Source organism: Chionomys nivalis, chromosome 4, assembly GCF_950005125.1.
Source record: "Chionomys nivalis chromosome 4, mChiNiv1.1, whole genome shotgun sequence".
In the NCBI taxonomy this organism is placed as follows: Eukaryota; Metazoa; Chordata; class Mammalia; order Rodentia; family Cricetidae; genus Chionomys; species Chionomys nivalis.
In genome coordinates, this window is record NC_080089.1 from 54,168,188 (window position 1) to 54,290,172 (window position 121,985).

Below are 121,985 nucleotides of genomic sequence, written 5' to 3' on the forward strand. Positions count from 1 at the left end.
AAGTTCACCACCTGAAAGTGTTTACGAAATATGCACGTGGAGATAAGCCACAATTTAACTCCAATCTTCGCAAATCATGAGGCATCAAATTTGTAATTTTTTTTTTTAGATTTTTTTTTTTCAACTAGCCACTTGAACAGAAATTTTAATCTTGGAATCATTTTTCCCCAGATAGTCACAGGACCGCCATCATCTTCAATTCTTCCTCCTGTAGTCTCGCAGCCATGGTCTAAAGACACATAAATTTCTGTTTGTGGGATCTCGGTGCTCCTGACAACACTGCTTTTTTCTTTCTTTCTGATTATGGATTTTTGAAACAGGGTCTCGGTACATAGCTCAGGCTAGCCTTGAGCTCCCTATGTAGCCCAGGCTAACTGTAAACTCAGGATCCTCCTCCCTCGGCTTCTCCAGTGCTGGGAGTCCTGGCATCCCCCCACATATAGAAAAGAAAGGCAATTTTTTCATATAAAATATGTGGCCTACCTCTCAAGGCATCTTGACACAGATATTATGCCGATGACACCACCACCTTAGAAACTGCTGTCTGACAAGAAAGCAACCCACAAATCTTAAGCAGTTTCTTCCATCCTGCATTTAATCTTTCTTGTTGCTCGGCAGCTCTTTTACGTGCCCACAGAGAGCCTCCCTCCCATTAGTCATCTGCCACATACTGAAGCAACACCTGTGCTATTTATAGCTGGTGGAGTCCCCAGTCTTTCCTATCAATGATCACCTGAAACAGTTAAAACAAAACTCTCTTCAATCTTCTGGAAATTAGATTTCAGTGTGTTGAGACGCTCCGGAATCTGACTTTAAACACATGTTCTTCACTGACTCCAAAGGGGCCAGGGTTGCTAAATACCAGCTCCCAGAAGCCTGCAGTACATTTCAGTTCCAGATCAACGATAAACCTTCCCTGGACCCCAGGGCTTAGTATTTACGAAAAGAGCAGACAAAAACAGAGAAAGCAGAAAGGCATCTTGTCGTTATGCGACACCCCCCCCCCCCAGCTAAAGTTTCAACACCCTAAGGCAGCAGTTCTCAACCTGTGGGTGGGGAACCCTTTAGGGGGTCAAATGACCCTTTTCATAGGGGCCACCTAAGACCATCGGAAAACACAGATATTTAAATTACGATCCATTAACAGTAGCAAAATAACAGTTATAAAGTAACAACAAAAATAATTTTATGGTTGGCAGTCATGACAACATGAAGACCTGTATTAAAAGGGTCACATAAGTAAGACTGAGAACCAATGCGCCCAGAGAATATCAAAGGAAGATCTTAGTCTGGACGTGTGCTGTGGAAGTGACGCACCGCCAGGGGGAACCAGAGAGCTGACAAGCTGCAAATAGGGATTTTTTTTTTTAATTTACCATGGGGTTGAGAAGAAGGGGAAAAGATCGACAAGAGTGAAGAAACCGGTAACTAGGCTACAGTTCAGTGGCAGAGCACGTGTGTAGCACAAATGAGTCCCTGGGTTCAATCCCCAGTGCCGCAAAAACAAGCAAGTCAGAATGCAATGGCAGAGATGTGTATTTTATATACATGTCTCTCTCCAGGAGGTTTTGTTAGACAACCGTGGTAAAAAAAAAAAAAAAAATGTTACTCTAAAGTAGGCATAGATTTAAAGAAAAAGATTGCATTAGAATACAAAGTTTCTATATAAATAGATGCAGTCAATTTTTATCCCTGTAAATACTTGTCCTACTTTTAATATTTAATTAGAGGTTTATTTAATTAGCCTTTATTTGACTTACAGTTTATAATTAACGTTGAGAGAAGTCAGAGGCAGGACCTGAAGCAGAGACAACTGTACAACACTGCTTCCTGGCTTGCTCAGTCTGCCTTCTTATAGCACCCAGATCACCTGACCAAGAGCGGCTCCACCCAGTGGGCTGGGCCCTCCCACATGAATCATTAATCAAGAGAATGCCCCACAGCCATGTCTACAGGCCAATCTAATGATGGCAATTCCTAAACTGCAATGGATTTAATTCCTAATAACGGGGGGGGGGATTTTTTTAAAAAAACAACAAATAAGTTGGCAGACTTTTTCTCCCATTCTGTAAGCTGTCTCCCTCTCTTGATTTTTGGGGACACATGGGGGGTAACTATGGAAACTTTGTAATTTTATACAGTCCCATTATGTAATTCCAAGGATTATTTCTTGGGCTTATTATTGGAGTCTTATTCAAAAAGTCTACACCGTGCTTCTATCTGAATGTTTTGCCAGATGTCTACCCGCACATTGTCGGGAATGCTGCTCAATACCTTTGAGGAAACCTTAAGTGTAGTTGTTCTAAATGGGGTGGGGGAGAGGATAACATGGGAGAGAGCATCAACTCTCCTTTCCATCTTACTTCTGCCTAGAATTGGCAGAGAAAAATCCTGCCAAACCAGGTAACCCCTACAGCTGTCTCCTCCAAGGACTTTCCCCTTTGAAAGGGAACATTAGAGATGGCTAAGAAATGTTGGAAGGTGAGGAAGGATCAAACAAAGAAATTATACTTTTTCCTCCAGTTGGCCAAGATTAGATGCGCTTCCCCTATCTAGATATTCCTGTATCTATTGAAAGACTGACCCGAGCCCATGAGGCAGTTCTATGGTCTGGGTTTAAAAGTCATTAATTCTAATTTCCATCGTTTCGCTAGAAATGCTGAGTGGTAAGAGAAGGCAAGAAAGTCGCTGGGCATTCCTGAAGGCCGCGTGAATCTAACCAAATAGTGCTTACTCTTGGACGGGAAGCCAGGAAGAAGAACCCCAAAGTCACTCAGAAACTTTGTGTCCTAGAGAAAGGAGGGTTTTTTTCCCTTAATCTTAAATTATCTTAACATTAAAAGGCCAGAACCTCAAACGAAAGAGGCTATATTTTAACAGGAATTTGACTATAAACTGCTTTTAAAAATTGTTTACGGCAGTACATTTACACGTGAGGATTTAAAACAAAACCAAACCACAAACCCCTCAGGTGACTTGGTCTACTCAAAGCAATCTCAGTCGGGACAGGTGCTTCCAGGGCAGAACTCTTTGACAAAGCGCGACCAACACACAACTGTATCTGTCACATGAAGATGTGACGAGAGGGGGCACTGAGAGGTGGGCAATACCTTCAAAGGTTCCTTGGGGGCAATGCACACGCCAGGGACGGCAGGCAGAAACCTCGGAGGACACTGCGCGCCGCCGCTCCCTGCGCAGCGTGTGAAAACGCACCCAGGGTGGTGCGGTGGCACCGCAGGCGCCAGCCTCCGCCTGGGGCTCTCACTCGCGACCCGGTCACCCGCGCCGTGATGCCCGCGCGCCCCTCGGCGGGGATGACTGCCGGCACGCGGCCCATGCGGGTCGCCGTTTCCTAGACAGCCGCACGGCCCCTCCGCAGCCTCCGGAACGCGCGCGGGTGCGGGCAGCGAGAGCGCAGGCGCGGGCCCGGGATAGCCGCCGGCGCGAAGGAGCGCGCGCGCGCGCTCAAACGGGGTGGGCGGAGGGGCGGAGGGAGCGGCGGGGCCGCGAGGGGGCGGGAGGGGGGCGCGGAGAGGGGGAGCCCCGGGAGCGGGAGCGCGGGCCCAACGCCGCAGAGCAGAGCGAATCCTGAGCCCCGGCAGCAGGTACGTGTTCTTGCAGCCAGCAACCGCCGGGGCTTCCCCTGCCGTGGCCCGAGCGGGCGGATGAGGAAGGCAAGGGTAGGTGCGGGTCACGGTTTGCAGGGTGAGTGCCTTGGAGGACTGGGATCCTGCAGCTGACCTTCATGCCCCGGGTTGGGGAGCTGGGCGACCATCTATGGGACAGCCCCGGGTCTTCTGCTCCAGCCTGGGGATCTGCTTGTCACATGCTTCTTATTTATATTTGCAAACTGCCCTGGTTCGGGTCCAGCTGCAGATGCTTACCTCCCATTCTTTGCCTCCGTGTGCCATCTTGCATTTATTAATAAAACATGAAAACTGGGGTGCGGGAGGTTTGCTCCTGAGGGGAATCCCATTGCAGTATAGCAAGCGGGCGCCTATTTTCGGGTTTCAGACGTGGTGTAGAGGTGGAAATCCCACACCCTGGGGATTTGTGGCTTGCTTGGTCGTGACCACTTCCTAGTGGGCTTCCCCGGTTTGTCGCTAGGCGCCCCAGAGGCAGGATGGACGATCTGGAAAGAATAGAGGGTTTCGCTGTCAACCTGGCATCCTGTTCAGAGGACAGGTGCAAGCTACGGCAGTTCCCTGCTTGCTAACTTGACAGGGAGGCTTAAACCCAGAAAAATCTTTCTCAAAATTGTTAAAAAAGGAGGCCTCGAATTGAATCTCTGAGACTTGCCTGCTCAAACTCATCGCGGTTTTGCATCCGTAAATGTTTAAAGCTATCCACCTGTTGGAAGTCAGACCCCATACTCCGTTCTGTGTCATAGTCGCCAATACTGACATAATAATAGTCCCGTATAGATTCCTTCTATCCTCTTTTAATGTGTTACCTGTCATTTGTTTCTTTTGAAATAAATCCACGTATGATTTGTTGCCTTATATGTTAAGACTGAAATCCTATGATGTATTTATATCCCATATACATGCGCCACCATATCCTAAGCACTGAGTTTCTCTTTGGTGTATACTACCTATTTCCCTGGCTTTTTACTTAGCTTTGAAGAAGAGTGGGGCAAAGTGGAACGTATGTAACTGCTTCCCTAATGCCCCCTCCCCCAAAATAACATAGTGAAAAGATTAGAAAGAGCTGGGAGCCCAAAAGGAAAATGACTAGGGGAAGATGTGGGATATGGCAGCTAGATTGTAGTGCCACATTAAATAATGAGATATAGTCATTGGATCCAGTATGAGCTAAAAGTTATTTGTGACCGATTTCCTTGGAGCCCTCAGGGCTCCCATCTCTGTGTTGGAGATGAGGAAGCTGGGACTTAAGGTTGTTTGACTTGCCCAAGGTCACACAGTCAGGAGCAGGGTAAAGATGCAATTCGTCTGCATCACGCCCAGTTGCAGGGAGCCGGGGGTGTTGCTGCCACCTTTTCCTTAAGATCAGGTTCACGCGTGAGCATTTAGGCCCTGGTGTGGTTTTTTTGCTCCACAGATTCCATACCAATTTTGTGGCTCTCCCAAATGGAATACTCTTGTTCAAGAGTGTGGTTTTGAAAACAGGGTCCAAGGCATCCTGCTGTAAAACTACTGCCCCCATAATCAATTACATTCAAAAATTTGTTTCCCTACCAGTTTAAAGCCATGGAGTACCTAAAAAATCAGGCAGAGTGCTTGCGTCTTTTCCACACTCCTACCCCACCCTGCCTGGACAGGTGTCACTGCCAGTCGTCACGGTGACTTTACCACACTTACTGTGGGTGCCGAAACGGGGTGAAGGGGTTCATGCCAGCCATGTGCCGTCATCTGGCTCCTACAAATGTGGCAGTTACTCACAGCTCTGGGAATTTGTATGTGTGCTTATGGGTGTATATTTAATCTCCTTTTCCACAAGCGCATTCTTACAGTTCAGGGGTTGGCTTTTGCCACACACACAGCAGTTTGCATGGACTTACACATGGCTGCAGTGTCATGAATGGAAGCATCGCCTAATGGAGCTGCTGGATTTTATATTCAGGTTGTGTAATTGAACTCGTGGTGAGAAAGCTACAGTTGAATGTAAAGAATCAACTGAAAAGTATGTCCTATGGAAAATATAGCTTTTAATGGTGCATTGCTATAATGGGTAACACTAAGCAAGGTATATGAGATTGGTGTAAGTTCTACGAGCTCTGTTTTCTTCCTTGGACACTGAGCACAGCTTGGATGTTACCTCCTTCATCCTACAGACTCCTATTGATAGTAGACAGTTTGTATAAAAGATTGGCCTCTCAGAAAATACTCCGTTTTGAAAGAGTTCAATTTCCAGAGCTTACAGAATGCTGAGGTGGAATTTTTCTGCCCTGGAGATTTCCAGCCTATGGACAGATAAACTCAAGATGAATCCCGACAGCACTGGAAAGAGGCAGAAAATGAGGAGAGGTCTCGCTGGTTTCTGGGGAAGAGAAGGATTTTCCCTTTGAAAGCATCAGCACCCCTGCCAGGCAGGAGTCCCACAATTGTCTACTGCCTCCCATGCGAGCAGAATTTTATGTAATCTGCAGATGAGCACCCTTCTTGGTGCAAAGGTCAACTCGGAAAATACAAAATAAAAAGTATTTCTGTACTACGTATTTTTTATTGAAACATTTTTTAACTAGGAAAAGCCATATGGGCAATTATGGAGGCTTTGGCGTTACTTTTGATTCCACTCACCTAGAGTGTACATTTCGGAGGAGAGAGGAAAGGACTGCTGTTTCAAGCTATGGGTTCTGCTGTAACTGGTTATAACACATGTTCTGATGCATTGTGAGTATGACACCGGGAGCTGTCTTTGTTAGCTGGCCTTGAAAACTGTTTAGTTGTAAGATGGAGTTTTATTTATAATATCCCTTCATTTAGTGGATTTTTGTTTTTGTTTGTTTGTTTGGCTTTATGCTTTTTGAGACAGGATTTCTCTCTGTAGCTCTGGCTGTCCTGGAACTCATTTTGTAGACCAGGCTGGCCTCGAACTCAGAGATCCACCTGCCTCTGCCTCCCAAGTGCTGGGATTAAAGACGTGTGCCACCACTGTCCAGCTTTAATTTAGTATTTTTAAAAGAAAAAAATTTAGTGCCAGCACTCGTGAGTCACAGAAGTTCACAGATAGTTGATTGTAATTAATTAAACTTCACTGGCTTGCTTCTCTCCTCAATGGGAGCTGTAGCAAGGGGTATCCATCCTCTCCTTTCAAATGGAACCAGCTGAGGGTCGCAGACGGTTACAGAACTCATCTGGGACCTTCTCTGGTCCAGATCTCAGCTGAGGACCCTAGAACTCCCTACGAGTGTTCCTAAAGTGGGTCATAGTGGCCTTCAGTGGGGCGGGGCAACCTCTAAGCAGAGCAAGGCCAGAAAGCTACTTCCCTTGCATCAGTCAGCATTGGCCTATGCTGTGAGTTTTTGCAAATGTAATAACTGTTCACTGCAGAACATTCAGTCATAAAAAAATTAGAAGGTTGAAAGTCAGTAGTCAAAATGTTTCATAGTCCTAACTATTACCAGTGTTCACCATTAGCAGTTTGGTATGGATTGCTCCAGATTTTTAAGTGCAGAAACTAAAATGTTATTCTCTTATGATTATTATGTTCAAAGACAAATAGCGTTTTTCATGTTTTTGTGGGTTTTCTTCACCTGCTAATACATATTTGATATCTGAAAGGCCCTTGAATGGTCTGCTTCTAAACACTTTTTTTTCAGCCACAGCGGTAGCTGGGTGGGAAGAACTGTACGACTAGGGAAAGGTTGAGGGAACCGATGGTGGTAGGTGGGAACCTGGTATTTGTTGTGTCCGGATAGGGAGTTCCATATTCCATGTCCCTTAGCAGCTACCCTTTGTGGTCAGGTGTACAGGTGTGGCACTGGGAGCCCACAATAAACAACAGAGGAGCAGACCTGATTTGGAGGTTAAGCCAGTGTGGCTCAGACTCCGGGCTTTCTCTTTTCTCTGATTGCAGGGGAAGCAGTCTCTGCCCCGTACTTCTCTCACCTTCCATCCTGTTCTGATCCACCCATACTTGCCTCCCGGTTATTTCTCTACCTGGAGCCTTGGCTATGCAGGGTTTTCCTGGAATGCTCTTCCTGCAGGTACTGTCAGGGCTGGCTCCTGTACTTCCTTGAGGCTTTGCTTAAAGTCTAACTGTGCCTTCAAAACAAGTCCACCCACCCCAGAGAGGCATCCCTCCTTCCTGCCTCGTTTGCATTCATAACACTCCCGAGGACACAGCATTAAGTCTTTCTGGAGTTTATTATCTGTCTCCTCTGTGGAACAAGTGCTCCGGAAGACCAAGGTTTTGACGGTTTTTTTACTCTCTTACCCCGAGTGCCATGGAAAGGGGGGTGACAAGTCATTGTGGCGTCTTTGAATCCTTCCAGCTTCCCACATTTCTTGTATTGTTAGTGGTGGCGCTTGTTGTTCCCTGCAGTGGCCTTTTATGTTCCTTAGAGGAACAGCAAGGACAGTGCAAAAGAATTAGAAAAAAATTGTCTTCCTTTTGCTCCGGTATTGTGAAAGAGGAAACTCTTGGGGAGAATCAGGCTCCACAGAGATGGAGAGAAAGTCCCTGAGTGTCATTCTTTGCGTATGATAGGGCAGCAAAGCATACGGAGAGGCCCATGGCGCCCGGGTCCTGCCAGGCTTCCCCTCCTTTTAGGCTGCACAATGCTTTTGATGACTTCCAAAGGAGACTCCAGAATGCTTTGCCAACCACCAAGTTTTCAGCCTGTGTCGCCGAAAGGAAAAGAATCTATACTCACTCATACCAGTTTTTCACCCAAGCAGACTAATCATTGTGCTACCTGTAGTGAGCCACTACGTTGTTTAAACATTATCCAATATCACCCTCTGGTGTCTTCCCTGCCTGCATCACGGTGTGAGTTCACTCTCGAAGCACTTGTCACTGTGTCTAAGTGTGACCAGCAAGCATGAACCAGAGCATTGCACTCAGAGGTCCCTTTGGCCCACACTCCTGAACTCACTTCTATATGTCTTTGCGCATGTATAATTTGCAGAAGTATTGTTTGGGACACAGCAAAATCATAGAAACTTTGGGGACTGAGTCAAACCTAGAACTCTGTAGAAGGAACTAGGATGCTGAAGGAAGCTGATAGCCATGGGAAAAGGCCTTGATGAAAGAAGTCCTCCTCCTGCCTCCACCACCACCACCACCACCACCACTTCTTCTCTTCCGAGCTCTAACGGCTGCCCTCACGGCTCCGAATTCTTTGTCATAAGTAGAATTCCCTTTCCAACACTGTAGTCTCCCCGAAACTGTGTTTGACTTAGCATGAAAACTGCAGTGCTAACCACTCATTAAAACAAAGAATCTGTCCGAGAATGTCTGTTTTGTGGCTCAGGTTTTTGGAAGCTCAGACTGGGATCAGACAGATGTTCTCAGTGTGGAGCCACGCTGCGGGCAATGGCTTGGGAGGCTTCCCTCCCATCACAGCCCAGAGCGAGCTGTGTGGAGCTCATGTGTCCTCTTTCTCCCCATAGTTTCCCTATACATAGTTAAATTTTCGCATTTCACCTGCATGCAAAGCAGCTAGTTGTCTCTTATTGTAATTACTAAAATGTGTTATTTTTGCAAGAGTGGGAACCCTCGAATAAAGTCAAGGTTGCTCTGCTGCAGGATCACTCCTGAAAACCAAGTGTGGAACCCTGTCTCCTGTCTTTGCTGCCACTTCCTCCCCAGGGCTGGATTTGCTGTCATCCTTCTTGCCCGGCAGGAGGCTCCTGTCCTCACCCCTCTCGGGTAAAGGTCACAAATCTAATAGCTGTTTCTCAGATTTCCTTCCTGATGGCTCAGCAGCATCCAAGCCTGCTGACTGCTTCCTGGAAACACTGTCCCTCTGCCTCCCCTCCACACTCGGAGGCTTCTTGCTCTGTCCCGGGCTGATGTGCTTAAGGAGTCTGAGCTCTGCTGGGATTTGAATCCTGGCCCTTGCATACTAACCATGGAACTTGAAATAGTTAACTGGCTGGGCCCCCTGTGGAAGAGCTTTAGGAAATGAAGATTCAAAGACTGTGCCAAGGGAGCAGCAGTCACTAAGTGTCACCTTTGATCATTATCACTTCCTGCTTAGATACCCCTTGTATCTTTGGAATAAAATCCCAACATTTCTCCCTGACATCAAGACCCCTAAAACTAGCTCCTATTCAGTTCCCCTCAGGCCTTTTTTCCTTTCCAGCACGTTCCCCACTGGGCCACTTTCACCTTGTCCTGCTCTGCCCCTCTTCCCCACCAGAGGGCTTAAGAGGTTGAGGACTCTGCCTGGTAGCCTGCCTGCTGGGAGGCACAGAGTGCAGCCTGCTTTGTGACGTCAGCCATCCTCCCTTGGGCATGAAGCCTATCGCACTGGCAGACCACAAATTACTCAAAAACATCAGCTGTGACTTATACCTTTCAAAAATAGCCCTCTCCGCTTTTAGCCCAACCCTTTACACACAGTAGAAACTTAACTCCTGACTTTTATCTGCTAAGACATTGTAGTCTTATATGGGCCTTCCAAAATCCTTCTAAATTGCAGCCCATATTGGTGGTTCTGGAGTGCACACAGGCTGTATAGGAGAAAATCGAGTCAACAGCGCCGGGACAGCAACCCCCTGAGAACCTTTGGAATGAGGAGGGATGTACTGAAATACTAAAATAATAGAGCGTAGGGGATGATTTAAGACTTTAAAAAGTAGCTTGACTTCTTCCCAACCTATGAAGCTATTCTAAAGTGATCAGGATTCTGGCTTTGGATTGTTTTGTGTAGAATTGCATGTGTGTTGTTTTCTGTCACAGTCCTCTGCCACCCATGAGATGGATGCTGAGGGTACAAGAAACACATCCACAGCCCTCAGACTTGTGGGAGACCTTCTCTGGGCCACTCCATTCTGGGTCTGCATTTCCCCACACAGTGCCAGCTAAAGAGGACATTAAAGTTAACAGAAATCTGGGGATGGGACATCTGCTTTAAAAAAACAGGAAAAGCTGTTCTGTCCCGTGGTAAAGTGCCTGCTGTATGAAAACGAGGACTGTGTTCAGATACCCAATACCTATGCCAAAAAAGGGGGAACACAGTTGCAGTCACCTATAATCCTCAAGCAGGGGGTAGAGACAGGCCAGCCTCTGGGGCTTGCTGGTCAGCCAGTCTAGCCAACCAGTGAGCACCAGTTCAAGTGAGAGACCCTGCCTCAAAACATTAAACTGAGTCCAAATGAGCCCAGTTGAGAAAGAGTTGTGTCAACCTCTAACCGTGACATGTATAAGTACATGTCACATGCACACACATGCGCGTGCACACTCACACACTCATATGCATACACAGTACACGCATGCATGCACTCACACACATACACACATGCCTGTACTCACACACATGTGCCACATGTGTGCACACAATCTAATCCTGTTACTGGCATCATCAGTGGCAGGAAAGGATGGTATGTGCTTTTTGTCAGTATCTGCTCTATCTCTGAGGTCATGAAAAATCAGACTTTGTTTTCTTCTGTCAATATGACTTTTTTCTTCAACGGAGTGTCACTAGGTCTGTTGACCGCACTCCAGGGCAAGCCCCATTCCCAGGAATGGTCAACACAAAATGAACTCAATGATATTTTTATGGGCTTTTTGTTTCCTTCCAGCATTTTTTTTGTCTTATTAGTCTTTTGCCTGTTTGTTTTGATTTTCATTTTTATTTGTTTCAGCTTTTTTGTTTTTGTCCCCCCCCCTTTTTTGTCCCTCTTTTGAGAGAGAAAACAAAGTTGGATAGGTAGAGAGATGGATAGGATCTGGGAAGAGTTAGGGGGCGAGAAGAAACAGGACTTAATATATCGTATGAAAGAATTTAATTAAAAAAACACACAATAAGAAAGAAAGAAAAAATGCCGGGCAGTGGTGGCGCGCGCCTTTAATCCCAGCACTCGGGAGGCAGAGGCAGGCGGATCTCTGGGAGTTCGAGGCCAGCCTGGCCTACAAGAGCTAGTTCCGGGACAGGCACCAAAGCTACAGAAAAACCCTGTCTCGAAACCCCCCCCCCCCAAAAAAAATAGAAAGAAAAAAAATCAAACAACTTTCTCCTCTAACTCTGGAGGCACCAAGAGCCAGAGGGGCTCTTTGCATCTTGAGGCTTCATGATGAACTCCCCACTCCTGCGCTCCCAGCAGTCTGGGCCAGGTAACTGCACACCGTGCAGCGGTCAGTGCGTTACCTGAGATGTTTAGCACTGTTCCTGGTCCATGCCACCTGATGCTGTAATGCTGCCAACCCTCTCCACGTATGATTACCAGAATTTCCCCCAAATTACCAATGTCTCATGGGTATAAAATCTTCCTCAGGTGAGAACTGCAGGGTCATACAGAAAATTCAGTGATGATCTGGTTTGTAAACTCTGGAGTTTGGGCAGTTTTGGGTCAAATGAAGATTGTAACTTATGCGTGAGATAAATTTGGCTTTAAAATTTGAAATAGACTTGGTGTTTCTAAGCAGTGCCTAAATTATTTCATCAATAATGAGATGTAAATAAAATAGCTACAAAATTCAGATCATGTTAACTCCCAAAGGTCCAGATGCAACAGCAGAATCTAGGATACTACCGTCATCCTTGGGATATTTTATTTGGGCATTTTACGTGTACAAAATACTGTTAGGACCGTAATAATAAGTCTATAAAACAAAAAATAGTATTTCTGCAGAACTCTGAGTGGTTTGTGGTTGAAGACATCGTTTGAGCTGTGGAGTGCCAATCCTGATCACCACTTTCCTTCTGACCAAAGGGCCTTTCCAAAACAGCCCTTCAGGGGCTTCAGGGGTGAAGGCTGAGTGGCTAGGTACTCTGGACTCTGGTGAAAGGCCACAATTGCTCAGTCATTTTCCTGAGTGTTAGAAAATATGGCTGTAGACTTGTGATTTAGAGTCCACCTCCAATCATCAATCGCCACTGTGTTCTCCATGCAGTTGTAGAAATTGCACGCCATACCCAAAGACCATGACAGTTAATTGCATGCTTTCTGGATGACTTTAAGACTCCATCCTTGAAAGAAACCTGCTTTGGCTGAAGATTACTTTTGGCTTGTTCATTGCTTTTGGGGAAGGGAGAGCACACTCTGGAGACTTCCAGTGTGCTCTCTATCAGGTAGTCTAGAGATAGCTTAGAGGAGACTGGGCATCTTCAGGGTAGTATGACCATAGAAAAGGGGTAGTCAAGGATAGCTTCAAACTTACAATCCTTCTGCCTCCACCTCTTCAGCACATTCTACTAAGTGAGAGAAAGAGCTTGGAACTGGATAAATGACTGGACTTGGTTTAGACCAGATGAGGTCTTGTTCATACCTAAACATCAGCCTTAAATGAAGTGGCTCTTACACTTCTGAGTGGGCAGAAACCTGAAGCTGTCAAAGTTGTCTTCAAGGTCAGAAAAGAGAAGACCAGTGGAGACAGTTTGAGGACAAAGACAGGCGGCAATGGAGCCATTTCTAGTTGTCCCTCTTACACACTTGCTGGTACTGGTTCCTCCCCCTTTCTAATGATACAAGGATGCCTCCTCTTATAGTGGGTCATATCCATTCCTTCTTGTAACAGACTGAAGGCTTCTGTTAGCCATGCACGAGAAAGTTTATCTTTCAAACCATTCAGAGGATCATTAGCAATAAAGAATCATAGATTAAAGTTTGTATACTGCTTTTCTTTTTCTTTTAGACTTACTTATTATATATATATATATATATATATATATATATATATATATATATGATTGTTTTGCCTGTATGTATGTATTATACTCTATGCATGTCTGGTACCTTCAGGGGTCAGAAGGTGGTATTGGAACCCTAGGAACTGGAATTACAAATGGTTGTGAGTCACCATGTGAGTGCTATGAACTGAACCCAGGTCCTCTGGAAGAACAAATGCCCTTAACCACTGAACCAGCTCTCCAGCCCCATACATTGTTTTTAGATATACACACACATGTACACACACACACACAGAGTACAGAATAGTATAGATGGAACTTTTATTGAGAAGTCAAAATACTCATGCAACTTGCTTTAAGTTTTTATTAATTCTTTGAGAATTTCATACCATGTATTTTGATCATATTCACCTCAACTCCCCCCCCAATCCACCCCCACATCCCTGCCCCCAATTTTGTGTTTTTTAAAATTTATAACCTATTGATTCCCAGCTTATGCTGATCCTGGTGAGTGGGGTGTGGGGCCATCTTCGGGAGCATGGTCAATCTACCAGGAGCCACATCCTTGAAGAAAGCTGACTCCTCCTCCTCCAGAAGCCACCAGTTGTCCATAGCTCCTCAGTTATGGGTGGAGGCTCATGCATCCCTTCTTACTCCTTGACGGAATGTTGGCTGGCTTAGGTTTGTGCAGATAACCACAGCTGCTGTGAGATCCTGAGTACACAGATCCAGTTATATCCAGAAGACCCTGTTCTGGGCTGGCCCTCCTCAGCCTCTGGCTCTTACTGTCTGCCCCCTCTTCCATGATGGTGACTGAGCCTGGGAGAGGAGGTGTGAGAGATGGACACTGAGCACTCTGCTGACAATTCCTCTCTGCACCTGTGCACTAGTTGTGATTTTCTATGCTAACCACCATCCACTGCACCAAGAAACTTTCCAGATGAGGTATGAGAACTGCACTTAATCTGCTGGTAGAGACATTCACATTTAGAGGACCATTTGATATGGTATCCAATAAGTAGAGACGATAACAAGAGGTATGCTTATAGGGCCTATGTGCTCCCTAATCATGGGTTCATGGCTAAATTTACAGTACCAGGCATGCGTTTCCTTCTATGGTGGGCCTTAAATCTAATCAGAGAGTGGCTGGTTACCCCCATAGCATTGGTACCAAAATTGCACGCATGTGTATATCTTGCCTTCCAGGTTGTAATTACAGTTCACCAAGTTCACAACTGGGTAAAATTATTAAAATTTCCCACCAACAGCTGTATAGCACCCTCCAGTACTATGAAAGCTAGCCACTGGGGAGGAAGCTTCCTGATCTGTACCAACTTAATTGTTCCATGTTCTGTGGCCAATTTGTGTAGCGCCTTCAGCAATAGGGTCTTACTATCTAGTTCTGGTGGGCAACCAAGAGCAATGGCAATATCCTGTATTTTGGGGATGTCTCCAGAGTCACATGACTTGCTTTATTATAATATTTATTCTCTTTATTGTAGCAGTGTAGAACTGAATGCATTATACCTCCACATGTCTGTACTTTAAATTTCGAAAAGACGTACTAGCCTAAAGCATCAGGGTTTCTGGAATCTAGTCTTAGATTTCCCACAGACTAGAGGTATAACTGCAGACAGGTTCCTTTACTTTTCTAGATTCTGGCATCCTCTTTTGCCCAATGATAGGAACGAACTTTGTGGTTTAAGTACCCAAAAATAATTTCTCCACTCCTTTAAACCACACAGCGCCTTAAAACAGCAGCACATAATTCACACGAGTGAGCTGGTTTTTCAAATTATACTTCAGTTATATTTGTTGGAAGGCTCAAGCGTAGATGAATGGCATTTGGCAAGAGGAAACCTTAGTCTATCTGAAACCCTTAATTTTACACTGTAGGCTGCTTTGTAGCTTTGTCTGTGTCAAAGGACACCGCATTGTCAAACGACACATTAGGGAGATAGAATTTTGCTGCAGCTTCTTCATTTGCGGGTGATTGGCTAGCATCAGAGAGGTAGTGTCCAGATTTCCGGGAGAGGCTGCTTCGAAAACCTGAGTACTCCTATCTTTAGAGGGCTAATGTCTAGTTTCTATGAAGACAAATCCATTGTCATTGACCACACTGAGTGAGGACCATAGGTGGTTACACATAGGATTTGTTTCAAGACTTTGTGTATAGTCAAATACAATAGCCACATTGGGTGTAAAGTGCTCTGTGTGTGTGGAAACACGACATCCATATTAAGTACCTTCCTCAGTCCCTCTCCATCTTAATTTTTGAGACACAGTCTTTTTATCTCGGAACTTCTGATTTGGCTTGAATGGCCAGCCAGTAAACCCCAGGGATCTTCCCATCTCCACCTTCCCAGTGCTGGGATTACAGCTGTTTGCCACGGCACTTGGCTTTGCTATGGATGATAGGGGCCAAACACAGGTCTTCATACTTGCATAACAAACAACTTATAGATTGAGCCCGCTCCTCGGCTCCCACGGGTGTACCTTCTTATGAGGCCGAGTTTCATACATCCCAGGCTAGCCTTGAACTCACTGTGCAGTTGCAGATGATCTTGAAATTGTCATCCTCTTGCCTCTATCTCGGGAGTACTGAGGTTAGAGGTATGTACCCCTGCATCTAGTTTATGGAATATTGAGGACAGAACCAAGGGCTTCATGCATGCCAGGAAAACACTTTATCAACTGAGCTGTATCACCAGCTCTTGTGTGTAGGAGGCCAGAGGAGGATATTGGTGTCTTCCCCCACCACTCTCCACTTTATTCCTTGGAGACAAGCTCTGTCTCTGAGCCTTGAGTTCACTGTTTTGTTTTGTTTTTTTTTTTTGTTTGTTTGTTTGTTTTTTTTGACTAGGTTGGCTGGCCAGCTAGTCAAAGTGACCCTCCTGTCTCTGCCTCCCACCAGACTTTGCACTGGGGTTACAGGCACACAAGCCACGCCCAGCTTTTTACATGGGTGCTGGGGATCCAAACTCAGGTCCTCACACTTACACAGAAGATGTGTTTTCCCACTAAACAATCTCCCTAGGCCAAAAATTTTTGTGATAAGATTACCTATGGATATATTATAGATATGTTTATTCACCCATATCTATATTACACACAGATACATAGACACACACACAATATAGATATCTATAATACCTATTGGTAATTATTACCCACTGTTGTGGTAATACCTATTATGAGTATTTTGAATTATTTTCAGTTGTGGTGAGACAAATATAAAATGTACTAGTTTAACCGTTGACTTTAGTGGTAGTCAGCGTATTTACAGCATCAGGCAGTCATCACCATTCAGGTCCAGAAGTCTCCATCTTGCAAACCCGAGACTACTCAATAACTACAGGAATTCTGTTCCTTCATAGCTTTATGTTACTGGTATCTCAAGTACCTCTTTATACTATATTTCATAATAGGTTTTAATGCTTTCTATTTAGTTCAGCTTAATAACTTGCTGAGGACAGCGAGGCCTGTGTAATGAGAACGCCGAAATTAGGGTGACAGAGAATAAGATGGGAAAAGGAGCTTATAGGGCCATGTAGATCTCATTGACAATGTGGAGCACATAAGATTTATGGGGACATCTTTGAAATGTTGACAGCAGGCAAGTGAAATGACTGAATTTGTTTCAGAAGGGTCGCGCGGCTTCCATGAAACATTGACTGCTGGCATAGGAAGGCAAGGGGAGAATAACTGGATTCTGTATCCTGGGTAATGCATATGGTGAGTTGGCTGTGGGGCTGTCAGTGGAAAGGGATCAGGTGGTTAGAATCTGGGTACAGTTGGAAGGTGAAGTCCACAAAACTGGGTGGTGTATCGGGTTCAGGGTGGGAGAGAAAGAAAAGAGTCAAGACTGGCCTCATAGTTTTTGGGTTGAAGAGCTGGAAGGTGAAGTTGCCATTTATCGATGTGGGGTGGAAGAGGAGGAGATGCTAACTGGAGGAGATGAGGAGTTCTGTTTCAATCATGTTACATTTCACAGTCTATTAGAGACCTAATTGAAGATGTCAAACAGGCAGTTGAATATGCAAGTCTAGAGTTCAGGGAGAAAACAGGGCCGGAACCAGACATTTTAGAGATAATCTGCAGGTGACATTTGAAGCCACAAGTTTGAATGTCTTTCTTGGGACAAGAAAGAAAGGACAGATGGGGAAAGGGTCATAGCAATGAACCCTAAGGAATATCAAAGTTTAGAGGCCAAGGGGAAGACCCAGTGATGGAAATAAGAATACCCAATGAGGGAAGAGGCGGACACTAGATGGAATGGTCTTCTGATAACCAGGTTAATAAAGTGCTTCAAAGGAGTGGCCAGCTATGTCTAACGTGGCTACAGACTGAGCATTGTATTTAGCAGTGGCTTATTTGAGATGAACCTCCAGACACCACAGTCTGTATCTATCTGATGATGTGACTAGATGGGAACTCTTGCATCAAGCAATTCCACTTCATTTTATTGATACAGTAACTTGGCTGACATTGATTAAACATGGTTTGCCTCATGTTCGTCTACGAACTGAGAGCGGCTGAAATGAACCGCATCACAGCCCTGGATCTCGGAGCAGCTTAGTGATCTAAGACTAGCCCTCAGAACTCCCTCAGCTGAGTCTCCTCAGTCCTGGGACTCTGTTCTCAGAGATCCATGAACACTTTTCACACTGGGGCTGTATTTTGTCCTCACCAAAGCCTGGCATTGAGGTGGTTTTTTAGGCTCTCTGCCTTTCCTTCTTGAAGATCAATACCTTATTCTTAATAGAAAAACACCTCCCCTGTTTCCTGTATTACCAGCTATATAAAGAATTTTTCCTTCTAAGTGTTAAATACACTCATCTAATTTTCTGAATATTCTCTTTTGAATACTCCAAGAGAATGAAGAATGGGCCTGTTTTTGTACATCCTCTGACTTACTAGTCTACCTTATATACAACATTTCATTTTGGTTTTTTAAAATATATCTGTACTATATTATAGCATCTCTTCCCCTCTCTCTCCTTCTGTGTACCACCCACTTCTTCTCAAATTAATGGCCTTTCTTTCTGAAATTATTGTGATAAACACACACAATAAATACAATCTGCTGAATCCATTTAGTATTGCTCTTATGCATATGTGTTTAGGGCTGACCACTTGATATTGGCTAGCCAATTAGAGGGCCCATCCCTGGGGAGGACTGATTCTCTCCCAGCAGTAATTGATTGCTTGTGGCATTTCATCTACAGGTGGTAGCTTATGAGACTTCCCCTACCCATAGCCAACAGTCATTTGACAAATGTTTTTTGTCCACTGTTATGGGTAGAATGTGCACTGTTTCTAACAGGCGTCTATGTTTGAACACTCGATCTACACTTGGTGGGCTGTTTGGGAAGGTGATGGATCTTTGGGGTAGGAGGTATGGCTTTCCCAAGTGGTTCAATGAGGGTGGGCACAGCCTATCTGGACCAAGATCTCTGTTGCCGAATCCATCAAGATGAGTAGGTTGCAGGATAAACTCCCATCCTATAGACTGACCCACTCCCCACTCTGCTTTCTCTGCCATGAGAAACCGGATTCCTCTTAAACCATGGGCTGCAGTAAAACTCTTCCCATGTAAGTGGCTTCTGTCCAGTATTTTGTCACAACAATGAGAAAAGTAACACACTGAGACCCTAGTAAGGTTCCCTTTTCAGGAAGCTTACCAAGTCTCAGGTAGAAATGGCATCCCTAGGCAGGGCAAGAAGAGCTCAAAGAAAGGCATGAACACAAGGAAATAGATGTCTTGAGGGGTCCTGAGAAGAGACATATTAGATAAAGTTGGGGCCTTAAAAGGTGGAAGGGGGCTGGGAAGACAACTCTTACAGCAAAGTGCTTGCCTTGCAAACATGAAAGGCTGTGTTTAGAATGGAGAAGGCTAGACATTCTGGTGCCTACTTCAAATCTCAGTGCTGGGAAGGTGGAGGGAGGTAGATCCCTGGTGCTGGGTGACCAACCAACCCAGTATCCTTGGTGAGTTCCAGGCCAGTGAGAGATCCTGTCTCAAAAATTAAAAGTGATGGTGCCTAAAGAATGATACCAAAGAGTGTCCTTTGACCTCTACATAGACATGAACCTGCACACACATGCACATCATGTGTGCGTGAAGTAGAAATGATTTAAGGGCAAATATAATCATCTGAGATCATTTGATATCCTATTTAAAGATAACATTCAGCCTTATAACTGCTCTTGACAGGTTAGCCTGAAGAGATGAAGTCAGTGTCAGGTAGCTTTCCCTACATTGTGCATACAAGAAACCCATCCAGGTGTTTGAAGGGACTGTGGTATGGAGTTCAGGGGTATCTTTTTAGAGAATGCTAATGGGGCAAAAGTGTGTAGTGGTCATAAGGTGAGAATTTGGAACTAAGTTACCTTGTTTTATGTACTCATTCTCATGTATGTATGAGATGCCAGGGACATATTAAACACGTAAGGGGACTAGTGAGATGGCTCACCAGGCGAAGGTACCCAACAGATACAAACCCTGAGACCTACACAGTAGGAGGAGAGACTGACTCTCTCAAGTTGTCCTCTGACTTCCACACCTATGCCATGGCACGCATATACAACACCCGTTAAGGTCCCAATGTCAAAATTTACATAACATAATGAATTTTAAAAATGAATCCCTTTCTAACCAAGGCATTATTATAAAGTCCTTAGAACTTGTGAATTCCAACTTATTTGGAATAAGGGTCTTTGAAGATGTGCTCAAATAAGGATTTGAGAGAGAATGCTGCACTATTAGATGGCCATAAATACTATTAGAAGTGTCCTTTTAGAAGAGAGGCATGCAAAGCTCTGATGCAGAAGAGATGGCATTGTGGCTGTGGGGACAGATTGGAATGGTGCAGACACAGCCAAGGAACAACCAGAGCCACCAAGAGCTGGAAGGAGCGAGTACCAGGTTCTCTCCCAGAGTCTGGAGGAAGCCCAGTCCTACCGACAACCTTGACATACATTTCTGACCTCTAGAACCATGAGGCAATAAATAAATGTCTGTTGTTTTCAGCCACCAATATGGCAGTGGCCTTTGCAGGTGCCACAAGAAACCAAACAGGCAAGGCTGGTTACAGGAGTGGAGGCGCCCGCACCTTCGTCAAAGAGGTCTGATTTGTTATATTAGAATGTCGTGTTCAGGGCATAATTGTAACCTAGCAGCAGTTGTTTGACACTCTGTTCAGAGGCCAGGTCCTTGGGTGGAAGTGGGCACATGGCTTCAGAACATAGAAAGACTAAAGAACTATCAATCCGCAGTGAATGCCACAGACTCTGAGGCCTGGAGACATAATCTGCTGTGGTACTGGGTGGGGAACATCACTGGGACTTCTCATGGTCAAGGTCCTGCCCCTTCATCATAGTTTAGACTCATTATCAGCTTACAGGTGTCTGGCCGTGGGATCCTGGTAGCCAACGTAAGCATTTGGGATAGCTAAAGAGAAACTTGTTTTCTCACACATATACAGAAGAAACCAATGAACAGCCTCATTTTCTATTTTGAATTTGAGAAATTTGATTAGCGGGACCTCATTAGTTATGTGAGATTGATTCAGCCTTGCAGCACCAAAGCTGAAGTCTACACTCTTAGCAATGCATCAGGCTAAAGTCACACTATGAGCCTTTAATGCACAGATTCCTCTTAATGTCACAATAGATCCCTGTTTACCTTTGGGGATCACACACTCCCTCTGAATCTAGGGCATGGGTTTGTTTTTCCTGATACTTACTTACCTAAAGGCTTCTCCTGTGCCCTTTCCAACCACCTCAGCCTTCTTTTCTTCTTTCCTGCAATGACTGTGAGGCACATCACTCACGTTGCTTGGCAAACCCCAAGGGCATAAAACAATGGAAGAGTTTTCTTCTTACAGTTTGGAAGTTCCATATCAGGTGTGATTGGGGCCATACACCTCCATTCTCTTGATGATTCCTTCCTTGTGTTTTTCAGTAAAGCTAGGTGTGCCTTGGCTTGTGGCTGCCTAGGGCCAGCCTCTACCTCTGGCTTACCTGAGATTTTTTTTTCCTGTGTCTTTGTCTGTTTTGTATAAGGATAGGGTCATTGTTTAGTATCCCCCTTGGCTCAGTGTTGCCTTACTGTAATGGTTTACGTCTGTGCTATATAATTTATATATATATATATATATACATATATATATATACATATATAATATTAGTATCTGTGAAGACACTATTTCTAAAGTCGGGTCACTCTCTAAGGTGTTGGGGGACACGCGTCTTGAGGGAACACAATTCAGCTCACTGTAGATCCTAAGGCTAGAACACTTACAGTGTCTATAGTGACTGGCAAAGTAAAGGATCCGTCATTTGTTAGTGCAAAAGTGCAAGGAAGCCTGAACAGAATAGCGAGACCACCCTGTCGGCTCTGAGTGGTCTCCGGTTAAGATCACAGTTTCACACTGGGGAGAGCTGCCCATCTTGAGCTCCCCTGCCTTCCTCTCTGAGACTTCTCCAGCAGGACTGTTCTCTACAGATGGAGCCAGGTCCATAGCACCTGCTGTTTCTGCTGATATGACCACCTGTCTCCTGGCCCAGGGCCTCGGTTGCTTTGTAGTTCTCTGTGGATATAATTTCCAGTGGCTCCTTTTCTCCAGCTAGGATGTATTTCTCTTTAAAGGTTCACTCTCCCTAACCCCACCCCCATATTCACTAAGGTCATCACCTGTTTGCATTTTCGCACTGAGCTTTACAGTGGCTCAGGAACCCAAATTCCTATGTCACTCCTGCCGTGTCATTGTCTGTGTGGACAAGTCACTGAACGCATCTTTAGTTAACTGGTGTTGGGTTCTTTTTCTTTGCAAGGAAGGGCACTGTTTCCCTTCGTTTCCTGTTTCACATTTTGTAATTTTAGTTACCCTCAGTCAAAGATATAGTAAATGAGAAGTCCCAGAAAATAAACAGTCTGTAAATTTTTGTTTGTTTTGGTCTTTGGGTTTTTTGAGACAGGGTTTTACTCTATAGTCCTGGCTGTTCTGGAACTCACTCTGCGGAATCAGGCTGACCTAGAACTCAGAGATCTGCCTGCCTCCCGAGTGCTGGGATTAAAAGTGTGTGCCACCACTGCCTGGCCAGTTTGTAGTTTTTAATTGGATGCTCTTCTGAGTCTCACAATGAAATTTCTTACATCACATGGCATTCAAACCTGGATGTGAAACATCCTTTGTCCTGTTATTCACACTGCCTGTGCTACCGTGCCATTGGTCTCTTAACTGTAAAGCTTCCCAGAGTGATTCTCTCAGTATCACAGTGTTTGTGTTTAGGTAACCATTATTTTGCTTAATAATGTTCTCAAAGCACAAAAGTAGTGATTTGGGGGGAATTCTAATATGCCAAAAAGGAAACCAAAAAGTGCTTCCTTAAGTAAAAAAAGTGAACATTTACCATAGATATGCATGTATAGAACAAACAACAAGCAGGAATTTGGTACTAAAGTTTACATGTGTCTGCTGGTGGTGGGGGAGAGTTCTTAGGACAACCTTCCTGCTCCCTCCCTGCTCCCTCCCCCCACTTTGATTCATTCTGCAACCAGGTATTACATTACATTCGACTCTATCAAACTACTGTGTTTCTCTGTCACCCACTAGGAGATTCGGTGCAGGTTAAATCCGCACTACAGACATAGGGCCTTTACCACCTTAAACTACCTCTGCTCTCTCACCATGATATTCCTGCCATACTGAAGTGAGATTGGGCTCTCAACTTGCTGTAGCCCTTTGTGGTATTGGACAGTCTTGATTCAAACTGTAGGTCAGCCTCTCACTGTCAGTATAGTCCCGTGTAAGGTTCTTAATGTCCCTGTGCCTGAGTGTGCGGGTCCCCAGCACAGTTACTGTGGATCTTAGATGGTGAATGGCCGCCAAAGCTTCCAACATAGCCAGTTATAGTCACTGCCCCATAAATCTTCCTGTGATGATTACAAGCACTGTCAAATAGTCTGGCTGAGGAATGGCTGAGTCAAGAAAATATGTCCTCTGGACCACATGGCTATAAGAGCATCCCTCCTATCAGGTAGCGTTGTGTCTCTGCAGTGTTCCCCTCCCCCAGTTTCACCCTCTTCTCTTATTTGGAAGGAAGAGTCATTCTTCCCTCTCAAAACTAACCATCTTTGTACCCTCAGTCCCGTCCCTTCCCTCTGTGCAGAACCTGCGTGTGATGTTTCCATCACCGCTCCGTTGGCTGTAGTCTCTCAACAAACTCCACTTGTGTCTTTGCTTAAAAACATGCTCAGCCCTGCAGCCACTTAACATCCTGTTGAGATGGTGAATGTGATTAAAACACATTGTGCAAGACTCCGTTCTCTCAAAGAACTAATAAAAATGCAATTCATTAAGTCAATAAAATTGAAAGATGCTGCTCGTATCTTCTTTTCCTAACAAACTTTGTGAACTCTTTTAACATGCATTAATTGAACAGATAATATATTTTGTAAGCACCAACAAATACAATGGCAGGTCCAGTGAGCTAGATGAGGGATGATACCTCTGTTGTCTTTCGGCATGGTCTCAAGCAAGATCCCCGATGACATCTGTTCTGACACCTGCCTAGCCTTCTTCCTTATGCAGGTCACCCCAGCTTCTCCTCCCAGCTCAATTTTATTTTCTTGTTCACAGCACGTCACCTGATTAGCTTATACATCTCCTTTAGATCCCAGTACAGACATTGTCTCTTTGACGAGACCCTACCTTGCCCTCATCCATTACTTCTCTTGTCTGGAACACAGCTTGGTTTCCAGCTTTCCCTCCTCAGTCATTGGGCTGCCTTTTGTGTCTCTGTGGTGCTGGGGATCGACCCTGGGGTCTCATCCATGCTAGTCCAGCACTCTAGTGCTGATCAGCCCTCAACTGTCTCTTTCATCCACCCGATGCCTTAGGAGAGCAGGGATTAGGTCTTAACTTCTCATCCCGCACTATTCTGCTAGCCTGGTGTCTGTCTGGTGTAGTCGGTCATCAGTGATAAAGGACAGGGAAGGACAAAGGACATCTTATAAGAATCAGTTAGAGGAAAGGAAACAGTGTATTATGACATGTTGAGCATGTTGGTAGAGTTTCTATATGTTTGGGGAGCAGAGAACAGGAGTGAACTCACAGAAGTGTGTGAAATAATCAGAAAACCCCTCTGCAAAGGTGGGCAGGAATTGGAATGAAGGTAAGGGGGATGGCATCCTGGCAAAGGGCATCTTTTTCACACAGAGACATGAAAGAACTTTCTTTCCAGAACTCTCTAGACCGAAGCAGGCGAAGCATGAGTTCTGGGCCATCCTGTGCTACATAGCAAGACAGAGTTCAAAGGGCGGGGCAAAATTTGTGAGTTAGAGAATTTGGCCTGTGAGCCTGGAGAAAAGGGAGCTGGTAGAGAAACAGCAACAGTGAAACCGAGGACATTGTTGACTATGCCATGGTGGACCTGGCCTGTTTCCTGTGGAACCGAAACACCTGGAAAGAACCAGAGAGAGGAGTTTAGGGTAGAGCCATAGTGTGATTTGATTTGCATTTTCAAGGCTGTTTTAGGCATCTCGAACTCTCATACATGGCTGGTGTGTTAGAAAATGGTGCAACTATTTTAGAAAGTCGTTTGGCAGCTTCTTACAAAGCGAAGCATGAGCGCATCCAGAAACTGAGAGTCCTTCTTAGATGTTTACTCCAAAGTGTGGACACTCTATATCCAAGAAAGACTCATGCAAAGATGTTCATAATGCATCTTTGGAAAAACTAAAGTTGAAAGTAGATGAGTTTTTCATAAGCAGGTAAATGGAAAAGAGACTGTGATAGACACCTATACGGTTGTGCATGAGTGCAGTGGAAAGCACAGACTAGTACATAAGCTCAAGAAGCTGTCCACACAACATCTCTCCTGTCTGATGCCATCTATGAACTCTTCGAAAGCAGCAGAACCAGTCTATGGAGCTAGAAATCAGGATGGCAGTTGCCTCTGGGAATGTTGGGGCAAAGAGTCATGAGGGAATGTTCTGGGAAATGGAAATGTTTTAATGTGTTATTTATTTGGTCTCTGTGTGTGTGTTTCCTGTGTATGAGTACAGGAATGCACATGCCATGACACGCATATGGAGGTTGGAGAACCACCCTGGGTGCTGGTATTTACCCCCCTCTTCATCTGAGACAGACTCTGAGTTGTTTGCTGCTGTGTCCCCCAAGCTAGCTGACCCCCGAACTTCTGGGATTCTCCCATCCCTGCCATCGACTTTGCTCCAGGAACATAGGGACTCTGACATAGGCTCCCATATCTGGTTTTATATGAAGTTTGGAGATCTGAATCAGGGTCTCATGCTTGTGTGGTAAGGGCTTTACCCCCTGAGCAATCTTCCCAGTCCATTCTTTAAATCTCAGCAGCATTGGAACCTTGTTCACACTCATGGAGCTGTACACTGCTAATGTGTGTAACTGGATAAAAATTACCCTTTGGCTTTTAGAAAATAGAGACACACTTCCTTGAAACCGCTATGGGAAAGGGTAGAAACGAGAATCAGAGTAGACGGGAGAGATGGCGACAGTGCAACTGGAAACCGTACGTCTAGATCTCAGCAGTGGAAGAGAGGTGGGAAGAGGGGTGGGATTTTGAATTATTAAGGTGATAGAATTGATAAGACTTCAGGAGTAGATTGGAGAGGAAAGGGTTGAGAAAACTGGTGGTTTGGGTCTTGTTGATAGAGAGAGTGTTTCCAAAGGAGACCTTTGGTGATGGGAGCTGAGCTGGGCTTCAGAACAGCCGAGGGTGATGTATCTCTCGGGTACCTATGGTTCCAGTGGGCTCTGAGGCTGGGAGGGCTCTGGGCAGAGGAACAGCCAGATGGACATCAAGAAGGCGACATCATTGAGGCCATAATGAATGGGACCCTGTGTGTAGATTAAGCAGAGACAGTAGCTAAAAACAGAGTCCTGGAAACCTTGACATTTAAAGGGCAGGAGAAAGAGGGAACCCCTGAAGGAATTTGAAAAGATGTTAAAATGTCTGTCATGTGGCCAAATAAGGGCAGAATGGTTCAACAAATACCTAATCCCCAAAATTGGCCTACTCCCCAGTGCCATAGAAGAGCAGAGGGATCCTCACCACCAACCCAGCCCCATTAGCTGAGACCCTCCCTTCTCATCCATTCCATCCTTGTGCTATGAGAATGTTGATCCTGGAGGTGCCCAAAGCCCTCCAGGTCTCTAGATGGGTGACCTGTTCACAGCTATAGCATCTATATGCTCTGCGGCATTTGACAGTCTCTTTAAAATGCTTTCCCCTTGGCCTTTGTGACCTGTTAGCCTCATCAGGGCACCTCTTCTTGCCCCTTTAAACACAATCACTTCCTAAGTGTTTTTCCTCCCCTCTTTCAGCATTCATTGAGATGTATCCTCTAATGTATATAAAAAGTGAAGATTGGGCCCAGCTTCCTAGGAGTTGACAACATAGTTATAGAAAATGAAAACAAAAGCCTCAATAATATAATATGGTAGAAAGTTATTAGTAGGGTACCATAGAAATATGGAGGGACCATCTGAGCTGGGGAGATGGCTCAGTCAGTAAAGTATTTGCCGTGTAACATAAGGACCTGAGTTCAGATCCATATGTGTGGGCCTGTGAGATTACTCAGTGGGTAAAGACACCTGCTGCCAAAGCCTGACAACCTGAATTTGATCCTGTGACCAGCATGGTGAAAGAAAAAAAAAAACTAACACATTGTCCTCTGATACCCACATATACTCCTTAAACTGGGCATTGTGGGGAATATGTACAATGCCAGTGCTGAAGAGACAGAGCCCGGCCTGTCTCTGACACTCACGGGGCAGCCAGTCAGGCTGCATCACTGAGCTTTAGGACAAGTGAGAGACCCTGCCTCATAAAATGAGGGGGAGGAGCAACTAAAGAAAACACAGCCTTGACTTCTGGCTTCCACATGCATTTACACGTATACACACACTAACACATGACCATACACACAATAAGTTAGGAACAAAACAGTAAATACAAAATTATAGAGATATGGGGGGTTCAGTGTATTGAGGTTGGCCAGACCCCCCAAAATCTTCTCACTATAGTTGTAGGATGTGTGAGGTTAAGGTGACAATGGGGGTTGGCTATGTAAATAGGCAGAGAGGAACCACAAAGTGTTGTGTATAAAGCTAAAGAGTTTCATCATTTTTCTAAGAGCAGTTGGGAGCCAGCTGGGATCTTGATTAAAATAAATGGTCAACAGATTTGGAGAGGGGAGGAGATGAGTCGCTGAAGGAAGGACAGATGGACAGAGGAGGCTGGGGGCACAGGACCCAGTAGTCGAGTAAGAAGTAATAGGGTTGGAATTAAAGGAACAGCGTGAACAGAGAGAGTGGAATTCCAGAATCATGTCTGCTGCAGCTTGGAGAGGGTTTGGTAACTGGCCAGGGGATGTGGATGGAGAAAAGGTTGAGGATGCTGTCAAAGTTCTTACCCGGGGAGATTTGGGTGAATGATGACTTCATGAGCTAAAAACACCACCAAAGGCTTAGAAACTTGGAATCGAAGTGAAATGATGAATTAAGATTTGGGGGCTTAAGAAATGGCTCAGTGGGTCAAACACTTGTTGTGAAAGCATGGGGGCCTGAGTTTGGATCCCCAGCCCTCATAGGAAAAGCTGAGTTGTGGTAGTTCATGCCTGTACCCCCAACACTGGGAGGAGGGGACAGGGACGTTCCCAGCTGCTCACTGGCAGGTCTTGTCAATTGGACAGCTTCAGGTTCAGTACATAAACTCTGTCTTAAAAATTAAGAAGGCAAACTATCGAGGAAGATACTCTATGTCTCTTGCCTACGTACATACATGCATAGGCATGTGTACATGCATAACACACACACACACATTTGGATGGGCTGTGTCATTTGGCTAGTGCTTTGTGTCACTATATAGATGGTTGTTAGAACCATTGTGCTAGATGAGCCATTTCAGAAAGCCTGTGTAGGGAATGGCCATCAGTGGGCAGAGGTGGGGCATTAAAGGATAGTAGGATTGGAGGCTTGTGAAGAGGAAACAAACGCCTGGAAATGATTTCAAAAGAAAAGAACAAAGAATGTATAATGCATCAAGAACCAACCAAATGGGGAATTTTAAGAATCCCGGGATTATCAACAATGTCAGTTTCTACAGATATGAGTGGGATTAAAAATGTTTCTGGGTTTGGTAATTGCCACCAAACACAGGAAGATTACTTTCATTACAGGAAGTGGAGAGTATAGCATTGGAGTAGAAAGAGAAAAACTGGAGAAGACCAATGTAAAATGTAGTCATTTTGGTATGCAAAAACTCGGAAATTTTCCTTCCCATTTAATTGCCAAAAACATTTTTATTTGAGGATATACTCCAACAAAAATAAAATGAGTCTGGTGAAGAAGACAAAAGAATTTATAAAAAACAGAACATGGATCCAGGTCAGGATGACAGTTGACCAGCAAATTGATCCACAAAGTAATGTTTTGACATTGACTACTTAACAGGAAAATTAGGTATTTTGATGATCATACTGTACTTTTTAAAAACATCTGTTTCTATTTTTCATAAGAAAAAAGTCAATAAGAAACCTTTGAAGGATAGAAGGCAAACCTATGGGAGAAACTGAAGACTAAATATGAAGCAAGTTAAAATGGAGCTTCCGTTGGAGGCTAAAGAGGTGTCTCTAGAGGGTCAGAGTGTTTGCTTCACAAGGATAAAGACCTGGGTTCAAATCTTCTATAACCGCATGGGAGCTGGATGTTGACATAAGCACTTGTGATACAGAGACTTGGAGGGAGGGTGTGGAAATAGGAGGATTATTGGAGCTTGCTGGATGGGCCAAACAAACAAAAGCAAAACAAAAACACAGAGCTCCAGGTTCAGGGAAAGACCTTGTCTCAGGGAATAAGATGCGTGATAGAGTGGGATGCCTGACATTCTCCTCTCTCCTGTGTGCATATCTGTCATATACACCACACATGCCTGTGTGCCCACACATAGACACAGTGTGGTACAGTTCCTGAACGATGTGAGGGAAAGGAAACATGCAGTTAAACTTCCTCCGTCTGATGATGCCGGGGTTTAATGACACAGTGCTGTATTCCTTTCTGCCATGATTTACTACCTGATTCTGCAGGGAATATAATAACTTAAATGCTATTTGTTGGTCTTCAGTTCAGATCCAACGTATTAGCAGTCTTGCAACATATACAAAATTCCAATTTCAGAATAGTCTAAATGATTTAGACGTTGACGTGTGAAGAAGTATTAATACAGCTCATTGAAGTTGGAATGCTGGAAATGATATGAACAGTAGAACAGTAACCCTTCACTGGGCCAGTGCTAGGCTCTAGCCACTGTCCTGACTTTGACAGGTTACTCTATTTATAGCAATGCTAAGAGTGAGGTTCTTATTTCCATTTCCCAGGTGAGCAAATTGAGTATGGAGAGGCAAAGTCGTGGCCCAGTGTCATGTAGTTAGAAAATAGAAGCATTGGGATTGGTACAGGTTCTTTGTCTCTGGGATCTTCACTACACTCTGCTGTCCTGGGGGGATGCAGCAACCGCATCCTCCATCCTGGAGGGGCAGGAAGTGCTGGAAAATGGCCAAGTGGTTGCCTTCTGTCCCTTTTTGTACCGTAGACCCATCCATATTGTTTTCACCATGTAAAGCAATGACGCTCATAATTCAAATCCTGACTTGACGTAGTGGCACACGCCTTTATTCCCAGCACTTTGGAGGCAGAGGCAGGAAGATCTATATAAGTTTGAAACCAGTTTGGTCTACTTAGTGAGTTCCAGGACAGTCAGAACTACATAGTAAGGCTGTAGTCTCAAGAATAGCAAGTGAAAAAATTCTGGCTCTTCATTCAAAGTCCTGTTAAAAAGTTTTCTCCTAAAGCTTCTCGAAAGCTCGTTCCATCCTCTGGGCTCCTATGATGCTCTACTGCCCCTGACTTCATGGCAGCTGCCCTTGAAAAGGCTTTAAGATCACTGGCAGGTTGTCCTGCCTAATTTGGGTCTCGGTCTTTGGTGAATGAACTGAATGCATAGCTGTCACTAACACCAGACTGTCAATTCTTTCTTCCAATTCAAAGAATTTGGGGCTAAAGTTTGTGGCCACAATTGAGTCATTTTGTTGCCACTGTGGGAGGAGATGGGCAAAGACTGCAGAGTAGATGTCCTGCTCAGCCTCCACCAAGTGAGACTTGCAGGACAGATGTGAATCTTCGCCTCAACTGAATTTAATTTTCAGTTGTAATAGCTGTATTAGCTCATGTTTTAAAGTATTCTTGTTTTTCTGTTGATCAGATAATCTATGTTCAATGCTTGCCTTGGGTTTTTTTCTGTACTCTCTACTTCTAGCATGGCTTTGGGCTTTTGTTTTTCTTTTAATGGTTTTATTTTGTATTGCAAGCTGGTACGAATTCCTTTGGATGTCATTACATGATGGATAGATGGATGGGTGGGTGGGTGAATTAAGGTCTTTCCCAGGATCATACAGTTGGTCAGCAACAGATCGGGGATCTAGCAACCATCACTACAGGATGTCAAGCAGCTGAAGTACCTAGTACAAGAGCTTCAGGGTTGCCATGACAACTAAATTAGTCCTCTAATTTTCATCCTCTGCATAAGGGTCAGACTCAGAATGTTATTTCCAGGCACAGAGGGTCAGGTACATATCAGGGATGTTTGCACGGGCTTCTCCTGTTATGGAATAGCCTAGGTTAGACTCAGGAACCAGCAATTTGATAAAACAGAAAGGTGGACCAGATCTAAAAGATGTGCTCAGAGAAATGCATCCAAAGAACACAGTCCTTCTTGAAACCTGTCACAAAGAGGTAGGAGGTAAACTCGACTCTGGTCCTGGTTCTGTAGTTAACCTGTGGAGTGTCTCTACAAAGTCACTACCCCACTGTGGGCCCTGGTTTATTTATCCATGTAGTGAGACAGTTGGACTAGTCCCTTGGTGACATCTAAGGGTTCTTACAGTATTAAAGCACCCCAACTCAATACCTGAAAAATGTCTCGTTAGTATCCATAGAAGGCCAGACCTATACATGGAAGGAATGTCCTTGCTCTCTTCATCACCTTCACTTATGTTATTTTGCATTTCTCGTTGCTGTTTGAATGCTTCATCCCTGGTTAGTGGAACTGTTTGGGAAGGACTAGGGGGTGAAACCTTGTTGGAGGAGGCATATCACCGGGGATGGGCTTTGAGGTTTCAAAAGCCCACACCAGCCCAGTCTCTTTCTTTCTGCTTGCTGCCTACTGCTAAGGTATAAGCTCTTAGCTATTGCTCAGAACCATGCCTGCCTGCTGATACACTCCCCACCATGATGGTCATGGACTAATCCTCTGAAACTGTAATCAAGCTCCCAATCAAATGTTTCTTTTTATAAGTTTTCTTAGTTATGATATCTCTTCACAGCAATAGAACAGTAACTAAGACAGAAGTTGATACCAGAAACTGGGGTGTTGCTATAACAGGCCTGACCATGCTGTTGTTTGGAGAAATATAGATTATTTGGGGACTTTGGATTAGGGAAGTAGTTGAATGCTGTAAGAGGGGCTTAGTGGACTGATGTGGGAGTGTCTTCTTTCTATCTGTTGCTTTCATTGGTTAATTAATAAAGAAAACTGCTTGGCCTGATAGGGCAGAATTTAGATAGGCGGAGTAGACTGAACAGAATGCTGAGAAGAAGGGAAGTGAGCCAGAAGCCAGAAGTGGAGCCAGAGCCAGAGAGCGAGCAGAGGGCAGTGGCTGCTTTTTTAAAGGGAGAGAGACCACGCCCCAATGGGCTGGTCTCTCAGTGGCTATTGGCTGAAGAAGCGGAAGGAGCTCCTGCAACAGTGGACCCTACTAGTAGGAGCATGGAAGACAGTGGTGCTGAAAACAGTGTGTGCTGTGGAGGCCCAACTCAAGAGGTTTCAGAGGGGCCTGATATTAAATACTATTCTTGTGATATTTTGGCAAACAGTAGAACTGCTTTCTGCCCTTGTCCTAAAAATCGGCTGGAGGCTAAACGGGAGAGTTTTGGATTAATGTTGGCAGAGAAGATTCCAGGACAGCCTATATTGACTGGGTCATATAGTATTTAGTGCTCACTCTTGTGCAGATCTACACTGAAAAGGAGCAAGCAGCGCAAAGGAAATACAAAATGCACAATTTGAGGTGAAAAAGAGAACCAGAAAATATAGTGTTGGATCCCAGTCCTATGCCCAAAGAGATGAGAAGTTTAAAGACCTGATGCCAAATCTAATAAAGCGAGTGGTGCCCTCAGGGCAGGACCCACCTTGTGAGGTTCCAGCTTGTGAAAAGCAAATCTTATCTAAGAAAGCATCACCAAACCAAATGTATTACATATACATACATATACTTACATATACAGTATAATTACATTATGCAAATCTAATTCAAGGAGAGGGCCAGGTTTCAGCCCTAGCAAGCAGCAGAACTTGGCAGTCATGTGGTTCTGGCTTCAACAAGGAAAGTATAAAAAAGGGGTTATGGAATTTTCCTCCATAATCGAGAAAAGCCACTGAGACCACATATCTAACAGGGGAGTACCCGCGTAATAGGCCCCGAAAGGCCAGTGCCGGAAGCTGTGAAGGTGAAGCCTGGATTTTGTTGGAAACACTAAGATGTTGGAGATGCCAGAGTCATGGAGTACCTGCTAAGGAAAGCTGAAGACAGGGTGTGGAACCAGCCCAAGAGAGAGAAGCACATTACAGTCAGCAAAGCTGGAAGGAGTGGGAGATAGAAAGAGCCCTCCAATAAGCCCTTTCATTAGACATAGAGATACAGAATATATAGACTTGGAGTTTTCCCTACTGGGCTCCAGTCTTACTTTGGTGTTGCATTTCTTCACTATGCCCCTTTCTTCAATTTTTCAACGGTCTTGTGCAACTCTATGTTGGAAGTATATAATTGGCTTTTTGCTGTTGCAGGACATTACATTGAAAAGATTGCCTCAGGTCTCAAAAGAGACTTTGGACTTAAATAGTTTTGAGACTGAAAGAATGTGGGACTTTTTGAAATTAAACTGACTACATTTTGCATTACGATATGACTACACGTTTATGGGGGTCAGGAAGTAGAACATGGTGGTTTGAATTAAGACTGGCCCCCATCGGCTCATATGTTCAAATGCTTCATCCCCAGTTAGTGGAACTGTCTAGGAAGGATTAGGAGGAGGTGTGGCCTTGTTGGAGTAGGTGTTGGGATGTAAGTACTTAGCTATGGCTCCAGCACCATACTCACCTGCCTGCTGCCACACCCTCTCTGAATCTGCACTAACCCTCTGAATTTGTAATCAAGCCCCTAATCAAAGGCAATTGACGCCAAATATGTGCCATCATCACGTGGATCTGCACTGCCCAATAGAGTAACTACCAGCCACATGTTACTCTTGAAGTTCAGAATGAGATAAAATATACAACAGAGTTCTACAGTTAGACCTACTGCATTTCCAGAACTCAATAGCCATGTGTGATGGCCTGGGAATGGGGGTTGCCATACTGAACAGCATTCGTGTTGAATGTTTCCAGTTTCTTGGAAGTTCTGTTGGACAGTGCTGAGATATTTTGAGTCTCAGTGACACTTCTGGATGAATGATGGAGAAAAGTGAGCATTAGAAGTGGCAGAGAAAAGGAAGAGTGGCCTGCGGAGGCAGGATAAACCCCAGGAGAGAATGGATCCCTACGTGCGCATAAAGTGTTAAAATCGAGGGAAGGAGATGTAGCTGCACCTCCTGGAGAAGACACACTCATCAGGTCAGTTGCTGCTAGGAGGTCAGATACATCAGGGATCAGTAATTGACAGATTATTTAATAAGTAGGTCATTGGTGACAAGATTGGTTTTGAGGCAGCAGAGCACAAGACTGATACAGTAGAATAAAAGGGGGAGCCAACAGAGCAGGAATGGAGGCCACACATAGGCAAACCTTTCCAAATTAATGTTCTCTGATGTAGCAGAGGAGGTGAGGCTGCTAAGCAACACAGGGGATGCTCTGAGGATGGGAGAACTAAGGTACCATATTGGGGGCATCTTGGATCAGTCTAATGGAGAGGAAGAAACTGATTACACAGGTGTGATGAGAGATAGAGGAGAGAACTGAGCCACCAGGGAGTAGGGAAGGGTATGGGTGGAATCTAATCCCCAAGCAATAGGGGTGCAGAACGGTAGCAAGCAAGGGACAGCCTGCCTTTGCTTGCCACTGCCTTGATTTCCCCGGGGAGAAGAAAAGTCACCAGCTGAAAGTGTGAACAGAAGCTTCCCAGCTATGAAGGGAGAGCTGGAGGTCTAAAGACATCGTCCTGAACAGGGGGAGAAGGAGGGGACTGCACAGATGCAGGATTGCTGGGCTCTACCCAGACCAGACCCTGTGTGTTCACGTAGACAGTGGTCTGCTGTCACAGAGTCCTTTGTGCTTTCCTGTCCCTGCTGTCTGCTGAGCAGGCTGTGCTTCTCCAAGACACAGCTTAGGGCTCCCTGATTGATATTATCCTTTTGTCTGGCCCTCTCTTATCTAATCATTCTTTGCTTATTACTCTGAGATGGGGGTCAGCAAACATTTCCTGAAAAGAGACAGATAGTGAATATAGTTTGGTTTTATGGGCCATATAGGTTCCATCACCATATACACTCGCAATACTAAAGCAACCAGACTATATGTCAAAGATTGGAAATCACTCTCTTCCAATAGAATACTACTTACAGAAGCAGACAGTGGCCTGAATTTAACTTGTGGACCATAGTTTGTCCTTCTCAAAGTGATGGCAAGGATAGGGTCTCAATTATCTCTGTAGCCTCCATAGCTGACATGAATCTGGGTACTGGGTCAGGGCTCAAAAACATTTGAGTGGATGAGAAACAAGTTGATATATTCAAATAAGTATTTAGGGCTGTCAAGGTGTGCATGTCACAATGTTCCAGCACAGCTGTCAATGGCCAGCCTTTCTGTACTGTGTATATGGAAACATGAGAACATGAGCTCTGGAGGCCCAGAAAAAAAAGGTCCAAGGTAGTTTTGTGATGTAGCCTATCAATGCTAAGCTGCTGTCCTGTCTAGGCCAGTTCTCTCTTAGGTTCCTGGATACACAAGCCTCCCCTCCCCAGTGCAGTGAGACAGTTCACTTCTTTAAAGAGTGTTATGTTCATTCTGACTTATTGTTTCTGTTTCCCCTCTGACCCCTAGCTCCTTGCAAAGAACAAGTAGCCTTTAGGTACCCGCCGTATGCAAGGCATAATGGGAGACTCATAGACCCATCTCTTAAGGAGCTGGTACACCCAATGGAATCTGTCCTTTGCCCATTGTGGTGGCTATTCTTGGTTGTCAACTTGACCATATGTGGAATTAACTAACCCCCAGCAGCTGGGCACACCTGTGAGGGATTTTTCTTGATTGGATCATTTGAGTTGGGACGATCCACCTTAAATCCAGATCATCTGAGGTGGAGCCAACCTCCCGGAGGCAGCCTATATAAAGGGCATGGAAGAAGAAAACCCTCCCTCTAGCTGGAAAGTTCATTCCTTCATTGATATTAGGGTCAGCTTCTTCAGGATTCCAGCCTATACTGGAGACCAGCTGAGACATCCAGCCTCGTGGACTCAGCTATTGGATTCTTGAACTTTCCCTTGGGAAACAGCCATTGTTTGCTAGCTGAATCATAGCCTGTAAGCCACTCTAATAATATATATATTCATACACATACACACACACACACACACACACACATATACATTCTATCAGTTCCGTTTCTCTAGAGAACCCTGACTAATACAGCTGCCCATGATCTCCTGGCCTCCTCCTTAAGGCTTCCCATGGGCCCTACACACTTGATTTCCCCTTCCCTTTCTGCTTGTTTTGTTAATTGACTAAAATTATACACATTTATCATATGAACATGATATTTTGAAATATGCAAACATTATGGAATGGCTAAATTATATACTCACTACCTCACCTACTTATTCCTTTGTGCTCAGAACACTTAGACTCTACCTTCCTAGCAATTCCACATGTCCAACCCATGATTATTAACTGTAGCCACCATGTTGCTTTCCTTTCTCCTCCTCAGTCCTGCCTCCCAGTGGGTTCTCTTGAGTTTGAGCCCAAGTGTGGTTATTTTCTTCCCAACACATCACACACACTACCAGAGCCCAGCAGAAGCCCACTCTAATTTCTGTGAGGTCAGCGGTATTCAAGAGATGTATAACTTAAGCCACAGATACAATTCGAAATTTACTAGTAGCACATTAACAACATAAAAGGAAACAGATGAAATTTGTGTCAGGCTAGTGAAATGGCTCCATGAATAAAGGTCCTTGCTACCAAGCCTGGGACCCATGTGGCAGAAGGAAAACGGCAACTCCACAAGTTGTTCTCTGACCTCCACGTGCACCCCCTGCACATACACAAAGCTCAAAGCCTACCCTAAAGTAGAATATTTGAGGGACTAGAGCAACAGCTCAGTAGTTAAGCACACTGGCTACTCTTACAGAGGACCTATGTTTGATTCCCAGAACCTGCATAGCAGCTCACAACTGTCCAACTCCAATTCCAGAGGATCCAACACCCTCTTCTGGGCTCTGTGGGCACTACACACACATGGTGCACAGATATGCACACAGGTAAAACACCCATGCACATAAAAATAAATAAGTCTCTTTAAATGTTAAAAATTAGACTGTTTGTGGAGCTGGGGAGATATCCTAGTCAATGAAAACACTTACTATGCAAGCATAAAGACCTAAGTTTGATTCCCAATACCTATATATTAAGAAGGGGCATGGTAATACATGCTTGTAAGTAATCATAACTCTGGGGAGATGGAAACAGCCCAAAGAGCCAGTGAGAGACTTTGTCTCAGAAGGTGGGTATCTGCTGAGGGATGACACCTCTGGCTTCCACATGCACATGTGCACACATGTGTGTACACACACACACACATAGCCACATATATGTGAACACACCCACACTTCATACATACCATACAAAATAAGAAAATATTTGAACTAAGAAGTGTTTTGTAAAAGTATCCAAACGGTCAGCTCCATAAATATCCGGTGTTCCCAGAACCTAGCCTCCTGGCTGGCATGTCCTAGAGGCTCAGTCATGTGAATGAATGAATCTAATCTACTTCTTACGGGAGTAGACATTAAGATCCAAAGACAGGGGAGGTTTGTCTGTCACACTGGAGCCCATGTTGCTGAGCCCCACAGCAGTGTTCTTCTTTGATGCCCTTCTGCCAGGCGGTCGATCAGTTACATGAAAACATAGGTGTTTGACACGCAAAGATCTGTTCTCAAGGGAATAGATTTTAGCAGAAAACCCTCCCACTATCCCTATCCCCAGCCTTGTTAATTCCCATCTTTCCTTCTAACTCTGGCTGCCCAGCTCATGGGTGAACCGAGCAGCTAAACCTGGTCACATGATGAGAAGCAAGGTCTCTGAGTGAAGCCCACACTGACCAACAAAACTCACCACACGTGGCCACCGCCCCCAGCTTCCACTTCAGGGTTGTGATCCTTCATGACAACTCAAGCTGTTTCCCTGGAAGGTGAGCAGCGTGACTCTCCAAGAGGTCATACTGACCCACCGATCCAGTGGTGGCTTGCCATGACTGGAGCCTGGCATGAGATCCCAATTGCTGGGTGTGTGGGGGGGTGCCCTCAGGTTTGTTCAGGGCCAGTCAGCCAGCAGCCTCCCAGGGACCTCCAAACAGCTGCCTCCTGACAGTAAATGTTATAGATTGTTGAAGCAAAGAACTAAGAGAATTTGAAGGTCATGCACCCTGGCGCTTTGCTGGCTGCGATGGATTACACATTTGCGGGTGCTGTCAAGGCACGGATCTTGGATTCACTTGGTCTGGGATAGGATCTGGGAATCCTTATTTCTAACAAGCACCAGGTGGTGTTCCTGCCACCACTGGTCCAGAGACCACCCCTTGGAAAGCCTTGGAAAGCAAGGCTCTTTCTCCCCCCTTGTCTGCCTTTCATTATAGGCAAGGAAAGTGGGGTGTGGGAATAATTTGAGTCAGAATACAAGGCTCCTAGATGACAAACTATATTTACTGCCTACAGGACTCCTTGGTACTTGCTACTTAAAGCCTTGCAGTAACACCGTTCTTTCAGGTGGATTGTTGGAAGGAAGGAGACAGCCTGTTCTCCTGTGGATCTCTCTTTGATCCCATCTAAGAGGTCTTGTAAGCTATGGGAAACATCCTCTCTAGGGAGAGGACTTCTGAGGGTGTCTTGTCTTTGTACCAGGTACTCCTGGGATCAGAGGCAAAATGGGTCAAAATCCAAGTTGAAAGCAGGTATCAGACCTGAAGTGAAAACCAAGGAGAAGAGGAAAACATGCAGTGCTGGAGTCCAGATGTCCAGAGGGCTGTACCGAGGCCTTCTGAATGGCAGGCCATAGGCTGAGAGAGTTTGCTGGTCAGCTTCATGACATTATGTCCTGGCTAGTTTTTATGTCAGCTTGACACAAGCTAGGGTCAACCTCAATTCAGAAAATGCCTCCCTAGGATCATAGCTATCGGCAAGCCTCTGGGGCATCTTCTTAGTGTTGATGGGGGAGGACCCAGTAAATTGTGAGTGGAACCAGCTCGGGGTTGGTGGTCTTGGGTTCAATAGGAAAGCAAGTTGGACAAGACATGAAGAACAATCCAGTAAGCCCCACTCCTCCATGGCCTCTGCATCAACTCCTGCCCTCCAGTTTCCCACCCAGTTTGAGTTCCTGCCTTGGCTTCCTTCAGTGGGCTGTGGCTCATGGTGTGTAATCTAAATAAACCCATTCCTCCCCGGTTGCTTTGGGTCATGGTGTTTCATCACAGCTATAGCAACCCTAACTGAGACACACTGTGCCCACGACACATGAGAGAGGTAATGTAGCTGCTTTCCAAACAAGGGGCCAGCCCCAGCCTGGGTGCCTCTAAGAACACTAACATTTGTTGAACAAATACGCAAAGGTCACGAAAAGACAGGGCACTAATAATCAAACATTCCGAAAGACTCCACACGCTCAGCAATGATTAGACACTTCAAAAGTGGCCATGGCAAAATCAGTTTTCCCTTTCATGCTAATAAAGGGTTCTTTCCAGGGTATTCACAACCCAGGGCAAGCCTGAAGGTGTGAGCTGCCATACAAGGCTACCCAGTAAGTACTGATGATGGTCAGAGTTGGCCTAACCCTGTCTGTTGTGGTAGCCACTTTCCGAATGCTTAAAAAAAAAAAAAAAGATATGATGAAAAGACAAGCCAGCACCTTGGAGAAACAGCTGGTAAGAGAATTGTATCCATAAGAAAGTAAAGGAGGGACTGGAGAGATGGCTCAGTGGTTAAGAGCACGTACTGCTCTCCCAGACTACCTGAATTCATTTTCCATAACCCACATAAGGCAGCTCACAACTGCCTGGCACTCTGTATCTGATACCCTCTTCTGTCCTCCGAGGGCACCTGAACACCTGTGGCATTTGCTCATAGACATGCACAGCACACATATACATTTAAATTTTAAAAAAAAATTAAAGAAGACTTTAAAAAATAAAACAAAGGCGAAGAAACCAGTCTAATTAAAAGGGAGTATCAGAATCGACCATCAAATTAATAAACAAAATGGAATCATATATAACCAGAGAATGCAAATTAAAACAGTGAAACTGCTACTCACCCGCCGCCGGCAAAGACGTGGAACAATGACGGGAGCAAAAACTGCTACAGCTAACGGGAGAGAGTAGAGCAGTTTCTTGTAAAGCAAAACATAGCTTTACCATGGGGTCTTGCAGTCATACTCCTTAATATTTACCCAAATTATCTGAAAACTATTTCCACATAAAAGCCTATATCCTGGTACTTAACACAGCTTTGTTCATAACTGCCCCAAACTGGAAGTAACCAAAATATCTTTCAGACCCTCTTGTACAAACCACAAAACAATATGAAGGGACCTCAGTCAGTATTACTAAGAAGCCAGTTTGAGAAGACCGCATTCTGCGTAATTTTACCTGTTGGACATTCTGGGAAAGGAGAAGGAATAGAGATTGAGGGAATTTCAGGGGCTGTAGCATGTTTGGGGTGATGGAGGGAGGAAAGAGTAGGTGAGCCATGGGATTGTTAGAGCTAGGAGCTGCACTTCTGCCTGATACTGTGGTGGCAGACACATACCATTGTAGATCTGTCAAGACCCCTAGAACTGAACAGCACAGAAAGTGAGTCCCGATTTAAGCCCCATTTAGTTAATGATAACATAGTGACATTGCTTTACCAAATTTAACAAAGGCAGCATGCTAATATTGGGAACTGTAGAGGCAAAGGCAGGAATATGTGGGGGTAGTCCATGCTTTCCAGTCAACTTCTCAATAATCCCTAGTCTTTTATAAAAAATAAACTCCATTGATTTTTTTTAAACATATGTCTCTGAATCAGGCAAGGGAATACATAGTCATGTTTCTGCTTAGGCACAAAGATGACCTTGGACGTTTCCCGATGGTGTCCCCTCCACCCAGCTGTCCCCTGCATAGCATGGGCTTGTTGGAACTGTCCTTCCAGTCGGATGGCTTAGTGAGAGATACTCCTCAGATGCAGAAAGCGTACTCACAAGACCATCCCGGGGCCTTGCCTTGTTTTCGGTTGTCTTTGGAAACCTGTTGAACTAAATCTGGCAGGTAGAAATGAGCCTGGGAGGTTGCTTTTTAAGTTTGCTGATTGTGACCCTGACCCAAAGAAGAGTATAGTCCAGAGCAGGTGGCACATTAATAAAAACCACTGCAGCATAAAGCAGAAACGTGATTTATGGCCTGCGAGGTGACCACCGAAGTGAGACAGGAAGGCTGGCTAGAGAGAGGTGCACCTAAGAGGCTTTTCCCCATACTTCGCCATTACTGAAATGGTCCGGATCTTATACTTGATGTATAAATTCCGTATGACAGTGTGTCTTTTTCCTTGACAAGCTGTTATTAAATCGACTGTGTACCTTATTTTGATGGCTTCTTCGAGGCGAGGAAATGTGGTGTTTAACAGTGACAATTCCCCATGTCTTATGACTCTGCCCCCACTAGGATCAAGGGAAACGTGATGAAAGAGACAGAGGTGGGTTAGTAAGCTGTCATTTGTTGCTGGAAGCTGAGCTCTGACTGGCGATTCCCAGCCTCTTAGCTGCTTACTCTAAACCTTTCACTCCCCTACCTCTTAAAAAGTCCATGTTGTTGCCGGGCAGTGGTGGCGCACGCCTTTAATCCCAGCACTCGGGAGACAGAGGCAGGCGGATCTTTGTGAGTTCAAAGCCAGCCTGGTCTACTAGTTCCAGGACAGGCTCCAAAGCTACAGAGAAACCCTGTCTTGAAAAAAAAAATAGAAAAAGTCCATGTTGTTATAAACCCTGGTGAGTCCAAGGGAAGCCACGGGGGTAGGCTCAGGTCAGTGGCACTGGAGAGATAACAGGGTTTTTGAAGAAGAAGCAAGCTGAGAACGTCAGTGGGTCCACAGCAGGATGCTCAGGAGACAGGACTGGAGGAAACTCAGGCCTGTGGGTGTTTCTGAAATTAGAGACCCTTTCTAAGTATTTGAGAAATCAACCATAGGAGTGGGATAAACTAGGTTATTGTTTCTCAAGTGGCTGTACCTGGGCTGCTGAAGGAGGTTCATTTCCTAGCTCCCTAATTAGAACCTCCAGCATAGTCCAGGAATCTGCATTGAAAGCAAGTGCTCGCCAGAGCCTCCCCGAGACCACCACTGGTCTCTAGGCCAGAGGACTGAGTCTCCTTTGGGCTAGGTGAGCAGCCTGCGAGTCTGTGGCAGGGCCTGCTCACCGTTCCCATGGGCATCACCCCAGTCTTTCCAACTGTGCTGTCCCCCTGCCTCAGTTATTTCACATCTTTCTCATGTCATTCATCTAGCTTTCAGCACATATTCTATCCCATCACGCTTTATTTGTTCCTGCCTTGGGCCCTCCATGATTGAAAACCCAAGTGCAGGGATTGCTGTGGACCACTCTGCTTCATGGTGCCCATCCTGACTTAGTCCTCGCCATCGTCACTGTTGATGCTGTGGCCTGAGGTGCCCTGACCAATAATATAGCTGTCTGCAACCTAGATGCCATGACTCTGTTTTTCTCCTCCTGGGAAGAAATTCTTTTGTTGCTAGGACATCTGTGACTCTAGTTTTACACCATTGGTCCTCTCCATGACTTACTGTAGCTGCATTGCTCCATGGGGAAGGTGCATCGTCAAACAAATCTTTGGACTCACGGAGCCGACAGCTGTCCTTGACAGCTTAGGGTTGGTTAAGGGGTCTCCCTTCCAAGGAGAACTTTCTTACTTTGCTGTGGGATGGGAATAATTACAGCCTTTTAGAAAGCAATTTTATTTAACTTTTAAAGTTTTAAATATATAACTCTTTATCCCTGAAATACCACTACTGGGAATTCATCCACCTAGCAAAAATATCAGCACATAATAAAATATATCCAAGCGTTTTTCACAGTGACTCCCCACAAGAGTCCAAAAATAAAACAAGTCTGAGCAGGGAAGTTTTTAACTAATTGGTGGGCATTCACATCATGGAACATGATGCAGTCATTCATAAAAAGATAATAAGTTAGATTCTTCCTGCTTGACTTGGGAGAGGGAGTTTCTCCAAGCAAAAGCAAATATGTGTGAATTATGTTTTTTGAAGTAAACAATGAAATATTCCTATATAGTTTTTTGAACACAAAGAAAAAGAATGGTACAGAATTTGTTGACATTGGTAGCTACTTACATAATACATATGTCTATCAAGGCAAGACAGTAAGGTAGGCCAATAGAGAAACAGCAGACACCACTAAAACATAAAATTGTGATAGCTAATTTATATAAGGTTATATGTATATGCATGTACATTTATGAATAAAGAAATAGAAACATGTAAATCATTACTAATCTCTGGAAAGGACGTGTGGTGATTTAAAAAAAAATGGAAGGATTTATTTTATTTTGTTAAAGAAAAACCCACCAAAATTAGTCTGTATTTAAGTTTTGTATCTGAGCTTCACTGACCACCGTGTAAAGCGAAAGGTTGATTCAGCGATATGCATAATGGGTGTTTCTACTTAAGAGTTGCTTAGTCAGGGGTTCGAGAGGGCTAGAGGTGACAGGGAATCATTTACACCCCTGCTCATTCTTGGTAATTCTCCAGTCAGAGCGATTTGAGTTCCCCAGTATCCCTGCAGAATTCTGAAAAGAAAATGACTTCACTTGGAGCTTCTAGGAGTTGCTGGTGGCGTTCTTTTCTGCTTAGACTGTTCGAGAGCAAAATCCAGGGTGTCCTCTATTCCAGCAAGGCTCACACAGTACTCTCGACTTCGGGAATTTAGGGAAACTGAAAACTGGGAGGGGAATGATATTGAGGAGAAGGAAGGAATGATGAGAATGGTTCTCTTAAATTTCGTCTCTAGACACATGCCTCGTTTGGATGGTTTGATTTGGTTTTGTGTGACCCACACTTTATGAGATCAGTAGTGACAGACAGAATGCACTGTGTTAGTAAGCAAACAGTAAAGGGGTCCACAGAAGATTCCATGCACCCCAACAGGAAGCCACGATGCGTCTGGCCATTTGCTGAGCAAATCTGCAGTTAAAAATTTTGCAGTAGACTGAGGGTGGAGGAGAATGCCTGGGTGCATGATTGATTTTCTTCATTTTAGTTCCTTGTTAATGGAGCAAGGAATTCACAGGTCAAGACGACAATAGGGTGACCTTACATTGCTGTACATAAAACCTCCTCATCCAGTGGTAAGAAGGACGGGGAGGGGGTAGTGTTGGCGTACAAAAGAGTTCCATAATAGCTCAGAATCTCGGAGTATAACAAAGGTTTATTTGGAAATAAACTCACAGAAAGTGTAGGGATCTGCAGTCTTCTGCATGCGCTGAGAACTGGAACCGAATCCAGCTCACTCCTCTTTCTGTGAGTTTATCCTCAAATAAATAAACCTTTGTCATGCTCCATTCCAAGCTGTTGTGGATCTTTGTTGTACAGCAGCAGTTTATCTGCCTTCTCCTGGGGGTGTGAGCATCATGTCTACCAAAGGTATTGGAGTGTAATGAATTCTCCCTACAACCAGATTCTGCAGTAGGCTTTTGATATCAAAACTGAATCTTCCATGCATGCAATTCTATATCTCCAAATAAAAGAGGTTTGTCTTGTTTTGTTTTTACAGCGTGGCCTCACAAATTTTATCATTCATTCACCAATTGGTTAGTCCCGTTTGAAAGCCCAGCTGTGGCACAACCTCATTACCTAGGCAACAGTCCTTCCTGCTTCTTTCTTGCTAAGAGAACTGAGACGATGTTTATGGGAACGGTATGTTCACCCCAAATGGATGAGTCATGACTAGTTAGGCTCCCCTAGAATTCCTAACCTCCCATCTGCCTGGTTTTCTAGTCTTCTTTGTAGCCATGGGACCAACTCTAAGAAGACACCAGGAGATGTTAGCTGGCAAGTTTAGAAATATGTGCCTTCCAAGGCTCCTCTTTGTGTAGAGACAAATTTAATTCTTTGCATTTGGAGATAGTATGAAAATGTGCAGGCTAGGGCTGAACCAGCCATTCTGCAACCACGGGGCAGCAAGCTTGAGGATCACATTATGCACAGGATAAAGGAATGTGTGGATGGCAAGAGCCTGGTTCTCATTACACTGAAAACTAGTAAAATATTGATGAAGGAATTGTAGAAGACACACATAAATGAAAAACAATATCCCGTGGTCATGGATTCAAAGAGATCCTATTTAAAATGCCCATATTATTCAAATCATGTATATAAATTCAGTATAATCATCAACAAAATTCCATTGTCATTTTTCATAGAATAAGAAAAAAATCCAAAATTCTTTTGGAACCACAAAATGATTTCAAATAGCTGAAGAAATATTAATGAGAAAAGGTTGGGGGCATCCTTTTTCTGATTATTATGTTTCAAATCTATAGCAATCAAATAATACAGTATGGTATAGTATGGTACTAACATAAATACAGACACAGAAATCCGTGGTACAGAATGGAAAGCCTAGACACCAAACACGCATGCGGGACTGGGGAGCTGGATAGTGTGTTTTACTCGCAAGAGTGAAGACTAAGTTTAATCCCTTGCACCCATTAAGTTATGTTAACTGTAGCGGTGTGCACCTCTAATCCTTGCACTGGGGGGTGCAAACAGGAGCGTCCTAGAGACTCATGGTCAGACAGTGAATTCCCAGTGAACTCTGTCTCAAAAAGTAAGGTGGAGCAAAACTCTACGGTGCACACCTTTGATCCCAGCACTCGGAAGGCAGAGGCAGCCGACTCTATGAGTTCAAGGCCAGCCTGGTCTACAGAGTGAGTCCCTGGACAGCCAGGGCTACATAGACAAAGCCTGTCTCAAAAAAAATGTAATGGGCAAAGAAGGGTGCTGGAGGGATGGTTCTGCAGTTAAGAGTGCTTGTGGCTCTTCCAGAGGACCTGGGTTCAGTCCCCAGAAGTGACATGGAGGCTCACAGCCATCCGTAACCTAGTTCCAGCGGATCCAATGCCTTCTTTTGACCATGCACCAGGCATTCATGTGGTACATAGACATACATGTAGGCAAAATATTCATACACTAAAATAAAATTGTTAATAAAAGTAAATAATAAGAAATGGACATAGGTATTAAGTAGACATTGTTCCAAAGATGAGGCATAGAGGGCATACATATGTAAGAGGTATTCAGTGAAGCTACCATCACTAAAATACCCAAAGCCATGAGACATCTCCACATAGCCATTAACACAACCTCATCAAAAATCACAAGACATGTAGAAGAGGGCACCCTGAACACTGTAGGTGTACATAAGTACAACCAATTTAGAAAACAGTGTAAATGTTCCACAGAAAGTAAAGGTACTGAATAGTTAAGTAATCCTACTTTTGGATATAGACCCCAAAGAAATCAGATTACTATCTCGGCGTGAGATCCCCAGTCTCGTGTTCACGCATCGTTGTTCACCATGACTGTAGAAACAGAACCAGTCTAAGTCTTGGGTTAGTCAGTTTTCCTTTACTATAAAAACAGCGGAGCTAATCAACTATCAAGAGAGGTTTATTCTGGATAAACCTTATCTTAGGGGTGTCAGCTCCTGATCACGCAGACCCATTGGCGTTAGGTCTCTGGTAGAGGTGCCAGCTGGTAAAACTGTTCATTTCATGGCCAGTAAGTTAAAGGGAAGAAAGGGGGGCCAAGACCCACAATCCCCTTGGAGGGTCTTCTCCCCGGGAACCTAATGGCTCTATCCTTTTAAAGTTTGCATGACAGGCATTAGCACTCTCTTGGTGATCCAGTGCTTAACACACGGGCCTTCAGAGGTCACTTCAGATCCAAACTACAGAACCTGGAGAGCTGGCTCCGTGTTGCCCCTGTAGAGGGCTCAGGGTACCATTCCCAATATCCACACGGTGGTTCACGACCATCCATAACTCTAGTTCCAAGGGATCTACCACCCTTTCCTGACTTTCACAAACACCAGGCAGGCACATAATGTGGTATACATACATACATACATGCTTTCATTTACATACATAAAATAAATAAATCTAAAAAAGATCCAAATTATAGCAGACTCTACTGACAGATGAATTGATAAAGAAAATGTCTCACACATACAGCAATATTATTTAACCTTAAAAAGAAAGAAATCTGACATTCCAATATGGTGAAGGAATCATGAAAACATTGTGTGGAGTGAAATAAACCAGATATAGAAATACAATACAACATAACTTCACCTAAATGCAGAATCAAAATCAAAAATTGAGTTCATGGCAACCAACACCTGGATATTGGTTACCAGGAACCGAGAGATAAAAGGAAAGGGGTGATGTTGGCCAAACAGTAAAAACCTTTAGTTGTAAGAGAAATGAACACTAAAGACCTACTATGTACCACGATGATCAATAATGACAATGTGCTGTTTACTTGAAATGTACTAAGATCACAAGTGTTTTCATTACCATAAAAGATAATAGCAAAGATTATAATACAGATAATTATTTGATGGGACAGAGACAATAATTAGCTTGGCCATGATACTCATTTCATGAAGTTTTGCTTTGGGATTTAAGATGGAGTCTCATCTCACTACATTGCCCAAAGCCCGCCTTGAGCACCGAGGCTTAAGTGAGTCTCTGCGTCGCTCTCATGAGTACCCATCTCAAACCTCTGTTTCACATCCTAAATCTGTAGAGTCTTACCAGAGCCTAGGTCCGTGTAGTATTGCCAAGCCATCCTCCCACAGGAAAGACGCAGACAGTTCTCACTGCCCCTCCCGCTTGCAAGCAGCATCCCTGGCATCGTCCCTGTTTCTCCATCCTGGCCAGAGCAGGTTCTGCTAATTCCACCCAGGGAGCTTGTCAGCTTCACCTGCCAAAGAGAGAGAAGTACACGCTTTACCTTGATCGGTCTTCCCTGTTCAGATCAGGGTGTAGTCTGTGTGAGAGAAGACCTGTTTCCGACAGGAATGGGTTAGAAATGTAGGTTTTCAGACCCCTGCCCCTGCCACCGTGCTAAATCAGAGACGTCATCAGCAATCTGAGACCTCAAGCTCCCAGGTGAATCTGGTGCTGGAGAGGTTTTGAGAAGCACTGATCTAGAGGGAGAGACACAGAGGGCACTTAACAAGCTTCTCGTCTTCCACCCGCGAATTCAGACTGGCATTTCGCAGAGTGGCCTATGAATTTATATTTCCCAGTGGGTCAGAGGTAAACTAGACAAAGGAACCAATGAAATAGGTATGTCATTTGATGTAAGGATGAAGAATGAACCCAGGGCCCTCTGAGGACAGGTGAGCTAAATTACGGCTCTTTTTCATTCGGTAGGTAAGAAACTAGTTGGTCCTAAAAGCCTTTTAAATCCCAAGGACGGCAGAGTTGCCACAACCATTACACATGATATCAGTAAATAACACACAGTCAACAGGTGGAAGAGCCTAGAACTTCACGGAAGCCTAAAAAGCAGCCTCCACCCACTCGAGCCAGACACAGTGAGTCCAAAACAGGTTTTGTCTTCTTCTTTCAGCAGGTTTATGAGGCGCAGGTTTGCACTTCAGATGTTCGTTTATAAAGTGCCAGACTGCACCTGCTTCCTGCTAGGCTTGTGCTTGGAAGGTGGTTTTGTTTGGAAAATATTATTTTTAAACAACAGCCAGGCTGTGTGCCCCCATTATCTTAAGGCATTTTGCCTTTTGAAATGTGCTCCTTGCCAAGGACCAGACGTTCCAGCCGCAGGGGATAGTTACTGTCCATTTCCTATGACTCCGCCCTCCTCCTGACCTCACCTTTGAGGCGGCATCTCCATCTCCTCCCCAGGAAAGTGCTGTCACCTGCCAGGGTTCTGCTTCCCACCCAGCCCCAGCAGCATGAGCGAATGACCCCTTGAGGCTGCTAAACGCAGCAGGCACCTCAACAATCATTTAAGAAGATGATGAGAGACGAAGCTATTGTTCTGAAAACCGGTAAAGAACAAAATGTGCCTTTTTCCCCCATATATGAACTCTGTCTTGGTCTGATCAAACCATTGATGGGGGAAGGCTTGTATTTGTAGAAGCTGGTTGATAAATAATATTAAAATTAAACTCACCATTTTGTAAACCTAAGGATGAATGAATGGCTCTAATAAATCACCAATGGATGTTAATATCATAAAAGGAGGGACAATAACTGTCTCCCATTAGAAGTTATGACACTACCTATAAGTCTTATAAAAAAAGAACTTGAATCTAAAGTCTATAGAGTAATTAAAATTTACAGGAAATATATGAAACAGAGGGACATATTTATTAACTGTATCTACTGAAGAGATACAATCACCACAACCCAAGATTATCGAACAAATGACCAGTTTTTACCAATACTGTGCACAAGCTAAGGAAGGTTGCAGAGGACTCTGTAGATGTCGTGAGACACGTGATGAGAGACGCGATGAGAGACGTGGTGCTGAGACACGTGATGAGAGACGCGATGAGAGCCGTGGTGATGAGACACGTGATGAGAGACGCGATGAGAGACGTGGTGATGAGACACGTGGTGAGACACGTGATGACGTGTGGGCCTGGGCTGGCTTCTGTTCTAGGTCTCATTCTCTCACTCTGATAAAGACAATGACTGAAGGCAACTTGGGAAGGAAAGAGCTGACTCACCTCATGCGTAACAGTTCATTAGCAAGGGAGGCCAGGGCAGGAACACAAGGCCGGCTACAGCAGAGACCGTGGAGAATACGGTTTTCAGTAGTTCCTTCAGCCTGCTTTCCTATATAACCCAGGTTCACCTGCCCAGAGTAGCATCCCCCACAGTAGGCTAGGCCCTCGCACATCAATCGTCAATCAAGGAAATGCCCTACAGACTTGCTGATAGACCAATCTGATTAAGGCAGTTTCTCAATTAAGGTCCCCTTTTCTCAGATGACTGCAGCTTGTATCAAGTTGACAAAACAAGCAAACCTCCTTGTTGAAAAAATAAACCTTAAAAAAAAAAAAAACACAAGACAGGCAAGGAAATGTTTGATGTTATTAAGAAAATATTGACTTGGGATTGATGAGACTTTTTGTGGTGTGCCTTTTTGGTTGTGAGCCTTAGCTATTAATGGCTGAACTAAAAAGTGTGTGTGGGGGGGTGGTAATAGACTTACCTAGGAAGGGAGGAGGGACAGCAACACAGGGAGAAGGAAGGAGGAGGGATAAATAATGTTAAAAATGTTTGAAAAGCCATAAGGAAGCATATTACTTTATGAATAGTTAAAATCACACACACACACACACACACACAGAGGCTACACCAATTGGGGTGTCAGTCCTTCCCAAAAAATAACCCAAAGACTATTTAACAAGCACTCCATTGGCAGGTATGGGAAAACTGAGTTGTTGCTCAGGGGAGTCCAAGAGACTCCCAAGACAATGTAGGCTATTCCTGTTCCCGCAGTGTCTGCCAGAAAAAGACGGTAAGACCCTGTAACTGAAGATGCCACACATTTTGGACACTTGGGTTTAGAGGAATCGATCTGGTTCTGACCTTGAAGCCTCCTCACTGAGGACTAGCTCTTATAGTTTCAGAAGGAGGCAAGCAAGCTGCCAAGAGAGAACAGCAATCAATAGTCCTAGCCAGCTGTAACACCAAGGGACCCCAACAATAACCAGGATAGCAGGATATTCTGAGAGGCACAGTAGAAACACCTATAACCTGGAGATAACCAAGAGTCACCTAATTGGACTTAAGGCCTGATCAACAACAGGGAACTCATGCCTGGGACTATAAATTTAGTCAGCTACCTGTGACCGGTGAAGCCATATAACCTGGAAGAAACCTGCTATTTCTAGTTTCCTAAGCCAGTGTCATCTCTAACTGCAATCTAAGTACTTATCCTTATATCCAGAGATAGAGTAGTTCTCACCTGTCATCAAAGATTTTTTTTTTTTACAGAGATTGTTATAGAACAACTAACTGTGGAGTTGATACACATACAATACAACCCCACACGTAAGACTCAGGGAACATTATTGAAGAGGAAGTAGAAAGATTGTAAGAACTAGACAACTAAGACTTGTTATGAGAGTCTCTTTGATTGATAGATAGATAGATAGATAGATAGATAGATAGATGATAGATAGATAGATGATAGATAGATAGATAGATAGATAGATGATAGATAGATAGATAGATGATAGATAGATAGATATATAGATGATAGATAGATAGATGATAGATTGATAAATAGATTGATAGATAGATAGATAGATAGATAGATAGATGATAGATTGATAAATAGATTGATAGATAGGTAGATAGATAGACAGACAGACAGACAGGACACTAAGAGAAGTGAAGGGGAGAGAGGCAGAGAAATATAACTGTGGTAGTTTGAATGAGAGTGCCCCCCACATAGGTTCATATGTTTGAATACTTGGTCCCCAGGAGGTGGAACTGTTTAGGAAGTACTAGGAGTACAAGCCTTGTTAGAGGAGGTGTGTCCCTCGGGGCAGGCTTTGAGGTTTCAAAAACTCACACCATTCCTAGTTCTCTCTCTCTCTCTCTCTCTCTCTCTCTCTCTCTCTCTCTCTCTCTCTCTCTCTCTGTGTGTGTGTGTGTGTGTGTCTGATACTTGTGTATCAAATGAAAGCTCTCAGTTACAGCTCCAGAACTATGCCTACCTACCTACCTACTACTATTCACCCCACCCTGATGCTCATGGACTGGAACCCTCTGCAACTGTAAGGCTCCAACAAACTCTTAATCTATAAGTTGCCTTTGTCATTGTGTCTTATCGTAGCAAAACCAAAGTAACTAAGACAATGATCAAGAAGATACGTTGTATGAAATTCTCTAGGAGTAAAAGTATTTCTATAAAAATAAATAAAGAAGGCTTTTGTTCCTTAGCACTTGTTGTAATATGAACGGTGGGGCTGCGTCCCGCCACCCGCTAGCTTTATCCGAAATAATTACACGGAAACTGTATTCTTTTAAACACTGCCTGGCTCATTAGTTCCAGCCTCTTATTGGCTAACCCTCACATCTTGATTAACCCATTTCTAATAATCTGTGTAGCACCATGAGGTGGCTTACCAGGAAAGAGCTTAACCTGCGTCTGTCTCGGAGAGGAGAATCATGGTGACTGCCTGACTCGGCTTCTTTCTCCCAGCATTCTGTCTGTCTACTCCACCTACCTAATTTTCTGTCCTGTCAGGGCCAAGGAAGTTTCTTTATTAACCAATGAAAGTAACACATAGACCCTCCTCCATCAAGTACATATGGAAATACCCTCAGATCAATAAGATGATATCCAGGACTATTATGATATATTTCAAAATATTCATGAGGGGCTGGGAATGGACAGGTATACAGAAAAAACAAGACTGTTGTTAAGTTTTGAGGTAGGTGAGGACCTAGAGATGCATTACAATTCTCTACAATGCTGTAAATATTTGAAATTTTCCTTCCTAAAAGTGAAATTAAAATTACCATTTTACTTCCTTCCCTTTTATCTGTTTCATATTTACCATGCTATATTGTTCTAGTAGCTTATGTTTATTATTTCTAACTATAGAGTCATCAGTGTTTACTCTTCCTTGGTTAGGTATGTAGAGTTTTCTATATTCTGAGTGGCCAGCCCAGCCAGACTGGGAGGAGTGTGAACAAAGGGGGCTGCCAGCGGTATCCTCTGCAGGCTCTTACCTTACCTAGCACTTCAGGTGCTCATTTAGGAATGGCAGCTTGCCAAGACCCCACCTGGGAAAGAACAATTGTTCACCTCGCTCCCAGCTGTAGGTACGTCCACTCTGGCTCCATGAGCAGTGAAAGAGAATCCTCTCAATACCAGAAAGACATCATAAGAGTGTTCACAAAGAGAAGGAAAAATTGAAATTTGATTAAATTTGTGTGGTGGGGTGGTGAGTTTTATAATGTCTACTGTATAATTAATATATAACACCAAATAAACAGACAGTCTTTGTTTAAGGTTTAGACCTCTTCGCTGAGGTCTACCGAGACCAGGTAAACCATTTACCTTAGTGAGGTGTGTCCACAAGACATCTTCCAAACTCGCCCTCCCAATTGTCGCACACCCTTTGTCCCAGTCATTTTGCCCCCTACTAACTTCTGGTGTCAGGTGACTGCTGGCTTGAGCTCCCACACAGTTTTCGAGAGCTCTCATTTCTTTTCTTTTATGTTAAGTCCAGCGCCTCCCAGGGTTCCTCCCGCATCACGAGGCTGAGCTCCTCCTTGGCCATCTGTTCCTGGTGTTTCCCTTCCTGAGAGTCATTTTCGTTCTGTGTGGCTCTCTCCCTTTATCTCTCCAGCTGAGCCTCCTCTCCAAGCTGAGTTTCAGGTCGGGAGAAGGAGTTTTTTATGCTGTGAGGAATTCTCGTAGGAACGGCAGTTTGTGCATGGTGCAGCCTACCAAAAAGATTTCCCCTCTGAACCCCCTTCATAGTGGCTTGTCTGAAAACATCTAGAGCAGGGTCTGTCTGCCTGCGCCCTCTCTTCAGGATGTTCCAGCTACAGAGGAGTCACCTGTGGGACTGTCACATTGGCTGGTAAAAAAGCTTACACTATTCACCTAAATCGCATCTGGGGAGGAATGCTTTCTATTTAGGTCTCTGGATAGCTTTGGGGATGTGATGAGGTTCAACAGCTTATACCATCTTAATTTATAAAAGTCTCTGAACACAGAAATAGAAGCCAGTGCTTACATGGTTTGCCACTGTTCCAAGTGTCTTCTGTGCAACATCCTTTAGGTCATTCAGGTGTCACCCTTATGTGTAGAGAACAGAGCGGGTAGGTGCAGGTGAGGCTATGACCCTCAACAGACTGGTCGCAGGCTAGCTCCTCTTTGCTGCTGTCTGTCCGCTGGCTCTCTCATTGATGACTTAGTTGAGAAGGAAAGAGGGACAGAATCACAATTCACGGTGGGATTTGGGGGTACAGCAGCTTAGCGGGAATAATGTGGGTAAATGGGGACACCTGGAGGATTGGAGAGGGAGAGGCATGGCACCTGTCATTACCACTCCGTGGCATTACTGAAAAGATCCATTCAGCAGTGCCCTCCAGAAAGGTGCTGTATGGGAGACAGCGCTAAGCCCCATTTTTAGATGGGATTAGGAGGAATTCATTTTGGGATCTGACGGTAATAAATGCCCATTTGTCATTTCAGGGCACTTTGTTTTCATGAATCTTAAAAAAGCCCCACTGGGAAATGCCAAGATCAGGCTTAAGGACAGCTGAGCCCCACTAGACATCAAGGAAACCCATGGCTCTGGTTGCATCTTTCAACATGACCAGTCCACAGTAAGTACCCTCAGAGCCTGATCTCTGGATCTAGAACACGGCTGCGAGCCTCTCGTGGGATGAAGTTCTGCTACTCCCGGCAATGGAGGCAAAGCTCAGAATAAGACTAGGCAATGCGAAGGATGATAATAAAATGAGCATTGCAGGAAAGTTGGAGATGCTAAGAGGGTTTCTAAAAGCAGGCTAAGTGACATAAAGGACACTGAGGCAGAGGTCTCTTAGAGGAGAATTGCTTGCAGTTCCTGAAACCTAAGATGCCATATGGATGAACCATTTCATCTTACCAGGTGTCAGTGTGGTAAGTTGTCAGGTGACAATTTATTTTGTGTCTGGCAACTCACTGGTAAACAATACCAAGGTAAAAATAACACTCTTTCTACTGCATTCTGCTGTCCCAGCCCCTTTAGCTGTGAGCCTGGCTCCTCGGCATCATCAGCAGGAGCATGATGCCACGCAGTGCTCTGTGACAGCCCTCAGCGTGGCACAACGCAAGGTCACATCGCGGGGTGATCAGCTAGACGGATCTGCTGATCTTGCCTGGGTCTGCCCTTCACTGTGGGCTTTGTCGTAGAGCTGCTCATTGATCTAGGTGAGAATAGACTCTAGTCAATGCATCTCCATCCAGTAGTCTAGACTGATCTCTCTCTACGGGTGGTTTTGCTGGAGTAGAAGCCAGACAGAAAGTCACGAGTACCTCTCGTTCTTCTGCTGGTAACACGTCTATTATCATCCCATTGTCCAAAACAAGTCACATGGCTGAACACACAATCAAGGGTTTGGGAAATGCAAGGCACACACACGCACACGTGCACGCACATGCATACTTCCTTTTGATGGGAGAAGCTGTAATGCCACATGACAAAGGGGGGCAATAAGGGTGGCGTTTACCCCTTCAAGGAAGGCTAAGCCATTAATGCACTTTATCCAGCATAGTTTTCTTTCTATGCAAGGCCAACGTGTGGGTTCAGTAACTAGGTGTGAGCTATGAGAGTTTCATTTTCACCAATGGAAGCTTTGTGTCTCTGCTGAGATGCAGCCAGAGATAGAGCTGGACCACCACAACCATTGTCAAAAGTGGAGGGGAGGGCAGGTTGTGAAAAGGCTGATGTAGTGTGTACCACACCTGTCACATGTCAGAGTCATACCCGTTAGCTTCAGAAGCAGGACTCCAGCCGCCTCTGATCCCACTGATTAGAAAGCTCTGTGTGTTCAATTCAAAAATCCTGCTTCCTTGAATAGGCCCTAAGAGAACAAACTAACCCAGCATGTACTTTTTAGGAAACATCTGGGGTAACTGGGATTCCCCCAGAAACACCCACACTTTCAGATCAATTGTTGAGAAACACGGAGCTGCACATCCGATGACTGTGCTGTCTGAAGCTCTTGAGTCATTTTGTAAATGTCACACTGTGATGAGTACTATTATCTGTGCTCTGCGGGGAGGAAAAACCAAGGGGGGGGCTATGAAAGCCAATCTGGGCATCGGGAATTACCCAGTGAGTGTGGGTGGTCCAGGTACTCTGCCTGTAACCCTCAAATAGCCCAAGCAAAGGAAGCAGGCAGATTCAGCTCTGAGCACCCAGACAACTGCCACTGTGTATTGCTTGTTGGGTTTCAGACCGTTAGAAGCACTTCAATTTTAGAGTTTTCCCATGGAGAGCAAGTGGGACAAACCAGTGAGGCTTGTCACTTAGAAGCTTTTTTCACATATGCCATGCTTCTCAGATCACAGCAGACCACAGGGCCCTCTGGAAGCCTTTTCCAGTTAGAGAAACTGAGGCCGGGGAAAGTGCCGCAAGAACAATCTACAGCAGCAGACTGGTTGGCTCAGGAGTGTCATTGGCCTCGCATTCCCCATGCACAGACCCTCTGTGTCCCCCAAATATGAAGTTTTTACTGTTTTGTGTGCACTACTTTCCCTTGCTAACTTTGTTGTTTGGCCAGAGACACAAGACTCAGCCTCTTAGATTCTACAGGATCAGACAGGGCCAAAGATGTGGAGAAAGAATCAGAGATGCCCAGGAAGGGACAGTCAGTGTCTCCAGTCCTGCATCTCTCATCAGGAGATGTTTGGCTGTTAACAGGATGTCTGTGCCTCTATTCCTACTCAGATACCAAGTGGTATTGAAAAATGCCTCCACAAATTGACAAAACTCCTGGTGGGTTGGGAGGTGTCCCTGCTCCTGGCTGGTGGGTACTGTGTGCCAGTGAAGTTGTGGATTGGTTTCAGTGCCCAAGATAAGCCTGCCTAAGACCCAGACTGACACAGACCCCTCAGTTTGCTCAGGTGACCCCAATTTCCCACTCCCCAGTCTTGAGAATGGAGATATGGTGTGACCCCTTTGAATAGGAAATGAGCAGCATCTTAGCTGTCCTTGGCTCTCCTCTTCGCCACCCAAGGCCCCCGTGTCTCCAAGAAGCTCCTGGCTACCTAGAGTCTAAATCCAGTCGGGAGTAAGAGTGCCTTTTGGTACTGTGACAGACAATGGACCCATTGCAAAGAACCCCATGCAACGGTTCTCAGCATATACTGCAATAGAAAGTACAGCGATGCAGGCTACTAAGAGCTACAGCCTTTCTTTCCTGGTTAACTAGAGGGTCCTTATCCTCCATGCTTCATAAAGAGCTTGCCCTCCCCCCAAAACTCACATGTTCAGGTCCTTCCATTCCCCATAGCTGGTGGGGAAAGGTGACTGACCAGGCCCTTGGACCAGTCCCTGGCTGGTCAGCAGGGAAGAATAGCAAATTTGTGCTTCCCTTGCCCTCTGGTACAGCAGAATAGCTTCCTGTGCCTTTACCCCCTCCCCCTTGACACAGGGAAGAGGCTATATTGTTCTCAGGGGCTAACCCTTGCCTGTTGTTCCCCTCCACTCAGGCCTGCCATTGAAGGAGGGATTTCTGAAGTTGAAATCATCTCCCAACAAGTAGATGAAGAAACCAAGAGCATTGCTCCCGTGCAGTTGGTGAACTTGGCCTATCGGGACCTGCCCCTGGCAGCTCTAGACCTTTCCACAGGGGGCTCACAGCTCCTGTCAAATCTGGACGAAGAGTACCAAAGAGAAGGGTAGGTTCCCACATGGCTGAGAGCCTCTCGCCTAACTCCCCGTGTTTCCATGGGTACCTCCCAAGAGGCCACAGAAGAGGCCAGAAATGCTGACCAGAAGAGGCCAGAAGTTGACTTTAGGTCACCCAGGCTCCTCTTCAACTCAGACACGATTCCCTCGGAGAAAGACCTTGGGTACAGAAAATGCCTGCTGCTGCTAGACGGCCTCTTTTGTCTGTGTGATGCTTGCTTAGAACTTAGATAATAATAAGATTTGTCTTCAGACAGAAAGGATCCTTAATATTCTTTCTCACTCACGCTGTGTTCCTCACAGGGGTTAGGAATGTGCCCACGGTCACAGAGCCCACCCCGGATGAACTGGGACTGCCCTTGGCTTTGTACTCAGTGGCTCTACTACCTCCCTCCCTGTCCAGTGGGAGCCCGCAGGGTTGCTCTTACTTGAACTCCTACATTTCATGTCAATCAGATCAGCGGGTTTGTTTCCCGGTTAACTTTTTATTAGCCTGATGGCTCTTACAGATATACTCTTCAAAGGAATGGTGGGATGATCCACTGGATGGGGGAAAGGGAGCTAAGAAGGGACCTCCTGTTTGTCAGGGGGAGGGGTGGCAATGCTGACAGCCATGGAAGGGCAGAGGTACATCTTCAGGTCACACAGCAGCTTAGACTTAACTCTCCCCTTACCTTTCTCCAGTTCCACCCCGTGGCTTTTAGGCACCGAATTGTAAACACTGGCCAGCACCAAAGAGCTGGTTCTGGGCAAAGCTCCCAGGTGCCTGTAACCATTTTAGAACACGCTGCCTGCTCAAAACACAAAAGGGAAGGGTTGCCGTGTATTTTAGAAGCCAAGGAAAAACCACAGCTAAGCTAAATTTGCAGAGCTCAGACTCCCTGTGTTTGGTTCCTGAAGGGGCACCCCCTTCCTAAGATAAATTGCCAAACAACTGGGAAGCTGTACACCTGTTTCGGCAATGATGACACCCCAGTGGCTTTCTCTGAAAATACAATTTTTCCAAGTATTGTAAACACAGCTAGCAGGACCCTGGAAGAAAATGACGGGAAAATCAATAGAAAACTCTCCAAAGGGATCCAGGAGATGCCTTAGTGGGAAAGAGAGCCTGCTCTGCGAGCATGAGGGTGTGAACCCCAACCCCCAGCAACCAGCCCAGTGTGGCTGCCTGTGCTTGTAACCTCAGGGGGCAGAGAAAGGCAGATGCATGCTGAGAGCTCACTAACCAGACAGCTCAGCCAAAATGGTGAGCTTCTGATTAATGATAGAACCTGTCATAAGGCAAAAAGACAGAGACCCCAAGAAGGGGCCTGAGACCCTGCTCTGGCCTCCACACGTGTGCACACAGGCGCATGTATATGCCATGCACGGCATACATGAAGGAAGGAAGCAGGGGACGAAGGAAACAAGGAAGGAAGGGCGGACATTTCTGAGGCATGCCTGGCAGTGGCAGTATTGACCTGAGCCACCAAAATTAGACTAAAGAGCCTGCTTTCCCTGGTCCCCTGTGGCTTAAAGCCTGAGCCGAGTCCGGGAGGGCCCAGAACCAGGGCCAGTGTACACGTAGTCTATGCGGCTGCGCAAAGCGGCGCTGAACGGGAACACAAAGCTGAGCTCATTACTCTCAGCTACTGCCCTCTCTGAAGTTCAGTTCTGTGATTCCAGGCCACCAGCCTGCGGGTCTTTCCCTGAGCCCCCAAAGAATCACCGCGTTATTGCTCTCTGGCGGTCAAATGCGGTAGTGCAACCTCCGGAAATGCAGGACCGAGCTGGCTCTTCTGCCCTGGCCTTTCTTCCTTGGCCTGATCTTGATCAGGTCCAGTTCAAGTTCATAGTTAAAGGGCATGGAAAGAGAGAGGAAAACCTTTAAGAACTCTGGTTTAGAATCCGCAACTGTTACTGCATAGTGAGTGGGTGTGCCCCATGAAGGTGTACCACACCTCCGGATGTGCCTTATTTCCGGGCCTGATACCTTTGCCCTCTCCCTAGGCTGTCAGCAGCCTGGCTCAGCCATTCAGTTAGTTTCTGAGTAGACTGTGTGCAAGGTCTCTTCCCCACAAGGCAGAGGCGTTTGATTTGATTTGATTCTCCTGGTGCGGTTCCCCCACCAGGCTGCCCTTGTCATGCAAATCAGAAGCTACAGGGCCGTGATTTTCGTGATTTTCCGAGAGCCCTCAGTGGGACCCCTATGGCAGCCAGAGTGCGTCCTAGGAAGGGAGAGCCCTGCAGGAAACGGAAGTCAGCGGGAAAGGACCAAGGAAAAGGGAGCTGCGAAGGAGGGAGGCTGTTCTTGGCTCTGGCTTCATTCCCCAGGCCTTTCCCACCATTTTCAACCTGGCTGTTCCTGGCACTATGCAATCCGGGTGTAAAGTCTGAGTTTGCAGTGCTCAGGGTCACGTGTGTTTTAAGACTTCTTCCTGCTGAGGGAGGCGCGATACATAGGAATGGATCTTTTCTGTTGGAAACCAAGGGACCTTAGGGGTCCTAAGTCAAAGCGGCACAGTGACTCATCTGCCCTGCATGGTGTCCCCGGAGTGTGGTCGGAGTGGCTGTGTTACAGTTTCCCATACTCTAGGACTCTGAGGGCTGGAGAGCTTAGAGGGTGAATGCTTGAGAATTCTCAAAGCCTGACGCTGGAGTCTGAAGAGTGGTCAGGTCACAGGATAGCAGAAGGAGCAGCGCCATCACGCTCTCATTGCCATCTGTCCCCAGAGCGCTTCCAGTGGTGACTCTATACACACTGAGCAACCCTCCCTCCAGCCTTTGACAGCCACCAGTCTACCCCATCCTTAAATGTGACCACCCAGGCATCGTGTGTGTGAGTGAAAACATACACTATTGGCGTTTTTACAATTGACTTATTTCAAAAAGAATACTGTCCTCAGAGACTACCCATAGTATAACATGGCCCAGAATGTCCTTTCTTTTAACCCCAATAATATCTCTTTATTATACATTCTAAATGTTCTGCTCATCTTCTCATGGACGTTCGGATGGTGTCCGCCTTTTCCCTACAGTGGATCGTGCTGCTGTAAACAGATATCTCTGAGACCCTGCCTTCGGGCCTCTGCAGTGTATACATACCCACAGTGTGCTTTCTGAACCACCCTGTAGGAGTCCTCTGAAGATTACAGGCAGAATTCCCATTGCTCACAGCAGCTGTGCCGTTCTGCACTCCCACCAATGTTGCATCAAAGGTCCATTGCCCACATCTGCACCAATACTTGCCAATGCACCATTTTTGGGTGGTAGCCATCCTAAGGGGTGAGGCATGATGTGGTCTGGCAGTTTTGAAGTGTGTGATCTTGTTTGTGTGTGCACAAGAGTCCTGTGGTGTTAAAATGAGCCAACGTCCTAACTCAGCCTGGACTTGCTAAGAAGAGTTTCAAGTTTTGTTACTGTAATAAATACCCCAGGAATACCTAGACACCCACATAGACACACCTAGAGGTGTGCTCCTCTTAGACACACCCGGAGGTGTGCCCCTCCTAGACACACCCGGAGGTGTGCCCCTCCTAGACACACCCGGAGGTGTGCTCCTCCTAGACACATCCAGAGATGTACTCTTCTAAAGAATATCCTAAATATCTCTACGTTCAATCATGAAGACAGTCGGGATCAACCATCACCTAGCCTTTGTCCAAAGTCGCTTGTCTGCCACAGTCCAAACTGTCTGTTGCTTATGGTATTCAGCTCTACTGCCAGGCAGCTTGAGACTCAGAGAGGAAAAGCTGGCTTCCATATAGACGGACACCGTCTTAGACTTGAGGTCTTAACAGAGCCTCTACCTGACTCTCGGTTGTGATTGGCAATCCTCTTGGGCGGTTTCTCATCACTTCCATTTTCTTCAGCCCTTTCCTGCCCTTAACAGATGGCTTTCTCTCCCACAGCCCCATGAAGGTACAGCAGCCCTGGGTAGAACACCCTGCACCCCCAGATTCTTACTTCTTCCTTTCCAGGCCTGGACTCATCTTCGGAGCTCAGATTCTATCAATGTCCTCCTTCTCAGAAACCTCAATCCTTCAGTACAGCCTCCCCATCTCCTCAGTGTTGAGCCCTCCTCTCTCCTAACCTCCCCTCTACACCCCCGGCTCCTGTTGGCCCCCATCACCGCTCCCTTCCTCTTTGGAATCAAACTTCTAGCAAGCTTCAGTGACACCTGCTTCCCTCATCAGTCTACTTCAGTCTGGCTTCAGCCTCTTCCATGCCACACCACAGTTCTCGAGGGTGCAATACCTAATCTTGATTACTTACCTGACTGGATGTAAGATCACCTAGGAAACACATCTCCAGGAGCGTCTCTGAGGATGTTCTCAGAGAAGTTTAACAGAAGAGGTAAGACCTATCCTTGATGTAAGTGACATGGCCCCCATAGACCTGAGTCCTAGAGTAAGAGTGGGAAAGAAGGAAGGCAGCTTGAATACCGGCATTCCTCACTCTGTCCCCTGGCAGCAGACACAATGTGACCAGATGTCCCCCACCCCCACTCCTGCTGCCATGTTTTGTCACCATGATGTATCATATATATTCCTTTGACTAGTCAACCAAAATAAGCCCCTTTCTCTTAAGGCTGCCTTCTGACAAATACTTGCTCTCAGTGACAAAAATAAGTAAGGCAGGCATCCACATCTGCTTGCGATGGAAAGCCTTAATTGCCTTCTGCCAGTATCTCCCCTTGACTGGGTATCCCCGTGCCTGCCACCACAAACAGATCTTCTGCACTGTGCCTTCTAAGCCTTTGTCAGACAAGTAACAATTGTCATCTGCTTGTTCTTTAACCATGGGAGCTCTCTCTCTCTCTCTCTCTCTCTCTCTCTCTCTCTCTCTCTCCCCATTTTTTCTACACACTGGATAATTTTACCCATCTCTGTAAGCTTTCAACTAGTAATGAGCAAAGCCATGTGCCTGGTCCAAGTCTCCCTTTCAAACTCCTAAGTTCTTTCTGAACATCTTCCTAGGGATCCCCAAATGCCGTTGAGTCCTGACGGATGTCAATGAAATGATCGAGTCTTCTTGTCCCTGACTCACTCACATTCTCACGTTGGTGCCCCTGAGGTCATTGCTGCCACAGGTGTCCACTGTGGGAATGCTAGTGCCCGTTCCAAGGGCTCCTGGGAAGTGGGCCCTCATGCAGGGTGGGCTCCATCAGGGTAAGGACAGAACATTCCCTTGATTCCCAGCTCTGGATCGTGTTCTTCTCCCACCCTCTGCTCCAGTTCTGCTTGATCTCATCCTCACCCCCTGAATCCAGGTCCCCAAGGCAAACCCAGGAGCTGCCCTGGCACATCATGCCCACTGGATCATCTTCCTTTCCCTCCCTGTGTCAGCTCATTCCTCAACCACATCTCCCTCCTTCAGCACTGATAGCGCAAAACCTCCATGTGATTCCACAGAGGTGAACAGACAGTCTGGGGAGGGGGGAGACGGGGAGCAGAGGTGTCAGCCCTGACTGCAAAGTCCTGTGACAACAAAATGCGGTGAGACTAGCTTGATTTGCCTCCCTCATACCTTACACTCTCTTCCCGAGTCCTGCACATCTTCATTGCCTTAATTTTCCACTTCCCATTCTTCCTCCAAGGACAGGCTCCGTCTGTCCGCTAGTTGCTTTGGACTGTGCATACCAGAAAATCCTCCTCAAACTCCTTGGCCTCCGTCAGGTGAAATCCAGAGCTAAGGCAGCTCTGAGGTTGGTCCAGCAGACTTAGTGTAAGCAAGGTCCAGATCCCCCTTATCGCTGCTGTCAACAGTACTGACCTCATCCTGATGCCGAAAGCGGCCTCATAGTTGGTGGAGGGCTGCCTGTGGCAGTCAGACATTCTCATTCCCATCTAGCAAGCGAGAGCTTGTGAACAACACAGAACCTTCCCAGAAGCCTTCAGCAGTTCTTTCCTAATGTCTTGTGGGCTAGAATTGAGTCACAGGGCAAAGAAAGCTCATAGGCTGACTGGACCTGTCTTTTGAATGGTAAATTGCTATGCAGATGTAGGAGATTCATCCACAGTATACCACAGCCTCAAGAGAGCGGGTTTCAGGATGGCAAGATGGCTCAGCTGCTGAAGGTGCTGCTCCCTGCGGAACCTGACAGGCTGGGTCTGATCCCCAGAATCCACAGAGTGGAAAGAGAGAACTGGCTGTGCCAAGCTGGCCTCTGACCTTCATATATGCTCAGTGTGCATGTATGCTCTCTCTCTGTCTCTGTCTGTCTCTCTGTGTCTCTGTCTCTCTCTGTCTCTCGCACACACACACTTTTAAAGGGAGAACTAATTTCCCAATCATAACAGGACTCCGAGAAAAAGCTTTGAAGAATCACGGGTCTCAAACAGGCTTAAAGAGAGATGAGCCCAACAGCATGTTTCTGCTGGAATTAGGCAGTCAGAGGAAGACAACATAATGGAGCACATTTTAGAATATTTTCTGAGATGTCAGGTTAGAAAAAGAAGACAGACCCAATATAGCAAACACCTCTAAATAAGGATTGAAATAATTTTAGATATGACAGCAAGCAATAGCTGGGGGCAAAGAGAAGGGAGGAGTGGGGCTATTAAGCCACAGCCCAAAATAGCCTCTTTGCAGAATACCTTAAGGATGCATTTTCCAGAAATCTCCTGTCCCCACCCCCATGCTCCCACAGCCCGCTCCCTCCGTGTTGTCAATGATTAGGAAAGCAATAAATTCATAGGCATACTAGTTGTAAACAACACAGTCACCCAGCCCCACGGCATCACAACTTGCAGCTAGGTGCACATGGCCTTGGACAACCTCTGGGCTCTACATCTTCCACATCTAACCCAGACCCTGGACTAGGAAGTTCTCTCTAGCAGGGACCAGACCATTTGAGACTGGGATAGAGGACAGGCCGACAGAATGAACGAATGACTTGAATGGCCAAATGAGCAGGTGAATGGGTGGGGCTACAATAAGCTAGCATGGGAAAGTCCAGTTTCCCTGGAGAGTGGGGTAAACGGATCTCCACAGAGTTGATGAAGAGCAAAGACAGGGAAGGGGAGCAGCACCAGGCTTCCCTCACCCACAGGTCAAAGCCAAGGGGTAGCCCCACATCTCCAAGCATCCTCTCCACAAAGTCAGCCTGAAAGAAAGAACTCAGATTTGCCTCAGAGCCTGCCAAATTTAGTTAGTAAGAAGTTAGACGTGCTCAGGCATATGGGGCTCGTCCACCCTAGCCGTGTCCATGCCGGCGTGAAGCCTGGGGGTTCCATGTCACGATTCATGGGGGCTGGGAAGGTGGGAGAGAGGGAAGGAATCCCACTCCATGCCAGTGGGATTTGTTTGCAGTAAATGCTACCCTCAGGCTTCCACAAGGGTTCTCTAGGCTCCAACTATCACATAGAGCTTTAGCTAGGATACAAAATGTATTAATTATAGGTAATTTCATTTTCTTATAGTCCAGGAGCCCCTCATTTTTAATTGATTAAGCAATCAATTCACAGATATATAGTAAAATATTCATCCACCCCCCCTTAGTCACAACATACATGGTGTATAGCCTCTGGGGACCACTAGACGGCAGCAGAGTGCCTCTGGTGGTTAGGGGTGGGACTGAGCACCTGATCTCAGCCTGGAAGGAGGACGGTTTGCACCCTCAGGCTTGGGCGCAGAAAGAGAGCCTGATGTTATGGTTTCTAACAGGAAAATCCCTGTCATTCGGGGAGACATCCAGGATCCAGAATTTGGCCAAAGAGAAGAAAGAGGAATATGGCCAACCTAGAAATTACCAAACTCCTGTCAACCCAGAGGGACAGGACAAGAGAGGAAGCTGTTCTAGCTTATTTCCACAGGGTTAGGGAGTTGACCTCATCTAGTAGCCCTAGTTGCAAAGACTAGCTCAGAGGAAGTCCTTAGATTTGTGGTCAGTTCTCAGAATTGAGGGGTCTCTGGGTAGAAGCGAGCCCTTAGTCTGTTCTCTATTGCTCTTATAAACCCCATGGCCAAAAGCAACTTGGGGGTGAATAGGGCTTATTTCATCTTATAGGTTAGGGCCCGTAATGGAGACAAACTGAAAGAGGAACTCAGGGAACAGAACCCTGGAGAGGTGCTGCCTACTGGCTTGCTCTGCTCAGCTTGTTCAGCTTGCTTTTCTAAATGCATCCCAGAACCACCTGTCCAAGGGTACCATCGCCCATAGTGGGCTGCTATTCATTAATCATATTCATTCATTCATTCATAATTCATATTAATCTAGAATATGCCCTTTCAAACTTGCCTACAGGCTAGTCTGATCAAAGCATTTTCTCAGTTAAGGTTCCCTCTTCCTAGATGACCCCAGCTTGTGTTGGGTTGACAAACATCCTAACAAGCACAATGACCCCTACGTGAGGTTCCGGTTCTCAGTTTAAGAAGCTAGGCAGGGGGAGCAGACCGCTCAGGTCTCCTTTGATGGTCCTCTATGAGAGTCAAGGAGTCTCTGTGCCTCTTGAAACCTGCGCAGGGCTGTGGTTTTGTGCCTATTTGGGGTCACGTGATGATTGTTTCCGTCAGGTATTGGAGAGTTCTGCTTCAAGGAAGCTAGCTGCCATGCCAGTGGTGTAGAACTCCTTCAGGACAGGGATGGGCTAGGACCACCTGCTGCTCCAGGCTTCACGTCAGCTGCTGCAACCAATTGGCTTCTAAACCCATTCTGACCTCCCCTCATTTTTTTGGGCACTTGACAGATGACAAGCTAAACGTGCAGCTAACAAGGTCTTCTGGCTTGGTCACCCCAGGCGTCTCTGACCTTTGTTGTCCCCACCGCCCTGCTGCGGAGCACCTTTAAGACGACAGAGTCTCGGCCATCTCCACAGTTCCACCAGAAGGCAAACAGTTTCCTCTGCCCCCATCCGGCATCCGGCATCCAGCATTCCTCTTCTACTGCCTAAGCATGCAGTGGATTGTGGGGTGGAGCAAGCTGAGCCCTGACTGGTCCACACCACGTGGCCTACTTCACCTTTAGGATGGGAGCTGTTTCAGTGCCAAGCTTAGGAACAGCCTGCCTGCCTGACTGCCTGCCTGCCTCCCAGGCCACTCTTATGGCCTTACCTACCATAAAAGAGCTTTGGGAGATTCGCCAAAGTTCTTTTTCATAGTCTAGAATTTATTCTCTAATTGTTACCCAAACAACTAAAAATATAAAGCAGAAGCCGCACAGGCCCTCATCTGCGTCCCACACCCAGACTCCTCTGAAGCCTCAGGAGGGGGTGCCGGAACTTCTCTGGGATACCACCTGCCAGCAGGTCCATCTGTTGGTATTATTTGGGCAGCCCAAGCCTGCCCCAGAACTGCCCCTGACTTTTAGAGCACGTTAGAAAATTGGGGCACGCCTGCCCTCCGGTGGCAACTCCAGGAATGACACCACCCCGGTGCTTTTATGCGCGAGGCTACCAGAAAGCGATTTTTCTCAGTCTATCCTGGTGCCCGCTTTAGTTAACGGCGCAGGGATCTTTAGAAACGGGAAACACTTCCTCCTTTTGCCACGAACACACACTGTCCTTGCAATGTCTGAGTCACTAGCATTTCACAGTTAGCTGTTCAGGACTCTAAACGTGAGGCCAGCCAGGGACCTGCAGGTTCAGCGCTACAGGCCCCACTCCCGTTGGCGAGCTCTGCCCAGAAGCCCTTGGGTATTCGCCCCTGTAGAGTTGTACAGCCCTATCCAGACCTCTCGTTCACAACGGAGCCACAGCCAAGCCTACTGGACTTCATGCTGAGCTGGTTGTGGCCCTGTTTTCTGTGACCGTGATCTCTGTCCTGCTCCCAAGCTTCCTTCACCAAACCCTGTTCATCCTCCATAATACTTGTCACCTGTAAGAACAACTATCGTCCATATTCAGGGGTTCTTATTGAAATGCAGCACCATGTTCAGTGGGTGTGAGGACGATGCAGCTTCCATAACTCCGTGGGTGCCCAGGTGATGAGTATGAAGAATCAGGACAGTGGGAAGTTAGACCATGGGCATAACCCATAAGGGGCCAGGGTATGGCTTGACCCTTAGGGCTTTGCAACAACCCCTGACCTGGATGCAGATCCCAACCCCCACCTCCAGGCCTCCCTGCTCTGACACATCCGTCCACAGTGGGTTACTTATTAGATGGTCTTCCTTTGTCACTGTCTCTCAAGTCCCTTCTATGTGTCATGGGGTCACTGGGAGGAAAGAGGTTCACCCAGTATTTGTGATAGCGCCTATGACACAAATACCACTCCTTGTGCAGCTTGGGGACACTCCCAGGCTGATGTAGTCGAAAGACTGGTAGCTGAGGGCCAAGCTTTGGTTGGGCACAGCTAAGTTGCCACAGGAGTAGAGATACAGGACCTGGAGAGGTAGACTTGGCTTTGCAACTCCTTTGGGGGTTTGGAGTTGTCTATAGGGTGTGTGGGTGTTTCTCCTCCAAAAGGTTGAACCAGAAAGTCTTTACCCAGCAGGAATGAGGGCTTTCCCATAGTTGAATATATGGAGCTCCCCTCCCCTCGTCTTCCTCAACTATATATTATAGCCCTGTGCAATTAGGGCAGAATTCATGCAGCAGCTGGATACTCAGGTGAGGGTCCCATGTCCTTCCCACCCCCTGATGAGGGGTTGGAAACAGTCAAGAAGTCCAGCTGGGGTAAAACTTTTCAAGTAAGCAAGCCTTACAAACACAGGGTGGTGGGTTGAGGCTCAGGGGGTGGCCCTCTACCCCTTAACACCTGGTCTTAAATGTCAGCTCAACTCTTCACCATCCTGGGTCCTGCACCAGCTCTGGGTTTCCCTGTTAATGTCCCTGTCACCCTATAGCACAGTATAACTTGTCTGAATTCATCTTTCCCACTACCATGTAACCGGTTTGGCTGACTTGGGACACAGGGCCTATGCTGGGGACCCAGCATCCTTTGCCATCCAGATCTGCCCCTGCCTCCTTTCTGAGCCCTTTCCATCTGATCCTCTCCCCGGCTCAGGCTAACCTCAGATCGCAGATGACTCCTGGTCTGCCCACAGCTCTTTCAAAAGCAGAGTCAGCATTTTCACACTTGAGCAGCAGTGTAAAGTGGCCTCTCTGAACTCAGGTGAGCTGCACCCGGATGGAGTTTTCCCTCCCTCTGCTTTGGGGCTCTCCTCTGGGGCAGCAGGAGCAGCAGACTCTCGGGGGGGGGGGGGCACATCTCACAGTCATCAGATGTACAAGGTAGGGAGCAGAAGAGTGCCCAACTGCTCCCACTGACCACGAGGGTGAAACCTCCTGTTCACCACTGGACGTCACCCAGGGCCAACAGTCTTCCCAGCTGCCCGTTTTATTTATAGCGTCCAAAGCTGCTTGGGCTCCCATTTCAGATGCCAATGAAATGGCACCGGTGTTAGCGACCACTAATAGTGGATGCCGTGGGGCTGGACCTGAGGAGTCTTTATACCCTGGGAAAGAATGCATGCCATTGGAAGACCACGGGACGGGAAGGGCATGGCACAAAATTTCCACAAGTGCCAAGTTGAAGGCTGGGCACAAACTGAGAGCGGGGATGATGCAAATAGGACCAGGCAGAAGGAGAGGCAGGAGTGGCATGCTGGGAAGGAAGTAGGGAGCAGGTAAGACGGGAGGGTGAGGAGAACGGAGTTCTTAACAGCCAAGAGTGTCGGCTGCAGGAAAGCAGTCTGAGGATACTGGCTCCAGTGGGCAGCAGCCTTCTCCTTCTGGGTTCCTCCAGCCGGATGGGGATAGGCTGTCCCTGAACACACGGTGGAGGCTTCCCTGTTCTTCCCTCCGCCTCTCATGGTGACAGCTGACCTCACGGGTTTTCCTCTAGATTTCCCTGGCTCCTCCAGGTGTCCCAGGGTTGTGTATCCTAAAGAAAAGGATAGTTACCACTCAGAAAGAACTTCTTCTGGGTGCTAGAGCTCTCTGTTTACCCTCTGGGGTATAGCTGGGAAAATCAAGCTGGGCTTTTCAAATGCTAACACGGCCTCTTCATCTGTGCATTTCTCCAACTAAATCACAGCCACTCTCACCAGGCTCCTTGGGACCCTCGGCTCCCAGTTGGCCAGACCTAGCAGATAACAATAATAATGTTTGAAGTATATATATATATATATATATATATATATATATATATATATATATTAGGGCTGTCTTCTATGCAGTATCTGGGAGCATACTTGTATTAGGAAGGTGTTCAATGTTTATCTGAAATTTGAATTTATCTCGCAATTCTACTGAGCTCAATGTGGCTCCTGTTTGGGTTGACCTGTGGGAGCCTGCAAGAAAAATGAGAAGTGTGACTAACAGTGTGTTTTAAGTTTGCCCTGCAAGGGGCCACAGAGATCTCACGGTTGATCTTTGTGATTCAGCTCCCACCATGCTTTGTGGTCCTGTTTTCCATTTGTCTCTTAGGCCCAGCCAGTCCCCTCCTCTCTCACTCTATACTCTTGGCCTTTGTAGGAACTCATGGCAACCCTTCTCCCCCCATTCAAAGTGATCTGCTTAGCTTCCTCCATCATGTTGCAGTCTCTAAGCGTCTCTTTCTGCAGCCTGCTTCCCGAGTCTGGAGAGGACCACCCCTGGTCTTTATATCACCACTGAGCCAAGGACGGAGACCGTCAGTCATTCCCGTAGGTGTTAGAAATATCCCGAGAGACTTAAGCAAGCCTGGTTTCCTAATAGGATTCTTCAAGACCTATGGCATTCAAGCTTTCTCTGAACAAACCAGGAGGAGGACGTCACCAGCTGAAAGTGTCCACATCATTCTTTAAGAGAGGGCTAAAGCAAGGCTGTCCTCCCAGCCCATTGACACCCGAGTCTTCAAGAGGAAGACACTGGTTCTCCTTTCAGCAGGCTACAGCAGACTGATTCTCTATGAATGGGAAGGATGTGGTGATGGTCAAGCATTTAGGCCATCAGATATTATTATTGTGACCGTGACCATCACCATCACCCTCAGTATCATCACCATCATCACCATCAGTATCATCATCATCACCATCATCACTATCACCCTCAGTATCATCATTACCTTCATCACCATCACCCTCAGTATCATCATTATCATCACCACCATCATCATGATGTCATTTCAGTCACACTGTGTTTGCAGGTCAGATACATTGTTTCTTTTATCTTTCAACAACTCTACAAGTTAAAAATACTATTCTGTACTTTCCAAGTGGGGAAGTGGAGTCCCAGAGTGACCTGATGTCTTTGCACATGGCAGACCCCAAAGCAAAGACTTCCCTGGCATGTTTCAGCCCTTTTAGGGTGCATAATTCTCACTAAAATCAGATTGGCAGGAATGGATGGGTCATAAGCAACCCAATCAGTGAGGTCTGAGTGCAGCACCCCAGCCTCATGGTGTTCCCAAAGGCTCCCCATCTTGTGCTCCTCAGGGGAGGGCATCTAGTACCCTAAGAGGCTCAACTGAGCTCTGAGCTCCTGTGGTCTCCTGACCACTCCACCCTATTCAGGATAGTCTGTCCTCAGGAAACTCCTCTCTCCTACAAATGCCTCCCCAAAGACAGCCGTACACAGGGTATGAGTGCCACCTGATGCTGTGTGACAAGAGGCAGCCCTGGCCTAACCAGTTTGGTAAGCACAGATGCCATCGTGTAGAGCACAGTGAGGCATAACAACATAGTAAAGGCAGTGGAATACCCCACACATAAATGACCATTGAACTTTGACCCAGATTTCCCCAAACTTACCCAATTATTGAATTTCTGAGGGGGGGGGGGTCAAGTAACAGCTATTAACACTTAGTGTTTAGATAATCTGTCCTGAGAAAGAGGGGTCCAGTGCAACGCTTCCTTTCATAGCCGACAAAGGTCTAATTCCATCCACTGGGTGCTTAGCATATTTGCTGAGTAGAAACAGAGATTTCCCCAAATGCCAGCACATGGGCTGGGTTCTGAGAGACATAGAAAGAGAGTGACAGCGGCTTGTCCTGTGGCTCTTGCTACCTAGCAAGTTTGGCTCACCCGTGGGGTGTGAGTTTTACACTCACTTCCAACCTGAGAAGTCCGAATCCCATAGAGTTCCTGTAAGTTCCCAAAGTCAACCTGAAAGCCCAGCTGTGTCCCTTAATGAGATTGCTTTACTCTTGTGATTCTACCCAATGGCCTCTTGAAGAGGCATAGTCTCCCATGATGCCCAGCTGTGGATGTAGCTCAGTGGTGGAGAGCCTGCTTGGCTTAGCAAGGCCCTGCCTGCCATCCCCAGCGTGGCCAACAAAACAAACTAACCTCAGGCCCAGGGGGAGCCAGGCTGGTGGATTGAGGCAAGGCTGCGGCCAGGGTCTCCCCTCAGCCCCTTAGCCCCTCTTCTCCTTTTGTTCCTACAGGTCTAACTGGCTGAAGCCGTGCTGTGGGAAGCGAGCAGCCATCTGGCAGGTATTTTTGCTCAGTGCGAGTCTCAACAGTTTCCTGGTAGCCTGTGTAATATTGGTGGTGATTCTCCTGACCCTGGAACTGCTAATAGATATAAAGCTTCTCCAGTGTGAGTAGCAAGAGAGATACCTATGCAAATACATATGTCAATATTCACTGCATCTGCATCCCTCAGGGGTCCCCAACCTGTGCCGGTCCCACAACAGCCCATGGGGATTGCCCCTGGGGAGGGAACACACTTGGCAGCTTCTCCGTCACCATCAACATCCCTTTGTCATCTGTCCAATGTGGCCTCTTCAGTCCCCTTCCTAGTGTTTCATGATCAGAAACTGATGAGACAAAAACAAAAGTTGGGGACCCCTGTATGCATCTTTTTTTAAAAAATTGTTCTCATTTGGAATTTTCCAGGGTGATTTTTTTTTTCTGGCTTAAACAGTTCCATTTTGGGAAATGGATCACCTGTAGTAACTAGTCAGCAGCCGTAGTGCTGGTGTTTGTCCCAGCCTGAGGTGGGCGGCATCCTTTACGTGTGTCCTGATAGCTTTGAAAATACTTTTCCACACCAACATCTTCAGACCTGCCAGCAACCATGTGGTGCTCAGGACGGATAGGACAGGACCCCATTTCACAGACAAGTAGACAAATTAAATGTTGTGGGTATCAACAACTCACCCTAGGTCAGAGGAATGGAACAGGAGACTCCAAACCTCCAGACTATTTGACTCTTTGTCCACATTTCCTCCTTTGGGGATTCCTTCCGGCCTCATAATGGCGGCCGTTTGGTGTGTGTGTGGCACCAGGAGGCACGGTGGCAGCATGACTGTAGTGTGGAGGCCGCCGCCAATCTCCGCCCTTGAAAAACCCTGCTTGGTGCACCAGAAGGCCAGAGGCCCACGAGTGTGGCCCTTGCCTGTGGAGAGCATATAGCTGATGGACCCACACACCTTTCTTGATCCAGGAGGTGGACCATTCAAGTACAAAATGCTTTAAAAGTGAAATTACTGACTGCAGAGAGCTTTTGTTTTCCACCGCTGACAGGATCCAGGACGAGAGTTCAGTCCCCCAAACCCTTTTTGTTCTCTTGTTTTCTCAGATGCCCCAAATCCTTCATTGGATCTTCTGTGCTCAGGGCTTGTTCATTGCTCCTTCCAAGACACACCAGCCTTGTGTCTGGGAGAGCACAGAATTGCTTTTGTCTGATAAGCCTAGTTGGGTTTTATGTAGCCAGTGGCCCCTTGGTTCCAATTAAAGTATCTCCCAACATTAAGTGCCCAGTACTGGTTTTACACTCAACCTGTCTTCAATTAAACCATGCTGTAGGCTTTCCCTCCTTATGTCCAGACTCTGTGTTTTATGGGACCTGACCATAACGGAGCCCTTCTCTCCCTATGGCGGGTTGTAGTGGGGCCCTGAGCTTCTTCTCAGGTTGTGTGTGATGAGGCATCAGGTAGAACTGAGAACCCAGCCGACACTGGAATTTTGCTTAAAATTAAGTATCCAGGAGATTGATTTTGGTGGGAGATCCAATAGCAGCTCATAAAAGGCATCTTAAATTCCATAAAACGCACAATCCGAGATTTATTGCTCTTCTAAAGCAAACCGTAAAAAAGGCACAGGAATTCATTTGAGAAATAATGGGGAGAGATTTTATGTTTCCAGAATCATCTGAGGTCTTTTCAGAGTCACACAGGCCTCAGCCTCTTGGTTCCCACTGGTATTCATATGACTCGGAATGGGGAGGAATTCACGCTGTCTCCAGGGCTCATCCTTTGAGGGTCATACTGGCCCTGAGCCAGGGGGCCTCTGCATCTCCCTCCTGGAACCCAGTATTCCAACATTCCTCTTGAATTTGCTTGAGGACCTTATTTTACCCACTCCAAGGGTTCACGAATTTAGAGCCTAGGAAAAGCCAGCCCTACCTAGAGAAGAAATCTTTCTTTGACCAAGGGGAACTTGAATAGCTTGAAACAGGCCTTCTGTTTGCCACAGACCCCCTACCTCCTGCCCCCAAAGTTCCCCTGAGCCATTCAGAGGATTCCCTCTGGGGACCATTCTGCCCTGTTTCTACCAAGGTTACCCCACCATTGTAGACACTCACACACTCCTGTTACCTTCACTAGCGCATAAACTGTGCCCTGCTTGTGTTTGGAGTCTGTTTGTGGCATCCTGCCCTTTAGAGTGACTGGCTAGCTGAAGATGATTAGGGAATCATCAGTGCTGGCCTCAGCCCTGTGGACCCGGAAGAGACTTCTGTCTGCCCCAGCCCACAGACTCTGCTGCCTTCACCCATCAGCTCCTGCTGCCAGGCATCTCTCCAGCCATATCTCCATGCTGCTGCCACCACCATCCCCACTACCGCAAGCTCAGAAAGGAAGAGCAGAGAGGCTTACCCAGAGCCCACACAAAGTGTACTGAGCTGTGGGGGTGGTGTGCTGTGGGTCTTGGAGCCGCCCACTCAGGTCCAGAACCTTGCTGTGGTCATGACCTCTTCCCTGGGTCTAGCAGTGGGCAGAGGAATCAAGAGAGATAACTCTTGAGGGGATAAGAGCATTTGGGTCGCAATGTTTCTACTACTTCCACATAACCACTGGTTATAGCTGCCCTTGCTCTCTGACCCGATGTCTAACAGATCCAAATGTTTTTACAAGCACCCAGGGGTTCCCAAAGTCTGCTGCCATGCCTCAAAGCCCCCTAGATGGATGGACTCACTTCTTTGCTCCTAAACCTGGCCTCACTGTGTTCGTTACAGTTTCCAGTGCATTCCAGTTTGCTGGTGTCATTCACTGGATCAGTCTGGTCATTCTCTCTGTGTTCTTCTCAGAGGTAGGTAAAGATTCGGGCCCCGAAACCTCCTCTTCGGGGTGACTCATTGCCAGGAAACCTGGGTTTCATTCACTACACGTTTCCTAGTGTCTGGCTGTCGTTATCCCTGAAGTCGAATCTCACCACAGGATACGGCACAAGGTATGTCCTCAGACACAGGCATGCAGTGGCCGGCCCTGCTAGAGAGATTTGTCTCTAAGCAGGTGATCCTTGCTCAGAATCCAGAACATGTGTAGGGTTTGCCGGGAGAAGTCCGGGTAAAGGGTTTGTGAAGCATGCGGTAGTTTGAGGGCAGCAGTTGTTGTTGTGGCCAGTGGTGAGTATACAGGAGGCCAGCCCAACTACACCAGATGCAGAAGCAATTAGGATTTGCTTGCCTCTGGGCCAAGGCAGTGAACTTGACCAGGCCCTGTGGAAATATGGAGTCCCAGCTGGCAGGTGTCCTTGGGAAAACAGAGGGCCATGCTTCTGAAGTGGCCCCTCAGACAGATGTTCCCCAGGATTGCTGGAGTTGATGGCGGAAGTCCACATCCGAGGAGCTAACTGGAGTCTCCTAGTCCCTGGTTTAGTGTGGAAGTAGACCAGGCTCACATGGCTCCGGGATCATTTGACAGACCTGTAAAAATCAGGCATGTCTTGAGTTTTACATGGGGGTGACACCTCTTGAGTAGTACCCGTGCCATCGGTGATACTGGGGCCTGGGATTATAGGACACCATCTTACGGCTGTTTCAGACAGGGCTTCCTGGAAAGATGGGAAGGGCGGTGGAGAGTGAAGGACGGAGAGTTCCCTGCGGAACCATTTCTTCCAAACAGATCCAGGGACTGTATGTCAGCTGGCCACTGTCTACTCTACCTGGGTGTCCCCACCTTCCACCGCAGGTACACATGTACCCACAAAGAGCCCACAGTATCTTTCAATGAAGGATAAACAAAGATAAAGCACAGAGCCTGCTAGGGGCACACAAGTGTGGGTGTGCAATGAAGCCACTGGTACGCTGGAGGCAGAGGGTTCAGCACAGTCTCAGAGGGAGGTGGTGGATCTAGAGAACTAGCATGGGCAAGGCGGTAGAATGAGAGAGTTTATGTTATGGTTAAAGGACCCAAGAGGCCGGAATCCCAGGGCCTTCTCTGGCCTAGCCAATAGCTCCGCTGTCTCCCTAAAAATCAAAGTCTCTCCAGGCCTTAGCCTTCTAGTTCGGAATACTGAGCCTGGGTAGGGCTGGGTAAGATGGCAGGCATTCCCAGTGTAGAACACTATCTTCTTCAGACCTTGACTCCTGTAGCTGGTAGTTCTGGCCAGGAAGCTTCCTAACCAGCTAACTGGGGCCACTGTTGGTGCTCAGGTGCTTGGAAGTGGCTCACCAATAGCTTGGGATCCCCATAGGGTCCAGCCCTGCCTGGCCCTTCATTTCTGCTCGCTAGGATTCCCTCCTACAAATCCCTGGGCCAGGGCCAGATGTCTCCTTGATGCAAACCTTGGAAAATGTGCCCATGCCTGAGTCTGCCAACAAAAATGTTTAATCAGTTGCTGTGGTTCTTCCCTCTAGCCCTCTGCTTTGGTTTTATTGGCTTTTGCAGAATTTATTGCCCAGCGTTAATTTGGCATTCCCTTCCTGTCTCTGCCCAGAGACAAACCACCTGAAACAGACAAGCTCCTGTGTGCAGGAATGGAAGCCTCAAAAGCCTGACAGCCAACCCTCACAGACTGGGGAAGGGGCCGAGGCTTCCCACAGCCTCAGTTTTCTCCGCAGAGCCCGTGGGAATGAGGAGAAGGGCTAGTCCCATGTCTTGGACCTTGTCATGGGTGGGGAGGATGGAATGGAGCTAGGCTATGAACACAGAGGAGAAAACTCTCCCTGTATAGTCTGCCCAGCATGAATGAGGGGGTTGTGTGCAGTGATCTGCCGAGGCATCCTGCTAACAAGAGTGGGTTTCTGTAGACTCACAGAGCGTAAAAAGCAAGCACCCAAACCTTGGTGCCAGCAAGCTCTCCAATGTCCTCGCAGCATGGTGTTGGGGAATTTGTGTGCTTGCAACGACGGGAGTACCTCTAACAGGAAGACTCAGAGAGTCTAGTATCCCTCTGCAGTGTAAAACACCTGCGTGTTTGCCTGCCAGGGTGTGGGCCTTATAAAATACCACATAGCGCCAGGATGTACAATGCTCACCTAATGTGCACAAAGCCCTGGCGTCAAATTCTAGCTCTTCCTAAGCCAGGTGTGGTAGTTAGTGCCTTTAATCCCAGCACTCGGGAGGTAGAGGCAAAATGACAGACGTTCAGAGTAATCTCTGGAACAGGGAAAGTTCAAGGGGTAACCTGGGATCCATGAGACCTTGTCTTGAAATACACACACACACACACACTATATCATCTATCTATCTATCTATCTATCTATCTATCTATCTATCTATCTATCTCTCTATCACACATACACCAATATATTATATGTATGCACACATACACACTATATATATTATGTGAGACACACACTATATATATATATATTATGTGATATATATATGAAGGGCAGCTTGAGGTTATGGCAGTTATGATCAAAACTGGCTCCAGCTCTGGCTGTCTTACCTGTTTCGTCACTGCCCTCTAAGGACCTGGCATCAGCAGGTTGAGAAGAAATCAGGAATATGGGGGAAAGATCAGGGTCAAGGCCAGGCACTGAGAAAAAACGTCAAACCAAGCAAGGCCTCTGAGCACAAACAAGGGGTGGCCAGCCCCTTCTTCTCGCCTGGGAGGAATGGAAATGTCCTCCTTTGGTTCTGGCCCCTTCTTTCTCTGGAACAGACCCAGGGATGCACCAGGGATCTCTTTAGAAGTCATGGCCCGTCTTCTCTTGCTAGCAAGAGGGCTGTGTTACTCAGGCAAGTTCCACACAGTTGAGCTGCCAAGGGTTGCTACTGCCCCAGGGCCCTTTGCCTGTTTCTGAGCATTGCTTTACCCCTGGTTTCAAGCCTTAGGGAAGGATGACAGGCCATGGTACAGGCTGGGAATCTGAGACCTGGAGAGGTGGAGAAAACTGTTCAGAGTCCACAAGGATAAGTCAGACACAGGCTTTTGGTGGGTAAGCCGTCCACTGCCCCATCTTCAGCATCCCAGAGTTCTGAGGCTGTACCAGGAAGACGGGCCACTTTGTCCTGGGCAAGCCTCAGAGAACAGAGCTAAGACAAAGAGTGAGAGTCTGCCTTGGGCTCAGTTCAAGGACATCTGTTCAAATGGGCCACACTACTGAACAGGAGTGGGTGCCCTTAGGCAGACTAGGGTTACTCCTAGCAGGACCTAAGGGGAGGTTGTGCCCATGCAGCTCCCTGGACTCTGTGCTGCTTGGTCACGCAGGGTTACTGTGTTCCCACATGACCTTGTACACCAAGAACAAGCAGAGTCTTTGGAATCAAAATGAGAATTGTGCAAATGGGGTTTCTTAAACACAGCCTGGCCTTGGCTAAGACGGGACCCAGCTGGCCACTTGGGAGCAGAGAGCCCACTTCTCCTCTTCCTGAGGTTGTAAAAGCTCTTGGGGCCTCCTGAGGTCCTGCCCAGGAAGAAGAGACACAGCGGGTGTGCAGACGGGGGCCTCAGGGTGATGGCAATGCAGTGGCAGCTGTAACTGTTTCCTCCTCCCCTTCCTCTCTCTTCCAGTGTGAAATTCTCTCTCTGTGTGTATGCACATGCATGTGTGTTACTTGTGCATATGAATATATATATATGCACATGAATATGGAGGCCAAAGGTTCTATGCTGGATTCCTTCCTCAATCTCTTTCAACCATGTATATATTTTTAAACAACAGTCTCCTACTGAACCTGGAGCTCACCAATTGAACTAGTCTAGGCTGGCTAGTAAAACCCCAGGGGTCCTCTGGGTTTTGCCTCCCCCCCAAGTCCTGTGAGAGCGATACCACACTAGGCTTTTACATGGGTGCTGGGGCGGTGGCATTTAGTACATATATAATATGCAACCGATACCTCCCACTAGTTCCAAAGTAACTTGACTCCCGAGGAAGCTCCCACAACCCATCAGCAGTCCCTCCCACTTCCCCTTTACATAGCTTTTGCCGACCCAAATCTACTCTTTGTCTCTATGAATGTTAGCATTCTTTATGCTTCCTGTAATCAAGGTCAAGTCCACGGTGTGGCCCTCCATGTCTGGCTTCTGTCACTGAACATGTTTTCAGGATCGGTCCATGCTGCGGTGTGAGTCAGGCCTCCGTTCCTTTTTATGTCTGAGTAACATACTATCATGTGGGTAGAGCACACCAGTCGTCAGCTGAACCAAGCCTTTCTTTCATAAAATTTATGTTTTTATTACCGGGAGGAGGGAGAGGGTGTGTGTGCCTAAGTCAGTTCTTCCTGCCATGTAGGTCTCAGGGCACAGAGTGTGGAAAGGGTCTTTAACCCCTAAGCCATCTCACCAGTCCCAGCCATGTGTATTCTGATGTCAGCTGTAGGAGCTCCTCTCCGACAGAGCTTCCCAGAGCTGTCCCCAGGCAGCACTGACTCAGGAGGGAGCCCAGCCCTGGCCCTTTGTCATAGGAAGTCCATTGCCAAAGCAAACTGAGCCACACACTTATCTTTCTACATCAGCAAGCACATGGTGATGCTCGAGGGATCCCTGCTCTGCCCACGCTTTGTCTCAGGAGCATCCTTGGAGTCTCAGTCTCCAGATAGGAGCTGGGAGAGTGTGTGGTTCTGTGTTCTTTGCTCAGAAAGATGAAGGGTGAGTTTGCTTGCTCTCGGTGTCTGTTCGAGGGAGTAAGCTCAGCCACTAAGACACTGTGTGATCCTGGACAAGTTGCTGTCCCTCTCTGAACATTATTTCATGAGTATCAACATCAGGGAACTGGCCAAAAATGTGGGCTACCTTCCTGACCCTACCTGAGAAGAGTGCACTGCTCAGACGAGGGTAGAGGCTTTCTTCTCTTACCCCCTCCGTGTTTCACAGTGGTGTGGGAGAATCAGGTTCTAGGCCCGCCCCCTTTAGCCGTGAGAGCCAGCATTCACTCTGCCCACATGCCCATGCAGAGTGGACAGCACGTCCAACATCTGGAAGGCTCAGCCAGCTGCATCATTGGAGATACTCAGGCTTTTATGTCCTGAGTCACAGGCTCCCCAGGGCCTGCCTTGATTCTAGAGAGAGATTTCTAGAAAAGTTTCATCCTTCCTCCTACCTCATGCTATACCCTGCACCAGGTTATTCATCTCTTGGGCACATAAACAGGGAATGGAAGCCTTAATTCTGTTCCTGTGTCTTCATTTATCTCCTGGCATAGAACTGGGCATGTGGCCTCAACCACTAAAGGAGTAATACATCAATTAAACATGTTACTGAGGAATTACTCTTCAAAATCTCATTTCTACTTTTTGATTTGTCATGACCTTGACAATGACCTTATGGAGCTGGTGGGTCAGATGTGAAGATAATTGTTCTAAGCAAGCTGGAAGGTGCTGTCTGCTGTTCACAGCCTAACTCATGGTCAGTAGACATCTGTAAGGCCATGTAGATGGCCTGCTCACCATGTAAGGCCATGTAGATGGCTCGCTCACCAGGTGTCTGGGCCAGGCATCATAGCTGTGCTATGCCTGTGCTGTCCAGCACAGTAATGGACTCCCCCTCCATCTGAAAGAAACCCAGATCTGGAATGTTCTACCTGCACAGCATCCTTGCTGGCCTGGCCTTGGAAACACACGGGACCTGACATTCAGCCATCAGGGTTAGGTTGAGAAAGGCCGTGGAGCAGACAGTCTTAGAAACTGATTGTGCCTCATTTGTACCCAGACAGTCTCAGAGACTTCATCTGAGCAGCCTAATGTAGAAAGGAACTGGTTTCCTGTTTATAAGAATGATTTTTACCTATGTATCAGTTAAAAAAAATTAACATGCCCAAAATAAGAAGACAGCCCCCTCCTCATATCCTCGCTGACCACAGATGACCACAGTTGATTTCTTCTATGTCCAGTGACCTTCTCCCTCCTGCCACAGTGTGGGTTCCCAGTGGGAGACATGAACCCGTGTCCTGATTGGCTCACGTGAGGGACCTGCTAAATAACTGTTCCTTACAAACTTGAAAGCCCGCTCCCAGCTCCAGCCTCTGACCGTACCCTGTGTGGCCCAGACTGTAGCACTAGCCAGCATTCCCCGTGGGTCTCCTCCTCTGTCACACTGATGAATCCCTTACTATTTCTGCATCAGCTCTGTTCTCACAAATTCAGGGGAAGAGGCCTTGCAGTTGCAGCCGAGAGAGCTGACGCTTCTCTATTTTCTTTGCTGCTATGGGATAATTCCTGGAGAGACAGAAGTTGTTTTGACTCCATTGTCTTTCCAGGCAATTTCTTTAGGTGAATTAAGTAAGTTCAAACATGTGTATTCTAAGTATAAAACTCAAGTAGAAGTGTCCTGGTTCACATGGAGCACACTTCCTAGTTTTAGGGACTCATCTAGACGATGTATATCAACACACTCACCCTATTTTATTGATGCCTTAGAAACCTTTTTCTTCTTTGAGAAATATTATTTTTGCATATGTATACTTGTGTATGTACATACGTGTGTGTGCAGGTACATGTGTGTGCACATATTTGTGTGCACACAGAGGTACTAGAGAACAACCTCAGGGCAGTCTCTCTTTATAAGCTGTCTACCTTGTTTTTTAAAGACAGGGTCTCTCACTGGCCAGTGGCTTACCAGTTAGGCTGGCTGCCCAGTGAACCCCAGGGTCTGCTTGTCTCCACTGCCCCACTAGCACTGAGCTTACAAATACCTTGCCTGCCTCCAGAACTAAATTCAGGTTCTCAAGATTGCATGACAAGCACCTTACTGAGCTAGTCCCTAACCTATGTATTTATTATTTATTTATTTATTTATTTATTTATTTATTTTTATGAAAGGGTTTCTCTGTGTAGCCCTGGCTGTCCTGGAGCTCGATCTGTAGACCAGGCCTCAAACTCATAGAGATCTGCCTATCTCTGTCTCCTGAGTGCTGCTTTTAAAGGCATGCAATACCACTGTCTGGCTCCCTGTCCTTTTTATACATCTTTATTTCAAAAGTAAAAATCCAGTTTTGGTGTTATCTTTTCTGAGAACACTGAAGTGTTAGTATCTGTCCAGTAACATCCAACAACTCATGTCATGACAGTCAACCAAAAACCATGCTCAAACCATGCCATCTGCAATAGTCAACCAATAACCATGCTCAAACCATGCCATCCATGACAGTCAATCAATAACCATGCTCAAACCGTGCCATCCATGACAGTCAACCAATAACCATGCTCAAACCATGCCATCTGCAATAGTCAACCAATAACCATGCTCAAACCATGCCATCCATGACAGTCAATCAATAACCATGCTCAAACCGTGCCATCCATGACAGTCAACCAATAACCATGCTCAAACCATGCCATCCATGACAGTCAATCAATAACCATGCTCAAACCATGCCATCCATGACAGTCAATCAATAACCATGCTCAAACCATGCCATCCATGACAGTCAACCAATAACCATGCTCAAACCATGCCATCCATGACAGTCAATCAATAACCATGCTCAAACCATGCCATCCATGATAGTCAATCAATAACCATGCTCAAACCATGCCATCCATGACAGTCAGCCAATAACCATGCTCAAACCATGCCATCTGTGACAGTCAATCCGTAACCATGTGCAAACCATGACATCTGTTTGACTTGCTGGCTTATAGAAGAACTGGATTCACTGCTGTTTCCTTGGGTGTTTTAATATACCAAAGCATCTTAAAACAAAACATTGGGATGCCTTGCAAGGAGATCAAGACCAGGAACACTAAAACAAACAAACAAAAAATCTATTCTGGAGCTGAAGAAATGACTCTACGGTTAAGAGCACTTGCTGATCATCTAGAGGGCCCAGGTTCAATTCCCAGCACCCACATGGCAGCTCACAACTGTCCATGACTCCAGTTCCAGGAGTTCCGACACCCTCACACAGACATGCCTGCAGACAAAACAGCCATGAACATAAGATAAAAATAAATGATAAAAAAATAAAGAAAACAGCTTCTGAATTGGGGACTACTTTATGATTCACTAGGAAACTTGTTTATCTGAAATTACTGATTTAATGAGTATTTGAAAGGAGCCAGAGGATTCCTGTTGATCCATTTGTTCCATTCACAGAGACCATATTTACACTGTGAAATGTTGGCCTGTAGGAGATGAGATGATACATCAGGGGTTTTAGCTAGAATTGGTATCTTCTGAGAGCTGATGACGGGGAGGATATAGGCTTGGAGAGACCCATGACTTATAACAAAGGGAAGCTGCTGGGGCCCTAGGTAAAGGGGTCATGATGAAACTTTGGGGACATGGTTGGGGTTGGTGGTTGAGGACAGGAATTTGCGAGCAGTTAGGAGAATGATTTAGCTGAGAGGGACTAAGTCCCTGAGCCAGAAAGGCGCAGTCAGAATGCAGAGTTAAAGGAACAGGGGATGGATGAAGAGGGTGGACAGGAAGAGTCTGGGCACAGGGACAGGAAGTAGAGAGCTCCGAGGGTCTGGCTTAGTCGGGGAGCGAGCAGTGATGTCCCCTTGCTGTTCTCGGACAGGTAGTCAGGAGAGACATCCAGGCTGGAAACAGAGGTAGGGACTTCGGGGAACTGGAGGTGGGTAAAGCCAAGGATTCAGGGAACTAAAGAGAGGCAACAGCCCTCCCTGGGAGACAATTTTGGTGTAGGCAGAGGACATAGCTGAGAAAAATGTAGCCATGGGGATGGAAGGAAAGTCCAGAATGGGGCGGGGTAGAAGGGGAAGAAGGGGGTTGTCCTGGAAACATTACTAGCACCACAAATGCCCCGGCCTGTAAACAGGAGCCAAACAAAACACTCTCTAGGGCTTTGGCATTAGGCTCATTGGTAATCCCAGGGACTGTTTTACTTTGGCATCGGGAGCTGGAGACAAGTTGTGGTAGGTTCACTTGAGATGCCTTTGTTTAGCCCTTTCGCCTGGGAAGAGGGGGTGGGGAGTCAGTGGCTCAGTGGACACATGTGGTCCATGAGGGATTATTTATTTAAAGTTTTAGACTTGAAAAAGTTTCTATGCTGAGAGGAAGCTCTGGAACTAGAGCCTTGCTCATTCTCTGCTCAGCAAGGTCAGGGCCACTGCTCTATGCACTGGGAGTGCTCCGTCAGCATCAGTCACTGCTCCATGCACTGGGAGTGCTCCATCAGCATCCGTCACTGAGGTAGCAGGCACTCAATCACATACCTGCTGCCCCTTGCTTTGCCCTGTAGGCCTCGATCACATTCCTTTAAAATGGGCAGGATTCTGATGCCAGGATGCACCAGCATGAGAGACAATGAGGTCAACTTGCCTGTGAGCTCAGGGCCCCTACAGGTATCAGCTGCTATGTCTGGTTGGACCCTGGGAGGAGGCAGCCTCCTGAGTCACCAGCCCTAGCTCCGGGGATTTAGAGGGAATAAGTTACAGAAAGGGATGTGTTCTTGTTCTCCTTCTCAAAAGATACTTGTCACTTTGCAGACTTTTTATTTTAGGAGTGTGTCTCTGATCCCAAAGAAATAGACTCTGGTAGAAGAAAGAAATGACTTAGCATCAGGACAGATAAACTTGCCAGTGAGAGCAAGACCAAGCAGGCAAAAAGCAAAAGCATCCTTCTCCATGCCCTTTTATATGGATTGCTCCCAGAGGTGTGGCCCAGAATTGGGATGTGTCTTCCTACCTCAGATGACTCAATAAAGAGAAATCCCTCCCAGGTGTGCCCAGCTGCTTGGGTTTTAGTTAATCCCAGGTGTGGCCAAGTTGACAGCCACCGCACCCACATCCTGTTTTATGGTTGTGTAGTTGGACCTTGATTCAGGGCTTTTCCTCTCACAACCCCAAGGAAGACTTGTCCAAGATCTGCATCCTCCCAGGGTCATCTCCAGCTCAGGGAGGGATCGAGGTGCCACTCATTTCCAACCCTGTCAGGCTGAAGCACTGCTGGCCACAGCCTAGGGACTACGGTGTTGCTCCACTCCGTTCAGGAGGCACTGAGCCAGGAGGAGCACCTCTTAAAACTTTGCCCAAAGTTCATATCTATCCTAACAATCCTAGCAGGTATTCCTTCCTCTGTCTGCTATGATCTCCAGACTGTTCAAGACAAAGAGGGTGATTCTCCAAGGGGAGGGTCTCAAGGCATAAACAGGGGCAAGGGGGCCTTCTGCCACCGGAGTCCGCCCCTCCCTTTCCACCACCCCATGAAGTCAACTTTTCCTCCATCCGGATTAATGAGCTGGGCCTGATGGAGAAAAGATGAGGTAGAAAACAGAAGATTTACCGGCCCCCTGAACCTCAGTGCCTGCACCCATCATCTGGAGTAGGTGCTTGGTTTGAAATAAATATCAAATGGATCATCTTTGTGGTGTGACAAGACTCTTCCATACCTTGCTGATCTGAGCCACCTGTTGAAGGCAGCCAACCCTTACCCTCCACTCCCCACCCCACCCCCACCGTGGGAAAGAAGCAGCCTGGGCTGAGAAGTGAGCGTCTTTCAGCTTGCTGCTCTGCACTGGAGCTTCCCACTGGAGCTTTGTGGCAGCCCTATTTATAAGCATAGTCTAGGCCTTGAACCCAGAGTCTAGTACCCTGGATCTCCCTGGAAGTCCAGAAATCTGGTGTTTTAAACAAAACACCCCAGAAGTTGCTGAGGCAGGGCCACTGCACATTGAGAAGCTTATCCTCAGAGATGCAGGACATAGTGGGTTTGGGGGGTGATGGGGCAAGTCCTTTGGTCCGTGTACACTAGTTTTCAGCACAGATATTTGCAGAGGGAAGGATGCTGTGGGTGGATATGGAAAGAATGCCAGCAGGTGGGTTGCTATGGAGCTGTGTTTTCACTCTGATTTTGACCCCAACTGGAAGCAGCTGACTTGCTGAAGTGTGTCCTGGCCCCTTCTCCTCACAGACGTCTTTCGTGAGGTTTCTGCTGGCTTAGGAAAGCAAGTCTCCCAGAACTGGAGGTTGTGTTCACAAATGGACCACCAAGGAGGTCAGGCAAGGGGGTGGTGCCCAAACTGCTTCACCTGCTTCCCTGGCACCACAGTGGTCGCAAAACTAGATGCCCACATCATTCCCAGGGTACCAGGGTCCCAGGGACTGTCTGCTGCCCTCTTCTCCCCTGCCCTCTCTCTCATGCCTGGCCATTCCTTTCTCCACTTCCTTACCCTACATTCTATAGACTCTTCAGCTAAGACCAGCCTTCTTTCATTTCAATACAGGGTCTCACTATGTAGCCCTGGTTGGCCTATAACTCACTGTGTAGAGAAGGCTGGCCTCAAATTCTCAGAGGTCCACTTGCCTCAGCTTTCTAAGAGCTGGGATTAAAGGCATGCACCACCACGCTGCAGCCTTGCTTTTGAAGAAGGATAGTAGTTCTTCCTGAGTGAGGCTCCTGAGGACATGGACAATGGATGGGAGGTGGTCAGGGACCGGGAGCACGGCGTCACTGTTGAATGGTGCAGCTCTCCTTGTCAGTTGTGTTACGGGTCTGGTGGTGATTGCCACCCTTGAGCATATTTAATCTGGCAGATGTGCACTAAAAAGGGTAAAAAGGTAAACTCCGTGTGCCATGATTTACAGCGGCCCTTAGAGATGAAGAACCGTGGGACAGTAGCCGTCCCATTTCCTTTCTCTCGGCCTGGACCTTTTTGCCAGGGAAGGCCCAGAAGTCGAGGGTGGATGTAGCATTTAAAAGAGAGAAGTACCAAGTTTCGAGTCCAGCAGCATATGAGGGAGTAGGCAGGAGAGCATGTGGTGTTTCTACCCAGCTGGAGCGCAGAGAAAGAAGCCTCGGGCTCCAAATAACTTCTTTCCTCAGATGCTTAGGACCTTGGACAGCTTCTTTCATCGCCCTCTCTCTTGGTTAAAGGAGACTCACATGTGAGGAGGGCTGGCATGGCACCTGACATCTGGCTCTTATTGGCATGTCCTAGATGGCAGGTGTTGTTCTCGTCAACTGTGTCATCTAACCACCTCTCCAGCAGAAGAGAAAAGTGGTGCCCAGAGGAGGGGTTTCTCAAAGAGCCATTATTGTGCGATTTTAATAAGAGGTCTCAGAACACCCCCCACCCACCCAGAGCTCTTCCTACCCCTGGAGTTAAGGCTGGAAGAACAGGTTTTGTTGAGTAAGAGGTTAAGATAGATGTGTAAGCTTGCAGCTGCTGAAGACCCATCAGGCTTCCTTCTTTCTCCTTTTGCCCTCTTCACTGAAGAAGGCACCACCATGCCTACACACCCACATTCTAGGAGAGGGAGAGAGGAAAGTGAGCAGAGGTTAGTCGATTTAAGGGCACAGCCCCCAAAGTATACGTGGCACTTCTCGTCATCAGCCATGGGCCCCTCCCAAGCCCAAGGAGAGCTAGGAGATGGCATCTTTAGCTGCGTGGCTGTGCTGAAGACTTAGTGCAAGACAGAGAGATACGGAGAGAAGCAACCCCCACCCTTTGCCATGGCGCAGTGACCAGGAAGTAGGAGAAAGTTTGCAGATGTGTACGTGATTTTGTCATGATGGGCGTGGCACGAGACGGTGCTGAAGAGGGCTGCAGAGTCTTGGGTATCATTCTAAGGGGTTTGGAGTGTGTTCTGTACGGGTTTTGAGTGTAAGGACTTTGAATGAACCTGGTGTAAGGGATACCCAGGGGATAACACACAGGTAGATGGAGGGGCAGAGCCTGAGGACAGAGGGGACCATAAAAGGCAAGGCCACCACTGTACTGGAACTGGGTTCTTGTAGTGGGGATGGGGAGGGTGTGGAGAATGGGGACCGAATGGAGAATGGGAAAGATCTTAACTTGTTGTTGAGTATGGAGACAACAGAGCTCCTGATCTGGAACCTACTTAACTGAGAGAACAATAATCTCTCTCTCTCCCCCTGGTCCTCAGACTGTTCTACGGATTGTTGTGCTGGGGATCTGGGATTACATCGAAAACAAAATAGAGGTATGACCATTTTCTATCCCCAGATCCTAGAAGCTGGGAATGTTTCTCATCTATCCCTAGAGCTCTCCCCCAGCATGCATCTGACCACAGGGGTGCCACGTGGGTAGAGCGGGAGGAGGTGGAGGCTGGGAGGGAACAAACTCAGACATTTTCCAACTGAAAGATTTTCTTTAAAACTTTCCTTGAGGTTCACAAAACGTACACGGTTTAAGTTAAATCAATTTGAAAAGCCGGAGAGATGTATCTGAAAACAAATAAATCTACTCCAGAATGACCCAGTGGTGGAGCATGGCTCTGAGAAGCTGTGACCTCTCTTCTCAGTCTGGATGTCCACACTGCTTCAGGGAGATAGGGGCTGGGGCATAGGGAGAAGCCCCTACAGTGATGGAGGCCTGGAAGCAGCCAGCGTTTTATGCAATAGACCAAGGCAAGGTCAGGCTTAGGTATCCAGCGTTGACTGCATTTTCCTCCCTCTCCTCTATGTCTGTATTTTAAACTGTTTGAGCCCAAACCTGGGAGCCTATACAGAGGGCCTGGCCTCAGAGAGGCCCATACAAGGCTTGTCTGGGGCAAACAGAGAGGAAGCCAGTGTCCAAGGTTTAATCGTGTGGACTACACCCCTCCTCTCCATGTTCTGCCCTCCATGGCTCTGCACTTGTGAGAGGTGACACTCTGGCCCTGGAATCTTGCCACCCACAGATAAAGAGACCCCTATGGCCATCAGTTCCTATTCTGTCGGTGAGGCACTCACCTCAGTCTCTGCCCAGGGTCTAGGACATGGGATGCCGGCCTAAGGTTGTCCAAACTTGGAGCTGGAGGAAGGCTGAGGTCATGAGAAGTACAAAGAAAGCTTGATCGTGTCCTGGAGGAAGAGGGTCCCTCAGAGAGTTAGAGCAGGGCACCTGGAGACAGGCTGAACTTCTCCAGGCAGACTACCTGGAGAATATGGCCCGCAGCAGCGGCCTTCCTGCCTGCCCTCCAGTCTGCCACACAGCCTGACTGGAGACACTAAAGCACACCCCTTCCTCAGGTGTTCGACGGGGCTGTGATCATCTTGTCCTTGGCTCCGATGGTGGCATCCACTGTGGCGAACGGACCCAGAAGCCCCTGGGATGCCATCAGCCTCATCATCATGTTGCGAATCTGGCGGGTGAAGAGGGTCATTGATGGTGAGTAACCTGAGAGGGGTTAGTGAGGAGGCTGAGACTGTAGCTGTCAGTTGAGGAAGGAGCACTCAAAGCACTATGGTGAATGTGGGGTGGAGGGTGTGACCCCCAGCGTGGAGAAAGCCAAGCCTGCTCTGCCTCTTCAGCATGGTGTTCTGAAACTACCCACACAGTTATGTGTCACAATCATGTGTCACACACATGAGTGTCCTGATCCCCTTTCCCATGGAACTATTTTTTGTCTTTTGTTTGTTTGGTTGGTTTTTGTTTTGTTTGAGACAATCTCGCTATGTAGCCTTGGCTGGTCTGGAACTTGCACCGTAGACCAGGCTGGCCTTGAACTCAGGGAGATCCATTTGTCTCTGCCCCCCAGTTTAGTGCTGGGATTAAAGGTGTGCACCACCACACCCAGCTCTGATACACTACTGGGCCTCAATCCTGAAGAATAGTGTCATTTAATTGGAACATGGTAAAGAAAGTAATGATACAGGGAGGAGCTCTGGTGTCATCGCAGGGAAATAAACAAAAGACTCAAGGCACTGGACTCCCAAAGATGGTTCTCAGATACAAAGAACAGTGCAGGGAGGCCCACTTGTACAGAGCTACCAGGTTGGGTTGCTTCCTCACCAAAGAGGTGGTATGGGAGGTGCCTGGTGACTTCCAAGGACCCTCATTCCCTCTCCTCATCCTGAGAGACACCTCAAAGGACTATTGGAAGGCAGATTAGAGCCACTATGATAGCTGCTATGTTTCTTTCCAGTCCTGAATCTTGGCCGCAACAGTACACTTCCCACAACAGCATCTGCTGGGCAGGGCAGGCAGAAGGACTTCCTGGGTCTTCAGTCTGTCTGGGAGAGGACAGCCTCTCACCCTCCCCACCTATGAACAGGGCGAGAGCGGTTCTTTTCCAGGCTTGGCTATATCTATCGTTACATTACAGCATCTTCATTGAATTGGAGAAATCTACCCAACTTAGGAAGCCTGGCATGACTCGAGGCGCTTATCCAACACATTCTCCTTATTTGACAGATGGGGAAACTAAGTCAAAGAAGGGTAAAGGGCCACACTGTGAATGGTGCTCAGAACCATGATTGAGGCCCAGGACACACACATACACACACACACACACACACACACCACCTCAGTGCTCTCTTGGCTGTTTGATCCATCCCTCCTGCTCAGGCTCTTGGTTCTGTTCGTGAAAACATCTGCTCCCCTCTAGATCCTGCCAGCTGTGGATAGTGGAGGATGAAAGCCCCCTGTGAACTGTCTTCTCCTCTGCTCACACTTGGTAATTCCTGTTCTCACCCTGGACTTGAACTGGTCTCAGCAACAGCCCAGGCAACAGCGGTTAGGGACAGCTTGGAGCTGGGAGGCTATAGGGATCATCCCATCCTTCTCTTCAGGGATGGGGTGTGAAGAGGTCTAGAATACAATGCTTAGAGACACATGTCACCTGTCACTGGGTGCTCTGAAAAACTGGAAAGGGCTGGCCTTTGACCCTAGGGAGTAAATTGCCGAGGTCAAGATCTGGAGTTGATTCTCAGACTCCTATGGATTCTAGAGCTGCTAAGTTCAAAGACCCCCCCACCCCCCGCCAAGGGCAGGGCTTGTGGGGCTACTGTTAGCTGAGAAATCGTGGGGACTCCATACTCAGAGCCCTGGCTTTCTCCTGGTATCTCACTGTGTATCGCAGGTAGGATAATCTGTAACAGAAACCCGGAATATCACTGACATACACAGTGCACACGCTCATGTCTCTCTCTGGGAACTCTGCAGAAGGTGGCAGATGTCACTCACCACCTATGACACTTGCTCTCTACTCAGCATGCTAAAAATGCTTCCCGTTTTGTTGCTGTGCTGCCTGTAACCAACTCCTCAGAGTCACTTCATGGTTCAAGATGGCTATACCAGTGCCAACCACCACCCCTCATCATAGCCAGGAAGGATAGAGGGGGAAGGTACAAAGCAAAAGGAGACACCCACCCACACACACACATACACACACACACTAATAGAGTCGGTCTGTCTGTCTACCTATGCCTACCTCAGAACTAGCCTTTGATTGTTGACTGTGTTTTCTGTCTGTCTACCCACCTATGCCTACCTCAGAACTAGCCTTTGATTGTTGACTGTGTTTTCTGTCTACCCACCTATGCCTACCTCAGAACTAGCCTTTGATTGTTGACTGTGTTTTCTGTCTGTCTACCCACCTATGCCTACCTCAGAACTAGCCTTTGATTGTTGACTGTGTTTTCTGTCTGTCTACCCACCTATGCCTACCTCAGAACTAGCCTTTGATTGTTGACTGTGTTTCAGTTATACCCTATGCCTGTAGGATCTGAGGTTCCCAACTCTGACAGAATTTGTCTTATGACCCCCTGTGACTATAACAGAAGCTAGAATATAGTCATTCTTCATAAAAAGTTATACCAACAATCTGGGGCTATGTCACTATGGAAGAGAAGGGGCTGGGTTTGGCTTGTGGCCCCTCTGTACTTTCTGGATGCCTTGGGCACCTCCCCCACCCCAGCTCCACAAACTAAGTCTGGGCTCTAAAGCAGCTGCTGGCTGAATGCTGGGCGTGCAGCTCCCCAGCCCAAGCCCAGTCGCTGGCCAAGTCTTCACATGGCTCCCTCTGTCTTTCAGCCTATGTCCTGCCGGTCAAGCTGGAGGTGGAGATGGTTACTCAGCAGTACGAGAAGGCCAAGGCCATCCAAGAGGAGCAGCTGGAGAGGCTGACGCAAATCTGTCAGGAGCAAGGGGTGAGTAACACTTTCAGGTCTACCCATCTCCATCCAGGCCTTGCTGAGGACCCTGTAATGCCAGGAAGTCAGAGCTTAGGGAAGCCAGAGCTTAGGGAAGTACGCAGGCCTCGCTCAGCTTCCAGCTGTGCCCCAGCCCAGGCTCCGTTCACTGCAGAGTTCAATAAATGTGTGTTTAGTGTTTCCTTTGGCTCCTCAGTGACAAAGCCACCCAGCAGACGAGTGTGGTATCACCACAGGTTGATCCTAGGAAATATCTCCACAGGACTGTGCATACAGCATTTTTAAATCAACCCCTTGAGATGTCTGTCCATGAACCAATTCTTTTTCTGTGCTTCGGGAACATGGCCTTTCATTTTCACCAAGTGTCCCTGTGGTACTGGAAGAACCACTGTGGATCCAACCATTAGCACGTTGTCCAGGGGCCCCTTGGACTACGGCAGTCCATATGGGATTCTACTCTGAAAAGACAGCAGTGCAGCCCCTAAGAGGCTGGCTATCCAGATCTTTCAGAAGTGTACCCAGCCTGGTCTCAGGGACCTGCTCTGTGCTGCACTTGAGCAGGGCACCAGAAACACCACTCCAAATGGACTATGGCCCAGTTCTCTCATTGTGGGAGCTTTGGTGACTGCATTTGGTGACCAAAGCATATGTAGAGGCAGCCTGGTACTATGCATGTCTCGCAGGGACCCTGTAGACAATGGCGGCGGGAGGATTTGCAGAGGAGCTGGGCTGGACAAAGCCATTTGGGAGGAGAGCAGGCCAGAGGCTTCAGTTACAGAGTGAGAGAGGGAACTAGGCTAAACTGCAATGGCCATGCCCTTTGTGAGCCAGGAAAAGCAGTGGAGGGGAGGGCTGGGCTGGATGGGCTCTGGGCTGATTAAGGCATCTGGGAAAAGATAAAGTAGCTCTGTGGGAATGTTAATCTTCCTTGCATCTTTCTGGTTGCTTCTGTGGAGTGGGTGAGAGGGGACAGGTGGGGACAGAAAGCCAGGGAAATAGCAACCCCCTGGGTGAGCACAGACCTGGTTTTAGGCTGGGAGTCTGGGAAACCGAGGGGAGGCAGCTGGAAGCGAGCATCGCCCAGAAACCAGTTTGCAGAGTGGGTCAGAGAACTCTTGGTCCCTGCACAGCAGGAAAATATGCTGCTGTTGGCAGATTGAGAGGCTCAAAACTGCTGCATCCTAAATGGACAGATGCCCAGCAGGGCACAGCCCTAGCACAAGCCACCATCAGTCACATGGTGCTTCATGGCCAGGAGAAACCCCTAATGGCAAACTCACAGCATATCCTGTGCCCTGTGCCATGCAGGTTCAAGTCACTCCCCACATCTAGGCTCTTTCCTCAGGGTCCTGGGGAGGGAACTCCCTCAGAGTTGTACAGGAAAGAGCAATAAATAAAGAAGATTCTCTTGCCAGGTAGTGACATCTGGGAAAGAGATGAACAGAGATGCACTGTTTTAATTTAAAAAGCACCTGAAGCCTGTCATCTTAGTTAAGACTGCAGAGAGGGATAGACAGCTGGGATCCCTATGGGCTGAGGGGGAGGGGAAGGAGATCGCCTGGTGGAGCAGGGCTTGGCTCCTGCAGAGAGAGTAGGAAGCCAGGCTACTTCCCTCCAAAGCCGGAGCCCACTCCCCAGAGGCCAGAGACAGCACCACATTGCAGGATGAGCCAAAGCTTGGGACAGCCACACAACAGCTAGCCCCAAGGAGATGTGTCAGCTGAGGATCTTAGGGCAGCATGTGGGGTGATCTGGAATGGCCAAGGGACTGACTTGAGTCCAAGCCAGCCCTGTTGCTTAGTGGCTCTGTGGGGTTTGAATGTGGATAGAACTTTGGTTTTGTTAATCTGAAAAAAAAATGGAGGTAGTACTAAAACCCCAAGGGAGGTTATGAGATTTAAATACCAACTAACGGGCTAACTCAAGCTGCTGGCTCACTCCTGCATAGAGATGCTTTAGTAACAAGTCTGAGTGGTAAATTGCCCACAGGCACCCCCCTCATAGAGCCAGGTACAGACGTAGGTGTCCTACCTATAATGCTCTTCTTCCTCAGCCCACCTTGTTCGGACCTATTCCTTATCCCATGTTTCCTTTGGGGGCTCGGTGAAAGCATTGCTCAGAGCTGGCAGTGCATGCCTGAGGCGCCCAGAGGCAGGAGATTGAGAACTCAGAGTCAGCTTGGTCTAAGTAGTGAGTTCTCAGCCTGTGCTACATTATGAGATCATGTCTAAAACAAACAACAAAAACAAAAACAAAACAAAAGAATATTGCTCATGTCAGGCAGGGACAGCCTGATTCACACTGACTGAATCCCGGTCCCCTTGCAGGCATTGGCCCAGACTCCTCAATAATCTGGAGTGTTTCCAGGATCTCCAGCCTGCTGCCCTCCTAGCCCTGCCCCAGACCATCTCCAGACCATCACTCTAGTTGCATGCACCGACCACATGAGAACTCAGAGATTCTCTGCTTTCCTCATTCCCACAATCCCTTCTGACCACTTGACACCTTCTCATTCCTCAGAGCCTGTGGGGAAATGGGGCCCAGAGGACCTGACTAGGGACGACACACGGTAGTCCATTCTTGTCCATGACTGCAACTGTGGGGTGCACTGATCCCACAACCCTCAGCTGTGAGGGCCTCTACTTAATGATTTCTTTTCCCCTGACGGGACTACAGCCAGAGATCTAATCCCTGTGATGGACACAGATCCCAGAGGAAGAAGCTGGTGGCTGTCCGGGGAGGCAATGTGGACCTTCTCTCTCTCTCTCTCTCTCTCTCTCTCTCTCTCTCTCTCTCTCTCTCTCTCTCTCTCTCGGTCCCAGCCATTTTAAATATCAAAGGCACGTTAGATCAATGGTTCCGTTCATGTGGCATCATATTCTTCTGAGTCACTGGACAAGCTGCTTCTGAGATTTTTTTTTTTTTTTTGATTTTTCGAGACAGGGTTTCTCCATAGCTTTTTGGTTCCTGTCCTGGAACTAGCTCTTGTAGACCAGGCTGGCCTCGAACTCACAGAGATTCGCCTGCCTCTGCCTCCTGAGTTGCTTCTGAGATTTCATGCTCGTCAATGCCCAGGCTCTTGCTGTAATTCTGAAACACACCGCATGACCCTATCTGCTCTGCTCTTTGCTCTTGACCCTCACTAGTACAGACTGGCCTGGCATCCTTGGGGAGTTAGTGTTTGTACTCTGTGGAGTTCCGTGGGACTAAAAAGGAGGTGGATTTTCCTTACCCTGCCACATTCGCCTTTAGATTTAGGAGAGATACTGAGGGTCTGGGGATCACTGTAGGGTGACTTGGGGCCAAGCCTCTGAGGAGCCCTGTGGTACCGGTGTACCCCTTAGTGCAGCCTCGACTTAGAGGCATCCAATGGATGGCAGGCTTCAGGGTGCCAAAAGAATGCTTACAGGAATTTCCAGCAAGCTGGTTCCTCCCTTTGCTCCTCCAGCAACTTGTTGTTTCCTCTCCAATCCCTGTGCACCAGCTTCTATACGGAAAGACAGAGGCAACAAAGTTGTTACTGCACAGGAGCTGTGAGGGGCGGTTTAGTTGAATGACCTCTATGGAGGTTCTCGATGTATGAGACAGTACAAACACTCCTAAATGGGCTTCCAGAATGCTCATTATTTACAAATGTGCTGTCAAATACATGTGGTCAAGATCAGCAGGCTAGGTTTTATTAACTTCTCTCCAGATGGAAAGACTGAGGCTTTCCCAGGCTGTCCCTTACCTGAGTGTAGTTTCCTTTGAAATAGAGCCCAGGCTTCTGGGTCATTTCCCTATACTGAATAGGGTGTCCACACAAGGCATGGCTAGTAATGGTGGGTACTCCTAGCTGCTGCATTTATTGGGGCAGGAAGATGCTAGCATGTTTGTCATGAATGCTTGAGGCCCTACTTGAGTTCAGATCTCCAGCGCTTACATGAAAAGCTGTATTTGTGGCACATACCTGTAACCCCAGTACTGGGGAAGTAGAGACAGGAGAATGCCTAGCTGAAACCGTGAGCTCCAGTTTTAGTGAGAGACCCTGTATCAAAAGGTAAAGTAGACGGCGATCGAAGAAGACATCCAAATGTTGACTCCTGGCTTCCCCATACGTTGTACATATGTGCACCTATAACACCCATGTACATATGTGAATGCTTATACAGACACACAGAGAACTCTCGAAACTTAACCCATGAGGAGTGTGATTGTCATTCTTATCATTGCCAGGGCAGGTTGCAGTGGACAGAGCATGGGGAACTATATGTTCCACTGTCCCTCTGGCCCCAGGCTCCTTCCATTGTGTGGCTCCTCTGGGTCTTCCCCACCCAGCAGTATGGAAGAAAGGAGAATGGAGAACAGGTCACGAGTCTTTATTTGCCAGGTCTAGAAGTGGTGGCATTTCTTCTGCCCTTATTTTATTGCCGATTTTACAAAACTCAAAGATACTAGATGCTGATGATAGTCACCTGTGTACCCCCAAAGAGAAAAAAGTCACTACACTATCATTTAACCCATAAAATGAGTTTTATGGGCTCATAGCCCTCCTGCATCATGGGAGGCACAGTCCCAAGTCACCAAAATCCTCCCTGAAAGAGATTGTCTCCCTGATCGGTTTCCCCAAGAAGAAAGATGAGAATTTCCGCCCAAGTTCTACACATGTCTAAGGAAGAAAAAGCAGAGGGGTACGACACCCCATGTGCCCACATGCCAGAGCTAGGTATGGAGGGCTGGGTGTGCAGGCTTGTGGGTGCAGAGGACTGGGTGTGCAGACTTGTGGGTGCAGAGGGCTGTGTGTGCAGACTTGTGGGTGCAGAGGGCAGGGTGTGCAGGCTTGTGGGTGCAGAGGGCTGGGTGTGTGGACTTGTGGGTGTGAAGGGCTGGGCATGAACCAAGGCCATCATCCTGGCCTCTTTCTGCACCTGGTTCTGAGAACTTCAAACAAAGCTCACAGCTCTGCACAAACTGCTCACCTTTGAGGCTGTGCCCAGACCCGAGAGAATGGGCCAGAGGACAGGATAACAGGAAACATGTTCTATACTGCTTCAACAGTGGTTCCTTCTAAAGAGCTACTTCCTTCCTTGCAGAAGTCTTCAGCCCCCACCTTTTTGGCACAATAGCCTCTGTTACCTGGACTTTTCAAATTTTCCACTGGGGAAAGTCGAGTTATTATTATTTTTTAACATGGGAAATGGTTTGTAAAACAGCCGATAGCTTTAGTGACAAGCCTATTTAGCTGATAAAATTAGCCATCAGAGAAATAACATATGTTATCCTTTTACGATAATTTAAATTTATGGCCATCTACCAGTCATCTCCACAGTGGATGGAAAGGGGCCAAGGTCGATTTCAGCCTCACCCTGCTCCTAAATCATTAGTTTGCAAGCGTCTCCCGATTTTTATTGTTACCAACAATGGTGAAACTAATGGAGATAAACATTGGAAGCCTTCCCAGTGGCAGATGGCTTTGAAGGCAGGGCAGCCTGTGCAGACAGCACTGACAGAGCGGAGCCAAATTATTGCTATTGCATTAGATGCCATCGAGATGCTGGCCAAAGTGTACATTGATCAGGTTGCAGCCCATGTCAATTGGACTCCGTGGCCAGTCCATTAAGGGTGGAGAAGGCTGGGTGTGGCCGCCGTGGAGGGCCTGGTTCACTCCGGTAATGCACACTTCGGGGTTCTCGGTGGATCCCTGCTGGCCAGGTTGGGTTATCTGATTAGAAATACCTACCTAATGGTGTGCAGTGGGTGGGGCCATGACTGTGCTTTAATTTTCCCCTAGCCTAGGGATGGGCTTTTGCATAATGTTTGCTAGTGGAAGAATTGCTTCATTTTGTCATTGGAGGCACTGCATACCTACCTTGCTCAGAGACCAGGCTCTTGTGAGCTCTGGAGATCCTGGGGACAGGTTATTTCTTCTGAATTCAGGGGTCTACAAGTTGGGGGCTGCACCAGTCATGCTTATGTGGCCTAGAAGTTTCTGTTTTTTTCTCTTTTTTTCTTGAATAGATTCAGCTGATGGCTATCATTAGTTTACGAAGCTTGGGGCTAGGTTTCCTTTTCTTTCTTGTGAGGAGAGACAGCTAGTGAACACGTGAACACGTGCCCTGCCACTGAGCCACGCTCCCAGATGTGTGATTTATTGCTTCTGTCCCGTTCTTTCATTCGTCTTCTCTGGGGCTCCAACTGGGTTTTACATCTTTCAGATTCTATTCTCCTATTGGCTCTCCCTCTCCTCCACTGGTAAGTGTAGTACTTTTATAAACCTGTCTCCCATCTTGAAGCTCAAGAACTGTCTTTCTCCTTGCCCAGTCTCTGTAACACTACCTGAGTGTTCCTTCAGATTCTATAATCATAAAGTGTGGTTTGAGTCTCATTTCTCAGTGGAAGGTAACTAAAGGACTACATAGCCCAGGCTGGTCTTGAACCTGCAGTTCTCTTGCCCCACCTAGTTCTTCAGGTGTTACAATTCTGGGTGTAGGTCACTATCCCTGGCTCGTTTTCTTTCACGAATCATCATTTTAGATTGTTACATGTTAGCCTGGCTACTCACCCATCTGCCTCTATGAACTGCTTTTGCTTCTATAAGCGATGGCTTGTCCCTGCTCCTTCGCATGGGTAGTCTGTCAGCCTCACTATGTGCCACACACTGTTGTCTGTGTCAGCCTCACTATGTGCTACACACTGTTGTGTGTGTCAGCCTCACTATGTGCCACACACTGTTGTGTCTGTCAGCCTCACTATGTGCCACACACTGTTGTGTGTGTCAGCCTCACTATGTGCTACACACTGTTGTGTGTGAGGGCTCTGGATGACGTTATCTTTCTTCAGGAAAGGCTCGCGTCATCAGCACCAGGGTTGGCCTTCACGACAACACTGAGGATTAGCAGATACTGAACTTCATTACCCCAGCCTAGCCTCAGCGCCTAAGCTGGGGTCTCAGGGCAAGACTCCAATCAGCCAGTTCACTTGTCATGAATTGGATAGAGAGTGAAATGAACCCCCAGAAAAAAAGGGATGTATCCGGTGTGAGGGGAGGCATGAACTGAGAGCTCGGGCCTTTCCTCAAGTCCGGCTTTGTTCTTGTGGGGGCTTCATGTTGTTCTCCCGCGGCTACCAGCTGACCTGGACTGTTTGGCTGATCCACCCGCAAGGCTCTAAGTTCCCTGATACATGGTCATAGAGGATGGACGCCAAGGGTGCCATCTTCTGCTTTGCTTCTGTCACACCTTGTGGTCCTAGCCTTCCCTTCCCCCTGCACAGAAGGCTCCTTCCACCTCCCGGCCTCAATTAACTCATCTGACTAATAACAGCCTGCCATTCTGCTAACAACTCATCAGTCAGCCAGGGGACTTGCATGGGGTAGTGTTAAATAGCAAGAGAGTCAGGAGCCAGTGCCTAAGGGTCTCACTGGGGCACACTGAGAAACCCCCATGGGCGGTCTCAGCCAGTGGACAGAGCAGAAGCCATCTGGCTCCTCTGTAGTGCTCGCATAAGGAATCAGCTATTCTTTGCCAGAGTAAAGCCCGAGAGCATCCAGCCACCCTCCATCCTCTTGACACAAAGTGTCTAAAAACCTACCCTGGAGAGCACCGAGGTTCACACCTTTGTTTAACACCAATACTCAGGAGGCTGAGGCAGGTAGACCACTGTGTGTTCGAGGCCACCCTGGTTTACATAGTCAGACACTTGTATGGAAAAAAAAATAAAATAAAACCCAGATAACTCTATAGCAAGCTGCCCTCTCTCTTACACTCAGTCAAAACAAATCGTGTAGGGACATTTTCACCGCCCCCACCTCCCACCTGGCTTTCCTGTCTCCTTCAGCCCAGCCTTCATCCTAGTCCAAATCTGGCCATCTCTGCAGCAGGCCCCAGTGGGGATCCCCACATCCCCCTTTCTCCAGCCTGCAGTCAGCATGGTGCTCTGTCGTCCTCTGGGTCATAGCACTGATGCCACCACTCTTCCCTGTGTGAATGTTTTCAGCTGTTTTGTGTTGCTCTTTAAATAAAGGCTGAAGTCCCTAAAACATCTCCCTAGTAACCTTTCCCTGCATCCTCAGGTACTACCCCAGGACAAGGCTTGTGATTCTCAAAGGCGATATGTCCCTTGCAGTGGCATAAGCCATCTCTTTCCTGGTATCACCCAGGACTCACCTTTAAGCCAGAGCAGGCATTTTCATTCCAAAACGTGCAGCAGAATTCCAACATGGTCCCTACCTGACTTTTGAATGAATGAATGAGAAGACAACATGGCCTTGGTGTTCACGTCTTCAGTTCAAAACTTGTTTCTGGGCATATGCAGTCTTGGCCTGGGCAGGCCCTGACCTCCGGCTGGCTGGCCTGAATTCCAGTGAGACTCCCCAGAGCAGCTCCGTATTGATTACAAGCCATCAATAATGCATCCCTTCAGAGGGGCCTAGGAAGCCATTAGCTGGGCACACAGACTCTGATGTGTGGCCTTGGAGAAAGTGGCTGCATGTGCCCCTGGGAAGTTCCCATCAGCCTAGGCAAGAGGGCTCCTAGCCCCGCAGAGCTTGGGAAGGTAACCTTATGGGCTCTCATTGACCTTCAATACCCTGTTTCTAGAGAAGTGGCCCCTCCCTCCCTGCAAAAGAGCCCCAGTAAAATCTGCAAGCCGTGTTTTCTCCTCTCACACCCTTGAGACTGCCAGCCCTGTTTGATTGCTGGGCTGTTGAGATCCGGTGTCTGGAGTCAGGCGTTTGGACCTGTGGCTGCGCTGGGGTTAGGGGTCCATGTTAGACCCAGGTTTGGGCTAAAAGCATAGCGAGGACTCACCATCATGTGTGACCAAGTTCAGGGTTTTGTGTACAGCCAGTGATGAAGATTGCTATTGCTGAGACTACACCGGGTGTGTAACAAGGATCAGAGCTCAGTTTATGTGGCACAGTCTTTGTCTCTACTTTGGGCTGTAGCTAGAGTTAGCTCAGTCTGAAACCACAGGACTGAAGAAACTAATTTTACTTCATGTATTCAGCAGCACACGAGTGTCTCCTGTGCATACATACCAGCACAGACAAGGTCCGAGTTTGTGCTTTTGCATGTTCTAGGGGGTGTAGGTTATCCCGGCGTTGGTGGTCACGGCTCTTACTAGACTGGAAGAACCGATCTTGCCGGTTTCTCTGTTTCCCATGACACTGTACTAATAGCTTAAACTCAAGCATGATAGGCATTGTCGTGCAGTTCAGAAGGGGCATACACTGGGAATTAAGCAGATTTTTGCTTTGGTTAGTTGGTTTTTTTTAATGTTTGTTTTGTTTTGTTTGTTTATTTTTGCATGCAAAGTAGCAAGTTTCTTCGTGGTATTTTTGTCCCTATTAAGGTTTTATTTCTTTTCTATCAGCACACCACTGGGGGTGGGCGGTATGAAAGATAAGCTAATGGATGTTGTAACCACACATTTGCATCTGGTTGCCTCTCAGATGCCACAAGATGAGGGTTGAAGGGAGCAGCCAAGTGTGTAGAGCCTAGGAAACAGTCTTGTAGGGTGGGTCAAAGAGGATACAGACTTCAAGGGCTTTAGGCAAAGTGGAGAAAATAGTGTCTGGCATGGCCACAGAGGAAGAAAACGGAGCCAGCTGTGCCCTCAGAATCGTAGAGATTCTGGGAGGAAGGGGGCATAGCGTGAAATGAATATCAGGGCAATGGGACTGGGTAAAAGTCTATTCAGAAATTTAAAATATTCCAAGGCTTGTCTGACCAGAAGGCCAGACTCCTCCCTCAAAGAGGCCATCATGGGTTTGCTCTCTGGAGAAATGAAACCAGAGGCTCAGCACAGAGGCTTCGGATGGGGCAGGTGCCTGGGGAGAGAGACACAAGGCTGAAACAAGAGTTCAGAGAAAGCTCCCCTTCCTGGCGATGTCCTAGCATCCTGCCCTGCTCCCAATGCAGAAGCACCCACCCAGAGGCCCATCAATGACAGATTAACAAACTCTCTGGAAACATGAGTGGTCCCAGACACAAGCGTGCAGATACTAACCCTGGGAGCTGTCCCACGCCGGGTCACTGCTAGGCCATTCCGGTGGCAGTAAATGCTTTCAGCTGTGCTCATGGTTTACCTTCATGAAAATAAATGAATTGGGGGCTGGAGAGATGGCTCAGCAGTTAAGAACATTGGCTGCTCTTCCAGAGGACCCAGGATCAATTCCAAGCACCCACATGGCAGCTCACAACCATCTGTAACCCCAGCTCCAGGAGTTCTGACACCTTCACACAGACACATATGCAGGCAAAACACCAATGCACATAAAATTAAAAAAAATGCACAATAAATCAAAACCGAAAATAGGCCTATGGGTATGGCACAGTTGAGAGAGCGCTTGTCTAGTGTGCGGGAGTCTTCGGGTTCCAGTCCCAGAGCTGCATGGAACCAGGCACGGTAGCATCCTAGCACCCAAAAGGCATGGGCCAAACATCAGAAATTTAAGGAGAGTCTGAAGCTAGAGGAGACTGTGTAAGGCTCTAAGAAAGAAAGGGAGAGAGAGAGGGAGAGAGGGAGGGAGGGAGGGAGGGAGGGAGGGAGACAAAAGTATCTCAGTGCAGTAGTGTGATACAGAGAATTCAAAGAGGCCCATGTGACTAAGGGTCTAGTAGGCTGCTGCAGGTGAGAGACCAGGATAAGGCCCTCAGAGTGGCAATCAACCATGTGATCCGGGACAGAGGGAACAGTTGGGAAAGTGCCTTGTGCCTTTACAGAACAGCCAGAGACTTGAGGAAGCAAGTTGGCAGGGTGGGCAGACCCAGGCTGCTGTGTGGAGGCTTTCTGAGCCAAGGGCAGGGAGTTTGGACTTTCTCCCAAGTGAGGTGGTAAACCACTAAGACTTACCAACAGGGTGTCGTGATCTGATTTAGGTTTGCCAGAGCCCATGTGTGAATATGCATCTGTCAGTCAATGGGCAGCAGTAGACCTGGAGACAAGTGAGCGGCATAGGAAAGCCGCTGAAGATGGAGCTGGACTAGGGAGTGGGTGGGATGCCCAGAGGACAGTTTGGGCTGTAGCTAACGTGGAATAAAAACAACTGAGGGGCAGATCTGTGGAGACAGTGAAGTGCTGTTCTGACCTAGTGAACTGGGCAAGTCTCACATTCTAGTAAGGGGTCTGGGCTGTTTGGGGGCTCCCCACAGGAACAAATAGTTAACAGACACAGCATTGGCACCCTGCTAGGTTAGATGGGATACAATGTGCACTTTGAACACTAGGTGGCAGTGAATACTCATTACTGTTTAGCCCACACAGACCCTTCATTGTCCTACACGCAGATATCAGATTTCCCCTATAAGATTTGGAGCGAGGACACCTATCTCAGTGGCAAACGCCAGACATTTAGAAGCCTTTCTAAGAAGCGTTCTAACGATGATGATAGCGATGGTGTTACCGCTGAGATTTTTATTTCTTACCATGTCTTCAGAAAGGGACATAAAACTCAGAGATATAAAATTGCATCTACAAATCAAGAAACTGAGGCCAGAGAAAGTGAAGGGCCTTCCCAAGGTCACATGTCTCGGCACTATCTAGCGGAGAGCCATCTCCCACAACTCGTGGGAGAGGGAAATGGATATTACTAGAAGACAAATAAGCTGGACCAGCATGTATGTGAAGCTAGCACGCTTAAGGTGTGCTAGCTTGGGGGTGAGGCGTCTTCTTCCATTCAGCACCTGTGGGAGCCGCCTGAAGAGGGCTTTCCTGTTAATAATCCTTGGAGGCACACAGGTAGCTAAAGGCGTGTTCAAATTCGATTTCCTCACTGCCGGTCCAGCGGTCCAGCGTGGTCTTCCTACAAACAACAGCTGTCTTTCTAGTCACTGCCATTTTCTTAGAGTAGGGCCTGGCCTCACAGTACCCGAGACAAGGGGTCGCACTTACTGCTTGTTAAAGGTTCTGATGTGTTTAGTGTTGGTGAGATCACACTGAGGAATGCAGCGTCCCACCTTTGGATGCTCAGCCCTTTTATCCCTACATCCTAGTGTGCCGTCCAGGTGCAAGGCTCCGAGTGAGGTTGCGACCCCCTGTCCCCACCCCCATCCTTTCCCCACCCCAACAGCGCACCCACCCTCAACCCTTCTTTCTGCCCCCTTGCAGTTTGAGATCCGGCAGCTGCGCGCGCACCTGGCCCAGCAGGACTTGGATCTGGCTGCGGAGCGGGAGGCGGCACTGCAAGCCCCACACGTACTCAGCCAGCCACGCAGCCGCTACAAAGTGGTAGAGGCCGGCACGTGGGCCGAGGAGACTGCAGCCGAGAGCATTGTGGAGGAGATGAGGCCCTCTCAAGGTGAGCCCGTGGTCCCCTGAGTCCCAAGGATTCCTCCCTCTCCTCACTCCATGGCTCTGCACACAGAAGTTGGGACACAGGATTCCAGGTAGTGGGGTGACTTCTTGCAGGTCTGTGCCTTCTCATCTGCCCTGACCTGCGGTGACACTCAGAAGCCGGTGCCCTCAGTACTACCTCCCAGAGCCCAGGAGGAGCATCTAGCCAGGATCTTGACACAAGCTAAAAATTAATCAGATCCAGGAGATCCATTCAAATGCCCATTGTAAATCAATAGTTGTTACTTTCCTGTACTTTCAAAAAACAAACAAACAAACAAAAACTGACAAAGGAAGGAAGGCTTTGTTTGTTTTGGTTTGGTTTTTTTTGGCAAATGGTTACAGAGTGCAGCCCATCGTACCTGGAAGGCTGCAGGGCTGGGTGGAGTTGGCACCTTGTAGCTCCAGTCAGGAATCAGATGAAAACTGGTACTAGCTTGCTTTCTTCGTTTCTATTCAGTCTGGTGCCCCAACTCATGGGATCGAGAATGGTCTCCCAACCTCAACTTACCTAACCTGGATCCTCTCTCACTGCTCTCTCTTGAGTTCAGAACCTCCGTTGCCCAGATGTGTGTCTCCTAAGTGGTGATTATCCTGTCAAATTAACACCAACATTAACCATCACTGTGGTAGGTGGAAGTCTGAGACCCTCATGGTGGACTGCCACCTACCACAGTCCAGAAAAGAAGTCCAAGCCGAAAACCGGAATAGCCTGTGACCTAAGCTTTGCAGATGAGGCAAATTGAGGGCTGTAACGTGAGTGGTAAAGGGGGCCAGGGACAGTACCTGGGACAGTACCCAGCCAGGTACCGCACCAATGGAGCTATTTCAAGATCCAAAGGCTATTTCTTTGTCCAGGCTTCTCTGGACCCTGATTTTTTTGTTTGTTTTTTTGTGACAGGGTTTCTCTGTGTAACAGCCCTAGCTGTCCTGGAACAGAACTAGCTCTTGTAGACCAGGCTGGCCTTGAACTCACAGAGATCCGCCTACCTCTGCCTCCAGAGCACTGGGACCCTGATTTTTAGCTGCTGTAGGGTTGTAAAGAAAATAGCCACACAGCCAGGGAGAGATGATGTTGGGCCTAGACCTTGGACTTTAGATTGCCAAAGCCAGCTTGACCCAGGAATGACTTCAACCTTCGCATCAAGGGCAGGACTAGAAAGAACTAGGGAGGCTGCACTCCCTAGTTACATAGTTTGAGGCTTTGGTGGCCTCGCCTCCAGCTCCATGGCCTTACAGGGGGTGTGAGGAATCAGTAGTGAATCTGCCCCACCAGTATACAGCAAGCTTCTAAAACCATTCATGTCACCCCCTTGCAGAATACCTTAACTGGTTCCCTGTGTTCATTCTGTAAAGTGCCCAAGTCCCTTAGAGTAGTATGGCCGTTTATTAGATGTCTCTGTCAAAATGCCACAGGCTGAGAATGCTGAGCAACAGAAATAGCCTCACAGTTTTGGAAGCTAGAAGTCTGAGGTCAGATTGTTGATAGGGTTGGTCCCTCTGAGTGCCATGATGGGAGCCCGTCTGTTCCTTCTACTTCTGTAGCTCCTGGTGGTTGTCGGCAATCTTTGGCGACACTCAGTCTCTGAGGCCTTCCTCTTTATGTGGTGCCTCCCTTTATGGCTGTGTCCAAATTCCCTATTTGTCTAGGTGTACCCTACTCTAATATCGCCTCATTTTGACTGGTTTCATTGCACTCATGTTGTTTCCAGATAAGCTCGCATCCTGGTACCAGGAATTGACACTTCACTCTAACACACTGGGGAGGGCACAGTGGTAACGGACGCTGTAGGAGACGCCTTCCATGCCAACTCCTGCACCCTGTTAGCCCTGTGGCATCCCTGGGTACCTCCCTCTCTTTTAATGCACAAGTGTGTCACTGCCACCCGCACACAATCCAGTCCTCATTTTCACAGCTGTCCCGGAGCCCTCGGTGGCACAGTCCGTGCCTCGGAAGCAGAGGGCAGGATGCAGGGGCTGTGAGAAGCCTCCGTGATTCATGGCCTGTAGTAGTCCCGAGGACTCGGGGCATCCCCCAGCTGATTCCTCTCTGATCAAGAGCCATGTGCAGGGTGGGATTTTCACGACATTAGAAATTACAGTCAGATGAGCGAAGAGCATCCTGGGCCACTCCGAAGATTAAGAAAGGGCAACATTTGTTAGTAGCTGTGACTTCCAGGCTAGCAGGGCTCAGAGGCCCTCTGCATGCACAGGAGGACACAGACAATCCAGGCGTTAACCTGCAGACACAGCAGTGAGTCACAGGAGCCTTGGGACCTGGCCAGCGTCACCTCGGCATGGCATGGCTGTCACTCCTTAAGTGGGGGAGGGCTGCTGCTGAGGGCCAGAGCTCCAGAGCCAGCTCCAGCCCAGCCTCATTCCTCTTGAGAGGGAAGAGCTTCCCGAAGTTGCCAGCAGGTCACAGTCAGACTGTGCCGACCGGCTTCTGTTTAGACTTGCTTTAGCACAAATCATTTTTAAAACCAGGGCTACAAAGTTCCAGGCTTTGGGGCCTGCCAAGTTCACAGTGCCCCTGTATAGTCATTAATACTTCTCTCCCAAATTTATTAGTCTTGAAACTCGCCCATAACTTATGAATTACAGCTCCTGGTAGGGGTGCCACGGATTTCACCATATATCACAACTTTGGCGTCCCCCTTGCGGCACCAGCGTCCAGAGAAACAGCCACAGAAGTGCCTCTGGCCAGTCTGCCCTTGGCCTTCCCTCTGCCAAGCAGCAGGGAGCAGGAAATTGAGCTGGTCCCAGGGTTTGTCTTGGAGGAGACAGGACCTGTGCTCCTGGACACAAGGAACCCTTGCTGGCCCCAAGTGTGGGGGTCTGATAAAAGTGCTGGGGACCACAGGAGCCCCAGGGCTTGCTGGATAAACCTAAGAAAGCCTGACACAGAGTAGCATTTGAAGTAGCCCGAGTGAGTTTGGAACCCAGGTCCGGCTTAAATCCCAATTCAGCCTTGAAGGTCACTTTGCCTCCCTGAGCAGGGCTATCATCTTGATCTGTACAGTTACACAGGACCTTGGGTTTCAAGTCCCTGCTATTGCCATCCTAAAAGTCGTGGTGCTTTCTGAGCTACTTGGTTCAGCAGCGTGTCTGGTCTGAGAGTCCCAGAAGCTCTTCACTGAGAAAGCATGGGGATTCAGTCGTGTGTGTGCTGCCATCAGGCCTGGCATGCAGCAGGTGCTCAGACATTAGCATCTTCTCTCAGTGAGGGCTGCTGAGTCATGGAGAAGCGGGAATATGGGAGTAGGAATCAGGACACAGCCTCTTGGGCGCTATGATGTGTGGTTCTGCACCAGGCACCGTTGCCACTCAGTAGTATGGAGCTTAGCCATCTCTTTATCACCAGGAGGCCTGGCCCAGCCACCTCACCAGCCTTTCTCCTTCTTCCTTGACCCGCAGGTCTGCGGTTCTGGTCAAGGGAGTCAATGCCACCTCTGAACTCAGAGAGGCTTTCTCGGGATTAGGCAGGTTGTGTTTGCAAAGTGCTTACTCCTAGGGATGAGCGTCTGCCTCAGAAGCATCCTGAGAGTTCAGAGCCAGCAGGGGTGCTGTGGGCCTGTGAGTACTGTCTGTGGCTGGATAACTCAGTGGGTTTTCTAGCTGTATAGCTCCCCAGCATCTTTGCAGTGGTTACCTCCTTTATAGGTGAGGAATCAGAAGCCCAGAGTGGCTGAGAGATTTGCCTGAGACCACACAGCAAGTGTCCGCCCCAGACTTTTTTCATCTGAAGCCTATGTTTGCACCTTCTCGCCCCACAACCAAGGTCTGTCAGACTCAGTTCTCAGTGAGTTGCTTCCACAGACCCTTAGGGTTCCTCAGAGCTAAATCGAACAGAACTTGAGGGAAGGGCTTGGCATGAGGTGGAACGTGAGCAGTGTCTTGTGAAGCCGGCTGTGTGGTTCAGGCGTTCCTCTGCCCCACACCCTTACCTCACACCGGTCACAAGCCTCTTGTTTGGTGTTTGAGTAGGAAGAGGGAGGACACAGGGTGACAGTGCAGAGGGCATTTCATGGTGTCCCTGTGGCCTCTTGAGAGGGAGGAGAAGGTCTGGAGGCCCTACAGATCTGTGACAGGTCATTGACCGAGGTTTTCTGTCCCCGCCCGGTCCTAAAGCCCTTAAGTCCCAAAGAACCACACAGAGGTCTACATTAGTTATAAACTGATTGGCCCATTAGCTCAGGCTTCTTATTAACTCTTGTAACATATATCAGCCCGTAATTCTTGTCTGCGTTAGTCACGTGGCTTGATACCTTTTTCGGTGAGGCAGTCACATCTTGCTATCTTGCTTCCTCTGTGGCTGGGTCACAATAGCAGACTGAAACTTCCCTCTTCCCAGAATTCTCATTGCCATGCCTCTACTTCCTGCCTGGTTGCCCCCACTTATACTTCCTGGCCAATCAGCATTTATTTAAAATATAAGTGACAGACTGTTGTCCCACAGCAACATATGTCAAACCAAAATACCAAGGGAACTGAGTGTCCTGTGGCCCCTGCTCTTAAAGGCTCTGGGTCCCCTGTATGGATGGGGACAGCCCCAGGGTCCTTTTCTAGGAGGATGGGATCCAGGAGCCTGCATGAGGCATAGAGGGCCAAGTTCAGCAATAGAGGAGACAGGGTAGGCCTCAGACTTGGAAACACCTATGCAGCACAGGTTCTCACCCTGAACAGGACCCAGTGGCCACCGCCAGCCAGGATTGGCATCCAATACATTTAGTGGATCCGCAAGGCAAAGCCTAGAGAAGAAGCCATGAAGTTCCCCCCCACCCCCAAGTCTAGAAGACTTAGGCAGAGGGGTCACGGTGCCTTGACCAGCTACACTGTTGATGGAAGTTGGGGTGCTGTTAAGGAAAGTGTGGAGGCACTTGGCAGTGGCCAGGACCTGTTGTTAGGATGGGGGACTGTTAACCAAGGTGAAGGCTGTGGGACTGGGGAGAGAAAACATGGATTCTCTTTGGACTTGTTGAGTCACAGGAGCTGGAGGTCATCCAGCTGTCCAGGGACAGATGGCCAGACCAGTCAGTGCTCAGGAGCAAGGTCTTGGCTGACAGTCACTTGACTGAGCTTATTTTTATCATGGGATGTCCTCAGCAGGCTGCTCAGCTCACTGTAGTTCCGGGCTGCCACTACCCCCCCCCCACAGGTCTGGGGCAGTAGTGAGGGTCTGGGTAGGAGTCACAGCAGTGCAGAGTGTTGCAGGGCCAGTGCTGGTCTTGCCTACAGAGGAGAGCAGGGTTTCTGTTGGGCCAGAGCTTGGTGTGAGTCAGCAAACGAAGTTGCTAAACACATTTGCAGGGTAGAGGCTGCTTCAGGGGCGTGATTATTTAGTTTTAAAAGGACCCGTATATTAAGTAATCACAGTCTGGCAGTGCAGTGGTAAGGATTACAGTCACAGTGGGGTCGCCTTTGGTTCCCAGAAGCAGGGCAGTTGCAGGTTTAGTAAAGCCTTGCACTTAGTAGGTGTGCATTTCCTGGTGAGATGGAGAGTCCCTGCTCCACAGAGGGGTGATTGCCCCCCCCCAGGCCCCTGACCCTGCTTTAACACCTGGTAGAGGGACAGGAACATTGTGGCCCTGAAGAACACAAAAGAGTTAAGGTTGCCCAGCAACGGGTTGGAGAGGTAGCAGATTCTTCCCCGCTGTTCTGCCCAGTGAGAGGCCTGGGCATCCAGGAGGCATGCGTGATTCCTCTCTGGGGCTGCAGGGTCAGACAACCATCTTTCCCTGTCAGTTTCTGGGCTATCAGGGCCATCTAGCCATGAAGGTCAGCTACATCAGTCTGTAAGAGCCTTGCTAGGGACCTTCATATAACAAGGACACTGAGGTCCAGCAAAGGATCATGACCTGATCAAGCTCTAGGTAAATGGTGGCACCAGAAAACAACACCTGATTAAGTGAGCAGCCCCTGCTGTCTGACCCCTTGGCCCTACATCCACCACGGCTTGCTGGGAACGGTCACTTCTGCTTCCCAGTGCAGTGGCAGAATAGACGGCAATTACAGCAAAGGCTATGGAAGGCCAGAGAACCTGTGTTAGCTGATGCAGGAGCAGGGCCTGGCCTCAGCCACAGAACACACCCTGACCACAGGCGTTTCAAGACCAAGAGGCCAAGGAAACTTTTAAGATCGGTTCCTCTACCACTCGGCCTCCAGATCTGAAGGTGGCCCAGCTTCAGCAGCCAACTCAGGTGTCTCAGAAGGTAGCCTCAGGTCTTGTTATTTGCAGATCTCAGCGGGCAGATAGGCCTGAGGGTGTGCAAGTCCCCGGCAGCCTCCACAGCCTTCCATGGGCATGTATCGAATGCCTTCTGTGTTGCCGGTTCCACTGACCTGCCTGTTAGTTCTGTAGTCTTCGTCATAAAGCAGTAGTGCAGCGGTCGCTCTCCCCGTTTTACAGCGGCTCAGAGAAGGCGGTTTAGCTTAAACCAGTGACGTAATCACATGCACCCTTCTCTGTCCTCTTCTCTGTAGAAGCCATGGCGAAAGACGACATGAACAGCTACATTAGCCAGTACTACAATGGGCCCAGCAGTGGTAAGTCTGGGTTGGAACTGTTTGCATGAACTATGCAGCCCCAGAACACCTGTGACCCAGCAAGCTCTAAACCCAAGGCTAGGTACAGTCTGGCCTGGCTTAGGGTAGCAGGGCCTACCATTGGCATCCTGTAGACTTTGATGGCAGAGCTCAGGGTCCAAACACCTAGAGTTCAATACTCAGCAGATTGTTAGCTGAAACTCTGATGCCCTGGAGCTGAGCCTGCAGATGCCAAGGTAGGGGCAATCAATCTCTGACCCATGACAGTTGAGTGTGGAAACCTACAGAGGGAGGGGGCTGTAACCCAGAACTCAGGTGATCTCTCATCCCAACTGGAGACATGCTCAGGTGGCCCTGAGGGAAAGCAAACTTACTCAACCTAAGTGGTTAAAGGGACAGCAGGCCTGACATGCTTTATGCTTTCTTCATACCCTTGAAATCTTAGGGGACACCTAGTGTGTTTCTTTGGGGGAAAGATTGATTTTATACCCGGATCTGTACTCCCAGACCATCCCAGCACCCAGAAGACAGCAGCCTCCACTGACTAAGCAGTGTGGGCCTCGAGGGCAGGGCACTAGCCTGCCTCTAAAGCTTCCACTGGGAAGTGTTGTCTTCCTTCTTTATGGGTAACTGGTTGAGTGTCACATGTCTGAACTTTGGGTCAACAAGGTGGACTGATAGCCATCTCCCTCAGTTCACACAGTGATAATGACCTGGGTCCTCAACGGCCTCACCATGGCTACTTCCCAAAGCCTGGCCACAATTACTGCCCAGACCCACACCAGGCTTCAGAGTCCAGCAAGGAGGGCAGAGGCAAAGTATGACCAATATTCCCTTTCTTGCAGACAGTGGGGTCCCAGAGCCAGCAGTGTGTGTAGTCACTACAGCCGCCATAGACATCCACCAGCCCAACATCTCCTCAGACCTCTTCTCGGTTGACTTGCCTCTGAAGTTCAGTGGCCACAGCACCTGCACCAGTGCCACCTCGGAGACCACTTCCCACTCAACCTGTGGGTCAGTGACCAGGGCCCACAGTGCCAGCAGCCAGACATTGGGCTCCTCCACAGACTGTAGCACCCCCCGAGAAGAGCCGTCCTCTGAGCCAGGACCTTCTCCCCTGCCGCTGCTGCCACCCCCTCAGCAGCAGGTAGCAGAGGCCACCGTCCAGGACCTGATGTCCTCCCTGTCCAAGGACCCCTGCCCATCCCATAAGACCTTGGACCCAGCACCCCTGGTCCAGCCTACCCCGGCAGGTTCAGCCCAGACCAGCCCCGAGCTGGAGCGTAGGGTGAGCCTGTTCAACCAGAAGAACCAGGAGGCTCTCCCCGCTCTTCGGATCAAGCCTGTCACCCACTTGCAGCCCACAGCTGGGCTGGAGGAGAAGTTCAGATCTTTGGAATCCAAAGAGCCCAAGTTTCATAGGGTTCCTGAGGCCTAGAGAGTCTGCAGGCTTGTTGAGTGGAAAGTGGGGAGACAGCCATCTTGAAGCTCTTTCAAGACCCCAGAGGCCACTCAGGACCACAAATGGGGCTCAGGATCCCGCCTGGCCTCCCTCAGGGTGCTGTCTGCCTCCAGGGAGGTGATGCCAGGCAGAGGCCAAATGCCTCCGACCTCAGAGTCCAGAGCTGGGGCTTCCTTTTGCCCTACTCAGGAGAGGGTGGTGCTCATGGCTGGGGTTTGGTTTTTTTGTTTGTTTGTTTTTTGTTTTTGTTTTCTTTTGTTTTTTTTAAACCATTTTTACAAAAACCAGCCTATGGCCCAGCTTCAGCAGGGTAGAGCGTGGGGGCCAGCTCAATCTATTTCGTTGCCTTCGTTCCTGATGCCCACCCCGGATTCTCGGGAACAGCACTGTGAGCTGGGGCTGCCCAGCCTCACCCCAAGCCGTCTTTCCAGGAATGCTGGGGGAGCCGACACAATCACAGAGACCACATCTGAGCCTATCTCACCCGGTATTCTCTCATTTGAGCATGGACGTTTCCAAGTCTTCACATGATGGGACCATCTCTAGGCGGGAGGGATATGGGAGGGCAGGAGCAACCATTTTATGACCCTGGCTTTAATAATAAAAACCAGCTGCACTGAGACTTCCGGGTGGTTTTTGTTTGGTTGCCAGTCCAAGGGAAGTTGTCTAGAGCGGCTCACTGGGGGTAGAGTTAGCCGGGTACCTGCTTACCCAGGCTGCTCTGTCTCCTCTCTGGCAGCCTCAAGGCCTTTACAGAGGGGACAACCCTATACCTCCCTATGTAGGCCAGTGGGCGCTTCCCCTTCCCCACCCCCTGGCAGAATGGAGCTCACAGCTGTCCTCCCCTCACTGGCAACTCCCAAGCACCCATTGGACCCAGGGTTCCATCCCTAGAGCTCTGAGTTCAACATTTTGTCCATAGTAATAGTCTTTTTTTTTTGCCAGCTGCCCAGTTACACACCAGCATGATATCACCAGCTCCCTGCCTATCCGTGGTAGTTCTCCAAGTTACCTGAGTCCAGCTCCCAACCTAGCCTTGCTCAGGTCCATGTCCCCCAAGGGGCTGGACTGCAGCGGACTCAGCCTGGCCTCTCTGGCTCTCCCTGCTCCATCACATCTTCCCAGGCTGCTCTCCTGCCCCAAATCGGTCCCAGTTTTGTGACTGTGACTATCATGTTTTCTCTTATGTGTGGGCTGGCGGCAGGGAGGTAAAGTTTGCCGGCTTAAGGGTTCCTATCCACCCCCACCCCCCAGAGGACCAGAGTGGGGGCCACAGTCACTTATGAAACAGCTCACACTCTCACATCCCTCTCCTCTTTACTCTTTATAGGTACTTGCAGTATCACTGTGCTGCCTGCCTTGGCTGCAGTGGGCCCCGCGTCTTCCAGCTCCTGGGGCCCACTGAATTAGCCCCGGTAGGGCAGCGGTCCCTCGCCTGCTCCTCTGCCTACTTCTTAGGTTATTAGACCTGAGTCCTACTTAGAGGCCCAGGGTGCAGCCTAAGCGCAGAGCCACGCTGGAAAAGGCGGATGAACCACAGAAAAGGAGGGAAATTGCTCTGCGTAGGCCAAGACCACTCTGGGTTCATGAGATAATGCGGGCACTGGAGGATTGCCAAGTTTGTTCCTAGCACCGAAAAAGAGTTGAGCAACCATGGAAGACAGAAGAGGGGCCCGCAAGGAAGGGAAAATAACAGTTTTATCCCTTAGAATTGGGAGGGGCCCTAAGGCTGGGAGTCTGCTAAATGGGCAGACTTGGGTATTTCACAGGGCCCCAGGGTCCTGGCTCTTCCTCTTACTGGTTCTATGACATTCCCCACACTTCCACACCTTCCCCAAGTCCTCCCCCACGCATGGCAGCATGTCTTCTCAGCCTTTCTCCTCTGTCTTACGAGAAGCTGCTATCTCCCAGAGCCGGTTTTCCCTTCCCTTATTTACTTACATCGCTCTAACCCTCCTACACACTCCCCTGACACTGATTGCTGCTGGGGGAGGGCCAACGGCTACTCTGGTTGCTTCCTGCTGACAGGGGGTGGAGTCTAGGAGTTGTCAATCCAAGAGAGAAGGGACTTTTATGAGGTGGACTCCTGGGGGCAGTTCAGTGGGTTTCAGCAAAATTCTGGCAGGCAGTCCATGTAGTGCCTCATCTGCAGGACCATCTGTAGGGGCAGAAGGGCTAAGGAGTGAGAGGAGGATGTTAGAGGCCACTGCAGTACAGCCCAGAGTAGGCAACAGTCTGAGGTCCCTCCTAGATGGGAGACACACACACACACACACACACAGATTTGAGGTCCTTCCTAGATGAGAAAGAGAGAGACGGGAGAAATGACTTAACCATCATTTGATTTTTAGGTTTAAACAATAGTGGGTCTAGATCTCTTGGCTGCAGGGAGGCACTGCAATGTTGCACTGAACCAAGACCATGCTGTCCTCTGTCTGGAAATAATAGTCACAGGCCTTTATTCTTTGGCTGTTTTGTTGCTCTCCTTTCTCCGTCACAGAGCCAGAGGGCCAGCCTGACACAGAAAGGGGGCTTTCGAAGCTATGCTGAGACCAGCATCCTGGAGTCATGTGTTAGGGGAACTATCGCTATGATGGAACACCACGACCAAAGTAGCCTGGGAAGGACTCAGACGTCCGCTCCACTGTTCTTCATGGAAGGAATCAGACAGGAACTCAAGCATGGCAGGGACCTGAAGGCAGGCACTGACGCAGAAGCCATGGAGGGCGCTGCCGATAGCCTTGCTTCTCCTGGCTTGCTCAGCCTGCTGGGAGCCTTTTGGGAAGACAACTCCTGGTTATGCAAGCTTCACGCCTGCGACTTGGCCTCAAGTCTGATGTCATCCAAATGAAATGAGTTCATTAGTCCTCTCAGACTCTCCAGCAAGGTTCTAGGCACGTGCTGGGCCTGCATCTAGGCCAATGTTACTCTACCCATTTTTCAACAGAAATTGACCGTTAGTATCCACCTTCCCTAGTACATGATGAGGGAATTCTACACCTACTAAGTGGTCCCCTCTGTTGCTTTTGAGTGCAGCTCTGGAAACGCGTCCTTTATTGACAAAACTGGGCAGAAACTGTGATGTGCTTAAGAAATGTGGCATACCAAACTTCTTCCAGCCAGAAACTGATCTTTGTAGCGCTCACCCGTGCTCGCAGCTGTGGAGGTGCTCCACCCTGTAGGTTACTCATTGAGTAGTTACATACCGACTGACAGTTCCTACTAAAGGCCACTGTTTTATCCTCCAGTTTATGACAGGCCTGCGTGCAGAAAAATCAGGCATTCTTTTCTTAAGAGCCATTGGTCAGAGAAATCCCTATGGGTCAGGGTACGGGGGGGGGGGGGCGGGCTCTGCTGCTGCTGAGACATCTATGACATGAAAGGAGATCTATGAGCCCCCTCTCCAGAGCATCCTCTGAAGGCTTTCCTAAGATGGGCATGGGTACCCATGTCCTCTCCTTTCTCATTAGCAATCATGAAAGGAGGGGGGGTATTCCAAATATCTGCTCTTATTGATATGACTCTTCAACATCCTATGACTTTAATGAATTCCTAATAGTATATGATCCTTCATTCAAAAATCCTTCTGGTGTAAGCGTTCCCGTTGGCCCCCTTTTCTCAGGCTTATGATCTTAAGTGAGCATGATAAGCACCCAGAATGAAAGTTTTGCCCTTAGTCTAGAGAAAAAGAATGCTCTTTTTCCTTGTCTGGTTATGTCATAGCATCATGAAAGTGAAAAAAGCGGGAGCGCCAGGGCATGATGGGGCAGAAACAGAAGCTAGCTGCACAGAGCAGAGAGAAGAATTGGAAACGCCCGGTAGGAAGCACGGGCATTAAGATCTCCAGCCTCCCACCCGAACAAGCTGGTCCTCCTTAGCCTCGAGCCGTTACCTGGGAAACTACTGGGGAGGCACAGGGTCCTAGACATACGTTTTGTTAAGTTAGTTCTCTACGTGCTGCTAAGAGCAGACAGACAAGCAAGCCCTGAGAAAGGGGAAGTAACAACTTCCCCTCTCTAGAATAGGAGAGGCCTATGGCTAAACAGGCCCTGGATCCTTTTGTCCCCGTGCTTTCCCTCCCTTTCCCCTCCCATTGCCTTCTGAGAGGAAGCAGCAGCTAGCATCTCATACATTTTGTCTACCTGTGTCTGTCCTCTAACTGAACAAGAGGGTGACAAAGGTGTTGAAAGATACCCAACTGGCATGTGATGGGAGTGTCCAGGCCTATTCTGGGGAGGCTTCTGTGAGGACAGCAGCCTCGGAGATAGGTTGGGTCACCAGTCAGCACAGTGAGGTCTCCGTTTCGGGGTCCTTTCCATATTTCAGCAACCCCAAGAAGTCAGTTGATGTTCCTATGAAATGTCCTCAGGTCAACACTAGCGGGAGGGACATCTGGCACCTGGTTAGGCGTCCGTGTTCTCCCAGTGTTCCCTGAGCACTTGGAGGTGAGGCTATTCCAATCTTCTGTATCATGATGGGCACGATGGCACTACAGGATCTGCCGTCTGCAGGACTGGAGCCTGCAGGGTCAGTAAGTCACCTACCCCACAGGACTGAAAGCAACCACTCTCCTCATCCATCTCCCACTCTGCCTGGCTCTGCTCTCCCCAGTCCTGAGCTAGTGCAGCTGATCAAGCAGATCACCAACCAGGACGTGGGCCAGATGTGCGCTGCAGATCAGCTCCATCCAGCACCTGCCTTTGCCATGAACAGAGCTCCAGCTACAAACTACGGGCCTGTGGAGAAAACCTTGACACGGGAGTTTTAAAGAACAAGAATATCACTTTTTCACGGAGTTCTTACACTGAGCTGCAAGATCATCCCACTTTCAGAAAACACAAGCAGGGAGCCAGCTCAGACCCATAGAACAAAGAGAATATTGGGTGAAGATGGAGAGCCAGCCCGCAGCACCACGTCAGGAGGTGGAGGCCTGAGAGGAGGGCAGGAAGGAGTCTAGTGTTAGATGGTGTATCAGCAGGGTAGAGCCATATGGAGGTTACAGAAAGAAATCAGTGGGGCTGGCAGGTCACTGCGCTCCTGCATGTGGCTCAAGGTGATGTTCATGCAATATGCCGCAGAAGAACTCGCGGTGAACCCTCGTGGCTGCAGTGGGGTGATTGTCCAGAGAGGGATCAGCAAGATGAAGAGTATAGGAGCTGAGAGAGAGAGAGAGAGAGCGAGCACGAGAGCCTGATGGGTCTGGGCATCCCTGCATATACAGTGCAGGGGAGGGGAACAGCAGAGAATAGAGAAGTCACACTCTGGTGTTAGGTGTCAGATCCTGGAATGCAGAGATGGCTGCCTCTGCTATTGTGAACATAAATAGGGTGCCAGATATCACTGCGGTTCTTTCTCTGAACTCCTGTCAGGAGAGAAGGCAGGCGCCAAGCCTCAGTTATACCCTCATCACAGAACTACTCTGAGGCAGGTACTGGAGACCTGTGATAAAAGCTTTGGTGTTGGTGTTCATGGCTCTCCAGAGTGCTATAGCTGTGGGCCTGTGGAGGAGGGCCAGCACTCCTTAGGAGGTCTCCAGCCCAGAGAAGAGGCTCCTTGCTCATTACTGCTTCAGAAAAGCCCAGTCTGGGGTCCCAAGGGAGCTGTTTGAGAATCCCACAGAAGGGGGCAGCTTAGGTAGCAGTTGCTGCCTGGTGTAGGAATACAGTGGTAACAGCAATGGCTATGCTTATTTATGTCCCATGGGGGCAGGCGCTTCTGACCATCTCCCTCAGCAGAGCCCCGCAAACTAGGCTCTACTTCCCCTGCAAAGCAGGGGAGAAAGTACAGGCACAGTGTAATGAGATAACTGGCCCCTGTTACAGGGACTCTGGGTACGATGCCATGTGGGATGTGGTGATCAAACCAGGTCCCAACAGGAAAGCTAGAGACAGAATTCAGACTCCAGCCTTAGTGCCCTGCAGCCTTCTATGCTCTAGAAGGCTAGCTTCCTTGCTCAGCCTTGTCTTTGGAGCCCTGAGAACCTTGTGACAGCCTGGCAGGCTGAACCCAGAAGTAAGGACAGCAAGGCTTAGAGCCAGCAGTGTATGGACAGCCAACCCTGCAGCCCTGGCCGGAAGCCACTCAGGGTTAGGGGCTGGAAGGCTGTTTTTGAATAGCATGACTCCTCAGCCTCCTCCCAGCAAGGATTCAAACCAAGAACCTAACTTTCCAGGTCAAGTCAAGGGGAAAGGGCACAGCAGCTCACACACTCTGTGGAGGTTGATATAATATATTCATTTCCTTCACAGCCTAGGAAGTCCTCTCTCACTCCAGGACCAGCCTGGGCCAGTCAAGACAGCAAGGTTCTTGCCACCAACGAGAGGCCCGAGAGCTAGGGTCATTTTCCCTGAGAGCTTTTGAGAGCCCCAGATGAGAGGTTCAAGCCCACTAAGTACCCTGGGCCCTATCTACGACATGTGAAGCTGCTAAACAAAATCTCACAACTCTTGGTATTTGAACTATGATGAAGTAAGGTCTCATCCCTGTCCACTCCACCTTCAGGTGCCGCTGTCCCTTACAGTGTGCAAGGCCTGGGCATCTGGATTCCTAGACCCATCCCTGTTTCTGTCTTGCTTTGTGACTCAGAGAAAACCCTTGAGCTCCTCCCTCCCTAGCAGAAGAATAATGACTGTGTGTGCCCCACCCCTGAGGGTTGCTGGGATAACTAATGACATAATGGAAGGGAAAGCCCTCTGAGAATGTTTCAAGGGAAACACAAGCTGAAGGCACCCTTATTAATAATAGATGCCCGGGGTGCGCTTCTGCCAGAGCACGCTCAGCACTTCTGGGGCGGATGCCCAGGAGATGCTCCGTTACTTCATTTGATGCTGCTGCTAGTTCAGAGTGGGGAGGGAGGTGGGTGGGACCCATGGCTACCCTGGCTAGCTCCAGCAGCCAGCTCCTGAGCTCTTGCTGCTGGCACATTGTTCCCTTGTAAACAGTACCTCCGAGCCACCCAGTTTCAGAAAAGAGGTGCCTGCCATTTCCTTCTCCAATAACCGGTTCTAAACCTACCCCACACTCACCAAGGAAATCATAATATTGCAGATTTTTCTTTCCTTGGCTCTATTGCTCAAAAGTTTGGTTTTTATCTCCTGATGCATAGTTAATTTAATTATCCGAAGAAAATGATGGAACACTTGATGCTAATTTATTACCAGCTACCAAGGACACCATGCTGGCATAATTTCATCCAGAGCCTCAGGCTACAGCTTAGCAGGCTGCCTATTCACCCTGAACAACCAAATGAAATTGACTACCCAGGAGGTCAGCCAGGACAATAAACACTGTGATGAGTGTGGCAGAACCCCATGCCGGGAAATTTACAGCGCACCTTCCACCCCACGCTCCAGGAGCCTCCCCAACATCAATTAGGCCTCGTAACTAGGAGGACTCACCTCCGCCTACACTGCTTAAAGAAGGGGCAGGGACTGTGGGTCCTGGTTGGGACAGTGCCACAGGAGAAAGCAGATTGGACCCACACTGCTGCACAGCCACCAACCCCCCCCCCCCCACACACACACCATACTGAGCAAAGTACAGAACAGCAGCCCAGAAGAGGCCTCCGGAAGGGAGTCAGCTTGTACTTGAGATCTTCTGTGCTTGTTTATGCTGGCCCTTCTGCTTCGGATGTACCTTTCTCTTTCAGCTTTGCCCTCTGAACCTGGCTAGCTGCCACATCCCTCTATTCCAGACACCCCAGCTGGGTCCCCTGGTAAGGCATTTGTCTAAAGTTACTACTAGTCCCAAGTCTCCAGGCAGGCTGGAAATCATGTCAGTTTTGGCCTTCTCATCTGTAGTATGGGGATTCATGAGACTTTAATGAGACCATGCATCTAAGAGGCTTGGCAAGGCTTCTTGGGCATACAAAACTCTCAAAAAAGAGTTCTTGTCTTTACCCATATAGTATGGTATCTGTCTACATGTTCAAGTCACCATCTTACCTATGATGAAAATAGAGTTTAAATGGGGAAGAAAATCAGGCATGGCGGGTCATGTCTGTCGTCCTGACACTGAAGCTGAGGCAGGGGAGAGCCATGAGTTTGGGATGTATAGTGAGTTCCAGGCTAGCCTGGGCTGAAGAGTGAGGTGGTGTCTCAAATAATAAGAATCATTATTGTTAATAATAATAGAGAAGAAAATTAAAAGAGAAAGATAAATAGGGTCTAGCCCAGTGAGTGACCCTGCCTCAGAGACATATGATCAGTAGAACCAGACGTCTAGGGGATCAGCCTAAATCACCCAGGTGACCCAACACAGAGACAGCAGCAGAAGCTTCCGGAGAACCTAGAGGGAAGCAGTGTTTGCCCTGGCTGCCCAGCCCATGTGACTAGTTGTGGGAGGTAATGAAGGTGATGCCCAGCATGCCAAATCTGTCCTACCACACTGGACGGCATGGAAAGAAAGTGCCAGCTCCCCCCCCCCCCCGGAGGACGCTCCAATGTCCCCACTGCCTCTTGCTTAGGCCAGGCTTGCAGCTCTGAAACCATGTACCTGGAGAAGAGTCCTGGAGAAGCTGGGGGTGGTGAGGAAGCCCCCGATATAGAGGACAAGAGACCCAGAGGAGGTGGGGATGGTGAGGAAGTCCCCAATATAGAGGGAAAGAGTCCTGGAGAAAGTGGGGTGTGAAATCAGCTGGGACAGTGGCAAAGCTATGCACCTCGAGTCCAGTGTGGGTTCCACATGTCAATGCCCACACCTCTGGCCATTATCTCAGTTCTCCACGCAGAAGGCAGCAGCCTTGAGACGGCTGCACTAGACATCACCCAGCATGTAGTCAAGTCTTAGTAAGTCATATTTGCCAAAAATTCTGGGTTCTGTTTTAGCTGCTTTGTGACCTGGGCCAAAGTCCTGTGCATGTGGTTTTCTCCATCTCTCCCCTACCCACCAGCAGTGGGATGGTGTATGCCCACATAAAAGCCAAGGTTATCAGCCAGTCTTCATTCAGGCTCCCAGAGTCCCCCAAATACTACGGTTACATGGAATCCTGATAGCATATCCCCCAATATGCTCTTTTTACAGGATTATCAGTCAAGCCTCCAGCTAACTATACCCTTCTGGCACAATCAATAGGGTTCTCTGGGTTTCCCACTTTGTCCAGCTCACTTTTATATCCACCAAAACAAAACCCCTACTCAGAGACAGCATGAAACATAGCCATGCTGAGCATTCCTTTCAGAATGAGAACATAAGGTGCATTTATGGCTGGGGTTTCCAGTCCTCCAGCCGGCGCAGACACGCCCAGGCTCTGGCGGCAACCTGGCTCCCCTGCTATCCTGAGAGGAAAAGCTTGCTCTCTGCCAGCCTCACCCACAGTACTGGACCCATTTACACAGTCTCTGGGGACCCATTTTGTAGCCAAAGAGTTTTCAGCTAAAGCCATTCAGGGCATGAAGCCAGAGGTCTCCTGTAACTACCTCCAAATGGCTTCCATCTTTGTTTCCCTTCATCCTCCTGGATACACCACCAGGTCTGGATAGTCGTCTAGGTAGGTCATGGGCCATCCACAAAAACTCAGTGGTTCTCCATTGCCACAACCTCCTCGGGTGGCAGGGCCTCAGGACAGATAGCTCTTTGTAGAACACTCGGCTGATTTTTGATTTTGCATGTGTGTGGTATGCATGTGCGTATGAATGCTCTCTGTATGTGTATATGTGTGTGCGTGCACATGTGTGCCCAAAGTTGAAATATGGGTGTTTTCTTCATTGGCTCTTCACTTTATTTGTTAAGGCATGGTTTCTCACTAAGCTAGTTTAGCTAGTTAGGTAGCTAGTCTGAGATCCTGTCCAGCTTTCACACGAGTTCCAGGGACCCAAACTCTGGCCCCCATGTCTGTGTAGCAAGCATTTTATTGGATAAGCCACAATCTCTGCCCAATATGCTAACATAATTAATTCTCAAACATTCAAACAATAGTCACCAACTAGCAGAAAGGATTTTTAAAATATTCAACAAAATTACCCAATATGTCAAGAAAAAACCAAAGCTATGGAGTGGCAGGCTAAACTTCTTGCCCATTCATTTGGGTATCTGCTCACATTGCCTAGAAAACAAAGGGCACAGACAGCAAAGCTTTTGCAAGGATGTGCAAGACTTCTTATCAGCACAGCGTTATCGGTTAACTGTCTCTTTCTTTACACTTCCACAGAACCACCATGGGATATTCCTTGAGAGTGAAGTTTGAGAAACACTGGTTTAGGAGGGAAAAGGCTAAACTTGTCAAACTGACTTCCCTTAACACACACTTTCAAAGCTACATTTCTGCCCCACACTGCCTCAACTATCCACACGACCCGCCCCCCCAGCTTGGTTTCCTTTTCCACCCTGTATGTTAATGTAAAGCCTCCAGCCCCCTCCCCCAAGAAGAGCCACCACTGGCCCACAGGGGATATTCAGTGACAATGCCTAGTGTTTCCGCTCTG

The 121,985-nt window shown here is 47.8% G+C and overlaps 1 protein-coding gene across 3 annotated transcripts; it reads left to right on the plus strand.

Annotated features, from left to right (window-relative positions):
* Nucleotides 1–3,496: 3,496 nt before the first annotated feature.
* Tmem266 (transmembrane protein 266) lies at nt 3,497–112,170 on the plus strand. Of its 3 annotated transcripts, none has more exons than XM_057766206.1 (11): nt 3,497–3,605; nt 53,956–54,089; nt 56,965–57,153; nt 71,453–71,607; nt 74,248–74,321; nt 87,254–87,310; nt 88,341–88,479; nt 91,126–91,241; nt 103,332–103,521; nt 110,040–110,102; nt 110,948–112,170. In XM_057766206.1, exons 2-11 carry the CDS (start codon nt 54,052–54,054, stop codon nt 111,538–111,540), a joined length of 1,614 nt encoding a protein of 537 aa, XP_057622189.1. In that variant the 5' UTR covers nt 3,497–3,605; nt 53,956–54,051; the 3' UTR covers nt 111,541–112,170. The 3 variants fall into 3 exon arrangements, with proteins under 3 accessions (XP_057622189.1, XP_057622190.1, XP_057622191.1); XM_057766207.1 differs by having other exon boundaries at nt 3,593–3,680; XM_057766208.1 differs by lacking the exon at nt 3,497–3,605 and adding an exon at nt 16,986–16,996.
* The last annotated feature ends 9,815 nt before the right edge of the window (nt 112,171–121,985 follow it).

What these genes read in the sequence shown, in the direction of transcription:
- Tmem266 (XM_057766206.1), top strand. Translation starts at nt 54,052, where the DNA reads ATGGCTCTGGTTGCATCTTTCAACATGACCAGTCCACA. An exon ending in GAAGAGTACCAAAGAGAAGG is followed by an intron (nt 57,154 to 71,452) that starts GTAGGTTCCCAC and finishes TTGTTCCTACAG; the next exon opens with GTCTAACTGGCTGAAGCCGT. An exon ending in GGAGATGAGGCCCTCTCAAG is followed by an intron (nt 103,522 to 110,039) that starts GTGAGCCCGTGG and finishes TCTTCTCTGTAG; the next exon opens with AAGCCATGGCGAAAGACGAC.